The 144179-nt window shown below is 45.4% G+C and overlaps 1 protein-coding gene and 1 pseudogene across 2 annotated transcripts; one reads left to right on the forward strand and one right to left on the reverse strand.

Moving 5' to 3' along the window:
• The first annotated feature begins 33391 nt into the window (after positions 1 to 33391).
• LOC120112759 lies at positions 33392 to 35110 on the forward strand (annotated as a pseudogene). The gene is made up of 2 exons (XR_005514425.1): positions 33392 to 33446; positions 33544 to 35110. The product of XR_005514425.1 is annotated as an S-adenosylmethionine synthase 1-like (transcript).
• A 13163-nt stretch (positions 35111 to 48273) lies between these two features.
• On the reverse strand, positions 48274 to 96412 carry LOC103724287 (squamosa promoter-binding-like protein 6). The gene is made up of 12 exons (XM_008815499.3): positions 96282 to 96412; positions 95038 to 96183; positions 91980 to 92161; positions 89723 to 90058; positions 89381 to 89613; positions 51306 to 51380; positions 51112 to 51219; positions 50889 to 51006; positions 50638 to 50779; positions 50324 to 50474; positions 49606 to 50211; positions 48274 to 48848 (listed from the first exon to the last, which is right to left on the reverse strand). The coding sequence occupies exons 2-12, from the start codon at positions 95616 to 95618 to the stop codon at positions 48387 to 48389; spliced, it is 2994 nt and encodes a 997-aa protein (XP_008813721.2). The 5' UTR covers positions 95619 to 96183; positions 96282 to 96412; the 3' UTR covers positions 48274 to 48386.
• Positions 96413 to 144179: the final 47767 nt, after the last annotated feature.

Here is a 144179-nt window from a genome sequence, read left to right on the forward strand (position 1 = left end):
GAGGTTGTGACCTCACGGGGTCATTCCGAGCCTTGGAACGCCGCTCGGTACCGGACGCGGGTTGGGGCCTCTTCCGGACAACGGCTTTACGAGGCATTTTGACCTAGAATGGGATAAAAACCCTAATGGACGGTGAAAGGTCGACGGGAAAAGGCTTATGAACGGCCGGAGACGATCTAGGAGTCGGCTTTAGGTCTTGTGAACAGTGGCGGCGGTGAATAGAAGTGTTTTGTAAACGACGGAGTTAGGGTTAAAAAGTCGGATCCCGACTGCGAGTCGACTCCTCTGAGTCGCGAGTCGACTCGACCTCGAGTCGACTCCAAAGTATGCACGAGTCGACTCTCCTTATGCGCCTATTGACCTCGAGTCGACTTCCGACTGTATGCGAGTCGACTCCCCCTCTGCTGCCATCGATCTCGAGTCGACTCCCGTAAATGTGCGAGTCGACTCCCCCTTACGAGCCGACTCTGAAACTTACTCGAGTCGTCTCGAACTCTGGCACGCACCTAAAATCATCCTATGTTCGTGCCGAATGAGGGAAAATCACTAAGTTATGATCTGATTTGATGATTATTGAAAAGAAACTTTATATTAACCACAATCTAATCATCAAAATCAATGAACTAGTGGAAAATACCACTAGGATGGATCAATCACTCCTAATCCCCTCCTAAGCACACTAAATCTCTCTTTACTTAGGGGTTTTGTAAAAATGTCAGCTAATTGATCATCAGTGCAAACAAATTGAAGTGTCACATCACCATTTAGTACATGATCTCTTATGAAGTGGTGTCTTATCTCAATATGTTTAGTTCTTGAATGCTGAATTGGATTTTTAGTTAGATTAATGGCACTTGTATTATCACAGTTAATGGGAATTTTATCTTGTTTAATGCCATAATCTTCCAATTGTTGTTTGATCCACAAGATTTGAGCACAACAACTCCCGGCTGCAACATATTCAGCTTCAGCAGTAGATAATGCAACCGAATTTTGTTTCTTGCTAAACCATGAGATTAAGTTTTCTCCTAGGAATTGACATGACCCGCTGGTGCTTTTTCTATCAAGTTTACATCCAGCAAAGTCTGAATCTGTGTATCCTATTAAGTTTAGGCTAGATTCTTTAGAATACCATAACCCTATATTCTTTGTTCCTATTAGGTATTTAAAGATTCTCTTGACTGCAATTAGATGAGATTCCTTAGGATTAGACTGATATCTAGCACACATGCAAACACTAAACATGATATCAGGTCTACTTGCAGTAAGATACAATAAAGATCCTATCATACCTCTATATAGCTTCTGATCTACAGATTTACCTGATTCATCTTGGTCTAATTTGCATGATGAACTCATGGGGGTGCTGATTGACTTGTTTCCCTCCATATCAAACTTCTTAAGCATCTCCTTGATGTATTTGGCTTGATTGATGAAGATGCCTCTTTCAGATTGTTTGATTTGAAGCCCGAGGAAATAGTTCAGCTCTTCCATCATGCTCATCTCAAATTCACTCTGCATCAAGTTAGCAAATTCTTCGCAGAGGCGATTGTTAGTAGCACCGAAAATAATATCATCAACATAAATCTGTACTAATAACATATCTTTGTTTTTCTTCTTTAGAAACAATGTTGTATCTACATTGCCCCTAGAGAACTCATGTTCTAATAGGAATTTGCTAAGCCTCTCATACCATGCTCTAGGTGCTTGTTTCAAACCATAAAGTGCTTTATTCAATTTATATACATGATTAGGGTATTGATGATTTTCAAAATCAGGAGGTTGTTCTACATATACCTCCTCATTAATATACCCATTTAAGAATGCACTTTTTACATCCATTTGAAATAATTTGAAGTCCTTAGAGCATGCAAATGCTAGTAAAAGTCTAATTGCCTCAAGTCTAGCTACAGGAGCAAAGGTTTCATCAAAATCTATACCTTCTTCTTGATTATAACCCTTTGCTACTAGTCTAGCCTTATTCCTTATTACAATACCATTTTCATCAAGTTTATTTTTATAAATTCATTTGGTACCTATAATTGAATATTCAGAAGGTCTTTCAACTAGATTCCATATCTTGTTTCTAGTAAATTGGTTTAATTCTTCTTGCATTGCATTTATCCAATTTGCATCTTTTTCAGCTTCTTCTATGTGTTTGGGCTCAAAATGTGAAACGAAAGCTAGATGATTATTTAAGTTTCTAAGTGATGCTCTAGTCCTAACAGGTTGAGATGGATCATCTAGAATTAATTCCTTAGGATGCCCGTGAGCAAACCTCCAAGCCTTGGTCAGCCCATGATCCACAATAGCCTCTTGGCTTGATGATGCATCTCCAATTAATTTTTGATTATTATCTTGTAATGTCATCTCATCAATCTTTTCTTCAAGAATTTCCGTATCATCATCAAAATTAACTCTCTTGCTAGAAGAGATGTCACTAGAATCATCAAATACAACATGTATAAATTCTTCTATAACTAAGGTTCTTTTATTAAAGACTCTATAGGCTTTACTAGTTGTGGAGTACCCCAAGAATATACCCTCATCAGATTTAGAGTCAAATTTTCCTAGATTATCCTTCCCATTATTATGAACAAAACACCTACATCCAAAGATATGAAAATAGTTTACCTTTGGTTTTCTGTTTTTCCAAAGTTCATAAGGTGTTTTCTTTATAATGGGTCTCAATAGAACTCTATTTAATATATGACATGAAGTATTGATGGCTTCTCCCCAAAAATACTTAGGGAGGTTACTTTCACACAACATAGTTATAGCCATTTCCTCTAGAGTTCTATTTTTTCTTTCCACAACTCCATTTTGTTGTGGTGTCCTAGGTGCAGAGAAATTATGAGTTATCCCCTTTTTACTACAAAACTCATCAAATAAATGATTTTCAAATTCGGTTCCATGATCACTTCTAATAGCTATGACTGAAGTGTCTCTAGCATTTGTTACTTCTTTATGAAATTTCTTGAAAATTGAAAATGCTTGATCCTTATGACCTAAGAACATAACCCAAGTGTATCTAGAATAATCATCTACGATAACTAGACCATATTTATTTTCTCCTAGACTTGTGGTTCTAGTTGGTCCGAATAGGTCCATGTGTAGTAGTTCTAGAGGTCTAGAGGTAGAGACACAATTTATAGATTTAAAGGAGTTCCTTGATTGTTTGCCAAATTGACATGCTTCACATATTTTATTCTTTTCAAACTTTAATTTTGGCAAACCTATCACAGAATCTCTTTTAACTAGTTTAGATATTGTGTCCATGCTTGCATGACCTAACTTACAGTGCCATAACCAACTAGCATCATTATCCTTAGTTTCATTAACAACTAAACATGGGTTGTGTTTGGCAAGATCCTCAAGGTCTACAACATACACATTTCCACGTCTTATTCCTTTAAAAACTAAGCTATTGTCATTTGGGTTTGTTATGATGCATAGTGATGGTTTAAACATAACATTATAACCTCTATCACATAATTGACTAATGCTTAATAAATTATGCTTAAGACCATCAACATATCGAACATTATCAATAAAAGTAGAAGGGGTAATTTGAACTTTACCTATACCAATGATGTGACCTTGGTTATTGTCTCCAAAAGTCACAGCACCTCCCTCCTTAGCTTCAAGGGTGAAGAATTGATCCTTGTCACCCGTCATGTGTCTTGAGCAGCCACTATCCAAGTACCAGCAATTTTTGTTGACCTTGGCTGCAAGACACTCCTACACAAGCAAATCATATAATCTTAGGTACCCAAATTTTCTTGGGTCCTTCATGGTTAGTCATGTTGGTTCCTTTTGGAACCCATACCCTTTTAATTTTTTTTTTTGTTTTTCCTTTTCTATAATTGCACACATTTGCTTTATGTCCTAAAGTTCCACAACAAAAACAGGTTATTTTTTTAGTTTTGCTTTCTCCTGCTTTAACAAAGAAGTTGCTAAGAAGTTTTTGCTTATTTTTAGGTTTATATCCTAAACCTACTCTATTGAATACCGCTCGTTGACTATTAAGTATCATATTCAATTTTTCTGAACTATATATAAATTTTTCAACCAAGGGTTTGTATTTTTCAAGTTCTTTAGTTAGTGTTTGTTTTTCTGCTTTTAGATCATTTAGTTCTTTTGTGATACTCTCATTTATATGTTTATTGTTTTTGGGTTTTAATGTTTCTTTGTTCAGCCTTTCATTTTCTTTAGTTAAGGTATTATTCTTTTGTACCAAGATTTGGTTGCTTGTTTTAAGTTCTGCATTCTCTTTGATAAGTACATCTTTATCCTTAACTAATGAATCATACTTACGGAGATGAGTTTGGTTAGTTACTTTTAGTTCTTTGTTTTTAACGTTTATTGTTTTGTATTCATCCATTAATTCATTGAAAGCATCATATAGTTCATCGAAAGTAAAATCTAAATGTGGTGCGGATGTTACCTCATTTTCATTGGCCATGAAGCAGAAATTGGCCTTTTCTTCTTGTTCCTCATCCGATGATGATGATGATGCGTCGGAGTCTGATAGGGTGGTGACAAGGGCTTTCTTCTTCTTGTACTTACTCCCCTTCTTTAGTAAGGGATACTCAGCTCTGATGTGTCCCGGCTTCTTGCACTCATAGCATCCAATCCCCTCATTTTTCCTTTCCTTACCTTTATCCTTGCGATAGAAATTTGAGGGGCCTCTCCTTTGATGATAGGACTTCTTGTGGTTGATAAATTTTCTGAACTTGCGCACGAGAAGAGCCTCATCATCATCTCCCTCATGATCTTCTTCTTCACTGCTGCTACTGCAAGACAAATCTTTGTTAGATGATGTAGATTTGAGAGCTATTACCTTTTTCTTATGGGAGGACTCTTCTTCGCTGTGCTGCTTCATTGTTAGCTCGTGCGTCATTAGGGATCCAAGAAGCTCCTCAAGTGGTAGCTTGTTCAAGTCCTTGGCTTCTTGGATTGCCGTCACTTTGGCTTCCCATGACCTTGGTAGACAGCGAAGAATCTTCCTGACAAGCTCACTGTTAGTATAGTTTTTGCCAAGGCTTTTTAGGCTATTGACAATGTCAGTGAATCTAGTAAACATGCAAGTGATTGTTTCATTGGAATCCATTTTAAATAGTTCATACTTATGAACCAATATATTTATTTTGGATTCTTTGACTTGATTCGTGCCCTCATGGGTCACTTCAAGTCTATCCCAAATCTCTTTTGCAGAATTGCAAGTAGAGACCCTATTGAATTCATTCCTATCTAATGCACAGTAAAGCACATTCATTGCTTTGGAATTGAGTTGTGCCTTTCTCATGTCATGTTCATCCCAATCCTTTTCGAGTTTGGGTACAGTGACACCCTCTACATAGATGGATGGGATGTATGGTCCATTTGATACAATGGTCCACATCTCATAGTCTTGGGCTTGGATAAATATTCTCATCCTAGTCTTCTAATATGAGTAGTCGGATCCATTAAAGAATGGGGGTCTTTGGATGGACTGACCCTCTATGTGGGAAGATCCAAATGGGGTTGTCATTTTGATCTTTTACTCTTAGGGTAGAAGAGTTTAGGCTCTGATACCACTTGTTGCCCAGATAGACAACCCAAGAGGGGGGGTGAATTGGGTTTTAAAATAATTTTACACTTAAAACATTTGTGGATGACTAATTAATACTTTTGCAAGATGATTAATTAGTTGCTATGTGCTGTGAATGAAATGAGAGCAATAGAGAGAGACAAACAATCACAAACACAATGTTTTTATAGTGGTTCAGAGCTAACCCTTGCTCCTACGTCCACTCCCCAAGTCTCACTTGGGAATTCACTATAACCCCTTGGATTACAGCCAGTTGTTTTACAAGCTCACAACCAAACTTGTTGTTTTACGAGCTCACAACGAACTCGGTCGGTTTTTCCAGGCTCACCGACTAGAACCACCCCGATTGTTTTCCCGGAATCACAATCGAACCCTTACACGTTGGTTTTACCCTCGGCTCACCAACCAACCTCTACACTCTCGATTCAATCCCCTGATTGAATCAAGCAAAGACAAGATGGAAAGAATGACAACAAACAGAAAAACAGAGCTTCTCAAAAGCAGATAAATAACAATATAAGCTAGAGAGAAGTTAAGAGCCCTCAAACACGTTTGAGTTGGAGTAGAGTAGGGCTTCTTGAACTTTGAGTCTCCTCTTAAATGTCTGGTCGACTTGAAAGCAGGAGGAGACTTCGTTAATTGCTGGGAAGAGGGAGCTGGATGGAGTTAATGGTGCTCTTCCTTCTTTTCTGTTGAAAACCTGTTTGCAGAGAAAGAATGCTTGATTTCTTTGAATGGAATGGTCGTTCTCTACCTTGCTACAGTTCTCTGTGGCTATTTAAACCACCCCCCATGGAAACTAGCCGTTAGACACCTTTTTCTGCCCGTTCTGCACACTCTGCACAACCTGACAATGTGTCCGTTGGGGTCGGAGTCGACTCGCGCGATCTGGAGTCGACTCGGCTGTAGCGGGAGTCAACTCATGCTTTTCTGGAGTCGGCTCGGCAACTGTCCCGGATTTGAATTAAAGTGACCTCCTCGACTGGGAGTCGACTTGATGACCCAAAGATTGATTCAAAGATTGATTTTGATGATCACAAAACCTTGAAGTATAGATACTAATGTTTATGTTGCAAGGAGAAAGATATTTATTTTGTAAGGAACATAGCAAGTTGGAAGAACACAAGAAGGCCTCCAAAGCTCTCAAGAAAAGTTGGAAGAAAGCTACAATTTATTAGCCCAAGTTTAAAGTTCAAAGGATTCAAATTGGAGGAGCAAATTCAAAGGAAAATTCAAAAGAATAGTCTTCGAGTCGACTCCAGAGTAGAACGAGTCGACTCCAGGGAGTAACAGACAGAAAGACAGAGAAGCTATTTTGGACCCTGAGAGGCGAGTCGACTCCTGAAGAACTCGAGTCGACTCCTGAAGAACTCGAGTCGACTCCAATAGCTGGCAAGTCAACACCTAAGGAAAACAAGGCAAAAGTCAGAGAGCGATTTTCGACCCTGAGATTCGAGTCGACTCCTGTGGAACGCGAGTCGACTCCAATTGTTGGCAGGTCGACTCCAAAGAAAGCGAGAGTCGACTCTCAGTGGAACACAAGGAAAAAGTCAGAGAGCAGTTTTCGGACTCTGAGATTCGAGTCGACTCCCAGACATCTCGAGTCGACTCCAAGGCAGCGCTACACCAAGATGGCAGAAGGCTGTGTTTCGAAAACAGAGAGCCGAGTCGACTCCGGAACAATTTGAGTCGACTCCAAGACCAGACAAGCCAAAAATACAGAGGATCAGTTTTCGGGCTCTGAGAGCCGAGTCGACTCCAAGAGAATCCGAGTCGACTCGAGGAAGAAAATCAGAAAGAATGTCCTCTGAATTCATGAGATGAGCCGACCCCTAAGTGCCCGAGTCGTCTCCAGCTATTGGCGAGTCGACTCCAGTTTGGTCCGAGTCGACTCTAGGACAAAGCAAGCACATTAATTCAAATTTGGAATAGTGGCCGAGTCGTCTTCAGTAAAACACGAGTCGACTCCTGCAACAGGCGAGTCGACTCCTGATCGCGCGAGTCGACTCCGATCCCAACGGTAATATTGTCAGGAAGTGCAGACTGTGTCCAACGGCTCTATTTTTGTCTCTAACGGCTATATTCTTGTTTCCACGCCATCTAAAGCTATAAAAACAAGAAGAGAGCTAGGGGAGAAAAAATGGAAGTGGGAGAAAACATTTAGGAAAGAGATTACAAGGGAAATCTCCCATAAGCACAAAAAGGGCCATTCAAAGTGAAATAGAGAGAAGAAGAGCATCCAAGTGAATCCCAAAGCTTCCTCTTCATCCGTGTGCTGCCTCGGAAATCCTCTACTTCGTGCCAAATCAGAAGAGGGTCAAGTAAAGAAGAAGCCGAGCTCCTTCATCTTCAAAACTCGGTTGAGGGCTTCTCTTTACACTATTTTGTTTATATTGTTATATTTGCTTGTGTAAGAAGCTTTGATTTGTTTTAAACTTTGTTTTTAATATCTTGTAACTTGATTCAATCAAGGGATTGAATCAAGGGGTTAAGGTTTGTTGGTGAGCCAAAGGAAAAACCAACGGTAATAGGTTTGTTGGTAAGCCTAGGTTGAAACCAACGGTGTAAGGGTTCGATTGTGATCCCGGGAAAACAATCGGGGTGGTTCTAGTCGGTGAGCCTGGAAAAACCGACCGAGTTCATTGTGACCTCGTAAAACAACAAGTTGGGTTGTGAGCTTGTAAAACAACCGGCTGTAATCTGTAGGATTATAGTGAAATTCCCAAGAGCTCTTGGGGAGTGGATGTAGGTGCTAGGGTGCACCGAACCACTATATGTTTGTTGTGTTTGTAATGCTTCTTGTTATTGTCTAACGTACACACTTACTCACTTAGATAAATAGCATGCTTAACTATTATCCGCAAATTCTTTAGTAGCAAGCATATTCAATCAAGTCACATTCTACACATCAAACTGTTGCTAAGTTTAACTTTCACTGTGCATCTATACAACTTAGCATAATTAATCAAAAACTCATAGAAGTAGGTTAAAAGTATTAAAAGACCCAATTCACCCCCCCTCTTGGGTTGTATCTACTGGGCAACAAGTGGTATCAGAGCAGGTGCTCAAATATTGTTTGTAGTCTTAACCGACTAGAGCCAAAGATCATGACAACTCAAATAGATAGTTTTCTAGGAGAGGGACAATTAATTGATAGACCTCCACTATTTAATGGCATAAACTATACACATTGGAAAGCACGCATGAGCATTTTATACAATCACTTGATTATAATTTATGGAGCATTATAGTCAATGGAACACATACAAACACTAGTCATAATGAGAAAATGGTTCAACAAAATTCAAAAGCCATGAACCTATTATATTGTGCATTAGATAGGAATGAGTTTAATTGCATATCTTCTTGCATGACTGCTAAAGAAATATGGAATATGCTTGAAGACAAATATGAATGCACTAACAAATCTGAAACATCATGTGTAGAAGAAGAGCAGTATCATATTGCAAATTCATGTTTCATGGCACATGAGGTACATGCTGAAACTGAAAGCAATTTTACATTTGATGAACTTCACGATGCCTTTTCTGATTTGTATTTAGAATATAAGAAACTTGTTTGTAAGAACAAGAACTTGAAGAATGAAAATCAAATTCTAATAGATGAAAAACTGAAACTAACTAGTAAAACTGAAATCTTAATTAAAGAAAATCAAGAACTAAATCAGAAAAACCAACTTCTCACTGAAAGCCATGATAAACTTAAGAAAAATAATGAATTGCTTTCAGAAGATAACAAAAGATTAACTAAAGAAGTTGACAAATTAAAACCTGTTGTTGAAAGATTTACTTTGAGCTCTGAAAAGTTGAATCTAATGATAAATAATCAAAGAGCTGAATTTGATAATATTGGATTGGGATGTCAACCTTGGTACACCCAAAAATCTTTCAAGAATATGTTTGTTAAAACAGTTTCTAATCATTTTAAAATAGATTCTTATAATGCTGATAAACAGGAACAAAGGTTATGCAAAATCTCTTCTGTTCCTAAATCTGTACATTACAAATCTGATAAACCTAAAAGGCAAAAATAGAAAACTGAAGGATTATCTACCACTCATGTTAAATCCATGTTTGTTAAATTTAATAAGAAGATGCAGAAATACACTTCCTGTAGTCCTAAAATCTGCAAGCCTATGGACAAAATAGCTATTAAGAAAATATGGGTTCCAAAAGGAACAATAATAGCTAACCTGCAAGGACCCAAAAGAGCTTGGGTTCCTAAGTTGAAAATCTAAATATTTTCTGCAGGTGTGTCTAGCACTCAAGGCTCCAACAAAAGATGTTAAATTGGACATTGGGTGCTCTAGACATATATTAAAGAATGAAACTTAAATGTAATCAAGAAAAATAATTAAAATAGAAGAAATAACTTCAAATTTCTCCATCTTTCTATATTATACTTTACTTATTGTTGGATAAGTTGCTAGATGATTAATCAATTTATTAAGAATAACTCTATGAATTCTCTATATGCTTGATTGAGAGCTTTTATCCATGGCATTATTGTTTATTGATCATAGATATGAAAATGTGTACTTGGTATGCCTTTGAATATTGCACTATAAATACCAAGATTAAAGAAACCACCTTTGGCATATAATATCAACTCATGCGAGTATGGATTTAATTTCAAAAGACTTTGGCATTGGCTTACTTAGAGTATCTTCTGAAAGGTCAAAGTTTGCTATGCATGTTAACTAAGGAAACAAACAAGAATCAATTTCTAAATCTAAAGATGTTGTTTCCATCACTGAGTTTTCAAAAGCTTACATTGGATTTGTTCTTGGCAAATAAAACTGAAGTATTTTCTGTATTTGCTAAATCCTGTAAAAGTGTTTCAAATGAAAAAGGTTTCCAAACTGTGAAGAGTATCATGACACAGTGTTGAAAACCAAAATCCTGATAAAGTTTATATAGAAATTAATTATTTCAGCACCAAGGACATCTTAAGTAAAATAGGGTTAATAGAATTCTTGAAGAAATGAAAAAGACAATTGTGTATGATAGTCATCTACTTAAATGATTTTTAAAAGCTATCATCACTACTTGTCATACATATGATTTCTATTAGATCAATTTTTGATGAAAACTCCTTTTGATCTTCTGAAAAATTGAAAATGAACCATTGCATATCTTTCATATTTTTCAGTCATACACATTATGCTTGATATGCTCTTATGAAAATAATGCCAAATCTGATAAAGATATTTCTATCCTTGGATATCATTCATCAAGCAATGCATATAGAATATTCAATGAAAAGTTTTTAGTTGCAAAAATATCAAGTCATTTTATTCTCTATGAGACTAATGATTTATTATCAAGATACTAAAATTAGATTATATATATATATGGTTAATCTTTTACATATAACAATCTGAAAACTTGTTAATAATTAGAACCAAATTGAGTTTTTCAGAAATGCACTCAATAAAGAAAAAAATTGATGACTACTAAAAGACTAAATCAAGAAAAGATGAAATAGATCTTGATGAAATTCTTGCATGATTAGAAGTAAAGATCACTATTATCATCTGCTTGCTTTATGAGCTTTATATTCTGTCAAATGAATGTGTAGAATGCACTCCTATGTGATTATTTCATTAAAAAGGAGATCTATGTTAAATAACCACCATATTTGAAAACACTCATTACAAATATGTTAAAGCAATATATAATTTGGAACAAGCATCAACAGCATGATACAAAAGCTTAAGCAACCTTTTTGATAGAAAGTAATAGTGATAAATCTTTGCATCAAAAAGAAGAATTTGTGATATCTTACTTGCTCAAAGTTTACATTGATGACATCATTTTTGGTTCTACTAATGAAGAGTTATATGAAGACTTTACTTAGCTCATGCAAGGAGAGTTTGAAATACGTATGATGAATGAATTAACATCTTCTCTCAAACTCCAAATTAAGACAAACAGGAAAGGGGATCTTCATTGACCAACGTTAGTCCACAAGAAAACCCTTATAGAAGATTGGTATGAAGAAGGTATATCTATGACCCCATCTTGTAGAATTTGAAAAGGATGAGCAAAGTAGATCTATTGTTTAAAGCTGTATTGAAGCATGATAGAATAATTATTTTATCATACAGCTAGTAGACCTGAATGTATGCTTATTATGTGACCTTATGCAAGACTTCAATCCAACTTTAATGAATCATATTTTGAAAGAAACAACCGTTTAAGATAAGTTGATTAGAACCTAGCTAACATATCCTTTTGATAATTATCTTAAGCAAATAGAATCTAAACTAAATTGATTTTGGAAATAAGAAATTGATTTGACCTTGATAAATCTTTCCATTGCCTCACATGCTTGTCCTTGAACTATCTTGGTTAATGAAACTATTTCTTTAGTTCAAGTGATATGTGCTTGCTTATATTTAGGCAATCTCTTGAGTAAAGTGACTCAATATTCAACTATTATCTTATCTTAAATTGAGTCATCTAGTTAGAAATATGTTGGATGAATGGGTTGTATCTTAAAGAAACTAAAGACTTTCTTTCAAGAAAGAAAAGGAGTTTGGTAATAATGCAGAATCCTTGAGCAAGAAAATGAGTGATTTCAGCTTGAAGGACACCTCCACATAAGATACAATAAACATTCACATGCAAACAAGAGAGAGGATCTTCTTCAGCCAAAAGTTCACACATAAGAAATCTAGTTTGGCTTGAAGAACATATAATGAACAAGTAATTCTAGATATCTCTCTCATAAATTAGCTGAGCAAAGTCAATAACTTTAAATCTTATTATGACATGATTAAAATCATTAATTGTTAATCTTTTGATATCATGTCCATATATGTATTAATTGACTTATGCTTTTGGAAATTGTTTCATGGTTTGCTCAAACTAAAATATTTCTATGGATATATCATAACCATGAAATACACAAGTATATGGTTAAAACTTTGATTTAGAATGACTTGTGAGAAGCTACGAATTCTTGGGCATAATGAAAATGTTGTTTGCATGATATACCTCTATATGATACATTTGATTATTTCTTTATTCTGCTCTTTCATGTAAATTACTTGAGAATAACAAAATGAAAGAGAGATAAAGAAAAGAAAATGAACATTATTCAAGAGAAGTAAAGATCTAAGTAAAGGCAAATACTCCAATCTTAAGAAAAAGCAAAACAAGCATAATATATTCAGCACTTGTGTGAGCATTCTTTTGGAAGGATAAAATCCGTAATGAATTACACTTAAATAGAGGGAGAGTTTAAAGTAAATAGTTTAACCTTTCTATATTGCTCATCATAGGGATGGTGCCAATGGGGAGGCTAGTGGTAGTACCCGGCACTATTTGACCCAACTATTCGGTGTAGGGCATATTAGGGACGGCACAAGAGGGAGGCTAGTGGTAGTACCTCGTGCCCCTTCCCAACTCCACCGGATAGGGAGCAAATAGAGTATAGAACATAAGAAAGTTAAAAATGAAAGACAAAGTAAATGAAAGTATATAAGAAGAATCAAGTCAAATTTTTAATCACTTGAAAACACACTTTAAGGATGAAATCAGTGCAAAATTATATTTATATAGGGGGAGTTTATTTGAAAAGAATTGATTTTGATCCTTGACATTCTTTTTCTTAATATTTTAATGCATGACTTAACACATGATATATTTTGCATATGGCATGATGTTCTGAATTATGGATTCTCAATATTTTGTAATGTTCCATGATTGGATAATCTGATTGAATGTTTGAAATACTATATGAAGTTATTTTATTTTATTATTGAAAAGAAATTTCAGATTTGTCGTTCACAATCATCTCTAAAATCTGAAAGTTGAATAAATTTGTAAAAAGGAGAAGAGAAGGATATCTCTATTTAGGGAAAATAAATTGATTTTGTTCTATCCTTCAACTTGCCTAAATTTGGTATATAATGTTCTAATTCGTACCAAAACTCAACATTAAATACGAAGATTCTGAAAGTGCTCTAATGTTATTGAAATATGTGTCTTCAATCATAATGATTTAAGATGAGCTACAAAGTAGAAGATACATATCTCAAATTTTGAGAGCCTTCTTGGAAATTCTTATGAAAATTCAGAATCTGATTTTGTATAAAAGCTTAAACTCAATATGATTTCTAAATAAAATCTTAATGTAAGAAAAACAGAATTAATTTTGGTATTGCTCCGATACGCATCCGAAACATATCATTTCTTATCTTTAAAGTGTACTAATATTGGTCCAAATGATGTGTTTTTTCGATGATCTTGATTGCAAACAAAAATTTCTAAAATATATGATCTTATTTTGATTTTAAAAATATTTATTGTGTTTCATGTATACATTGATGAAAAACTATGATTAAGAAATTGAGTTCTATAAATGATCATCTATATGTTTTTTTTTTCTCTCCTACATTCTTAAAGACTTCCATCAGAATATATATAGAGTGAATGATCTTAAAGCTAGAAATATTTCAGCTCACTCGAATGATTCTAAAAGAAAGAAAATGTAAATGCCTTTGAAAGAAACTGAGCTTCAAATGAATCATTTTCTGATTAATATTTCTATACATTTTTCTCTAAGATTAGGAGAAAGCGTAACTTGTTCTTAAAGGATTAGAAAGAGTGATTACTATAAATTTTGAATAATTCTAGATCACTCTACGTTCTTGATATCATAAAGTTTCAGGTTTATTCACGTTTAACATTAAAATCTGAAATTCAACAAAAGAAAAGAATGATTAAAGAAGTATGCATCTTTTGAGGGGGAGCTTTAGATATCTTATCCTAAAGTTACTTCAATTTGAAGCATACCTTGATTTTTATGGATTGATTTTGATGAACCTCCTTATATTGCCAGACTTGCTTTAATTATATAATAAGTTTATACCTTGAGATGAGTTCTATAAAGGTTGTCTTATCTCAAACCTTAAGTCTTATGAAAATAAGCTGAAACTTATAGAAAATATATTTTTGAGATTGACAATTTTATTGAACATTATCTTCAAATTCTAAACTCTTAAATGGAATGATCAATTAAGGGAGAGAAAGAAAATTTCAGAAGGAAAGATCATCTGAAGCTAAATCGCATAAATCCATAACTAAAGGAGAGAGAAAGAATACTAAATGAAAAGTGATCCTAATGCTCTCCAATATTTATCATCTGAAATTTAAATCTGAAAATTTTTACGATACACCTTGAAGCTTGTTATTTGGTTAGTATATCTTATGCATCAATCATGAACCAAATTGCAATTCAAATAGTTGATCTTAAGAGCCTCTAATTTAATGAAAAAGGGGGAGAATAACATGTTGAATTTGCTTGAGTATCTTTTAGAAAATCTATTTTGAAATTCACTAATGAGTCCTAATTGGCTTGCTCTTTAGAACTTAAATTGTGTGCCAATTCATATTTTTTATGTATCAAATTGTGCTTATTTTCTAAAAGAACAAAAGAAAGTCTTTAAAGGAGCTCTGAGATGAATCATAAATTGCATGAATTCATATTTTGGCATTTGTGCCCTAATACTCTTATTATCATAAAAGAACCTTGAAGTCATTAAGAATTAATGATCCAACATGATGATATGTCTTTCGAATATATAAGTTTTGATCTTTTACTCTGAAAATCAATTAAATTGCTCTCATGTTGATAAAATACTTAATAGATTGGGCAAAAGGTCTTAAATGAACAAGCTTTCATACTTATTAAAGAGAGGTTAGATTTCCACTCATGTGTTTCCTTGAATATCATTTGTGGTACTTCTTGTATTAACCTAAGGAAGATTCCACCTATACTTGATTAGAAAACTATCTGTGGTATCAAATTAGAAAACTTCTTGAAATCACATTCGATGTGTTCTGCTCTGAAATTATCTTAATTGGCTCTGATCTATGCTCATTAATCTGATTCTAATATTATTGCCTTGAGTTTTATGATTCATATCCTTGCAATAATGTTTCACTATCTTTTTGATGTTGTCAAAAAGGGGGAGAAATATCTAAGTATATGCTCATAATGCTTTGTGTTTTGTATTGAATACAAATCAGCTTAAATTGAAATATGTTGATTGTGTTAAGCTGATTAAATCTAAAGCATTATCATGAAGTATGTTTTAAATATATATGTTTTCTACTTCATGCAACTTAGCTATGTATTACTCCTAGAAAACAATATCTTTTATATTGCATATACTCCAAGTTTTGTCATCATCAAAAAGGGGGAGACTGATGACCCAAAGATTGATTCAAAGATTGATTTTGATGATCACAAAACCTTGAAGTATAGATACTAATGTTTATGTTGCAAGGAGAAAGATATTTATTTTGCAAGGAACATAGCAAGTTGGAAGAACACAAGAAGGCCTCCAAAGCTCTCAAGAAAAGTTGGAAGAAAGCTACAATTTATTGGCCCAAGTTTAAAGTTCAAAGGATTCAAATTGGAGGAGCAAATTCAAAGGAAAATTCAAAAGAATAGTCTTCGAGTCGACTCCAGAGTAGAACGAGTTGACTCCAGGGAGTAACAGACAGAAAGACAGAGAAGCTATTTTGGACCCTGAGAGGTGAGTCGACTCCTGAAGAACTCGAGTCAACTCCAATAGCTGGCAAGTCAACACCTAAGAAAAACAAGGCAAAAGTCAGAGAGCGATTTTCGACCCTGAGATTCGAGTCGACTCCTGTGGAACGCGAGTCGACTCCAATGGTTGGCAGGTCGACTCCAAAGAAAGCGAGAGTCGACTCTCAGTGGAACACAAGGAAAAAGTCAGAGAGCAGTTTTCGGACTCTGAGATTCGAGTCGACTCCCAGACATCTCGAGTCGACTCCAAGGCAGCGCTACACCAAGATGGCAGTAGGCTGTGTTTCGAAAACTGAGAGCCGAGTCGACTCCGGAACAATTTGAGTCGACTCCAAGACCAGACAAGCCAAAAATACAGAGGATCAGTTTTCGGGCTCTGAGAGCCGAGTCGACTCCAAGAGAATCCGAGTCGACTCGAGGAAGAAAATCAGAAAGAATGTCCTCTGAATTCATGGGATGAGCCGATCCCTAAGTGCCCGAGTCGTCTCCAGCTATTGGCGAGTCGACTCCAGTTTGGTCCGAGTCGACTCTAGGACAAAGCAAGTACATTAATTCAAATTTGGAACAGTGGCCGAGTCGTCTCCAGTAAAACACGAGTCGACTCCTGCAACAGGCGAGTCGACTCCTGATCGCGCGAGTCGACTCCGATCCCAACGGTAATATTGTCAGGAAGTGCAGACTGTGTCCAACGGCTCTATTTTTGTCTCTAACGGCTATATTCTTGTTTCCACGCCATCTAAAGCTATAAAAACAAGAAGAGAGCTAGGGGAGAAAAAATGGAAGTGGGAGAAAACATTTAGGAAAGAGATTACAAGGGAAATCTCCCATAAGCACAAAAAGGGCCATTCAAAGTGAAATAGAGAGAAGAAGAGCATCCAAGTGAATCCCAAAGCTTCCTCTTCATCCGTGTGCTGCCTCGGAAATCCTCTACTTCGTGCCAAATCAGAAGAGGGTCAAGTAAAGAAGAAGCTGAGCTCCTTACACTATTTTGTTTATATTGTTATATTTGCTTGTGTAAGAAGCTTTGATTTGTTTTAAACTTTGTTTTTAATATCTTGTAACTTGATTCAATCAAGGGATTGAATCAAGGGGTTAAGGTTTGTTGGTGAGCCAAAGGAAAAACCAACGGTAATAGGTTTGTTGGTAAGCCTAGGTTGAAACCAACGGTGTAAGGGTTCGATTGTGATCCCGGAAAAACAATCGGGGTGGTTCTAGTCGGTGAGCCTGGAAAAACCGACCGAGTTCGTTGTGACCTCGTAAAACAACAAGTTGGGTTGTGAGCTTGTAAAACAACCGGCTGTAATCTGTAGGATTATAGTGAAATTCCCAAGAGGTCTTGGAGAGTGGATGTAGGTGCTGGGGTGCACCGAACCACTATATGTTTGTTGTGTTTGTAATGCTTCTTGTTATTGTCTAACGTACACACTTACTCACTTAGATAAATAGCATGCTTAACTATTATCCGCAAATTCTTTAGTAGCAAGCATATTCAATCAAGTCACATTCTACACATCAAACTGTTGCTAAGTTTAACTTTCACTGTGCATCTATACAACTTAGCATAATTAATCAAAAACTTATAGAAGTAGGTTAAAAGTATTAAAAGACCCAATTCACCCCCCCTCTTGGGTTGTATCTACTGGGCAACACGACTCGACTTAACCTGGAGTCGACTCGCCAACTTCTGGAGCTGACTTGGCATTCTCGGAGTCGGCTCATTCCATGAAGTTCATGGAGCTAATTTTCAACTTGGCCCACTCGAGTCGACTCGACAATCCTGGGAGTCGACTCGGCGCTCAGAGCCCGAACTCCCTATCTTCTGTCTTTTGGCTCGTCCAGTCTTGGAGTCGACTCGAACTGTTCCGGAGTCGACTCGGCTCCGGAGTCGACTCGGTAAGCATCGGAGTCGACTCGCGCACTTCAGGAGTCGACTCGCTGACAGATTTTGAGTTGATGCTTTCTGCTCGTCTGTCTGTTCTCAGTCGGAGTCGACTCGTAATGATCCGGAGTCGACTCGAGTCCGTGCCAGTGATTCTGATACGCTTGGAGTCGACTCGTAATATCCCGGAGTCGACTCGAGTCTCAGACTTTGGTTCAAAACGACTTCTTAATTTGTCCAAAATATCTTGAACCAAGTCTAGAAACATTTAGACAAGATTTTCACTGAAACACTCAATTGAATTCATTAGTAAACAAAAGATATACTCAAATGCTTTGAGCTCATCAAAATCAAATAGGGTTTTAATCAATCACTCCACATCATACATTTGTGTGTTTTATTTTTAATTGGACAAAAAGTTTTAAAACACCCAATTCACCCCCCTCTTGGGTGACTATCTCTGGGCAACAACTCCGATCCGACCTAGGGGGGTCTTGTAACCCGGTCCTTCGGCCCCGCGAGCTCGAGAGTAAACTCGCATAGTGTTGCCCAGAGATGGTCACCCAAGAGGGGGGTGAATTGGGTGTTTTAAAAACTTTTGACTAATTAAAAATAAAACACACGAATATATGCACTAAAGTAAAGAAGGAAGAATGAGAAAGGTCAATCGCAAACACAAGGTTTTATAGTGGTTCGGAGCTTCCACTGCTCCTACATCCACTCCCCAAATCACCTTTGGGAATTTTCACTATAATCCACGATTACAGTACGGTAGTTTTGCGAGTTCACTACCCAACTCGTTGTTTTACACCGGGCTCACAACAAACCCAAAACTCCCAATTTCACTTAGGCTTGGGACGCCTTTCCCTTGTTCCAAGTCCCTTGACTGGAACAAGCACCACAATGAAAGAATTTACAAAAGAAAATAAAAGCTCTAAAAAGCAAATATAACAATTATGAACAATTGAACCCGGAAGAATCGTTTTGCCGTTGGAAGCGTGGGAGATGTTGATTCTTCCGATGTGGAACGCGTAGGGTTGAGTGTAAGCTTTGAATCCCGAGCGCACGAGAGTGGTTGAGCTTGAAATCACTTGGGAAGCTTGAAAAACACTTGATTTCTTCACTTGAATGCACTCACTCCCTTGAACTTTTCTTTCTTACTTCTCTCTTGAATGATCTAGCTTTTGGGTTGGTGAAGAGTTGTTGAGAAGCACTTAAGAGGTCCCTTTTATAGCCCAAAAAGCAAATATAGCCGTTAGAGACAAAGAAAGAAGGATTTGAAATTCAAACCAAACCTGAAAAGCTGTCAGTCGCGTCCCAGTCACTCCGGGGACGTCTCCGCTTCAACGGGAGACGTCTCGGCTACAAGATTTTACTTTTTCCGTTGTCTGGGGTCGACTCGGCACTTTCAGAGGACGTCTCGGCTTGTTTGCACTTTTTGAATGGGGACGACTCCGCTGATCTGGGGACGACTCCGCTTCTTTATCTCCGAAGAACATGTCCTCTGGAATTTCCTAAGAGAGTCGACTCCGCTCCTTCAGGGGACGTCTCGGGTTGTCTGCACTTTATGCATGGGGACGACTCCGCTGTCTCAGGGTCGACTCCGCTTCCTTATCACCCAAAAAACCATTCTCTGGAAAACCCTGAGAGAGCCGTCTCCGCTATCTTGGGGACGACTCGGAAAGTCTCCTTTTTACTTGCGGGGACGACTCGGCTTACTGTGGGGACGTCTCGCGCATATCTCTTGAAAACTGCCTTTCTGCCGCCACTGAGAGAGTCGACTCCGCTACTAAGAGAGTCGACTCCGCTAACGCGGGGACGACTCGGCAGGTGTCGGGGACGTCTCCAAGTGTGCCGGTTCTTCCTGTTTGTGCCAGAGACGTCTCTGAAACTATCCGGAGACGTCTCGGCTGTCCCTGATCTGTTTTCTTTAACTCAAAATATTCTTCAATAAATTCATAAAAATTATGGGAACTTGCCTAGACATTTCTTAACAATATTCTCAATTAATCACATGAATTCCTCAATTAAATTGTTAAGATAAATGGAATTATACTCTAGTGTTTTGTATTCATCAAAATCCATTAGGGGGTCAACAATCTCCCCCTTTTTGATGATGACAAAACACTGAGTATATGCAAAATTTGAGATTTAAACATATACACAGTATTTGATCAGATGTACAAGTATAATGTTTTGATTAGAACTAGATACAATGTGCATCACTCAAAGTATTCAATTTTCAGTTCTTTCCTTGTGCATAAGATTGATCTTTATAGTTCTTAAATGATTTTAGCATATCAACTGAATTTGAATCAAGTTAAAATGAAGTATTGATGCTGAGGATAATTGAAAGCTAGATTCTTTTTGACTCCCCCTTTCTTTTCCAGAAGGGCAATTATCTTAAGGTCAATATTCTTCAATTTTATCTTTTCTAAATCAACTTTGGAGTATGATTATAAATTTTGCATTCCATATTCAATATCCATATATATAACTGCTCCCCCCTTTCACTATCTCTACATTCAATATCTACTCCCCCTTTTTGTCATCAACAATGAAGGGGACAAATTATCTCTATATTCAATATATTTAGTGTTCATTTTACTCCCCCTTTGATATTCAGGTTGTGCTCCCCCTGTTTCATATGCTTTGATACGTTGTGCCAAATCTGAATACTTAATGTATGTTATGAGATTCTTATGACACATCAAGAGGCATATTCACATTCATAGAAACACATACATAGAGTTGGCAATGTACACAGTTTTCAAAAGGGATTGTATTCATGTATCATTATGAACCTTTGAAGTCAGTACATAGTCAAAAAGAAGAAATCATTACAAGTATTGATTTCTAATACAAAAGTGTTTCAAAAATAGCCTAGGATTTACAAAAAGAAGATCCTACAAGATATCCATCATCGGCGACGTTGCTCATGGGCCCTACCAGCTGTATTTTGTTCATAAACCTTACAAGCTGCATCTATGAATGTGTTGATGGTATCCATGAGGGTCTTAAATTGATCTCCCTGTGACTTGTGGAAACCTACCACAAGTGCCTCAAACTCTATAGTTGCCATTTCAATTCTTCCTCTGAGTTGGGCAACTAAGGTGCTCACATTGCCATCTGATTTTGTTAGCTCTTTAAGACTCTTGGAAATGCTCTTCAAGCTGTCCTTGAGCTCTAATGATCTGATGGTTTGGGTGGCACCCACACCAATTATTTCTTGTGTTGTAGCTTCAATTTGACTTCTAATATCCTTCATCTCTTGTAGAAGCCCTTCATGTGAAGCTCTGATGGGGGCCAACTCTGTGGAGATCATGGATCTCATCTCCTCCCTCATCTGCTGGCAAATGGCAGATGCTAAGGTGCGCATCTGATCCTCTGACAGAAAGGAGGGCCCACTAACTGGAGGAGGTGGTGGCATGGATGTGGAAGGTCCAGCTGAGCTGGAGGGAATATCAGGGATATCCATGTGGCTAGGTGGAGGAGAGTGATGGTCAGACTCATGATGTGGGATCTCAGGTTCTAGGATTTGGGTTTTTCTCTTTGGTACCTTGACCCACGATCCATCTATCTTATGAAATTCCATTCTTCTCATTGTGCCCTCATTGTAATAGTCGGTGTTTCTCAAGGGCTTTGCAGGTTCATTTGTTGGAATGGGAACCTTGAAGTATTTAAAGATTAAGGTAAAGATCATGCCATAGGGTATACTAAACCTAGAATACCTATGACATAGGGCAATGTAATTTAGCATGAGTCTAGGGAGGTTTAGAGGGATCCCTAGTAGGATGTGGTGCATTATAACTAAGTCTCGCTCCGAAACAAAATCGAAGCGACCGGTTTTAGGAAATAGGACCCGGTTGACAATACTTAAGAGAAGTCTCATCTCTGCATTTAGGTCCTGGGAATTGACAACATCAAGAGGGCCGCAGTCCTCTCTTCCTAAAAGTAAATTTAGGGCTGACTCCCTTTGGGGATGTGAGGTTGGAGCCTCACCGTCCCTAGGAATTTGTAAGACAGTGGATAGGACATCTTCATTGACTTCTACTAATGTCCCTTGGACATATCCAGTGTACCCTAGGTCCCCTAAGGCCATATTGCTAAAAAGTTCTCTAACTAGGCCGGGGTAGGTCGAGGTATTGAGGGTACAAAAGTGTTCCCACCCTTGGGCTCGGAGTCTCTCTCCAATAGAGAACCCCTCATGATCTAAAAATGAGAAATCTATGTACCTTCCGGTCGTGACTGTGCGATTTGCACAGGAAATAGTCGTAGTTGGCGGAGCAACCGGAGGAGACGGCGCAGAGGGTTCTTCCCGTCGTTCCTCACCGTCTGCCGCTATCCTAGGTCGCCTTCCACGGGTCGTCCTAGCCTTCTTTGGTGCCATGGATGCTAGGGTTTGTGATGTAGAGCAAACGGAGGCTAGGATTTGAGGTGGAGAGCAAATGGAGGCTAGGGTTTTTCGTTTTGGTCAGGAATGAAGGAGAAAGCTCGAGTCGGCTCGAGCGATTTCGACCTATTTAAAAAGCCCTCCTTCGGTCCCCGAGACGTCTCCGCGACTAAGGCGAGACGTCTCCCCTGGGGGGACGTCTCTGCGATTTGCCAGAGACGTCTCCGGCACTGAAAAATTTCAGACTGAATTCTATCTTCTCCCAATTTTTGTTTAATCACCCTAATCAACATGATTTTTTTTGATAAACTTAGAGTGAATTTGTTTGTGATCCTCCCCCTTAATGATACATCCTATAATAATTTGATAATGATTTTTGAATTATTAATATTGAAATGAGGAGTGTTTGACCAAATTTCGAATACCTATGAAATAGGCTCTGAAAATATCTCCATGAAGAGTCCAAGGGAGGGTAACCATCCTCTGGAAAGTCAAACAGTTCGTCATTTAGCTTAGATGAATTCATGTTTTCACTTATGTTTACCTTGAGGTTGATTATTAGTTTGAGTAGCAAAGCAATGCAATACAAATTCAACTCATTTGCTAGGATCATACAAGCTCAAGGCATTCCTTAAGAAATTGAATCTTTCTTTACAAAGGGGCTTTGTAAAGATATCAGCTAATTGATTTTCAGTACATACATATTCAATCATCACATCATTTTTCAGCACATGATCCCTAATAAAATGATGCCTAATCTCTATATGCTTTGACTTAGAGTGTTGGACAGGATTTTTTGTTAAGTTAATTGCACTTGTATTATCACATTTAATTGGTATATTATCCATTTTGATACCGAAGTCTTCAAGTTGTTGCTTAATCCAAAGAACTTGGGCACAACAGCTTCCAACTGCAATGTACTCAGCCTCAGCTGTGGACAAGGCAACTGAATTTTGTTTCTTGCTAAACCAAGAAACCAAATTGGCACCCAAGAGTTGACATGTGCCACTTGTGCTTTTTCTGTCGAGTTTGCACCCGGCAAAATCAGCATCGGAATAAGCAATTAAGTTTATGTCAGATTATTTAGAATACCATAAACCTACATTAGATGTCCCTACTAGATATCTAAATATTCTTTTAACAGCTTGCAAGTGTGATTCCTTAGGACATGCTTGGTATCTAGCACACATACAAACACTGAATAATATATCTGGTCTACTAGCAGTAAGGTAAAGTAGAGAGCCTATCATACCTCTGTACAATTTGCAGTCTATACTTTTACCTTTTTCATCTTTGTCAAGCTTGCAACTTGAGCTCATGGGTGTGCTGATTTCCTTTGCATCCTTCATCTTGAATTTTTCCAGCATTTCCTTGATGTATTTGGACTGACTGATGAAGATGCCTTCCTCTGATTGTTTTATTTGTAGCCCAAGGAAGAAGTTGAGCTCATCCATCATGCTCATTTCAAATTCTCCCTGCATAAGCTTGGCAAACTCTTGACAAAGACTATCATTAGTAGCACCAAAAATTATATCATCCACATAAATTTGTACAAGCAATAAGTCATTTCCTTTTCTTTTAATAAAGAGGGTTTTGTCTACATTTCCTCTCTTAAATTTGTTCTCAATTAGGAAATTGCTTAATCTTTCATACCATGCCCTAGGAGCTTGCTTAAGTCCATACAATGCTTTATGCAATTTATACACATAATCTGGATGTAAGTGATTTTCAAAACCTGGAGGTTGTCCTACATAAACTTCCTCCATTATACAGCCATTTAAGAATGCACTTTTTACATCCATTTGATAGAGTTTAAAATCCATGAAGCATGCATATGCTAAAAGCAGTCTAATAGCCTCTAACCTAGCAACAGGAGCAAAAGTTTCATCAAAATCTATTCCTTCCTCCTGATTATATCCTTTGGCCACTAGCCTAGCTTTGTTTCTTATTACTATCCCATCTTCATCTAGTTTATTTCTATATACCCATTTGGTGCCTATAATTGAAACATTAGGGGATCTTTTCATTAGAGTCCAAACCTCATTTTTTTCGAATTGGTTTAATTCCTCTTGCATAGCATTCATCCAATTATCATCTTTTTCAGCTTCTTCTAGTGATTTAGGCTCTATTTGTGAAACAAAAGCAAGATAATTACTAGTGTTTCTTAAAGAGGATCTAGTTCTTATACCTTGTGAAGGATCACCAAGGATTAGATCCTTTGGATGACCATGTGCATACCTCCATTCTTTAGGAAGATCTTGATTTCTTGATGGAGGTTGATCTTCTTCATCTCGCTGATTTGTATCTTCTTTGATCTCATCCTCATGTTGTTTGTCTTGAGTGGAGAGTTCCTTCATTTGGCCTTCAAGTATACCTACATCACCATCTTCTTCTTTTCTAGAAGAATCTCCATTAGTTTCATCAAAAACAACATGAATGGATTCTTCAACAACGAGAGTTCTCTTGTTGAAGACCCTGTATGCTCTACTAGATGAGGAATAACCTAAGAAGATCCCCTCATCTGATTTAGCACTAAATTTACTTAGATTGTCCTTTCCATTGTTCAAAATAAAGCATCGACAACCGAAAACATGAAAATAACTTATATTAGGTTTCTTACTTTTTATCAACTCATAAGGTGTTTTCTTTAAGATGGATCTAACTAAAGCACGATTTAAGATATAACATGAAGTATTTATTGCTTCAGCCCAAAAATACTTTGGTAGATCCGATTCGCACAACATGGTACGAGCCATATCTGCTAGTGTGCGATTCTTCCTTTCTACCACCCCATTTTGTTGGGGTGTCCTAGGTGCCGAGAAGTTGTGATTGATACCATTTTCTTCACAAAATTTTTCAAAATACTGATTTTCAAACTCGGTACCATGATCACTCCTAATTGCTTTTAGTTTAAGATTGAGTTCATTTGAAACCCTATTATGAAACTTGATAAAAGCGGGAAAGGACTCATCTTTGTGTGCAAGAAATGAAACCCATGTAAAACGTGAAAAATCATCAACAATTACAAGACCAAATTTCTTACCCCCTAGACTAGCAGTTCTAGTGGGTCCAAACAAATCCATGTGAATTAGTTCTAAGGGTTTTGATGTTGAAACTATGTTCTTAGACTTGAAAGAACTTCTTGTTTGTTTCCCTAATTGACATGCAGCACAAATTTTATTCTTTTCAAAGTCTATTTTTGGTAGTCCTTTGACTAGATCCTTTGTAATTAATTTTGAGATTAAATCCATGCTAGCATGCCCTAACCTACGATGCCATAACCAACTAGTCTCATTGACTTTGGGATTCATGGCTACAAGACATTGGCCATCCTTCATGGTGAGATCATCAAGATCTACCATGTAAACATTTCCATGCCTATGTCCTGTGAGTATGATCTCATTGTCAAATGGACTACTAATTATGCATAGTGATGATTCAAATGATACTTTAAAGCCCTTGTTACAAAATTGACTTATACTTAACAAATTATGTTTTAGTCCATTAATTAACAATACATTGTCAATAAATGAGGAGGGTGATATGGAGATTTTACTAATACCAATAATTCGGCCTTTAGCATTGTCTCCAAATGTGACTACTCCTCCTTCTTTTGATTCCAAGGTGACGAAGAGACTCTTGTCACCGGTCATATGCCTTGAGCAACCACTATCAAGATACCACATTCTCTTTTTATTTTCGGCTGCAAGGCATACCTGCAAAATGATCATGTGAAGCTCTTAGGTACCCAAGTTTTCTTGGGTCCTTCGTGGTTAGTGTAGTTGGTTCCCTTAGGCACCCATACTTTAGTTATGTTTTTAGCTTTTACAAATGTACTCTTGTTAGTTTGGATTTTTCTTTGAATACAAGAGTAGGCTTTATGTCCATCCTTTCCACAAAGAAAGCATGTTGGTTTTTCAGTTTTTACGTCTTTTGCTTTTACAAAGAAATTCTTTAGATATTTTTGTTGCTTATTAGTTTTATATCCTAATCCGGCTTTATTGAAAACAGCTCTTTGATTTGAAAGAATAAGATTTAATTTTTCAGAGCTTTGTGTGAATTTTTCAACAATTGGTTTGTATTTATGTACCTCATTCTTAAGATTCAAATTTTCTTTAACTAGTTCTTCCATATCTTTTTTAAGAGATTCAACATTTTGAGCAAGTGAGGTATTATTGTCGAGTAGGGATTTTACTTTTAGACTTAATTCCTTAATTAGTGTTTTTGCCTTTTCATTTTCAATGCTTAGTTTTGAATTTTTGATTTCTAGGTTAGTAGTGTTAATATTTTTAACGCTCTCCTTTTCAATTAATAGGTTTTCAATATTTTCCTTTAGTTTTTGGTTGGAGGCTTTTAATTCTTTATTCTTAGCTCCTAACATACTACAATCACCCATAAGTTCTTGAAAAGCTTCATATAATTCTTCTAAAGTAAAATTTATAGTTGGGTTTTGACATACCTCGTCGTCTTCGAACGCCATGAAGCGCAAGTTGGCGGTCTCTTCCTTCTCTTCCTCGGAGGATGATGTGTCACTATCATCCCATGTTGCCTTCAATGCCTTCTTCTTCTCCTTTCCAAAATACTTCTTTTGTTGAGGGCATTTGGAACGAACGTGTCCCGGTTTCTTGCAATCATAGCATATGATTGGATCTCTTTCTTTTTCCTTTTCTTTTTTCCAATCATTTCTCCCTCCAAATTTCTTTCTTGGGAAAGGTTTCTTTCTTCTCATGAATTTCTTAAACTTCCTTACTATCAAACCCAAGTCCTCATCTTGGCTTTCTTCTTCACTCTCACTACTCTCTTCTTCACACACACTTGAGGTAGCCTTGAGTGCGATTGTCCTTTTCTTCGGCAACTCTTCTTCATGTTGCTTCATTGTGAGCTCATGCGTCATCAATGAGCCCAGTAGTTGTTCTAATCCCAAAGTGTTGAGGTCTTTGGCTTCTACGATCGCCGTGACCTTTGCTTCCCATGCTTTCGGCAAAGACCTGAGAATTTTACTCACAAGTTCTGGGTTAGTATAAGATTTACCCAAACTCTTTAGACCATTAATTATATCAGTAAAGCGAGTAAACATGCATGTGATGGTTTCATTGGGTTCCATCTTAAACAACTCATACTTGTGAACTAGAATGTTCACTTTAGACTCTTTGACTTGATTTGTACCCTCGTGGGTAACTTCAAGCCTATCCCATATTTCCTTAGCGGAAGTACATGTGGAGACTCTATTGAACTCATTTACATCTAGAGAACAAAATAATGAGTTCATGGCTCTAGAATTAAGTTGAGCCATCCTATCATCATTCTCATCCCAATCCTCCTCAGGTTTGGGAACTCGAATGTCATTAACTATGTGTGATGGTTCTTGTGGTCCCTTGACTATAACCCTCCACAAGGCATAGTCTTGTGCTTGAATGAAGATTCTCATTCTAGTCTTCCAATAGGTATAATTTGTCCCATTGAAGAGTGGAGGTCTATTGGTTGCTTGCCCTTCGGCAGGAACATTGTTAAAGGGTGTTGCCATCTAGATCTTTGGCTAAGACGGTTAGGTCTTTCAAGAAATACACAGAGCACCTGCTCTGATACCACTTGTTGTCCAGAGATGGTCACCCAAGAGGGGGGTGAATTGGGTGTTTTAAAAACTTTTGACTAATTAAAAATAAAACACACGAATATATGCACTAAAGTAAAGAAGGAAGAATGAGAAAGGTCAATCGCAAACACAAGGTTTTATAGTGGTTCGGAGCTTCCACTGCTCCTACATCCACTCCCCAAATCACCTTTGGGAATTTCCACTATAATCCACGATTACAGTACGGTAGTTTTGCGAGTTCACTACCCAACTCGTTGTTTTACACCGGGCTCACAACAAACCCAAAACCCCCAATTTCACTTAGGCTTGGGACGCCTTTCCCTTGTTCCAAGTCCCTTGACTGGAACAAGCACCACAATGAAAGAGTTTACAAAAGAAAATAAAAGCTCTAAAAAGCAAATATAACAATTATGAACAATTGAACCCGGAAGAATCGTTTTGCCGTTGGAAGCGTGGGAGATGTTGATTCTTCCGATGTGGAACGCGTAGGGTTGAGTGTAAGCTTTGAATCCCGAGCGCACGAGAGTGGTTGAGCTTGAAATCACTTGGGAATCTTGAAAAACACTTGATTTCTTCACTTGAATGCACTCACTCCCTTGAACTTTTCTTTCTTACTTCTCTCTTGAATGATCTAACTTTTGGGTTGGTGAAGAGTTGTTGAGAAGCACTTAAGAGGTCCCTTTTATAGCCCAAAAAGCAAATATAGCCGTTAGAGACAAAGAAAGAAGGATTTGAAATTCAAACCAAACCTGAAAAGCTGTCAGTCGCGTCCCAGTCACTCCGGAGATGTCTCCGCTTCAATGGGAGACGTCTCGGCTACAAGATTTTACTTTTTCCGTTGTCTGGGGTCGACTCGGCACTTTCAGGGGACGTCTCGGCTTGTTTGCACTTTTTGAATGGGGACGACTCCGCTGATCTGGGGACGACTCCGCTTCTTTATCTCCGAAGAACATATCCTCTGGAATTTCCTGAGAGAGTCGACTCCGCTCCTTCAGGGGACGTCTCGGGTTGTCTGCACTTTATGCATGGGGACGACTCCGCTGTCTCAGGGTCGACTCCGCTTCCTTATCACCCAAAAAACCATTCTCTGGAAAACCCTGAGAGAGCCGTCTCCGCTATCTTGGGGACGACTCGGGAAGTCTCCTTTTTACTTGCGGGGACGACTCGGCTTACTGTGGGGACGTCTCGCGCATATCTCTTGAAAACTGCCTTTCTGCCGCCACTGAGAGAGTCGACTCCGCTACTGAGAGAGTCGACTCCGCTAACGCGGGGACGACTCGGCAGGTGTCGGGGACGTCTCCAAGTGTGCCGGTTCTTCCTGTTTGTGCCAGAGACGTCTCTGAAACTATCCGGAGACGTCTCGGCTGTCCCTGATCTGTTTTCTTTAACTCAAAATATTCTTCAATAAATTCATAAAAATTATGGGAACTTGCCTAGACATTTCTTAACAATATTCTCAATTAATCACATGAATTCCTCAATTAAATTGTTAAGATAAATGGAATTATACTCTAGTGTTTTGTATTCATCAAAATCCATTAGGGGGTCAACACATAGAAGGAAAAACCGAGCTCGGATCGTGCCTAGTTCTTCCTCAGTCAGCTTTGATCTGACTCCGTTTGGGCCATGGCCCACCTCTGGCTCGACCTCCTTCCTACGGGAAGGAGCCCCAGCAGAAGATGAAGCACCACCGGACATCTGTCTCGCTCACGAATTTAAAAAAAAGACGAAAGAAGAGAACAAGGGAAGAGGAAGAAGGATGAATAAATAGAGAAAGGAGAAAAAGCAAGCCTCCAAGCAAGCGTGAGTGGGAAACCTACCGTGGTCCTTGCCGAAAGCACCGACGGCTGGAAATAAAAAATCAAGAAAAACCACCAGAAAACACTCAGAGGCACCTTCGGGGAAGACTAAACAACGATCGGAGGAAAGTAAAATGGAGAAAGAAGAAGGCGAAGACTATGGCGGCCAAATGAAGGTTCTTAGGGTTGGACTGGGCTTTATATAGACTCTCCCAACGGATCAGATCGACGAGAGCAAGCTGCGCCTCCCATCCATATCATGCCACGTGCCGGCCTCGAAAATCGGCCCAGCATATCAACCTGGATCGCCGCTTTAAAAGCGGAATGGGAGCAGACATCTCTTCGAACATCGGAGTCCCATTATGAAGCCACAGCACAAAATCGCTTCGAAAAATAAAAAGCTGCCGCCTTGTGCCTTCATTAAAAACATCCAAAAGCGCCTTTTCTCCTTCTTTCGAAACGACAAAATGATTTGAAGCCGCCTAATCTCATCAGCATGACAGAATTAGCTACTTCCTTCGCCCGAGCTCGAAAACGGTTCAAACTCGAAAGTCAGGAGGTAGTGATGTGGGGAAAAGTGGACCACCCCACACATACGATTAAAGCACCCGAGTCCGACGGCAGGCGTAATCTCGATAAGTATGGCCTCGGCAGACATGATCTCGGCAGGCACGACCATGACAGGTATGACCTCAGCAAGCACGACCTCGGCAGGCACGACCTCGGCAGGTATGGTCTTGGCTGAGCAAAGCCCGATTGACCTCGAGGTCAAGGAAGACCAAGGCAGAAGCTGAGACCGACCCCGACTTCACCAACAGTTAAGCTGGTCCGCCTAAAGAAGGGATCACCAAATCCTCCATATTTGGGATCAAATCCCGCAGTCTCCGCCATAACGGCTGTCAATATTTGAATCCTCGCAATCTCAACCGATCGCTAGCTAGCCTGAAATCTCGTGTCATCTAAGGTAATTCATTTAATTCAAGATTTGCGCAATCACATCCAATTGCATGTAACCGCTGTACCCCCTCCTATAAAGAGGGGGGACTCCGGGGAGAGGGGCATCTCCTCCCCTCGCCAGAAAACATCTCTTTATTAAAATATCTCAAGATCCCTCTTTGACTTAAGCATCGGAGGGCTTTCGCCGAATCTCTCGGCCCAGGCTTCTTGCCGGTCCGCCGAAGACAGCCGTCTGCCACCGCATTGCAGCAGGAGCTCCTCCTCCTTGGTTCGCGGTCACTCTCGGATCTATTTTTCAGCAACAGCGGGAGTTGGTTCAATCTGATCATATTGATGACTCCTAGGGTTACTATGCCGGTCGTGAGCTAGACGAATATGGCTGTGCCGTATCACCATGCATATTTGAATTGATGTCACTTAATATCCCACGCTCCCAAAAAAATCGTGACAAACCACAATCTTATAGGCTGTTACGTGTGGGGGCAGAGCTCATCAGATCCGAGCCGGTCACTCGAGAGGCGACTAAAGCCGTGAGGCCAACGAACCTAGACGCCGAGTGGGTCCAGGGGTTGGTAAATGGATCACCGGCTAGAGCCGGTAACCCTCTAACCGTAGTATGAGTCGCTCTCCCCTACCCAACCCGAACGAACCAAAACACCGCAGGATCCGACCGGGCGGATCCGGACCCAACTCCAAACCGCGTCTTCTGGGGGTCGAACACCTCCCCAGCGTCGATAAGTAGGGGTTGAGGGGCACTGGAGGGCGGCCGTGAAAGGGCGGAGTCGTGACTTATCTGTATCCCAAGGATCCAGCGCGCGCGAGAGAGAGAGAGGCAGCAGCGCAGCGAGGGTTTTTTTATTACACCCAGGTGAGGGTTCTTCCTCCGTTCTCTTCTTCTTTTTGATTAGATATGTTTTTTTCGCGTTCTTATCTGATTTTTGGCCCGTTTTGGGGGTTTTGCTCAAGAAATTGTTTTCTCTCTTGATGATCTGTTTTTGTGTGGTTTTTGGCGGCTTTTTGGGGTTTTTGTTGAAGAAATGGGTGGATCTGGATGGTTTCATTGATTTCTGGGGTTTTTCGCTGCGTTAGATTTGATAGAGTCGATTATAGCTTTGTTGGCGATCATTTTTTCAGTTGCCTTTTTGGCGTTGGTTACAAGATTTGTTTTTGGGTTTCTTTGAATTATTGTAATCTATTTGGTTTTTGGTTGGACACTGGTTTTTGTGTACTTGTAAAAGTGGTAACGGATGGATCTGGATTGGTCTACTGGGTTCCGAGTTGTTGACTGGGCAGTTTCGAGTGACAGTACGGTTTCGAGTTGACAGGGCTGATTGATTAGCTTGAGACGAGTGGAAGAGCTCTAGATCAGCTCGAACTTACGGATTAACCGAGAAATCTGCTTCTTATTTTTTTCCCTTAAAAAAAAAATCCACTTTTATACAGATTTCATGTGTTGTAGATTGAGGTAGTGTCTCACGCTACCTCCTCTGGCTTTAGATCTACATAGATAAATGGCGCTGCTTTGCTACAGATCGTGAGCCATGGCTAGTCTTTTTGGAATTTTCATTTGATTTTGGTTAAGTTTGAATTTGAAATCATATAAAGTAGGTATCTTGAATGTTAGCATGGGTATATGTAGGTCTCATCATTTTATATATCTGTTTCTCTAGAAGTAGGTTAATTTCTTTAGACACAACTTGATTTGTTTCAAAAAAGGAAATACTTCAATTTGTTGTTAAGTTCATTTGCTTCAACTCTATTTAAATGTTTCTTGCCATTAGATCTGCTTTGGTATTTGAATCGGAGTTATCATAAAGTATGCATTCGATCCTCACCTTTTTGTCCATGTATTTGATTCTTTCCTTTGGACCTGTTCTCTTCTAATTCTGAAGTCATGTGCCTGTACTATTAAAATATTTGAGATGCTTATGGTTTGTTATGTTTTATCTGATTTGGATTCTTGATCACATCGTTGTTAATTTTTATACTTTGTTCTGTTTTACTCCTTTTAGGCCATGCATCTTTGGTAAATCTTTTTTCAATCCTTATCATTTGTCTTGTTCCACATAATGATTAGTGCATATACATACTCACAATTTGAGTTCTCTGCTCTTTCATTTATCTTGTCATAAACATTTTACTACGTCATTTGATTTATGAAAATAGATAGAGGTATATGTGGAGAGTAATAGCACATTCAAAAGTTTATCTAGGCACTTTAGGCCCAGGATCGTTGCTGTTGAACCAAAGTAGAAAGCAGAAAGAACAAGTTTGGAGAAACAGCAAACACTCAAGCTTTATCTAGTTCATGATGGCCCTTGTTCTGCCCCTTAGATAAATGCATCATTAACACCTAAAAGTCACAACTATTAAATGAATACATAGAACTCCAGGAAACATCGCTTAGAAACTCTAAGAGACATTCTTGAAAACTCTATAATTAATACTAATTAATGTATAAAATATTGATTACTTCACTAGATTTGGCTTACTTTCTAAAAGTATATGTGTCTGTGTGATGTCTGTGGTTCAAATAAGCTGTATTTGACTGAGTGTAACTTACTCTTCAGACACAAAAATACTAACTTGTTTTCAGAAGTTGATGATGAAACTGGTTTTGGATGTCTACATTGCCCAATTTATTTGTATGTATGTCAGTTTGTGATCGTTGCAGCTTAGTGATACTAACTTGAGCTAGATTTTAGCTTGATTTGATTTCTACATTTACTTGTGCTTGCTCAGCTCTAAATAAAATGGGGGACACCTTCCTTTTCACCTCTGAGTCTGTCAACGAAGGGCACCCTGACAAGCTGTGTGACCAGATATCGGATGCTGTGCTTGATGCTTGCCTCGCACAGGACCCAGACAGCAAGGTTGCCTGTGAGACCTGCACCAAGACCAACATGGTCATGGTCTTTGGTGAAATTACCACCAAGGCGAATGTTGACTATGAAAAGATTGTTCGTGATACCTGCCGGGCAATTGGATTCACCTCTGATGATGTTGGTCTTGATGCCGATGGCTGCAAGGTGCTTGTAAACATTGAGCAGCAGTCCCCTGACATTGCCCAGGGTGTTCACGGCCACTTCACCAAGCGCCCTGAGGAGATTGGTGCTGGTGACCAGGGACACATGTTTGGGTATGCAACTGATGAGAGCCCGGAGTTCATGCCTCTCAGCCATGTTCTTGCCACCAAGCTTGGTGCCCGCCTCACTGAGGTGCGGAAGAATGGAACCTGCCCCTGGCTGAGGCCCGATGGCAAGACCCAGGTGACTGTTGAGTACCGGAATGACAATGGTGCCATGGTTCCTGTCCGTGTCCACACTGTCCTCATCTCCACCCAGCACGATGAGACTGTTACCAATGATGAGATAGCTGCCGACCTCCAGGTGCATGTCATCAAGCCTGTCATTCCTGAGCAGTACCTCGATGAGAAGACCATCTTCCACCTAAACCCCTCTGGCCGTTTTGTCATCGGTGGACCTCATGGCGATGCTGGGCTCACTGGCCGCAAGATCATCATTGACACCTATGGTGGCTGGGGAGCCCATGGTGGAGGTGCCTTCTCAGGCAAGGACCCGACCAAGGTCGACCGCAGTGGTGCCTACATTATGAGGCAGGCGGCCAAGAGCATCGTGGCCAATGGGCTTGCCTGCCGTGCCCTTGTTCAGGTCTCTTATGCCATTAGTGTGCCAGAGCCTCTCTCCATCTTTGTTGACACCTACGGCACTGGAAAGATCCCTGACAAGGAGATCCTGAAGATTGTCAAGGAGAACTTTGACTTCAGGCCTGGGATGATCACATGAACCTTGGCCTGAAGAGGGGTGGCAATGGCAGATTCCTCAAGACGGCAGCTTATGGACACTTTGGCAGGGATGACCTAGACTTCACCTGGGAGGTGGTCAAGCCCCTCAAGTGGGAGAAACCAGCTGCCTAGACCCAGCAATCTTTATCTTACCTGGGTACTTATAATAACTACTACTAACTGCTGCTGCTGCTCTCTTCTGTGTGTGTGTGTGTGTTTTGGCCCTACTTGTTTATTAGCCCCCCTTTTTTTTGCTGTGTTGCTCTCTTTTTCTTCATCTTTTGTTCTTTTAATATATTTGGTCTTGGTCTTAAGTGGTGTTGAAGAAAAGGTCGATTTGTGTGGCCGAAACAGATGGGATACAAGGGTGGAAGAAAGAAGGCAAAAAAGGTGCTCCTGGAGCTCCTTGGGTCCAATATATCGTTTCAAAATGGAAGCAACTTTTGCTATTGTTTGTGAATTTATTTTGTTCCTGGAGAATGAAGCTTCCTCAGGTATTTTCTAGCTTGACCTCTGAGGCAGTGCTGCTTAAGATTAGTAGTACTCCCATTCTTTGTTTAGTTGTCTTTGCCTAGGGTTTTGTCACTGTTAATTTGTACCAGGTGGGATCACAGAATTTATGCTGGGGCAACTATAGCAGTTCCAGGTCCATACAATCCCCCAAACCATACAATCCACTCTTTTTTTTTTTCTTTTCTTTTAACTTTTGTATAGGAATCGTAGTCCTAAAGACTTGCAATTTGATGATTGATAAGGTTCTGAGTATGCAGTATAAAATTTTAGGAATTAAATTGCTAGTAATTAATACCTCGTGTTTAATGCCACCAAGCGACCATCTCATACTTGTCTATTGGCTTCTGCATCATGATTTGTTCAGCGAGCTGCCATCTCATGTTTATTATTAGATTGCCACCTTATGCTTGAACTGTCACCTCATCTTTCTTGGTAACGGTCACCTTGTGCTAATTTCCTTCAAGCTGCCATTTTATGTTTGTTACACCTCATGCTAGAAAGTAAGCCACCTTGGTGAACCTAAACCTGACACCAAGTTACTAAATTGATACTTCATGCTTAAAAGCGATATAGAATTAGAAGGATACTATCTTCAATTTACCATGTCGCAACCCTGGAAATCCTATCCATATATAGAAAGCAGCTGATGCAGAAAAGAATATACCATAGTGAAAAGCTAGAGGAAAAAAGAGATGCTGTAGTGTGAAACTTTTTTGAAATCTCTAAAAAAGAGATTTTCTACTTTACAAAAATTTACTAATGCCCATTGATTTAGAATTTTGCTCCTTCCATTTATTGTTCACATCATCAGTTTTATATCCTCATACTCGTGGATGTATGAATGATCTTAACATATTGAATTCCAAGAACTATTTTGTTGGGCGGGGGCGCAGAAGTCAAAAATTCTGATTTTTATTACAAGTGATCATAACTTATATGTTTCTCTGAAATCCCTTCTGAACATCTAGGTCAATTGACTTCAAAAACTTGGTCCTTGTTTTTGAATGATTAGTAACATTTGTATTTATTATACTCCAGCTATATTGCCTTAATTGGATCTTTATCATTAAAGTATTTAGGGAATTATATACTAATATCAGATATGTTTTTAACAATAATGTTTCTTAATGTTTAAAATCTCATTATCATAAAAATTATTATAAATTTCTGGTCAGTCAGTGAATACTTATCTTGCCCAGAAGACAACCGGCGCGGGGGGGGGGGGGGGTTGAAGTGGGTCTTTTAAAAATTATGCTATTCAATTTATACTTAGTGGAAGCTTTCTTGATTTAAGCTTAAGCAATGATAAAAATGCAGTAAGAAGGGAAGATAAATAAATCACAATGCAAACATATAAGGTTTTATAGTGTTTTGGAGCTAACTCTTACTTCTACGTCCACTCTCCAAGCTTCACTTAGGATTTTACTATAATCCTTATATTATAGTCCGGTTGTTTTGTGAGTTTACAATCCAACTCGTTGTTTTATCAAGATCACAATAAACCTAGTTGGTTTTTTCTGGATCACCAACTTAAAACCAACCCTCAACTAATTTTGGTTGATATAGTCCAATTCACGGGCTTGGACAAGGCCTTAATCCTTTGATTCAATCCCCTAATTGAATCAAGTTACAAAATATGAAAAGAGTGTTTAAACAAAGTACAAGCTTCTCAATCTAAGCAGATATAGCAAATATAAACTGTGCAATGAGAGAAAAAGCCTGAAACGAAGGCAGCTGAAGAGCTTGGCTTCTTTCTCTCTTGATCCTCCTCGGATGGCTCGAAATGCTTGAGGATCATACGGCTTGAAAGTTGGGAAGAACACAAAGATCTCTCTTAGAAGCTCTTTTTCTCTTTTGACTTGAAATCCCACTCAAAAGCTCAAAGATTGTTCTTCTCTTTTAATGCACTTTAATGCTCGCTCATTTACTTGTTTTTGAAGAACGGTTAAGAATGCCTTCTTATAGCTTATTTTTCATAAAACTAGCCATTAGAGGAGGAAAAGAGCCGTTCTGCTATTTTTGGATTTCTGACAAACTAGCCGTTGGAGTGCCAGCAGTTTTGGAGTCGACTCGGGCATTCTGGGAAACGGCTCGCCTGAGGTAGGAGATGTCTCGCGTCTGTCAGGAGTCGGCTCGCGATCGGGCTCTTCAAAAGTTGCCTTCTATCAATTTTTGCCGGAGGGCTCGTGATATTCTGAAGTTGGCTCGCATTCTGCCTCTTTGAAAACGATTTTCTGTCTTTTTTGATAGAGACGGCTCACGTATGTCGGGAGACATTTTGCGTTCTACTTCATTGAAAACGATCTTCTATCTTTACTGAGAGAGACGGCTCACGTATGTCGGGAGACATCTTGCATTCTGCTTCATAGAAAACAGTCTTCTATCTTTGCTGAGAGAGACGGCTCGCGTATGTCGGGAGACGTCTCACGTTCTGCTTCATAGAAAAATACTGTTCTTGGAGACGGCTCGCGTTTAGCTGGAGACGTTTCGCACACTGGCACGTTTGAGATATTCTTCTGTCTTACTGCTGGAGTCGACTCGTCTCGAGTCGACTCAAGGATGTGCCAGTTCTTTTTTTAAGTGCCAGAGACGTCTCGTCCACAGTGGGAGACGTCTCGTGGACTGTTTAATTGCAATTAAGGTTCATTATAAGTGTGTAACTTATCTTAATTTCTTTGAACTTTTTTTTACTGAATTCCTCTTAAGTTTTTATATATGTTCTTGTGAAATACTCACTTAAAAACATTAGTACAATAAGGAATATACTTAAGTATTTTGGGCTTATCAAAATCAAATAGGAGATCAAACACAATTGATCAGCAACTTAGCCAGTGGGTATAATAGTTATTAGTGATGAATGCTTGATCGATGTGTATAATATTTAGTCAAGTAGATCTTTAGTTAATGGGCCTATTGATCAGTGAACCTATGATCTACGGGTATCATAATAGTTGTTTACTGACTGGTTCATTTTGAAATGGTTGTAATAAATATTTTAGAGTTTTAAGTGTATATAAGTATTTTTGAGTATCTTCATGCATTAAAGTGTTTCGAAGTGTATTTCAGTGATCCTTAAATGAGTGTTGTTAATAAATTTGCACAAAAGCCATGTACTTTAATGATACTTATTGATCATAGAATCCATGATCAACGAGATTTTTTACGCATTTTCTAAAGCAGTTGCTCGTTCGGCATTTGAAAATAATTAAATAAGAAATAATAATTCAAAATTTAAAGTATCTGGTAAATGTAAACCAAAATTTAAAAATAATAAATTGAAGGAAAAAACATTCCAACATATTTATTAACTAATTCATTTAAAATTAAGGATAGGCCAGGCAGTAATAAGAAATGGTATAATTAATTTATAATACATAAAATTTCTTAGATTATTTAAGAATAGCTCATGAAGAAATCATAAAAGCCATGTATAATTCGAGAATAATTGATTCGTTCTAGATTAATTCGTCTTTCAGTGTAATTTAGAAACTTTTTTTTATCAAGAGAAAAATTGAGAATAATTTGAAAAATGTTCTGCAATTTAAAGAATATTGTAACTATGTATACTGGGATGTTGGTCAAGATATGGTTCAAGAACATGGTTGGGTGTAAATGCAGTTCTCAGGCACACTTCGATTGGCATAGACTTGCATACAGCATGGTTCCTTTTTGAGCCTAAATTGCTCACCCACACCAACTGCTTGGCCACAGGACCAAGGGAGTGTGAGTTTGAGCTCTCTTGCAGTTGAAATGCCACAACATCAACCCAAGACCAAGGACTGATTGCCCTGACACCGTCGCCGCGATCAACAGTGTTTAAGAAAGGCTAATCAGCACTACTATGTTTTGATGGAAGAAGACTGTAACATGTTGAAGTGCACAATGAAAAAGATGACCATCCTTCTGACTATCCTGATTACTAATGATCTCAATCAGAAGTTACATATTAAAACAAGCATACAGTGATCCTTTCTATGAACTTATAGAGCATTACTTTTTTTTAAAAAAAAAAAATCAAAAAACTTGCAATAATCTCACAGTTGACACACTTACACTTTACCTTCTCCAGCATCATATCCTTTTTTTTCTTTTTTTCTTTTTTTTGGGTGAAAGCGGGAGTATCCAGCATCATATCTTCGGCTTGTTTTTATCTACATTGTTATTCTCGCCCAGCCTGCCACAGTGGTGTGGCATTGAAGGGATGTTTGCCAGAATCCAGACATCTAGCATGGACAATCTGTTGAGCAAAACCTTATCTCAATTGATAACAAGATCAGATTATAGAGGGTTTCCTTTCGAAAGGATTTAATGTTAAGAACACCAAGGCCTCCAGCAGAGAGGTTATGTCTTCATATTGTATAACTTTCCTTAGCATATATTGTATAACTTTTAGTGAACTATTGGCATAGATTTTAGCAATAGTTTGCTATGCTTTTTGCCACAGCCTTGACTGCTACTATAGCCAAGTAGGTTTTGGAGAACGGAGAGATAGACCCCCACAGGTCGGGCCTTCTAAAAGCCTTTTAAAATAATCCATGAAGGTAAGGAAAGGGCCCTCTAAGCAAGCGTATCGCAAACTGATCGAAGTAACCTCAAGAATATCAGTCAAAGGCCGTTGGATCTCTGGAAAATAAATATAAAGCCATAGTTGGAGATCCACAGAGAGCCTCCACATCTCCAGCTTTCTGAACTAATCCCCCTGAGGTCTTGATAAAGATAGGCCCAACAAGAGAAGATGGGGCTATAGGTTGATCCTCAGCCAAGCCTACAGCTAGCCTAAGATATGCAACCTATTTTTAATGAGAAGTTGGACCTATCTGCTGGGAGAAGAGGCTTCTACATAAGCATTATAACTAGCCTTTTTACCTAGATCCAGGCTAAAGTCATTGTCAACAACTTTGCCTAGGGTATTAACATCAGATTCTTCGTAAGTGGGACTAAGACTGAGAAGAATCGCTAGGTCTAGCAAACTAGGGCTGGTCATCCCATAGTTTACATGAAAAGTATTAGCTGAGGGTGACATGAAATCCAAGGAAGCAAGAATCAAAGATTGGTTAGTCATGGGAGGAAACTTGGAAAAGGTTAGGACGTTCGAGACACCATTCTTTTTCCAAATAAATAATTTTTATTGGGAACCACAATCAAATCAATGGTTCTAGAGGACACACTAGGCTAGTCATAACCGATGGTGTTGGAGTTCTTTCAAATGAAAGTTTTAAAACTCGGACTCTTATTGAGAAATGTCTCCTTAGAATGACGAGGAAAGAAGTCCGGATAATGTATTATGCTATAATGCAATATAATATATTGAAATACACAAAGAAGAAATAAGTAAATTAGCTTACAATGATGAGCATAAAAAAATTAAGGAAGAAAATGAAAATCTAAAAGTTGAGATTGATGCTCTGAAGAAAACATTTTCTAAATTTTCATATAGTAGAGAAAAACTTGAGCATATACTTGGCATGCAAAAATGTGTATTTGATAAAGCTGGTATTGGTTATGAAGAAATGAATAATGTAAAACATTTTAAAAAATTCTTTAGTGAAAAAGGTAATAGAAAAATAGATATTCATCCACATGTTCATAAGACTAAATGTACTTATTGCTGTAAATTCAGTCATACTTCAAAATTTTGTAGAATTAAAAGATATTTTGTAGATAATGGTAGTAGGTATGCATGGGTTTCTAAAGGAACAAAAACTATTAATCTTGAAGGACTCTTAGGGGTACCTAAATTTAGACAAAAATTCTCTTATAAGTATGTCTTAAGGCCAAGAACAAGAACAATAAGTGGTACATGGATAGCGACTGCTCAAAACACATGACTGGAGACAAGTCCTTGTTCCAAGAATACAAAAAAATAAATGGAGGATTTGTGACCTTTGGTAAAAGTGACAAAGATAAAATTGAAGAAGTTGATACCATTGTTAAGAATCTCTCAACTTTCATTGAACATGTTTTATTTGTTAAAGGACTAAAACACAGTCTCTTGAGCATAAGTCAATTGTGTGACAAGGGATATCATGTAATATTCGAGTCTTCATATTGTCTAGTTAGAAGCATTAAGGACAATGGCATAAAGTTTATTGGATATAGACATGATAACATTTATCTGGTGGATTTAAGTTTGCTGTCATGTGAACATGTCAATTATCTAGTAAACGGCAATGATATTGGATTGTGGCATAGAAGGTTTGGACATATTGGAATGAGTACTATAAGCTAAAATCTCAAAAATAAATCTTGTTGTCCGTCTTCCAAGCATCAAATTTGAAGGTAACAAAATATGTGACGTATGTCAACTTGAAAAGCAAACAAGAGCCTCATTTAAGAGAAAAAAAATTGTCCCAACCACAATGCCTCTCCAACTCCACCTTTGATCCCTTCGTACTCTAAGTCTTGGTGGAAAGGCATATGCTTCTATTATTATTGATGACTTCTCTAGATTTACATGGACACTATTTTTAGCCCATAAAAGTGATACTTCGGATACATTTAAATACTTTGCTAAATTAGTTCAAAATAAAAAAAAATTAAAATTAAAAGTATTAGAAGTGATCATGGTGGTGAGTTTGATAATCATGCATTTAAAATTTTTTATAATGTGCATAAAATATCTCACAATTGTTTTTCCCTGAGAACTTCCGAACAAAATGAAGTTATTGAAAGAAAAAATCATACTCTACAAGAAATGGCACGTACAATGCTTTGTGAAAATAAATTACCAAAGTATTTGTGAGTTGAAGGAGTAAATACTACATGTTATGTGTCAAATAGAGTACCAATATGACCAATTTTCAAAAAGACTCCATATAAGTTATGGAGGAGGAGAAAGCCGAACATTAGTTACTTCCTATAGCAAGCGAAAAGGAAGAGCAAAAAGGAGGATCTCCATGGTGGTTCTGGAAAGGTTGTGATGGCCTAGTCAGAGCCTAGTCTACTTGACCAGCCAGACTTGGATACTGGATCCGTGCATATGTCACATGCGATGAGCAGTAGTAGACTTTCAATAGGAGTCTGTTTTTCCATCTGAAGTAGGTGACTCCTAGTAGAAATAGAAGACCTAGGGCTGCTAGAATCCTAATCACCTCCATAAATAGAAAGCCTCTTTCCATCATGAGCACCACTTCTCCTAGTAGAAATAGGAGATCTAGGGTTGTTAGAACTTTTCTAAGGCGATGGGCGGCAATAGACTCCGATAGGAGTCTCCTTTCACATCCGAAGCAGGCAACTCCTAATAAAAATAGGAGACTTAGGACTGCTAAAACTCTCCTAGAAATGCTAGAACCCTTGGTAACCTCTATAAATAAAATACCCCTTTCACCACGAGCACCGTGCCTCCTCCTCTCTTCTTTCTCTCTCTTTCTACCTCTTTCTTCCTTCAATCTCACCATTTCCTAGCGTTGTGCCTATCAAAAATTGAGACCAAGGAGTGCCACTGAAACCAAAGTTTAGCAAATGCACCTAATGAAGTTTGAAGGTCTAAGACGGAAGAGATAAGTAAGCCTTATGCTCTTCACTTGTTTTCTAACTCCTAAGCCCTGACACTCCATATTATTTTTCAAATTTTTATATATTTTTCATACTTATAATTTCTATGAAAATACAAAAAATATATTAAATATTGATGATATCATATTTTTCTAAAATTAAGGATCGAGCATACGATATTATGAAATTTATGATTTATTATAAATATAATGATTTTATAAATATTTTAATATCAATGACTTGTTTATAAAATATGAACTTCATATTTATGGAATTTATATTTTTATTATAAATAGAATAATTTCATGACTATTCTACTATTAAAGGTTTATATATGGACTACGAACTCTATAAAGCCATTTAGTATTTTATTCATACATGATTTAAGAAAATATGACTTAAGAAATTTTGCTTTAAAAAAAATATGACTATGGGCTTTCATTTCAGATAGCTATGTATAGCATTCATCAATGGATTATAGGAGTTGGCGTTCAACCCTTGCTAGTGGGTTATAATAGTGGGCATACGGCTCTTGCAAGTTGGTTACAATAGCCTGGCATACGGCTCTTGCCAGTAAATTATAGTAGCTTGGCGTACGGTCATCGCTAGTAGGTTACAATAGCTTGGCATACAATCCTTGGCATATGGCCCTCCCTAGTAGATTATAATAGCTTGTCGTACGTGCATTTCTAGTGGATTATAGTAGCTTGGCATACGGGCCCACTAGCGGGTTATACTAATTGGCACGATATTGATTACAGCCCTATCACGGATATAATAGTGACCTTAACACTTAGTCTGAAAAAATTATTAAGAAGTATGATGTGGCAAACAAAGAGATTATTTATAACTTTGGGCCCTGATGGCCCATCAGGCTTGGCCCCAACTCTCCTTCCTTTGGGCCCTGATGGCCCAGTCCATCCGCTTGGCCCATCAATTCCCCGACCACCTCATGGCCCCCAGACCGGTGGGCCTAGGCTGGCCCAGTTCCCATTGGCCCCTTCGCTACACACCTGTTGGGCGGGCTCCTAGCCCGTTGCAAAAGGCCCAGCCCATCCCCCATCATCTCCACGTCTTTCTAGGTCTTCATGGTCTGGTATGACAAGCCCGAGCCCATAGCTGACCCGACCCCCCAACCTGACTCGCCCCTAACTTAGAACCTGAAGTCACGGTCTGTATCTCATCTTCCGAGTACATCGAGTCCCCGGCTGAGCTGCCCTTCACCGGTGACCGTCGCCGCGCCACCTTGGTGGGCTTTTGCCACCCGACCGAGTCCAGTGGCGAGTCAGGTGAACTCGAGCGAGCCCTCGAAGATCTTGGACCAGACTGGCCGAAAGAAGGGCCTGAAGCCATCTCCGAAAGGGTTGCAACTGCCTTCCTCGATCGCACCCCGATAGCGGTCGCCCTTGGCTGCCAGATCCAGTTATTGGCCAGCCATGGCCCAAAGATCAGACGCCAGCACTGCTAAGTTGCCTCCCCTTCTTGCTTCTCTGGGACCTCCACCACGATTGGTGTCTGGAAAACCCTAATCCCATCCACCTCCATCTGTGCCGCCGGTGGGAGAAAACGACAGTCCTCCGCAGAGTGCCTGATCCGACCATAGTAGTAATAGAAAACTGACAGGTTTTCGTACTGGAATGCTTGCTAGTGGGTCAGCCTTTCTACCCTGAGCACAATCCCCGGCTTGAGCGATGTAAGAGCATTGACTTCTACCTTAACCGGGCATACCCTAGCTTCCTTGCCTGGTCTGTGAACCCATCCAAAGCCAATGGACGACCGGCCGTCGTCGCAATATCCCGTATCAGATCCTTGTCCCAGTACTCCACCGGGAGTGAGAGAAGCTAAATCCACACCACGATGTGGCTCACCGTTTGGACACCAGGAGCAAAGTTTGGTACCCACCGCTCCATGGCTAAAAGTTGGCTGGCCACCAACCATGGGCCGTTGGCTAGTGCTGAGTCCCTGTCCGCCTCGCACCTGAACCAAATAGTCATGTGTTCCTCAGCCATCAGGAACACCTCGACCTCATAGTCAAGTTGTCCCCATATTTTCAACTCCCTAGCAACCCATTCCACCGGTACCCACCTGCCCAAACTCTGGGCAATAACCATCGTGGACATCCAAGCCCTCCGAGCCTTCCCCACCTTCTCCTATGGCAGCTCGAGCACCTCCATGCTTCTGGAGGGTCTCGAGCTCCTCCTCCGAAATACGGTGACTGGTTCACAGTGGCTACCTAGGCGAAGCTTAGGCCACTGTCGACCATGTAGGGAGTCTCTCCACCTTCCTCAGGGCAGGGCGTTCATCCTCTACGCCCTTCCCCTTATCCCCCCCACTCCTCCGATCCGTCTATGTGCTCATCCTATGGTCAGCCAAGTGTTTGCAAAAATGTTGCTGAGGTTGCACGGATATTAAAGCAAAAAAGCTCCTGTTGCACTAGGCGCGCTCCCTCTTCATGATGCCTATATTTCTTTTCAGATAAAAGAATATGGGGTTTGAAGCATAGATACAAGATTTCATAGATGTAGCTATATTAATAAGTTTGGGTTGTAATCTTGCAAACTCAAATACTTGATTTAGATGCTCTGTACCTGCTTTCTATTGAAAATAAAATTGATGAAATTTTATCTTGTTACATATGAGAATTATTGTTATCACAAGTTTCGTATTATTGTGGGCAACACCCTACAGTAGCACGGCCGTGTCACAGGCCAGATCTGGGCCGCGATAAATTATGACCAGATCCAGGCTGTGACATTTCTAAAGTTGATGTCTCCCTTGACAGGAAGCTCCGGAAGGGAGGCTTACTGGTCAACAGGTACGAGGCTTACTGCCGAACCTTAAAGCAGAGGGCTTGTGTAAATGGGCCTCAGAACTCTGACGACATCCTTATTGCACGAGGTCCTGCATTCTAAGGAACATGCTTCGAAGAGTTGATATGAAGCGTGCCTAAGATCGAATTAAATGCAGTTATCTGATTGAGGTTCTAACTCATTGTGGGTTCCCTTGTAAGTTTATTGAGTGGATCATGATGTGTGCCTAGTTTTCTTCTTCTTTAGGATTGTGGCAGGGCTATCCATTATCTCCTTTCCTTTTTGTTCTAGGCTCCGATATGTTATCCAGGTCTAATCGGATGGCGATATTAAGGTATACCAACCAGGAACAGGACGCCCTTTCATTTCTCATTTAATGTTTGCCGATGATATCCACAAATGCTGTTGCCCTTACGGGTCTTATGTATAATTATTATCTTCAGTTTGGGCAGTTCGTTAATGTTGATAAATCTAATATAAAGTTCAGCCCCAAAGCCAGCTTGTCTGTGCAGCGAAGCATTAATTTTGAATATCTTCATATTCGTTCAACTAAGAGGTCCATTGACCTCTCTGGGGGTGTCCATTTCTAGTAGGCACATTAGGGCAGCAAAATTTAATTTTGGTGCAGAGAATCAACAACAAGCTTAATGGTTGGAGATGGTGATTTCTATTTTAGCTGCAACAGCTATATACTTAATGGCTTATATGGTGGCTCCTTTGTCAATTATGGATAGATTACAACCGTATTTTAAATCATTTCATTCTTATGGGGCCATACTATTGGTCAGCGAGCAGTTCATTGGATCTCATGGGAGTTGGTTTGTAGACCGAAAATCTCCGTCTGAGGCGAACATCCCTCGTAGGCTGCTAATATTACTTTGAAGCCGAACACTTTGTGGCTCATCTTGTCTCTACTAAATATAAGTGTTTTGGTTGCTGAGAGAATTATCGAAATGGATGATTTTGGTGTCGGGATATTCTCTTCCGTCAAATCTTGGAAATCTAGGGAAAGAAATAAAAAAGGGGAAGGAGAAAAAGATGGCAGACCTCGAGACGCCTCCTGCCACCGCTTCTTCTGGATCTAGATCTTCTCCGCAAGGGCCTCCCTGACGGTGCTCTCTCAATACTTGGCGGTTGCGCGGTCGTCGACCTTCTTCTTGACGTTCTTGATGGGCATCCTGTGAGGCTTGGAGACAGCGGCCTCCTAGACTTTCCAGTGCCGCTTGTTCGGGAGCAGCATCGCCTTGACAGCGGCCGTGCTGGCGGCGTCGGCGGAGGAGGTGGAGGGAGAGCTGCTCGAAGCGTCGCCCTTCCTCGCCCGGAAGCCCGATGGGCGCAGCACGAAACCCTAGAAAATCCGTCGGCTTCCCTTATATGTGCTTGGTTCACCTCATGAGGAACAGAGGAAGCCAAAGAGGTTGGGAGGCGAAGAAGGAGAGCGACCACGCAGAGGCCATGGCTTGGAGTGAGCTCGGCATCGGGGTTGAAAGTGGTGGTTTTATGCCGTAATGCATGCGAGAAGACGCTTTATCCAACATACCTTTTTTCGGCTTTACATGCAGCGAGGTCGTGGCACTGCCAATGCCAAATACAGCATGGTCAACATTGGGTCAATCATGAGGTCAACTGTATGATGAAACTTTTTTGTCTAATCAATTAAACCTATAAATATCCTCTAAATCATCAAACATCTTTTAAACATGTGGAACGTAATTTCTATAATATGTACATGTATGAGTGACACTAGTTATACAATTTTCATGCACTTCCAATGACTAAAAGACACATAATTTCTCTAACTTCCTAATCACTTTTTTTAAAGAAGAAAAAAAAATGTAGGATAGGAGGAAAACTAGCTGAAATAGGGAAAGGTAAAAATGAATTCAAGAAACTGATCTCAGACAGTCGACCAACTCAACCAGATGTCCTCCTTGGCACACTAATACTATAAGACCAAATGGACAAGAAACGTGTCATCTTTCTTTTCTACGGTTAAGAGTTTGAACCAACTGCATTTCAGGGAATTATTCATGGCATGGTGGAGGCTTGTCCAGTGCTGGTTGGGGGTAGTTAGCCCAAATTTTTGAACACCTACGCAACTCCACATTACAAACAGACCCAACTTGGTCGGCTATGCGAAGGCCAGGTTATCGTCAATGAGAGCGCATTCAGCAGCCAGGCACGGACCATCTCCTCTGCGCTCCAATTGCCTCCAAAATGAGTCTCAAAACCTAATGAACGAAGCCTAACGCGCATGAAGATTCTCATGTGCTTCAGAACTTCCTTAACCACGATGAGAGGCTAGCATGAAACTGGATGAACCAAAGAAATATTCCTTAATTATCAGATGTTTTAGACTAACAAACTTCTCTAAAGATCCCCTGGACCTTGAAGGCATGGCAAAGGAGAGAGAGGGATCTGCGTTCCATAGATTTATGATGAAACAGGTAGGCTAAATCAAAGCACCGTAGTGACTAAATTTATCATAAATTTAGGTATGATGATGGCAGTATTCAGCCTTGACAGATTCGTGGTAAATCAACTAAAAGTCTCCGAATCAGGTTCGTCCATAGCTAAGCCCTTACTCAAAATTTGTCTGCAAGATCAGTCCATGCGAGGATAGAATCACAACCTACCATGAGATAAGGTTTAAGAGATCTCTGCTCCCTTCAGGTAACAAATCTGATACAATGGCACCAACTCTGAAGGCCTTCACATTGTTCTACTCATGATCAACCAACACTACCACAGATGACCGCTCCAATGTTGCATTGCAGAAGAATCAAGATGCAAGAGTGCGCCATCTCTCAAACCGTACTGAAAACAGTTGGCGTTTAGTAAGTCCAGTCATGACAAAAAATAGGATGATTCTGCTTTAATTTAATAAAAAATTATGTTACAAACTTGATGACGGTGCAACAAGTCTCCACAAATTGATGACTGTTAATGGCGCTTGCAACTCCTCACATTGTTCCATAGCCCAACAACTCCCACCTAAATGACGGGAACACAGAGAAAACTACCGGCGGCCCTTTGAGCAGAAGAGCAACACAAACGCAAACTGCCGCAATGCCCACCATAGAGAGCATTGCTGGTCTATACAACAACGTCCTCGCCCCAAAATTTCGGTAAGCCAGCTGCTGCTGACTGCAGCGATTGCAATACATTTGCTGGGCTGGTCCCATCTTGTTCATGCGTATCTCAAAACCCGATAGCTTCCCAAAGTTTGGTCCATCCGATAGCTTATAGGAATCATGTGCTACTGATTTGCCAGGAATGTCGAGGACCACTTGACCTTTGCCTGGTTGCTTATCAATTTTCTTCTGAACCATATCTATGTAGGATTTATGGCCTCGAGCACGGGCATAGTCTACAGGAGCGAAACCAGCACTGTCACGTGCACTCTTCCACGCTTTGATTCCAAGCTGGGATCAGAAACACCATTATGTGTTAGAAACAGCAACAAAATAGCAAAATAATAGCTAACTTCTGATGAGTAATGCAAATAAATACGATGCGACAGCGTTTTAAAAAATAAATGGTTGCTGCCAGAAATCACAAGCCAGGCAAAAGATCAGGTTTCAGTAGAGAGCAAATTCAGGTCGGGTGGAGGTGGATGTGATAAAACCAAGGAAAATGTTGTTGCGAATGAGGCACATTTGGCAAATCATAAGAATAGCACTGGTGGAAGACAAAATGAATCAGAATGAAGCACATTTGACAGCATAAAAATAGCACCCGTGGAGGACAAAATGAGTTCAGGACAGTTTGGCCATCTACATGTTGTTGACCAAGGATGTTTCCAGTGAGGAAGGTCTCTTGGATTCACGTGCAGGTTAGAAAAGAAAATCTGAGACCAACGCAGAACTTTATGGAAATAGAGGGGAGGCATTTGATAAGCAGTCAGAGGCAGGACTCAGATGGAGACCAGAAAAGAGTGATCCATAAAGCAAGTACTTGATGTACCAACAGGCCAATACTTTTAGCATGTTTATTTTTATGCATGCCAGCATTTCAAAAATGTCAGTGATTTTGGATTATGTGGGCACATCACGTATGAACATTTCATGCAGAAATGCTGCTTAAATAGCAAATTTCTGAAATGAAACTTCTCCAGTACATTTCCCACAATATCATAATGAAAAATATAAAATCGAGATGCAAGCATAGTGAAGGAAATACCAGTTCAGGATCATCAGTCAGTGCATCCAATACATCATCAGCACCACTACTGGCTGCTGCAATATGAAGTGGAGTAATACTGGAGGGGCCGACCATGTCAGGTCTAAACAAAAATTTACCATGGCCAGTCTCTTTTGAAGTTTTAACCAGTACATATTTTAACAGAAGTTCTACCATAGCCTTACAGTTCTTGCGAACAGCCGCATGGAGCAGATCTTCTGACAAGGCAAGCTCCACAGGAGACTGCCCACCTACATCTACTGTTCCATTAAATAGGATGTCAAGAAGCTTCTTCACAACCGCACACCATTGCCGATCCATGGCAAAAGCCATAAGCTGCCTGAACCGTGTCAGGGTAAAGGCATTTGGAAAAGATTTAATTTGGTCAGTTCTAGACTTCAGGTGGTTCCTCCGGAGAAGCCAACCAAATTCATTCAAAAAGTCTAGAGCTAGATTTCTGGAATTCTTTGCATCTGCTCTTTCTTGATCTTGGTTATTACATGTGATTACATCGATTGCATTCTCCAGCATACGTATCTCAGAGCATACATCTTCTTCTGCAACTATGAAGGGGAAAAAGCAATTGCTAAGGCCATGGTCTTCAACCTGAAATTCAAAACTGAGAATTCAATGAACAGACAACAGAGAGATTGTACATAAAGAAAAAGAATGGAGGGAGGGAGATGGAAGAAAACAAATGACTAGAACATTGCAGCACCTCAATGAATCCTCTCCCTGTTGCATCAGGGAGGGAACAAGAAAAGCTAAGGTGCTCAGATCCCTCATGCTGAGCACCTGTACCAGTGCCCTCCACTAGAGCCTGTGTTGTTTCTTGGGCCAAATACTTTCCCTCAAATGAACAGAGTAACCTAAAGCATGATTAGACAATATAATGCAGAAGAAAGTAAAAAAACAGTCAGAGGTGCATTCTCTGCAAAAGGAAGTCATCACCCGAAGCCCATGGGGTGAAATAAGATCAACTCACATAATCGAGCATCAAAGAACAAAAAATAACTGAAAAGATATACCTACCTATTTGTTGACCGAATTAGGTTAAAACCTTTCACAGTGAAGCTAACCCTTGCAGAACTAGAAACAGCAATAGGTGTCACACATAATATCTTGGAATTATTGGGACATCTGAGAAGCAAAGGTGTGTCCAGCACAACCTGGCCTGCAACAGCAATGTGATACAATAAGGAGACTTTTCTTTGCTTCCACTCATTAAGCCAAGATATTGATCAGTGCAAACATCAATAAAGTTATTCGAAAGTCCAACATACCATTATAAATAAACGCCATATGGTCTTGTACCCTAGCATATATCCATCCTGTTCTCCAGAAATTACCACTGGAGTTATGCAAAAGCCTATTCAGGTTGGAGCTTAAGTCATAGCAAAGCTGTGAGCATAGCAAGGACAAGACAGATTAAGTACCAATTATTAATAGCCAGAACCAGAAGAATCAACCATTATGAAAGTAATCATAAAAATTATAGAAGCATACTTCATCCCATGCAGACTCAGCTAGACGAAGATATAACGTTAGAATAATACAACCAGGCCTAATATAACTCTCAATGTCAGTAGGACTGTGGGATAGCCAGTCAAGGATCTGTAATTAAGCATTAAACAATCAAAGTGACAGAAAATTCTAGCAATGTATCACACCCAGATAGAATCTGAAAAAGTATACTTTACCTGAGCACGCAAAACAAGAGGAAGATCATTAGGATCTTTACCAAAGAGCTTTAAGATGATTTTATCTGTTCGACACTGGAAGCAAAAGATATTAAAGTCAGAGAACAACAATCTCAAAAGAGCACAGCAATAGTAAGTAATACCCACACATTTATCTGCCTACCGTATGCAAACAACAAAGCCATTTCCTGTCAAGGAATATCTCATATGCCAACACAAAATCAAAGAATAAGAAGACAATTTCAACCTAAAATTAGATGTAAATTTGCAGATATTGATCTAGACAAGAAAATGTAGGAGGGGCAATGGGGGTCGATGGCTCACTAGCCCAACTTAAAACCAACCTGAAATTTAGGGTTTGGTTCGAAATATAGGCCCAACAAGCTATTGGGTTGGATTTAGCTCCCAAAATTAGACCGAACTCTTATTCTTAGACTTCAGCTTTGGGTATAGGTTGAACCATATCTGAAACCTGGTCTAATCATAAAATGTATATGTCATTATATACAATCTGCATAATGATTCTCTTGTCACTTGCTTGTGTCAACTAACAAACAATCCTTATCTCCCTTTTCCTCTCTAGAGATACTCTTCCTCTCATAGAAAAGGCAGAGACCAGCTATGCCACTGAGTGTTGGTGTAATAGACAAGACAACCCGTGGTGACTAACTTTGCCCCATTTTCTCTTTGTTAGACCATCCTTAGCCTTGCTCTTCCACCCCACCATGCCCAAGATAGAGCTTACACAACATATGCTGAATAATAACCCAAAACCCAACTGGTACGTGATTGTTTTGAAGCTTACTATTTGATATGGGCTAGACATGAACAAAAGAAACCTGGGCCCCCAACCCAATTTTGGATAAACTTGAGCAAGCACTTCTGGCCTGCAGGTCTTAGCTAAGCTCAGATCTTCTGGTGCAATCGAGTTCCAGCTTGGCCTAGGCTAGCTCAACTAAAATTTATATTATACCAATGTGGCCACTCCTTCTCTGCCCTAATCACAGGGACAAAAGGTAGGCTCTGTGTGTGTGTATACCCCCCCCCCCCCCCCCCCCCCACCCCACCCCACCCCACCCCTTGTGAATAAATATTGAACACCCTAAACCCAGCAGAATCCTTGCCTCATCCCTCCTCTCCAATTGATGTAAGAGCTGTCACATCAGACAACATGCCTCCTTAACTCTGGCTGGACTCCCTGATAGATTGCATTGACCTAGCCCAAGCTCGACTTGAGCCGAATTTTATATAATATATATAATATACATAATATATAAAATACACTATAAAATTAGTAAATTTCCCCTTCCCCCTCCTCTCCATCCTCTCCCTCCCACGAACTCCGAACCACTCCCCCCTCGCTGTCGCCGACTTCGAGGGCTTTGACACCAACAACCTCAACGACACCAATGACGACCCCTACCCCCTCCCCTCCTCCTCCCCTCCCCCCACCTTCCTCTCCTCTTCCTCCGCCAATCCCACCATAGCCCCCTCCCCCCCTCCGACCCCTCCCATCCCAATCCCCCACCGACCCCCTCCCATGTAGGGTTCCAATCATGTCATGATGCGCAGCGGAAGCTAGGAATTTTAAAAATTTCTTAATAAAGTCCCTTAACATGAAACTCTTATAAGCCTAGATTACCTTAATGGTAACAATCAAACAATATAAATATAAATGCTGAAATAGAAGAATACATGTAATGCTAAATCCAAGTTTGTAGAATCTCCACGAGGCGTCCAAGTGTCCGCCCTCCAACGGTGATCCACACGGAAACTCGATCAAGACTTTAGCTCCAAAGATTTTTGATCCTTAATGCTGAATCCTTCCAAAGGATTTAAATTGGCTTGCTTTCTCTTCTCTCTTATTTTTCTTTCACCTTTCTAAATCACTTCTAATCTTTTTGTTCTAAAGAAGACCTCCTTGTCTTGGCTTAGGATACTCTAGAAGCAACGCTAGAAAGAGACAAAGGCTTGTAAGAAAGAAGGGATAAGGGAGAGAGAATGCGGTGGAGTTGGAATGAAGAATACGGTAGAATGGCTCCCTATTTATTGATGTGAAGGGATGCATCCTAGCCATCCCTTCATGCATCAAAGGGTGTGATAAGAGGGTCCCAACAAGAGAAAGAGGGAGGCGTATCAAGGTTTAGAAAAAGCCGTATCTAATGATACACTTCTTTCTCACGTATCCCTCTTAAATCCTGATGATTCAAGAGCTCAAATGTAGGGAACCAAAGCCAATGGTCCAGATCTAGGCGCCATCTAATGGTCCAGATCAAGGCATCATCATCCAGGGTGCCATCCAATGGTCTAGAAGCAAGATGCCATCACCAATGGTCCAGATTCAGGCGCTGAGCAATGGTCCAGATCTTTCATCCAGGGAGCCATCCAGTGGTCCAGATTCAGGCGCTGAGCAATGGTCCAGATCTTTCATCTAGGGAGCCATCCAATGGTCCAGAATAAGGCGCTGAGCAATGGTCCAGATCTTTCATCCAGGGAGCCATCCAATGGTCCAGAATAAGGCGCCAACCAGTGGACCAGATCCTTCATCCAGAAAGATGAAGGCGCCAACCAGTGGACCAGATCCTTCATCCAGGAAGCGATCCAATGGTCCAGAAGTGAAGGCCCTATCAAACCCAATCCAATTGGGTTTAACCAACTTAAAGGAAACATTAAACCTAATCAAATAAAGTCTAATTAAAGCCAAATGAGTTCCAACTCTTGGCTAACCCATATTAGGTCATGATCTAATTATATTAGATCAACCTAATCTAAGAATCAGATTCAAATTTAATTTGAATCAGGAGCTAGGGTTTGCAACACCTGCTAGGATGTTTATCTTGCAAACATGATCTAATCCAATTAGACCCTTAATAAGTTTTCTTGTGTGTGACCCATTAGGTTCCATACTTAGCCAACAATAGGTGTGAGTGCGAGTTGACCCAATTTGATTAGAACTCTTCTAATCGATTTAAGTCCAAACTGCACGAACCCGAACTTAACAATTAGAATTCTTTCTGTTGCTGGTGGTTCAAACCGAGAATGATTGGCACAGCGGTGTGGACGGGGTTCCCTTTGAGTTGCTTTGGTTGCGCTCCGCCCTCCGCCGTGAAACCTGCAAGCAAGCCTCGCACCACCACTGGGGTAGTGGGGGCCCTCCGACGATCAAGTCAGAGGAGATCGAAGGAGAAGGAGAAGGAGAAGGTAGCAGATGAGATGATACTCTGAAAGATATATCTTACCCTCCCCCTTCCCCCCCAGCCTCATATATATCAGGCTGGGGGGTTTTTCCGGGGATTCGTCATCGTGTGGCACGATGGGGCTGCCACTGACATGGCCGTTACAGGGCGTCGTGGGGCAGCGCTGGGTACAGCCATGGCAGGGCATAATGGAGCTCCGCTTTGTACGGCTGTTGCAGGGGATCGTGGGGCAGCGCCAGATACGGCCGTTGTAGGTGAAAGAGTAGATGCCCTACAAGCCAATCGCAATATGTATTGCGAAAGGTTTTTTCTTTTGATTTGTCCAAATCATGTACATGACATTTAAATATGAATAAAGGCGTTATATTTTATCATATGCTGTTGATTATATTTATGATAAACTCCTTAGTTTAGGGCAATGGTTTTAAGACTATGATGAGATCATACTAGTGAGACTTAAAATCCTAAAATCCTAATCTTAAATATTCCCAGTCATTGGTACATTGAGTCGGGGATCAATGATTACCGGAAAGACTGGCATGTCTTATGTATGCTCGATGCAGAGGATGATTGATCTCACAATCATTTGTGTGGAGACACTAATACAAAGATGTGGGTGCTCATTAGAGGAATGAGTTCACTGAATTGACCTACAAAGAGAAATCTTATGAAGTCTTACTTACATGTCAAAAGATGATTCTCTTAGTGGGAGTTGTGCAACTGATCCTATGACCTGAGATCACCATGGTATCTTGTGCACATGAACCCATATTTTGGTTTACACTCATTCATGACAATAAGTGATGTACGAGGTCTTCTGGATATGGTGAATTGTGTACGAAGATTATGAGTAGGTCAACAAGGAATTAATCACTTCTAGTAAGAGAAGATAGCATCCTATTTATTCTAATCATATGATAATTCAGGAAACCTTTGATCAAAGTAGAATGAAAATTAGAAAGAGTTTCTAATATTCATTATTTGAATTATCATTAAAAGATTGAGAAAAATATGAATATGAAATTGAGTTTGACATATATTCATACTCATATGCATATTTGGGATGCAGTTTGATTAAAGGATTGAATTGCATGGTAACTTGCCACTGAAGGGTATTTTTGGTATTTCCACCAAATTCCATATTTTCCGGGTAGACATGACACGTTGCTAGACGTCAATCTTGTTTTATAGGTTTGATCAAATTAAAGAGTTAATTCGATCACCAATTAGAAAGGATTCTAATTGTTAAGTTCGGGTTCGCGCAGTTTGGACTTAAATCGATTAGAAGAGTTCTAATCAAGTTGGGTCAACTCGCACTCACACCTATTGCTGGCTAAGTATGGAACCCAATGGGTCACACACAAGAAAACTTATCAAGGGTCTAATTGGATTAGATCATGTTTGCAAGATTAACATCCTAGCAGGTGTTGCAAACCTTAGCTCCTAATTCGAATTGGATTCGAATCTGATTCGAATTGGATTCGAATCGGATTCTTAATTGATCTAATTTGATTAGATCATATTCTAATATGGGTTAGCCAAGAGTTGGCACCTAATTGGCTTGGTTTGAGTCTAATTGGATTAGATTTAATAAATCATTCAATCTAGACCGTTAGATCTTGATCTACCGTTGGATGAAGACATAATGGAGAGTTGGTTTAACCCAATTGGATTGGGTTAGAGGATGGCTACCATAATTGACCATTGGATCTTAATCCCACCATTGGATGAAGACATAATGGGTCAAGTGAATGGCGCCTTGCATTGGAGCCCTTGGATCATCATCATGAAAGATCAAGAGGTGAGGCGTGATGGACATGTGATTAGCATGTGATGTTGACTTGGTCAAAATATGGCACCACATGAAAGGACATATCATTTGATACACCTCTTCACTTGATCTGCACCTCCTCTTATTTGATATGGCCCTTAGATGATGTCTTTTCATGAAAGGATGTGTGGATGGGATGCATCCCTTGGAGATGCATCCCTACACCTATTATAAATAGGCTAGCACTCCATGGGTTTCATTATTCCAACTCCACCCCACTCCTCTCTTCTTTCTTTCTTACATTAGTTTCTTTCTTTCTAGCATTGCTTCTAGTGTGTCCTAAGCCAAGACAAGGTGGTCTTCTTTAGGACAAAAGGATTAGAAGTGATTTTAGAAGGTTAAAGAAAAATAGAAAGAAAGGAAAGCAAGCCATTAGAGTTCTTTAAGAATTCTGCATTAAGGATCAAAGTCTTTGGAGCTTAAGACTTAAATCAAGTTTTCGTGTGGATCAACGTTGGAGGGTGAACACTTGGGCACCTAGTGGAAATTCTGCATATTGGATTAGCGTTAGAGGTATTCTTCTATTTCTGCATTTATATTATATTATTTGATTGCTTTCATTAAGGTGATCTTGGCTTATAAGGATTTTATGTTAAGGAACTTTATCAAGAAATTTTTAAAATTCCTAACTTCCGCTGTGCATTATAACATGCTAAAATCCTTCAAGTGGTATCAGAGCCATCCTTAATTGGTTCAATCAAATAATTATGTATGATGTATGATTATTAATTTACTATGAGATAGTAATGTCATATGCTTAGAGAAATGCTGAAATGTATGATTAATATATGATATGTTATGTAATAAAATATCATGATATGAAATTTTCCATATGAAAATATGTTGAAGCATGTTAATTAATTGCTTATGATTTATACATGCTATGAGATAGCCATGATGAATAATAGTTTATTTTAGACATGTTAAATGTATGTTACAATTAAAGAATGTGCTAGAGACTAGTAAGCCCTCAATAAAAATTATATTAAGTCATAGTGTTGAAAAACTTTGAACTAACCCATTCTAGAACAATTAATCTAATTGGTGTCTAAGGAAAGCACTAAAGGTGGTTACTTAATTAGGACCTTACTCTCTGAGTAAGGGGAGCCTCCCACCTGCTTACCTGGCCAATTGTTTGATTGCCTATTATGGATAAGCTTAATATTGATATAACACTATTGATAGCCTTCCTTCATGCCTCGATATTATTATGTCAAGATCCATGCTAGTTTGTTGTGCTAACACAAGACTTGCAATGGGAACTGATGTTATACTGTCTTGGTGCATTAAGATGCTTATGGCATATTTTAATATATTGCCTTGTTTTGCAACCACAAGGGCAATATTATTCGAATATGACTATATGGAAATGAAGGGTTTGACTTAACTAAAATATTATTGTTTGTTGTGCTAACACAAGGCAATAAGTATTTTAAGAGGACAAGATAAAGTTGAGAATTGCATGAGATGCAATTGGAAAGAGTTTCCTACCTTTGAACTCATAAGAGTTTGTTGTGTAAACACAAGGCTTTTTATGATGAATTAGGATCTCAACCCTACTAAGAAAAATTATATTTTCACGTTTATCATAGGAGAGGGCTATGATATTCGATAAAAATAGTAGGAGACAAATTAGATTAAAGTCCTTATCTAGTTGCAAACATGTCATCATGATTGGTCTGCTTATATTAGTTTTGTTTTGCATATGTAGAATTATTAAATGGCTTCTTCACTTTCACTAAGAGGCATCTTAGATGCCAACAAGTTGACCGGACCAAACTATGTGGACTGGTTGAGGAATTTAAAGATAGTACTCACTCAGGAGAAAATTTCCTATATACTTGAAACCCCTGATCTTGGAGATCTAGGGGATGATGCTACAGAAGAGGAGGTTGCCACACATAAGATGTGGAAAAATGACAGTGTGACTGTCAAATGTATCATACTTGCCTCTATGAACAATGAATTACAGAGGCAACATGAAGGCATGGATACTCAATCCATACTTCTCAATTTAAAAGAGTTGTATGGAGAACAAAGCAGGACTGCTAGGTATGAGATATCTAAGCAGTTGTTCCGTGCTAGAATGAATGAAGGAACTCCAGTGCAAAACCATGTTCTTATGGTTATAGACTTGATCACCAGATTAAGTCAATTAGGTTTTGCTATGGATAGTGAGCTCAGTCAGGATTTGATCCTGCAATCACTGCCTGATTCATTCTCTCAGTTTGTTGTGAACTTTCACATGAACAAGCTGAACACCTCCCTGCCCGAGCTGTTAAATATGCTCAAAACAGCTGAAGGGCATATTAAGAAGGATAAAGGTCCACTCCTTATAAATAGTACCTCTATGAGAAAATCGGGAAATAAGGGTTCTAAGAAACGATTGAACCCCAAGAGTAGCATCAAAAAGAAAAAAGGAAAGAAAAACTCCGGATCAAGTACCTGTTTTCATTGCGGCAAAGCTGGCCACTGGAAAAGGAATTGCAAGAGTTTTCTTGCAAGTATGAAGACCGATGCAAGAGTTGCATCAAAAGGTATGTTTATGTTACATGCCAACTTGTCATTAAGTTCTTCAAATTCAAATTCATGGGTATTGGATACCGGCTGTGGTTTTCACATTTGCAAATCTTTGCATGGACTACAGAAAATTAAAATTTTGAAGAAAGGTGACTTCGAGCTGTATGGCGCTGGAGGAGAGTCCATCCAGGCTGAAGCTGTTGGAACCTACAACTTGGAATTGCCTTCGGGAAAGCTCCTACAATTAGAAGATTGTTATTATATGCCCAAAATTATTAGAAATGTAATTTCCATTCCTTTGTTGTTAAAGAAAGGTTTTGAAATTAATGGAAAGGGCAATGGTTGCTCTATTTATTTTTCTAATAAGCATCTTTGCAATGGCATTATGGAAAATGGTCTTCTAGTTTTATTACTTAATGACAATGTCTTTCATATTAATAAAAGCAATAAAAGAAAGAGAGGAAGTGAATAATACCCTCCTTTGGCATTGCCGACTTGGTCACATAAGTGAATCAAGAATTAACAAGTTATACAAAGAAGAGTTCTTTGATCCTTATGATTATGAATCATTAGGAACTTGTGAATCTTGTCTTATGGGAAAAATGACCAAGTCTCCATTCACTGGACATAGAGAAAGGGCAAGTGAGTTATTAGGACTTATACATACAGATGTATGTGGTCCTATGACAACTCCAGCTAGAGGTGGATACTCTTACTTCATCACATTCACTGATGATTTATCAAGGTTCGGATTTGTGTATCTTATGAAACATAAATACGAAGCCTTTGATAAGTTTAAAGAGTATCAAAGTATGGTTGAAAAACAAACCGGAAAGTGTATTAAAATCCTTCGATCTGATCGAGGAGGTGAATACCTTTCTAGTGAATTTTTAAATCATCTTAAAGAAAAGGGCATTCTCTCTGAATGGACACCTCCGTATACGCCACAACTAAATGGTGTAGCTGAACGGAGGAATCGTACTCTATTAGATATGGTAAGATCCATGATGTGCTTTACAGATCTTCCTATTTCCTTCTGGGGTTATGCCTTAGAAACTGCTACATATGTGCTAAACAGGATACCTTCAAAATCTGTATCTAGTACTCCATATGAGATATGGAGAGGTAGAAAGCCCAATCTTAAATATTTTAAAATATGGGGCTGCCAAGCATATGTCAAAAGAAATTTTGGACATAAGCTAAGTGCTAGATCAGATAAATGTACATTTATAGGTTATTCCAAAGAAAGTATTGGATATCTCTTCTATCACCCTACTGAACAAAAGGTATTTGTTAGTAGGCATGCCACTTTCTTAGAAAAAGAGTTTATCTTAGAAAAGGGCAGTGAAAGAAGAATTGAACTTAATAAAGTTCAAGACCTACAAATAGAAACACAAGAAATTCTTCAACCAAATGTACCCATTGATGAAGTACAACCACAACACACATCTCCTCTCCAAAGGTCAGATAGAGTGCGAAATGCACCTAAGAGGTATGGGTTTATCATTGAGAATGATGAAGCCCACATCATCGAAAATGATGATCCTCTGACCTATTCGGAAGCTATCATGAGTAATGACTCTAACAAATGGTTAGAAGCTATGAAATCCGAAATAGACTCTATGTATACCAACCAAGTATGGACTTTGGTTGATGCACCAGAAGGTGTTAACCCTATAGGTTGCAAATGGGTCTATAAGAAGAAGATTGGAGCAGATGGCCAAGTAGAAACCTACAAGGCTAGATTGGTGGCAAAAGGTTTCAGGCAAAAGCAAGGAATTGACTATGATGAAACTTTTTCACCAGTTGCCATGCTTAAATCTATTCGGATTTTGCTTGCAATAGCTGCATACTATGATTATGAAATTTGGCAAATGGATGTCAAAACCGCCTTCCTTAATGGTTATCTTGAGGAAGAGGTTTACATGACACAGCCAGAAGGATTTGTCTCAAGTGGGAGAGCAAATCAAGTATGCAAGCTTAAGAGATCCATTTATGGATTAAAGCAAGCATCGAGGAGTTGGAACATCCGTTTTGATACAACAGTCAAAGAGTTTGGTTTTATCAAAAATGTGGATGAACCATGTGTGTACAAGAAGACTAGTGGGAGTGCCGTTGTCTTCTTAATATTGTATGTAGATGACATACTAATCATTGGAAATGATATTCCAATGTTACAATCGGTCAAGACTTGGCTATCAAAAAGCTTTTCCATGAAAGACTTGGGAGAAGCATCCTATATACTTGGTATAAAGATCTATAGGGATAGATCTAAAAGGATGCTAGGCTTGTCCCAGTCTAAGTACATAGATCGTGTGCTAAAAAGATTCAGCATGGAAGGAAGTAAAAGAGGTTACTTACCTATGAGTCATGGCATACGTCTCTCTAAGAAGATGTCTCCTAAGACATCTGAAGAGAGGAATAGAATGAATTCTATTCCCTATGCTTCGGCAGTAGGATCAATTATGTATGCTATGCTATGTACTAGGCCTGATGTTGCTTATGCCTTAGGCATAACAAGCAGATTCCAGGCTGATCCAGGAGAAAATCATTGGATAGCTGTGAAAAATATTCTTAAGTACTTAAGAAGGACTAAAGATATTTTTCTAGTTTATGGAGGATCTGAGTTGAAACTAGAAGGATTTTCTGATTTTAGTTTTCAATCAGATCCAGATGATAGCAAGTCCACTTCAGGGTATGTCTTTACCCTAAATGGTGGTGCAGTGAGCTGGAAGAGTTCCAAGCAGCAAACTGTATCTGACTCAACTACTGAGGCAGAATACATCGCTGTAAGTGAAGCCGCTAAGGAAGCTGTCTGGATGAAGAAGTTCATCGCTGAGTTGGGAGTAGTTCCTGAGATTGCTGGACCAGTTTCAGTTTATTGTGACAACACTGGAGCTGTTGCTCAAGCAAAGGAACCAAGATCTCATCACAAATCCAAGCACATTCTAAGACGCTTCCACCTCGTTCGAGAGATCGTCGAGAGACAAGACATAGTCATTGAACGAGTAGACACAAAGAACAACTTAGCAGGCCCGTTCACTAAAGCTCTACCACAACAGCAGTTCGATCGCCACCTCGATTGTATGGGGATAAAATATAAGAGCGATTGGCTTTAGTGCAAGTGGGAGATTGAAAGAGTAGATGCCCTACAAGCCAATCGCAATATGTATTGCGAAAGGTTTTTTCTTTTGATTTGTCCAAATCATGTACATGACATTTAAATATGAATAAAGGCGTTATGTTTTATCATATGCTGTTGATTATATTTATGATAAACTCCTTAGTTTAGGGCAATGGTTTTAAGACTATGATGAGATCATACTAGTGAGACTTAAAATCCTAAAATCCTAATCTTAAATATTCCCAGTCATTGGTACATTGAGTCTAGGATCAATGATTACCGGAAAGACTGGCATGTCTTATGTATGCTCGATGCAGAGGATGACTGATCTCACAATCATTTGTGTGGAGACACTAATACAAAGATGTGGGTGCTCATTAGAGGAATGAGTTCACTGAATTGACCTACAAAGAGAAATCTTATGAAGTCTTACTTACATGTCAAAAGATGATTCTCTTAGTGGGAGTTGTGCAACTGATCCTATGACCTGAGATCACCATGGTATCTTGTGCACATGAACCCATATTTTGGTTTACACTCATTCATGACAATAAGTTATGTACGAGGTCTTCTGGATATGGTGAATTGTGTACGAAGATTATGAGTAGGTCAACAAGGAATTAATCACTTCTAGTAAGAGAAGATAGCATCCTATTTATTCTAATCATATGATAATTCAGGAAACCTTTGATCAAAGTAGAATGAAAATTAGAAAGAGTTTCTAATGTTTCATTATTTGAATTATCATTAAAAGATTGAGAAAAATATGAATATGAAATTGAGTTTGACATATATTCATACTCATATGCATATTTGGGATGCAGTTTGATTAAAGAATTGAATTGCATGGTAACTTGCCACTGAAGGGTATTTTTGGTATTTCCACCAAATTCCATATTTTCCGGGTAGACATGACACGTTGCTAGACGTCAATCTTGTTTTATAGGTTTGATCAAATTAAAGAGTTAATTCGATCACCAATTAGAAAGGATTCTAATTGTTAAGTTCGGGTTCGCGCAGTTTGGACTTAAATCGATTAGAAGAGTTCTAATCAAGTTGGGTCAACTCGCACTCACACCTATTGCTGGCTAAGTATGGAACCCAATGGGTCACACACAAGAAAACTTATCAAGGGTCTAATTGGATTAGATCATGTTTGCAAGATAAACATCCTAGCAGGTGTTGCAAACCTTAGCTCCTAATTCGAATTGGATTCGAATCTGATTCGAATTGGATTCGAATCGGATTCTTAATTGATCTAATTTGATTAGATCATATTCTAATATGGGTTAGCCAAGAGTTGGCACCTAATTGGCTTGGTTTGAGTCTAATTGGATTAGATTTAATAAATCATTCAATCTAGACCGTTAGATCTTGATCTACCGTTGGATGAAGACATAATGGAGAGTTGGTTTAACCCAATTGGATTGGGTTAGAGGATGGCTACCATAATTGACCATTGGATCTTAATCCCACCATTGGATGAAGACATAATGGGTCAAGTGAATGGCGCCTTGCATTGGAGCCCTTGGATCATCATCATGAAAGATCAAGAGGTGAGGCGTGATGGACATGTAATTAGCATGTGATGTTGACTTGGTCAAAATATGGCACCACATGAAAGGACATATCATTTGATACACCTCTTCACTTGACCTGCACCTCCTCTTATTTGATATGGCCCTTAGATGATGTCTTTTCATGAAAGGATGTGTGGATGGGATGCATCCCTTGGAGATGCATCCCTACACCTATTATAAATAGGCTAGCACTCCATGGGTTTCATTATTCCAACTCCACCCCACTCCTCTCTTCTTTCTTTCTTACATTAGTTTCTTTCTTTCTAGCATTGCTTCTAGTGTGTCCTAAGCCAAGACAAGGTGGTCTTCTTTAGGACAAAAGGATTAGAAGTGATTTTAGAAGGTTAAAGAAAAATAGAAAGAAAGGAAAGCAAGCCATTAGAGTTCTTTAAGAATTCTGCATTAAGGATCAAAGTCTTTGGAGCTTAAGACTTAAATCAAGTTTTCGTGTGGATCAACGTTGGAGGGTGAACACTTGGGCACCTAGTGGAAATTCTGCATATTGGATTAGCGTTAGAGGTATTCTTCTATTTCTGCATTTATATTATATTATTTGATTGCTTTCATTAAGGTGATCTTGGCTTATAAGGGTTTTATGTTAAGGAACTTTATCAAGAAATTTTTAAAATTCCTAACTTCCGCTGCGCATTATAACATGCTAAAATCCTTCAGTAGGGAGTAGTGGAGCAGGGGGCCGCGGCGTGCCTCAGAGGAACAGTCTGTTGTTGTCGAGAGATTGCCGACCCGAGGTCGGATTGCTAGATCAAGGGGCAGCCGACTCGGGGTCGGGCTGCGGAGCCGAAGATATCCGACCCGAGGTCGGATTGCTGGATCAAGGGGCAGCCGACTCGGGGTCGGGCTGCGGAGCCGAAGATATGCGACCCGAGGTCGGATTGCTGGATCAAGGGGCAGCCGTAGTCTTCCTGGGCGCGCGTGCCGGTCACGTGGGGCATGGTGGCTAAGTTCCCCCGTAACAGTAGCCCCCCACTTCCGAGCCTGGAACCAGGAGGGGAACGGGTGAAGGGAGTGATGCTTCGAGATTGCCGCCATCCCTCGGAAAGGCGCGCGCGCTCCGAGCTTCCCGCCTTCTTTATGGCGTATGGCAGTTGTCGCTGATCTGGCGGTCTGCGGATTTCGGCGGACATCCTTCCTTAATGGCGTCGATTCGCCTTTGGGGCGCGAACAAACTTTCGGCAGCCAGGCGTCCTCTGGCGTCACCGAGGCGTCACCCGCCTTTCCGCCTATTTAACCGGGGGCCCTCCCCCGTCCGCCTTTCTCTTCACAGGCATCTTCGAGTTTCTCCCTTGTGCCGCTGCCGTTGCCGCCGAACTGTTCGTCCGCTCCTTTGACGCTCTCGGAGCCGTTCTTCCTTCCCTTCCGGTGAGTTGCCCCACTCTTCAATTTAGGGCTCTCCGTACTTTCTCCTTTCGTGTTAATGTACTCCAGTCGTTCCGGTGCCTTCCCCCCTCTTGACCCCGTCCTGACCGTAGATTCACTGGCCATTAGGGATGGACGAAGTAAGGGCGGACCGCATTCAGTCGGAGCTGGTCCCTGAAGACCTAGATAGGTTCGTGGCCCGGTACCACCTTTCCGAAGCCTGCAACATTACGCTCCCGGGGCCTGAGGAGAGGATGTCCCATCCTCCTCCAGGGAAGGTCGCCATCAATGAGGACATCCTTCGGGCTGGATTCCGCTTTCCCCCCTCGGACTTGGTCGTGCAGGTGCTTCGGGGTTTAAGAGTGGCGCCGACGCAACTGGTGCCGAACTCATGGCGCACCCTGACGACCTTCCAGGTTCTCTGCCGCATGCATGAGGTTCCCGCCACCCTGAATGTCTTTTGGGAATGCTACGGCCTGAACGGCCACCCCCGAGACAGAGGGTGGTGGTGCTTCGCGGCGCGGCGAGGGTGCGGCCTCGTCAAGGATGCTCCTTCCTCCATTCACGGCTGGAAGGAGCGTTTCTTTTTCATTGACGCAGATCCCTCTTGGGGAATCGGGACAACCTGGGAGACGCCGATGAAGTCCCCGATCGGCTTGTCGAGGTTGTCGAGGGAGGAGTCCGATGGCGTTGCCGTCTTGAGGGGGCTGGTTGCCGAGGGCCGGCTTCCCCCGGTGGCCCGCCTTATTTCCGAGGATGCCTTGGTGAACGTCGGTCTGAGCTCGGTCCCCGCCGTCCGTGAGCCCGCCACCACTTCTTTTTTAGCTCTTTTCTCCTCTTTCGTTTCTTCTTTCCATCAGTTTCTCAGTCTCCGACCATCTCGTCCTTTTTGCAGAAATCGACGACGTCATGCGGTCGGACAAGGCGATGGCTGTCAGTAGGGCGTCCCTACTGGAAGTGGTCCGGAGGAAGAAACGGACTCCTCCGAGCGGGGTCCCACCGGCGAAGAAGTCCCGCCAGCAGGCGACTCCGACGCCGACGGACGGGTCCGGACCCACCGATCAGGGGGACGCCGCGGGCTCGGACCGACAGTTGACGCCGTATCAGCCCTCCGGTGATGAGACTACCGCTTTTCCGGAGGCGTCACCCGGGCGCGCCCGAGACGGCCGGGTCGGACGCGATCGGTCCCCAGCCCGGCCTTCGACTCGGTCGGCTTCGGATGATACGAGAAGGAGCGCGCCGAGGCCCCGGCCGAGCGGGACCCTGTCGATTTCTGGAGCGGCCCCCGCCCCGAGCACGGTCAGCATGACTCTCCCCCAAGCAATGGGTAAGGGTAAGGCCGCAGAACCACCGTCCGGCTCCGGGGCGAAGTCGGGGTCAGCCTTCACTTTCGCCGGCGCCCGAAACCTCATCGAGACGGTGCTGCTGGAGAGTGACCGTAGGCGGGTCCGGCAGATGGGGATCCCTGACGTCGGAGCTGCCAGCTGCGTCTGTCTCATGTCGGTGAGTGCTCTTCTGACCGCTTTCGTCATTTATAGGCTCTATTGATCCCCGCCTGACGCCCTCATTTTTCCTATCTCTTAGCTCGCCCAGTATATGATCCGTCTGGAGGAGAGCCACGAGGAACAGGCGAGGCTTCTGGCGAGGGCCGAGAGCCGACTGAAAGCTGTAGAGGGAGGCCAGGCTGCGGCGGGGAGGACGACCAGGGACCTCGAGACGAGGCTCCAGGTGGCCGAAGAGCGGGTACTCGGCTTCGCCGCCCTCGAGAGGCAACTGTTGGAGACTCAGGAGCAACTCAAGGTTGCCTCGGGTCTCGAAGGCGAGATCAGGAAGGCGGAGGAGCGGGCCGAAGAGCGGTCCCGGAAGGCTGCCGACTTTCGGGAGAGGTGGGAGAAGGCCCAGCAGTCAGCCGACAACGCCCGCAACCGAGCCCGATCTCTTGAAGCCAAGCTGGCCGAATCGGAATCGGCCTTGGAGGAGTCCCGCGCGAGCAACCAGGAGCTTCGTTCGCGCCTGGAGGAGGCTGAGGCTGCTCGCGTTGCTGCCGAGGCGAAGCACATGGAGGCTCGGGCCGATCTGCTGAGGGTCTCCTCCGAGGCGGACGACCGGATTGTGGCGAAGGTCATGGAGGCGAAAGCTCAAATTACGGAGCGAGCGGAGGCGGCGCTGGCCGAGAAGAGCGCGGAAATCGGGCGTCAGGCGGTACAGGCCTATCGTCAGTCCGCCGAGTTCATCCGTGACATGTCGGACGCGGGGTCCGACTCCTTTGTCTTAGGCTTCGATGAAGGCCTGGCGAGGGTGTCCGCTAGATACCCCGAAATTGACCTGAGTGGGGTCTCCCTCCTCGACTCCCCTCCGATGCCATTGCCTGCTGATTCTCCAACTGCCTCCCTACCCCTTGCGGATGTGCTCGCCGTTCCCGACCCAGGGGTTCCTCCAAGCTGACCCTCTGTACTTTTCTTTGTTCTTTTCTTTGTATGTTGGCGTTTTGCCATGTTGTATGGGTCTCGGCCCTGATGCAACGAAAGTTAATGCAAACAGAGTGTTTCCTCATTTCACTTCCATCCTTCCTCTTTTTAACTCTCGGTAGCGCCTCGCCGACTCCTGACTCTTGAAGTTCCTCCGGCGCTAGGCCAGGCATCCGAGGGTTAGGCCCCAGGAAATTCTTCCGGCGCTAGGCCAGGCATCCGAGAGTTAGGCCCCAGGAAATTCTTCCGGCGCTAGGCCAGGCATCCGAGGGTTAGGCCTCAGGAAATTCCGCTCGTTGGTCGGCCAAGGCTGGCGCAAGCCGAGGCGACCGGTCGGGGCTTCAGGCTAGTCTGCTCCCGGGATGATCATCGAGTTAGCCTGGCATCCGAGGGCCGAGCCTCGGAAAATTCCGCTCGTTGGTCGGCCAAGGCTGGCGCAAGCCGAGGCGACCGGTCGGGGCTTCAGGCTAGTCTGCTCCCGGGATGATCATCGGGTTAGCCTGGCATCCGAGGGCCGAGCCTCGGAAAATTCCGCTCGTTGGTCGGCCAAGGCTGGCGCAAGCCGAGGCGACCGGTCGGGGCTTCAGGCTAGTCTGCTCCCGGGATGATCATCGGGTTAGCCTGGCATCCGAGGGCCGAGCCTCGAAAAATTCCGCTCGTTGGTCGGCCAAGGCTGGCGCAAGCCGAGGCGACCGGTCGGGGTTTCAGGCTAGTCTGCTCCCGGGATGATCATCGGGTTAGCCTGACATCCGAGGGCCGAGCCTCGGAAAATTCCGCTCGTTGGCCACGCGCCTGTCGCTTGCCGCTCGACGGAATTTCTCCGTGGCCAGCTACGATCGTGTTTCTCCTCTTCTCCAAGCGTCGCCTGGGGAACACCAGAAGGGTATTAAATGCTAATTGAGGTGTTACCTGGGAAATCGGATCGCCAGTTGCTGCTTGCAAGGAGTGTCAGTTAAGCGGCCGCGATACGCGCGTTCTTCGAGGCGGATGCGGCCTGGGCGCGAGCGGAGATACGTGGGCCGTGGGATACACACCGCCCGGAGTGTCCTGCATGAAGAATGCAATTAAGGAGAACGACGCTTAGGAGATCGTGGGAGGATACGCCTCGAGAGCTGGAACGGCTCCGGATTCGGTGCGCCCGCCTTTATTGGAGCCACCCGCATCGGAACGACCGGGGGCCACAGTTTGGCTATAAATATAAGCGCAGGCGCGGTGGAGCCTGCCGAGCCGGTGCTACTCAGGTTGCCATGGATCGTGGACCTCCTCTCCGGCGTGTGGCTGGGAAACCCCCGCCGGAGGAACGGGAGGCGCGCCCCTCGCGACTTCCGCCAACTAGCCGTTTCATCTGGGATCAACAAGGAGGTTCTCCCCGGCGGAACTCCGCTCTAGGCGTTTCATCCGGGATCACATCCCCCCTCCTTTCAGCCCCGCCTCCCGATTGAGCTCTGCGCCAGACGCTTCATCCGGAATCGCGCCTCCTCGCGCTCTTCTCCCTTGTATTCCTTCCCTCCCCTTCTCCTGGGGAGGACCGGAATATCCCTTGGAGGTGGCGTTCCTCTGGAGGCAGCGGGAACTCCTCCTTCGTCCACTTCTTCTTTGTCCGCGCCGGCTCTTCGTCTTTTGCATGAGGCGTCGATGGCGCCTCCGGGGAGAAGCACCCACGCCCGGTGGGATTGCAGCTGCTTCGGATGGAGGGTTTGGGATCCCAGATCTTCAGCTCCACGGAGTCTCCACCTCTTCCTTGTTTTCTTTACTCCCCAATTCCCCTCTGGGAATTCTTTGTAATCACACGAACACACCGTTGTAACCAGGAATTATTGAAATGAAAAAAATTGTACATTTTTCGAACTGTCTTCCTGGCTTTGTCGTTCTACTGGTGATACACCCGCAGGTTAGCGGAATTCCAGCTCCTCGGAATTTCTCGACCATCTAGGGCCTCCAACTGGTAGGAGCCAGGTCGGTTTACCCAGCGAACCCTATACGGGCCTTCCCAATTTGGCGCCAGCTTCCCACCTTCCGCGGGTTGAGATGCTTTGGCTCGCCTTAGCACCAGATCTCCGATTCTGAAAAGTTTCGGTCGGACCTTGGAGTTATAATATCGGGCCACCCTCCGCTGATACATCGCCATCCGAACCTGTGCCATTTCTCTTGCTTCTTCCAAGAGGTCCAGGTTCCCTCGGAGTTGCTCCGAATTGGCCTCGGGTTGGTGCGCGGCCACCCGGGGCGAGGGGAGTCCGAGCTCCACGGGAACAACCGCTTCCGTGCCATAGGTTAGGCTGAAAGGCGTCTCCCCGGTAGGGGTCCGATGCGTGGTCCGATACGCCCAAAGGACATTCTCGAGTTCTTCGACCCAAGCTTGCCCCGTCCGACCGATTCGCGCCTTAATTCCTTGGAGGATTGTCCGATTTGTGACCTCGGCCTCACCGTTGGTTTGGGGATGCGACACAGATGTGAACCGATGCTCGATCCCGAACTCCTCGCAGAAGTCACGGAAATGCTTGTTGTCGAACTGTCGACCATTATCCGAGATGAGGACCCGAGGTACCCCAAATCGGACAATGATGTTTTTCTTCACGAACTTCCGGACTTGCGCCTCCGTGATAGTGGCCAGTGGCTCTGCCTCCACCCACTTGGTGAAGTAGTCGATTGCAACAATCAAAAATTTCCGCTGGGCTGAAGCGACGGGGAATGGTCCGAGGATATCCATTCCCCACTATGCGAAGGGCCAGGGGGCGGTGATTGGTGCCAAGGGGACAGAAAGGACTCTCTGGACGTTGGCGTGGCGCTGGCAGGCGTCGCATTTCCGTACGTGATCCTTCGAGTCCTCCAACAAGGTAGGCCAATAATAGCCTTGCCTCATGATCTTGTGCGCTAAGGACCTAGCCCCCAAGTGCGATCCGCAGACGCCCTCATGGACTTCGCCGAGGACGTAGGCCGCCTCCGAGGGGCGGAGGCACCTTAAGAGGGGGGCGGTGAACGAGGTCCGATACAGCCTCCCTTCATAGAGTACGTAGTGGGCGGACTTCTTGACAAGTCGCCGAGCTTGATCTTCGTCTTCAGGGAGGATCCCTTCGGCGAGGTAGGCGACGAGCGGGTCCATCCAAGACGGCTCCGGATCAATCGCCATCACCGCTCCAGCCTCGCCGATGCTCGGGGCATCCAGGGTCTCCAGGTAGATTGCCCTCGACAAGTTGTGTGCCTCTGTGCCCACCAAGCGGGACAACCTGTCGGCCCTGGCATTTTCGCTTCTGGGGACCTGCTGGATGTCGACACTGCCGAGGTCGGGAATGAGTGCTTCACCTTCCGGACGTAGTTCTGCATGGTCGGGCTCCGGGCCTCGAACTCCCCACGAACCTGCCCGACCACCAGCTGGGAGTCTGTGAAGACCTTCAAACGCCGTATGCCGAGCTCCCTGGTGAGTTTGAGTCCCGTGACTAGGGCCTCGTACTCCGCCTCGTTGTTGGTCACTGGGAATCCAAACCTCAAGGCATACTCGGCTATCACTCCATCAGGACTGGTAAGGACCAGCCCGGCCCCTCCACCCTCGGGGTTCGACGACCCATCGATGTGAAGCGTCCAGATCGGGAGGTCGAGGCTGGGCGTTTCCAGCGGTCTAGGTTCCGCCTCCTGCACCGTGCACTCAGCGAGGAAGTCCGCGAGCACCTGGGCCTTGATGGCGGGTCGGGGCTGGTAGCGGATGTCGAACTCACCGAGTTCTACTGCCCACTTCACCAGTCGTCCCGCATTCTCGGGGTTGCTGAGGATCTGCCGTAGTGGTTGATCGGTTAAGAGGATGACCGAATGAGCCTGGAAATAGGGGCGAAGCCTCCTGGTCGCGGTCAGCAGCGCGAAGGCGATCTTTTCAGCCTTCGTGTACCGCGTCTCGGCATCCCGTAGGACCCGGCTGATGTAGTACACAGGCTTCTGGAGCTTTGCCTCTTCCCGAACCAGCACCGCACTGACCGCGGTTGGGGAGACCGCCAGATAGAGGTAGAGCATCTCCCCTTCTTGCGGCTTGGACAGTAGGGGAGGAGACGCCAGGTATTTCTTGAGCTGGTCGAATGCTGCCTGACATTCGGCCGTCCAGAGGAAGTCTTTCGGGCGTTTTAACACCTTGAAGAATGGTTGGCAGCGTTCGGCCGATTTTGCCACAAATCGTCCAAGCGCGGCGACCCTTCCAGCGAGCTCCTGAACCTCCTTTACTTTGGTCGGAGGGGACATACCTTGGATGGCCTTGATTTTGTCCGGGTTGGCTTCGATACCCCGCTGGTTGATAATGAAACCGAGGAACCTCCCGGCCGAAGCGCCGAAGGCGCACTTCGCTGGGTTCAGCTTCATGCGAAACTTCCGCAAGGTGGTGAAAGTCTCCTCCAAATCCGCGATGTGCTGGTCTGCATGGCGGCTCTTCACAAGCATATCGTCCACGTACACCTCCATGTTCCGGCCGATTTGCTCTTTGAAGATTTTGTTGACGAGGCGCTGGTAAGTGGCGCCAGCATTCTTCAGACCGAAGGGCATTACCTTGTAGCAGTACAGCCCCCGGTCTGTTATAAAGGCAGTTTTCTCCTCGTCCTGTGGGGCCATCATTATCTGGTTGTAACCGGAGAAGGCGTCCATGAAAGACAGCAGCTGATATCCGGAAGTCGCGTCGACCAGTTGGTCTATTCACGGAAGCGGAAAGCTATCCTTAGGGCACGCCTTGTTCAGGTCGGTATAGTCGACGCACATCCTCCACCTCCCGCTCGCCTTCCGGACAAGCACAACATTTGCCAGCCACTCGGGGTAGCTTACCTCCCTTATGAATCCTGCCTCCAAGAGCTTGTCTACCTCCTGGTCGACCACCCGGATCCGATCCGGGGCACAGTGTCTCTTCTTCTGCTTTATTGGTCGGTGGGTCGGGTCGACGTTGAGGGCGTGAGAAATGACCTCCGGGTCGATCCCAGGTACATCGGCCGCCGACCAGGCAAATACATCGGTATTGGCTCGGAGGAATTCCACCAACCGAGCCCGAGCTCCCGGATCGAGATTGGCGCCGACCCGGACCGCCCGGTCCCGGCGGCCTTCCTCGAGGGGGACTTCGACCACACCCTCGGCCGGCTCCCCCTGCCGCAAGGCCACCTCGTCTCTGGCATCAAGGGACTCGACGCTTAGGGCTTCCACGGGCTTCTTCCCTTTGAGGGTTGCTAGAAAACATTGCCGTGCGGTCGGTTGGTCACCTCGGACCTCTCCGATCCCGACCGCCGTGGGGAACCGCATGAGCAAGTGGTACGTGGAGACCACCGCGCGAAGGGCGTTCAGCCTGGGTCGCCCGAGGATAGCGTTGTAGGCCGAGGGAACACGGACAACCAAGAACCCGAGTCGCACCGTGGCTTCTGCAGGTGCGACGCCCGCAGTCACAGGCAGCTCAACGACACCTTCCGCCGGGACAGCGTCACCGGTGAATCCTACGAGGGGGGTGGACATTTTGTGCAACAACTGTCTGGACAAGCTCATCTTTTGGAAGGCCTCGTAAAACAAAATATCAGCTGAGCTTCCACTATCCACAAGAACACGCCTTACATCATAGTTTGCCATAGTGAGGGAGATCACCATGGCGTCATCGTGGGGAGTCTGAACCCCCTTTACATCTTCATCAGAAAAGGTGATTACATTGCCGACCCTCTGCCTCTTTACGACGGCCGTCCCTGACGCTTCCATCGAGCCCCCTGCGTTCCTCACGGGCCGAGAGCAGCCCCCAGTGATAGTGTGGATCACGCCCGCAACGGGTCGATTCTGCTCCCGAGGCTCCGGAGGAGCCGGGTCGGCCGGACGCGGGTCTGCGGGGGGACGTCGGTCGCTCACATATCGACCGAGACGCCCCTGACGGATAAGAGCCTCGATCTCGTCCCGAAGCTGGAAGCAGTCCTCTGTGTCGTGGCCGTGGTCTCGGTGGTACTCACAGTACGCCCGGGAGGGCCTCTTTCCAGGGATCCTTCGTATCTGTCTCGGGGCCGGAAGGTCCTCCCGCCCCTTGATCTCCATAAGGATCTGGGCCCGGGGAGTCAGGAGGGGGGTGTACCGGTTGAAACGTCGGGGCGGAGAACGAGGGCGTGGGGCGCCGTGGTTCTTCGCCGGCGACGGGCTTCTGCGCCGACGCTGGGGCGTCGGGCTCCTCCTCTGGCGTGCCTCTTTCCGCCTTTTCTTCCCAAGCTTTTGTGGGATCTCGGCGGCCTCCTTGCTCCGGTGGGCGGCCGCCTCCTCGGCGTCCGCATACTGGTTCGCCCGGGACAACAGCTCTGGGAAGCTCCGCGGCAGGCGTTTGTCCAGGGAGAAGGTGAGTCTGCCCTTCCGGAAGCCACGCTTCAGGGCTGAAAGAGCTACCTCCTGACTCAGGTTCCGGACCTCCAGCGTAGCCCTGTTGAAGCGGGTAAGATAATCCCGCAGGCTTTCTCCCTCGTTTTGCCGGACATCAAAGAGGGAGTCGGAGACCAGTCGCCGCCGGCTACTGACGGCGAAATGAGTGATGAAGAGGCGAGTGAACTGGTCGAAGGACCGGATTGAGTCAGCCTCCAGCCCGGCGAACCATGCCCTCGCCGGGCCACGGAGGGTTGCCGGGAAAGCCTTGCAGAGAAGGGGATCTGATGCTCCGTGGAGGAGCATAAGGGTCCTGAAACTCTCGACGTGATCTCGCGGGTCCGCCGCCCCGTCATAGGGCTCGATCGCCGGCATTTTGAACCCCGGCGGATTCGGGGTCCGCAGGATCCTCGAGGCGAGCGCCGGCTGGGAGGAGATCTCTAAGTCGGCGAAGGGATCTTTGGAATGGCCCTTCAGGACCTAGAGTTGTCGGTGGAGATCGTCCACCCGCCGGTCCAGGGAACGCGACCGGTGGGTGGGAGACAAGGAGCGGCGAGAGGGGGACCGACTGGAGCGCGGGTTCCTCGAGGACTGGGGGGTCTGGGAACGCGCCCGGGCCCGCCTCTCGTACCCTGCGCAGCTCCGGTGGGAAGGTCCCGGCAGAATGGAGCGTGCTCGAGAATCCTCCTCGCGCCGGCGCTCCTCCCCATGGGAGAGGAAGGAACGCGGGTTGAGGAGGACAGGCGAATGCTCAGGCAGCGGCGGCTCCTGAGCCTGCTGCGGCGCCCGGGACATCACACCCTGCAGATTCTGCACCGCCTCCGCGAGGGTGCGAACCTGCTGGGTTAGCTGGTCGAACTGGGCGGCTTCGACCATCTGAATGGGCGGTGGGGCGGTGGAGTGTTGCTGAGAGCGTGTTGGAGATGCAGCGGCCTCCCGGCCAGTGGCGCGAGAGGCCCCGCGACCGGAAGCATTGGAAGCTCCACGACCACCTCGCCGTGCCATTACGATCGCTCTGAGATCAGGGCCCTCCTTCTAGCGCCAACTGTTGCTGGTGGTCCAAACCGAGAACGATTGGCACAGCGGTGTGGACGGGGTTCCCTTTGAGTTGCTTTGGTTGCGCTCCGCCCTCCGCCGTGAAACCTGCAAGCAAGCCTCGCACCACCACTAGGGTAGTGGGGGCCCTCCGACGATCAAGTCAGAGGAGATCGAAGGAGAAGGAGAAGGAGAAGGTAGCAGGTGAGATGATACTCTGGAAGATATATCTTACCCTCCCCCTTCCCCCCCAGCCTCATATATCAGGCTGGGGGGTTTTTCCGGGGATTCGTCATCGTGTGGCACGATGGGGCTGCCACTGACATGGCCGTTACAGGGCGTCGTGGGGCAGCGCTGGGTACAGCCATGGCAGGGCATAGTGGAGCTCCGCTTTGTACGGCTGTTGCAGGGGATCGTGGGGCAGCGCCGGATACGGCCGTTGCAGGGAGTAGTGGAGCAGGGGGCCGCGGCGTGCCTCAGAGGAACAGTCTGTTGTTGTCGAGAGATTGCCGACTCGGGGTCGGATTGCCGGATCAAGGGGCAGCCGACTCGGGGTCGGGCTACGGAGCCGAAGATATCCGACCCGAGGTCGGATTGCTGGATCAAGGGGCAGCCAGCCGACTCGGGGTCGGGCTACGGAGCCGAAGATATCCGACCCGAGGTCGGATTGCTGGATCAAGGGGCAGCCGACTCGGGGTCGGGCTGCGGAGCCGAAGATATCCGACCCGAGGTCGGATTGCTGGATCAAGGGGCAGCCGTAGTCTTCCTGGGCGCGCGTGCCGGTCACGTGGGGCATGGTGGCTAAGTTCCCCCGTAACACTTTCTAATTGGAGTTTAATTCGATCAAACCTATAATACAAGATTGACGTCTAGCAACATGTCATGTCTATCCGAAAAATATGGAATTTGGTAGAAATACCAAAAATACCCTTCAGTGGCAAGTTACCGTACAATTCAATCCTTTAATCAAACTGCATCCCGAATATGTATATGAGTATGAATATATGTCAAACTCAATTTTATATTCATATATTTCTCAATCTTCTAATGATAATTCGAATAATGAATCATTAGAAACTCTTTCTAATTTTCATTGTGCTTTGATAAAAGATTTCTTGAATTATCATATGATTAGAATAAATAGGATGCGATCTTCTTTTACTATAAGTGATTAATTCCTTGTTGACCTACTCATAACCTTCGTACACAATCCACCATATCCAGAAGACCTCGTACACAACTTATTGTCATGAATGAGTGGAAACCAAAATATGGATTTATGTGCACAAGATACTATGGTGATCGCAGGTCAAAGGATCAGTTGCATAACTCCCACTAAAAGAATCATCTTTTGACATGTAAGTAAGACTTCATAAGATTTCTCTTTGTAGGTCAATTCAGTGAACTCATTCCTTTAATGAGCACCCACATCTTTGTATTAGTGTCTCCACACAAGTGATTGTGAGATCAATCACCCTCTGCATCGAGCATACATAAGATGTGCCAGTCTTTCCGGTAAACATTGATCCCCGACTCAATGTACCAACGACTGGAAATATTTAAGATTAGGATTTTAGGATTTTAGGTCTCACTAGTATGATCTCATCATAGCCTCAAAACCATTGCCCTAATCTAAGGAGTTTATCATAAATATAATCAACAGCATATGATAAAACACAATGCCTTTATTCATATTTAAATGTCATGTACATAATTTGGAAAATCAAAAGAAAACCCTTCACAATACATATTGCGATTGGCTTGTAAGGCATCTATTCTTTCATCCCATCCCTCTCCGGCTTCGCTAAGAAAAAAAAAACCACGGCCCAAGCTCGGGCCTCCATCGCTGCTCCCCCCTCCCTCCCCCCGCCTCTCCACACAAATGCCCTCCCCCAATTCATGCTTGCCGTCACCGTTGACAGCAAGGTTCGCAGGACCGATTGTACCGGCGTACCGGTGAGCACCGGCACCGGTACGGTTCCGGTTCGGTACCGGCTTGGAACCGGTACCGAACCGGAGCCGCGCGCGCGTGGCTGCGCGCGCGGAAATTAAAAAAAAAAACAAAACGCGTCCGCGCGCGTCCCAGACGCGAGCGGACGCTTCAAATGCCACAGAGTGGCATTTAATGCCACTCTGTGGCATTTAATGCCCCCACGCGGGCTGCCAGCCCGCGTGGGCACGGTGCCCCGCGCGGGGAACCATGCTCGGGCGCGATTCCCTGCTGGGAATCGCGCGCGGGCGCGTTTCCTACGCGGGGAAACGCGCGCGGTCGCGCGCGCCGCTCACGCGTCCGCGCGCGTTTCCCAATTAAAAAAATGCGTCCGCGGACGCGTCAAATGCCACAGAGTGGCATTTAATGCCACTATGTGGCATTTAATGCCCCCACGTGGGCTGCCAGCTCGTGTGGGCACGGTGCCCTGCGTGGGGAACCGCGCTCGGGCGCGGTTCCTACGCGGGGAATCGCGCACGGGCGCGCGTTCTCCGCTCGCGCGTTTTTCAAAAAAAAAAACAAATGCCACAGAGTGGCTTGAAATGCCACTCTGTGGCATTAAGAGGCCCACGCGGGCTCCAGCCGCGTGGGCGCTCTTCCCCGCGCACCCCCGCGCGAGGAAAGTGTGGCTTGGACCGGTGCGAACCGGGCCGATTCGCACCGGTACCGGCTTGTACCAGCGCGAACCGGGCCGGTTCGCACCGGTCCAGGTACAGAACCAATCGATTCCGACCCAGTTTGGGTCGGAACCGTTTTATACCCCTGTACCGGACCGGTGCCAGTCGGCACCGGTCCGGTACGGGCTGAACCGACCGGTACCGGTCGGTTCAGCAAACCATGGTTGACAGTGAGGCTGGCCACATCATGCCATTCCCCATCCCCTTTTCCACCGGCTTCGCCCTCACCAGCTAAGGCCAAGTCAATGATCCCAAAAAAAAAACACAGACAACCTGAAAGCCCTGCCCAGAAGCCCAATAAGTAGCGGGCTCAGATTTGGGAAGTAGGCTCAAAGGCCAGACCTAGTCAGGCCTGAGCTTGACTAAATGACATGGTATCTTGGGCCAAACTGGCTCAGCCCACCCATTGAGCAGCTCTACCAGAGAAGGATGTTACTAGCTAGAGGAGATTGGATACATCCCTCCTTTCACTCTCTTCCATTGCTGTGTAACCATAGAATCAGATGTCATCCCTCGCCCTCTATTATCTAGCCACATAGTGAAATACAAACACAGAATAAGGCAACCATCCTCAATGCACTCATAAGGCACCACTCTCAGATGGCACCACTCCACTCTCAATTCCTCTCTCTCTCTCTTCTCTCTCTCTCTCACACACATATTTGGGATTAAGGTTTGACAAGTTTAGAGTAGGTCGGTCTAGACTTATCTTGGGCCTGATGATTTTTTTTAATCTAAGGGCAGATTCGAGCTTGGAAAACTCAAGCATGAAGCTCAACCAAGTCAAGCCCAAGCCGACATTTAAAGGCTTGACCATGTTATTTAACATGGTCCAAACCCAGCCTGGCTAGACAAATTCTCAGGTCTGATATGAATGTATGGTACAAATTAGGTTTGAATCTTAGATGTGGCACATATTTTGGGCTTGGGTGGGGATAAATTCAAACCCAACCCTAACCTGACATGTTGACACCCCTAGGAACCAAGTAGCATCCATTTATACTAGTTTTTGTTTTGTGAAGTTAAAGAAGATCTCTTGATGCAAAGCAGCCATGATATTGAGGGCCTTCAGATATTTGAACACTACTTGGCTGAATAAAAAGAAATCCCAATCTCAACCAACTCGTGCTAAAAATCAAATATCTGGTGTTGGTTGAATTAACAGGTCTTCTGATCACCCCATAATGAATTACGTTCATGCCCCAAAAGCTGACCTAGGTATAAACAACCAGCCCATCAAGGAATCAAATAAAGCACTTTATGACACAATCGTGTAGAGAAACAGAACTTGATCCTCATGCCACGTGGCATGGAAATGAGTAATGCGATGGACCATGATGCCTCAAGGTGCAAACATGGTTAAAATTTTAGCTACATTTGTGGTGAATAATTCATTTTAGTTATACAACAAATACTCAATATTCAAAGTCTACGAAGATGATAATCGCTTTGATATTACACCGCTTGAAGAGGGAAAATTTGTGATTAATTCACTATGAGAGGCAATATATACACTTAAATAAAGTCAAAACCTCTCATATGTAACACACATATATAGCACTGAATTAATGTATACGTGCACTAACAACAATTTTACACGGTTCATAGAAAATTAAGGGTTGCACGTCCAACATCTCTAACACATGCAGAGAAAGAATTGGTATATCACAATGGAAACATTGGCACTTGACATAAACAGATAACATCAGTCATAAGGTAAATCTATCCAAAAAATTCAACTAGAATCTTATCAAACAAAATTTATAAATTATAAAAAATAATAAAATAATTGCTTGCAAGCTTCATAGTACTGGTACATACGGTCTTGGATGTATCATACCATACTAATATGGACACCAAACAAATACTCGATATGGGGGACATATCTAGTATCAGTACGTCGAACCAAACTTGTACCAATATGGCACCAGTACAGATCAAGTACCAAGATTGCAAACCATAATTATTTATCATTTCCATGGACTGCCATACCACCCCAAACCACCCAATTCGAGGCATACCGCACCATATAGGGTCAGAACCAAGGTCTGCTAAACCGGAAAAAACCGCCCAATTCAGGCAATGCTGAACCAACCCGATACGAACCGGGTCAGTTCGCCTAATACATTCGGTTCTGACTCCATACTGGCCAGAACCTGTACCGAGCCAACTGAACTGGCCGGTAAGTGTCTGAACCAGCCGGAACTGATCGATTTGGTGCAAACTCAATGCGAACCGGCCAAATGTCTGAACCAGCGGGAATCAATCTTGTCGATGCAGCCTCGGTGTGAACCGGCCGGTTTGCAATGAGTCAACCTGATTCTGAACCAGGTTGACACTATGGACTACACCCATGGTCTGTCGTACCGGTACCGGCCGGTACATACCGGTACCAGACCCTACCGGTACGATACAGCTACATATTTCGATACCGAACCGTACCAGCTCTATTTTTTTTGGCTTTTAGCCCCATCAGTACAGTACCAGTTCGGCTCGGTTTAGTTCGGTACCGTACTGGTACCAATGCCCACCGGTACGTTGGTACAGTCGGTACCGCGTACCTTGACTGCACCTGATGCTTTTTAAAGCATTAGGTGTCTGTTCAGCATTTTGAAAGCAGCGGCTCTCTCTGTTGCTTCCGCTTTCTAAATACTTCAAAAACAACACTGATTCAGGCTATCAGAAGAAAGATCCAATGCTAAATAAGATGTGTTTCCTCTTCCCTATCTCATTTCCTCTTTTTTCAGGATGGACTTGAAAAAATAGCTCAAAAATTGCAAAATAAGAAGACGTCATGCCAAAATTTTCAATTTGAGCTTATTTTTTATATGTTGTAGATCTATAGACAATCTACACGCTGACATAAAAATTAAATATAATTTTTAAAAATTAAAAATATATTTTTGGATTAAAAATAGAATTAAAAAAATAAATAAAAATTAAAAAAATCTATAAAATCAGAAACGTATTTAGGGCCATACATCTCCATAAAAATTTAGTGTCTACTCATTAAAGTTTTGATGCGATCATGCATACAGTCCTAGGCCTAATTTTTTAAAAAATTGAGAAATAAGTAGCCTTTGATGCATATCCAAGGACCTAGAAAAATATATCTAGCATCCATTGTTGAGTTCTATATGAATCTGTGTTGAAATTAATTTTTAAAATATTAATACTTAAAAATTATTTTTAAATTTATAAAATTATTAAAATATAATTATACCAAAAATTACAAAAAAAATAATAGTACATATTACATAATTCAGAAGTATTTTTTGAGGTAGAAATCATATTTTTCTAAATTTATGATATTTAAACATATTTTTAAATTTAAAAATTATTATAATATATATATAAAAGAAAAATTAGGGGTATGTATTAGATAAATCTGGTGTATTTTTTGAGGTAAAAAATTATCTTCATTATAAATTAATTTTGTTATTTTTAAATAATTGATAAACTAACGTACTTTATAAACCTATGGAAATAAAGCAATCAAGAAAAAAGGACCCAGAGCGTGACATTGGCTGGGATAATGGGCAAATGCTCTCGGACCGGCACCATTGAAAGTACAACTGATGCAACACAAAATTCGAAGAATAACTAGGTTGAAGCAGTACTTAGTTGGTAGTTACCCCAACGTATCTATATGCCGAAAATGCCCACAAGAGGTTTGGCATTTGATGAAGTGCTCGCTAATTTCAGCATAATGAAAGAGAGGGTTGCTAAGAAGAAAGCGGATATGGACTGCCGAGCGGCAGAGCCACCTTCCTGTCACTCTGAGGAGTCAGAGAAGGCATCTGCTTTAGATAACGAGAAACCACAAATCCAGGCATTTCTTAGCACAAATCCAGGAGTTAGCAGCAGCAATCCATGAATTTGATCCACATGCCTTCCACAATAGAGATTCGAAGCAGCAGAGGGTTGACTCAATGCTCAAGAAGAATAAGAAGAAGAATATGTAGCAAGTTATTGAATCTTGTTCCACTTCAGCCACATTCCAGCGAATGTGGTAGATAATATGTACTACAGGTTTGCCATTTCTATCATACAAGCTGTCGGTCCTAATATAGATCATTCAGGCCCGAAGAACATCTACGGTGAGCTTCTTAACAATAATAAGGAGCTAGAGAAATGGATTGCCTCCTATAAGAACAAGTGACCCACATATGGTCTGACTGTGTTGTGTGATGGTTGGACAGGTTCCACCAAACGGAGCATCAACTTTCTAACATATTGTTATATGAAGACTTTCTTCCACTGTGATAATAAAGACTATCAGATTATTGAATAAAGTACTTCAAGTCGTGGACAGCGAGAGGTACTCCCAGATGGACTTTCTATATCACATGATGGAGAGGACAAAGACTTGGATCATCGAGGCAAATCCAACGCATGCCCAGGAGTACATCAACATTATTGAGTGACAGTGGGACTACCAGATGGGTAGGAACTTACATCTAGCAGGTAAGCAAGAACATTAAAAATTAAACTGCTTCTATACATGTACAATTTTACTAAAACAATAACGAACTCTATGTAAAACATACTATCTAAACCTTCGGTTCTAGTACAGCATACCTGGAATCGATATGGATGACGAACTTTTGGCCGCTCTATGTAATGTGATTTACAAAATAGAGTAAGATCTAGAAGTAGCAGCCCTATGTCAAGAAGAGGTAAATCAACTTAAATGACATGTGTAACTTAAACTCACATCTCCTATTATTAACATAGTACAATACGGTTCTTTTTCACAGGCCAAAATATTTAAAAAGGGCAGCGATAGCTTTGGAGTCTCGGCAGCTGTCGTAAGTAAAAAAAGTATGAATCCAGGTATGTTACACATCAGGACATTTATCTAGCATTAGATGGTTACTAATATGGTACTATCTTATATATAATTTTATTCAATATTTTTGCAGCTGAAGGATGGACTCATTTTGGCTGTCCGTAAAAAATCTTAAGTGGCTAGCTATCTAAATCCTCTCCAAAACAGTCTCCTCGAGTGGCTGAGCGCAACTGATCCACCTCAACCTCATCCATAGCAAGCAGAGAAACCATTTTGACATAGAAGCGCCTCAACGACCTTATATATGTTCACTACAATCTGAGGTTAAGGCTGAAGTGCATTTACGAGGAAGTGGAGCTCAAGTATACAGACCCAATTCATAGTATTTTCATTGATGATGCAGATGATTTTATAATCAGATGGCTTATGGGCCAGCAACAGAAGCCGGACCCGGCCAATTTCGTAGCCAACGCGGCTAGGGTTGATGTAGGGCAGTGGGCTAAGTGTAATATTCCACGTGTTCTTCCAGTTGATCATCCACAGCCACAAGAGAGCCAATCTCCACGTGACTCCTTGTGCGAGACATCCTCTCAGGTATATGATCAAGAGATGCTTAGACAAGGTCATTATGCTATCCTGTCGACTCGGTCAGGAGGGTGACACATTCTTCCAACATAGTCAGATAGAAAGGGACACAGAGTAAGAAGGCAACTATCCAGCACACCAAAAAAAACAGAAGAAACTTGCAACCCCAATGGAGTGTTAAGGAGGAATCAGTACACTCATATTTAAAGACCAGAAGTAGCAACGATAACAGTTCTGGTGGTTATGGATCTACCGACCAGAGAGAGTGGACAAAAGACCACTGTTTATGAGACAGCCACATAGTGGTCTTCAATTCACCGATGAGTAATACACAAAATAGAGATCACAGTGCACGATCTGGTAGAACCCGCGAAGATATGATTGCATATAAGAGACGGGCTTCTCGAGGTCATTCAGAACACGATGCAGCTGCAAATGACCTCGCACGTAAAGTAGAATCCATAGATATATCAGGTTCCGAGTCATATATTGGATCCTCTTACCCACAGCTACATGCAAACTATGACCTATACAGATACAGATATAGATATGGTGCATCTTAGGCATCTTCTGGTGGCTACTATCCTACACAACTCGGAGCATCTTATAGGTCGAATTTTGCTTTCGACATATTCGGATGAGTCCTTCTACAGTCGTATTATTAGTTAGAGAACACCTCTCACCAATTAAATATTCTTGAAAACTCCAAAAAAAACATTGTGTCAGTTCTACCCCTACTGGTTTGGTACGGTACCGAACCAGTATCGAACCGTACCAGGCACCAACCGGTATGGATCCCATTACCAGTTCAACGGACCTTGGTCAAAACCGATACGAAACTCACGTTTAGGTTAGTATCAACCCCATCCCACGCTCAATCGAGGTGTACCAAGGTACATACTGACCCATACTGAGGCATAACGAGATAAAAAGTGTTGACCCAATGGATTGATTGTGATAAGGACAAAATATTTGAGTATGATACTAATGATTTTATATTTTTGGAGTAGTTAATTTGTTACATAGGGAGTACAATGAGTTTGAGAGGTTATAAAAGCATAGAGAAGTTTTTTTGAAGAGTTTTAGGAGTTTCTGCAGTGGACGAGTCGACCCCAACATAAACAAGTCGACCCCTGAATGACTTTGGAAAGAAAATAGAAAGTAGTCAAAAACAGCACTTTTACGAGTCGACCCCTGAAGAATTCGAGTCAACCCATTTGTGCCTGACAACAGTAACGGCTAGTTTTTTGCGAAACAATAAACGTCATATTCACTCCCAACGATTAGTTTTTTCTCTCCAACGACTAGAAACAGCTCTCCAACAACTTTTCAAACTATAAATACTTCCAAATTGAATTGGAGAATAAGATGGATTAAAGAGATTGAGTGGATGAGGTGAAGAAAAGGAATACAAGTGAATACCATTTTTTAGGCTTCAACTTGAGGATCAATTTGAGAAGCGACCATTCAAAGCTTCCCTCCCATTTTAGAGTGAGCTTCCAAACATCCATAGAGAGAGCTTCAACTACCAATCAGTGAATTCCATCACAAGATCAAGAGCGAACAAGAAAAAAAGAGAACGAGCTAAATTTTACTCACCGAGATCCTAACTTTCAAAGCAATCCAACTTGAGTTTCGGCGGCATTAATCCAACCTTTGTAGAGGTTATATTGTATGAATTTTCTATCTTTCTTTAGTGCACGAGATTAGAAAATCTCGTGTAGAGTTTTTGCTGTGGTTAACACCGTAAAAATCAGCTGGCTTGTAAGGTTTAGTTGTACCCGTGAACTAGTTAGGTTGAGGTTGATTGATCTAGAAAATCGACTAAGTTTTGCTGAGCTTGAAAATCAGCCAGGAGTTTCTAAAGGTCGGAACTCAGAGTTGGTTTGGCTGTAAAGGCAAAACAGTATAGTTTTGGTTGATTGCCAAAAAAAATCAACTAGATTTAGTTGTGAGCCCAGAAAACAACTATATTATAATATTGCTTATAGATTATAGTAAAATTCCCAAGGAGAAAGCCTTGAGGAGTGGATGTAGGTGTAGGATTGGCACCGAACCACTATAAAATACTGGTGTTTGTGTTGTTGTGCTTGTTCCTATCTTCTATATTTATTTATCATTTTGCTAATCCATACTTATGTTTAAATCAATTTAACTTAATCATTATTAAGTTTGTAAAAAATTTTGAAAAATCCAATTCAACCTTCTTCTTGGGTTGTCATCTTGGGCAATAATTGGTATCAGAGCAGATGCATTTATATCTTTTGAAGACCTCATCGTCTAGAGCTCAAAATCTATAAACCCTTAGAATGTCTTTTGTTGAAGGACACTCCTTCGTTAGGCCTCCTCTTTTTAGCGAATTTGATTATGCTTATTGGAAGGCTAAAATGAAAATTTTTATTACAGCACAAAACTATGATTTATTGAATATCATAGTATGTGGCCCACACACACCCACCAAAACTATAAGTAGAATTCAGATTCCCAAACACGGAAGTGAATGGAATAATAATGAAAAAATAGCTCAACTAAATGCTAAAGCAATGAATATACTTTATTGTGCCCTTAATAAAAATGAATTTAATAAACTTTGCACATGTTCTTCTTCTAAAGAAATTTGGGATAAATTAAAAATAATTTATAAAGGCACTAATAAAGTGAAAGAATTAAAAGTTAATATGCAAGGGCAAAATTATGAAATGTTTAAAATGAATCATATGATTCTATTTCTGAAATATTTTCCAGATTTTCAAATATTATTAATGATTTAAATATATTAAAAAAATCATATACTAATTATGATCTTCTAAAGAAGATTCTTAAATCTTTATGGGAAGCAAAGGTGACAGCTATTCCAAAGACAAAGGATCTAAACCAGCTATTCTTGGAAGAGCTCTTCGGTTCCCTAATGACCCATAAGCTAGTCGTGATGAACCATGAAGAAGACAACAACAAAAGAAAGAAAATATTAGCATTCAAGTCCTCCAATCAAGAAAAAAGCACAGAGGTGAAGAGTCCGGTGATGAAGACAAAGACCTATCATTAATCACCAAGAAATTTAAAAGCTTCCTGAAGATAAAGAAGAAAAAAGTGAGGAAAAAGTAAAGCTTCAGCTGAGGGCGAGTTGAACAAATAAAAGAAGAAAAAGATGAGAGGAAAGAAAGCTCTGGCTAAAAGGTAGCCAAGTAAGAAAAAGAAGAAGAGATCTCAGAGCAATAGCGAAGAATTCAACTCCAAAGAAGAAACAAAGGTAATAACTTGTGTTTTGTGGCACAAGAAGATAAGGTAAAACTGAATCCTCTTCTGATTTTACTTTAGATAAATTGCAAAATGCTTTTAAAGATCTTCTTATAGAACTAAACAATTAGAAAAGAAAAATAAAGAACTTGAAAAAATAAACTACAAACTATTTGAAGAAAAAGAACTAATTTCAAAAGAAAAAGATCAATTAACTATGGAAAATATTGATCTGAAATTAAACGTAGAAGACTTAAATACTAAGTTTTCAAAGTTCACATATGAAAAGGAGAAATTGGATTTAATTCTAGGCAATCAAAAGTGTATTCATGACATAAAAATAACAAACTCTAACAACCCATTCATAAAATGTAATTACTGTGGAAGAAAGGGACATATGGCACATTCATGTTTACTTAAAAACAATACTGCTAATGGAAATAAGAAAATCTGGATTCCTAAGGGATCAATAATTACTAGACCCAAATCTAAAACTTGATTTGTTGATCAAACATAAATCAATATTAAGGTATTCTGATTTGAGCTTGAATTTTTTGTAAAACCTGAAAATGAAATCATGTATATCTGAAAGAAACAAAGCTCTAAGATGGAAGAAAATGAATTTCAAAAATGAATAAATGAATCTGAATTTGTAAATTAGGTAGAATGGATTGATTTTGATGAATCTTTTTGTCATGCCTTACATGATTTAAATCTATGATTCTTGCGTTTAATGCCTTGATGCATGTTGTAATGCTCTGATACTTGTTGAAACTCATTAATATTAGCCCTATATTTGGTTTCAATTCTATTTTTATAAAGTTTCTGATATTTTTGAAACACATATCTCAATTTATAATCTGAAAATTTCATTGAAAACTATTCTAAAATTCTGAATCTTTGAAAGGAATGATTGATTAAGGGAGAGAAAGAAAACTTAAAGGGGGAGAGATTATATAAAAACTTAATAGCATAAATTAAAGATTTTTACAAAAAGGGGATAAAGAAGGCTAAACAATGAAGAAATGAAAAATAATTCTCTCCAATAAGCCCCTTTTGAAATTTAACTCTGAAATTTGCTCTGATATACCTTGAAGCTTGCTATTTGGTTGATACATCATGTGCCTCGATCTTAAACCAAATTGCAACTCGCATATTTGATATTTTTTTAGCACCTCTAAATAGGTATAATTTAATGAAAAACGGGAAAAGGGAAAGTTAACTATTGCTAAGTCTAAAGTTTTCGAAACTCTTGAACCCCGAGTGGTCTGATACATCAAAGTTGAATGATCAAAAGCTCTGAGCCTGATTTTTCATCTTTAAGCTCTTCAATTCCCTTGAACAATGATTGGAACAAGTTTGAAGTTGCTATAATTCTCTTAATATTTGTTAAATTTTAGAATGAAACTTTTTGATGATGTCAAAAAGAGAAAGAGAGTAGGTTGAGTATCTGCTTAATTGAATATATATTAGCTTGGGTTAATCTGAAAATTTTGTAAAGCATTCATGAAGTATGTTCTTAAGGCATATATTTGTTTACTTCATGCTTTACATAAATAAATTAATTGCGCATAAATCCTAGAAACACAATATGTTTTATTTGGCATATACTCAAAAGTTTTGTCATCATCAAAATGGGGGAGATTGTTGACCTAATGCATTGATTTTGACGAGGACAAAATATTTGAGTATGACACTAATGATTATGTTTTTGGAGTGGTTAATTGATTGTATAGGGACCTCAATGAGTTTGAGAGGTTAGAGAGGCATAGAGTAGTTTTTTTGAAGAGTTTTGAAAGTTTCTACAGTGGACGAGTTGACCCCAGCATAAACAAGACCCCTGAATAGCCGCAAAAAAAACAGAAAGCAGTCAAAAACAACCCTTTCACAAGTCAACCCCTGAAGATTATGAGTCGACCTCTAAAGATCACGAGTCGACCCCTGAGTCATGAGTTGACCCCTGAAGAATTCAAGTCGACTCATCTGCACCTGACAACAGTAACGGTTAGTTTTTTTTGGAAAATCAGAACGATCAGATTCACTCCCAACGGCTAGTTTATCCTCTTCAACGGCTAGAAACGGCTCTCCAACAACTTTTCAAGCTATAAATACTCCCAAATTCAATTATAGAATATGATAGATTAAGGAGATTGAGATGAGGTAAAGAAAAAAAATATAAGTGAACACTACTTCTTAGGCTTCAACTTGAGAATCAATCTGAGAAGTGACCATTTAAAGCCTCCTCCCACTTCAGAGTGAGCTTCTAAACATCCATAGAGAGCTTCAACTATCAATCATTGAATTCCATCACAAGACCAAGAGCGAGCAGGAAAGAGAAAAAGGAACAAGTTGAATTTTACTCACCAAGATCTCAACTTTCAGAGCAATCCAACTTGAGCTTCAACGACATTAATTCAACCTTTGTAGAGGTTATATTGTATGCACGACATTAATTCAACCTTTGTAGAGGTTATATTGTATGCATTTGCTATCTTTCTTTAGTGCATGAGATTAGGAAATCTCGTGTGGAGTTTTTGGTGTGGCTGGCACTATGAAAATCAGCTGACTTATAAGGTTTGGTTGTACTTATAAAACAGCTAAGTTGCGGTCAATTATCCTAAAAAATCTGCTAAGTTTTGCTGAGCTTGAAAATCAGAAAAGAGTTCCTAAAGGTTGGAACTCGAAGTTGGTTTGGTTTCAAAGGCAAAACAGTTTAGTTTTGGTTGATTGCCAAAGAAAATCAACTGGATTTAGTTGTGAGCCCGAAAAACAACTGTGATGTAATGTTGCTTATAAATTATAGTAAAATTTTCAAGGAGGAAGCCTTGGGGAGTGAATGCAGGTGCAGGGTCGGCACCGAACCATTATAAAATACAGGTATTTGTGTTGTTGTGCTTGTTCTTATCTTTTGCATTTATTTATCATTTCGTTGTGCATGCTTATGTTTATATTAGTTTAACTTAATCATTATTTAAATTTGTAAAAGGTTTTGAAAAACCCAATTCACACCGTCTCTTGGGTTAACATCTTAGGCAACAAAAAGTGAGAAAAATGGTTGAGAGTTATTTCGACGGAGTGTGCATACCATACCGTACTAACCTATACCATACCATACTGATCCGTACCATACCATACTGACACGTACCATACCGAATCAATAATGTTCTAGTATGCTACCCGATTCTAAGATTGCAGACCCTAGTCTTTCCTATGTCACAATCTGAAAGTTATTATTCACAACCCAAAAGTTATTATTTAGTAAGCAAGGCCATCTTATAACCACTTGATGAAAATATTGCCAAATATAAAATCCAAATTAAATGATATACCTGAGCATCTCCATTGGAACTAGATAGTGACTGAGACGATGTTGAATCTGAATTACCACTAGTTTGAGGTGGACTCAACTGTCGTGAATCCGGCTGCAACCATGACTGACAATTAGGAGAACCAGTCCCCAAATGTACAGGGATTATTGGCTTGTCAGATCCATCTCCACATTCTTCGCTATATGTGCTGTTCAAATCGAAGTCCTTCAACCTGACTCTCTTGATAGCAGACTCTGCAGGAAGCATATCAAGTAATCAGCATAAAGGTTTTGATTCAGATTAGATATCATACACTGTTCACTTAGACTGCAGGTCATAAAGCAAATACTTGCAGAGTCCCACCTGGGGAAACCATCATTTTCGAAGGCATCTCTGTCATAGTTGCAGCAACTAGTCCCATATGATTAGTCAGCATCAGACCCTGAGTACCAGAGATACAGGTTTTTTTAGAAGCTGAACACAAGGGCCTTGCGGATTCTTGTGCAGGAGCACCATTTGAAACCAGAGCATTAGCTGCTTCTGATGATGTTCCAGCAGTAGTCCCAACTTTTTGCAGATCTTGAGAAGCTTGCAGGAGCCCAGAAAGGTTTTTTGCATCAAAAGAACCAGCAAGATAGGCAAGGTTCCTCAAAAGATGAGACAAGAGGTCCTGATCTTTTGACTGCTCGGAGCTATGAGCTGCATGTGCAATATGAACTTATCAGTGGTTTAACTCATTACAAGTCATGTTACGTAATAATGAAATATCCTCATGAGAGACCACAAGTAAAAAAATCAATTCAAAAGATGAACGAAGAGGCATTGCAAAATCGCACTAAAGTTGTAATTCTACTGTAAATCTCTAATATGGTTAAAATAAGTTTGTAATTTTCATTCTACAAAGCTCTTCATCTCATAATTCTAATTTTGCACTACTCTCTTCAACAATATTCAAGGATTTAAATATTAGTAACAAGCTCTTTACCAGTTTTGTCCTGGAATGGAAAGGTACCAATACAGTCGAGATGGACCGAGGTGCTCAGTATCAACAAGAACAAGAAGCAACCAGTATGCAACAGGTACAGACGCTAAGAACTATCAGTACATAACTGGCATGGACAGGTGCAGTCGGTACACACCAGTTCAAGAGGAAAACAGTGTCCTCCACTTATACAGATGCCTTTTTTCTGTTAGCCAACATTATAGGAGTTTGCAAATTACATGCAAAATAGACCATCTCTATGATAAATGCTCTCGCCTACAAAACAAGCTGAAAAAGTTAAGGACTGCACCAAATTACTAAAGAAGGCCTAATGCTATTAAGAAATAATCCCACAAATTTGGCTTCGTCCTTGTTTACATGCCTTGTCACCCCAAATATGCATTTAAAGTCTAATTTTCTCATCAAAAGTCAAACTCTCTTGATTCTCGATCATATGTTTTTTTTTCTGACAGAAATAAGAACCATGTTCTTTTTCCTCGCCTTTTATTAAATAATTAAGCTATGACAAACTGGTTGACCATACCACAGCTAAACCTAATTTAGTTTACAAAAATCTATGTCAGCATTTAGAATATTTCATGAACAACAGAAAATGTTATAAGGATCTTATGCAGAACTGATGAAATCATAACACACAGATCAACATATTTTAAGTATAACCATAAATTATGAATTTCGTATGTTTGTTTACATACGACACTCTCTTCAATAGGGAAGTTCATGGCCAATGTTGCACATGTCCATATATACAGTTAGTGCTAGAAATATACAACTGTCTGATCAAACAATTGAGCGCAATAAGAAATTCTGATTTTCATAAGCATGACAAAAGGCATGATACACATATGTCAGTATCAAGAAGTCTTTGAATAAAACAAGAAAAAAAGGCGTCCCATGCATGAGGCTCCTACCACTGTGAGGTCCGGGGAGGGTCAAATCACAGCCTTGCACCTATCTAGGAAGAGGCTCTTTCCATTTTCCGAGCCCATAACACCTACATCAGGATGGAACAACCTAACTGTTGCACCAAGCCCCGCCCTCAAGAAGTATATGATATTTATATATGTTAATTAATTATGAAACATGTAATATGAAAAATATTACAGGGGCTATAAGAAAAAGGAAGAACCTCTTACAACCAAGAAAGCAAAGAAAATATGAAGGATGATGACTTCTGTACAACTTTAACTCGATTGCAAAATAATAAACAATAGGCACTTGTAGGAAATATATCTTATTGTTCATCTGGACAAGAAACCAGCTGCACGGTATAGTATCTTGCCTCAATTTTCGGCCCCCAGAGGGCAACACAGAGGATCACTCAAATGGCCATATCCCATAAGTGTAAGATTTCCCATAAAGATATTTATTCACACATCCGTGGGGTGCGGCGAAAGGGGGGAGGGGTGGCGAAACATAGCTAGATTTTTACAAGATATGACAGGCATTTTCACAAAAACAACAAAATAATACCATCAACAACTATGGAGAACCCAGAGCACAATGAACTCAGAACCAGCAAAAAGAACATAGAAACAGCACTGAAAGATATAAAGACATTAAGTCCCAAAGAAAGAGATGTTAAATATGTAGTATAGAAAAGGGTTTAGCTATTACAGTGCAAATTCGAGAGAATCCTTAGTAGACTCATCAATATATAACTGCTACATTGATCATCAATTATAGAAGTTCCACTGGAAGTGACATCAGGATGGGTTTTCCTCCTTCGTCTATTGTGGCCTGCCAAACGTCGACGACAACTTCTCTTCCCTTCATCAAATTCTTGAAGAAGGTGAAATCTGGACAGCAATCATAAGGAGCTCATAAGAAGCTGCTAAAAAAATTGCATATAATATTCTGATGTAAGACAGATTCTGATGTCAGTAAACAATGGCTAAATAAAAATTTGAAATGGCGCACAGATCACAATAGAATCAGTTACCATCAGTTCAGGTCATACAGAGACAATATCACAAATTCATCAGCCATGCTTTTCAGTTAAAGAGTGGAATCATCCTTATGCTTTATGCTTTAAAGGATTAAAGAGAAGCATTCCTTGGACTAATAGGGTCTCCCTCACTCAGTTCAAGTCATATCAGAAGTAGCCTAGATAATGTTTTTGAGTAGATGGAAGTTTCTATAAATACCATAATCTTCCACCCTTCACCTCTCGTCGCTCCTTTTTGGTTCGGTAGTTTCTCAGTGTTCAAGTCCATTTACAATGAGCATTGAATTTCAACATTTTAGATTGTGTTAGGTTGAATTAAGTATTATAGGCAAAGTTGTATTAGATGTAGTTTAGGCAATCTTAGTTCAGTAAATTAATGCCTGTACTCTTACAAATACCTAAATCCAACACCCTTCACCTCCACCTCCCCAACTATCTCCCCATCTTCACTTAACTGCTGTTTAGCAAGCCACCATTTTGCAAGGGAAAAGCGGGAGACAAGGCCTGGCTAAGGGAAGAAATGAACTTACCTAGAATCCTATTTTCAGCAAATTCTATTAATGCAGTACGTTACATGCCATTTAAATTCCAATTTCATAAATTTCTAGGAAATGAAAAAACATTAAAGCCGCACAGAAAAAAGAGTGTTTCTTATCTGTAATAGAGTTGTCAAAATTTGCATCAAAACCCATCATATTTTTGTCCATGTGTCTTAAGATGTGCAGATCATGGCTAACAATATGCATTCAAATTTTTACAGCCCACCATGCATTCTAACACACAAGCACTATCATTGTTATTCAGTCTATTAGTGCATATTAGAACCACCATAATCTTTTGATTTTTGGTTCTAGATCATGATTTACAATTTAAATCCTTAATACAAACAAGGTGTTAAATGCCACATGCCACTGTTGGCATGCTGTACAAATGCTTGGCACGCAAAGGCACACATTCACTAGCAAGCATAAGTATTGTGTGCCCGTAATGCACAAGCACAAAAGATGCGAACTATCTTAATACTTGAAATTTAATGACCCATCTTGTATTTTCTACTGACATGATCTGGACTCAAATCCTACCAACAAATTCTAAATCAATTAATTTTATCATGTGGTAACTAGGGAATGGCATCAGGAATGGCATCCAGTACTAATAGTCGTGTTCAAGGTATAACTTGAGTTAGAAAATTCTTAATAAAATAAAAAATGAGTTCTGGATATGTATAACTGTCAGTATATGATTCATTAACCCAAAGTTTGTAACATTCCTTCCTATTTATTTACTTCAGTTGCATTTCTTTGTCACCATCCAAAAGGGCTACTCAGTGTCAGCCTTTTTTAAAGTTATATAGGAGCCTTTGTCACCTTGAGGGAACATGGTCTTTTCCCTTATGTAACTTGTCCTCCTCTTGTGAATCAATTTTGAGTTCAATAAAATTCAGATTATTCTCTAATTCTATGATGCGGCTCCATAAATTGCAAGCATTTCCTTTGCTAGGTGCAAAACAAGCACTTGGCATAACAAGGACACTAATTATCATTTCCTTTTATATTTCTTGAGGACATTTTTTCTATATTATCCTTATTCTCCTTCTCTTCAAAAATTCTTACTTTCATCCTTTCAAATCACCATCTAGCCTCCCAAACATTTGATAAATGTGGTCATGTTGAATCCTAAAGGCCCCTGACACCAAATATAATTAAATTATATTAGTTGTAACCTTCATTTTTCATAGCCAAAACAAGGAATTACAGTCAACTTCCATAATCATTCACCGAAACCTGTGAAAACCAGATCAAACTTTCCATCAAATTTACCCTCTGCTATATCTACTTCACATAAAAATTCCAAGCTCCAAGCCCAATGTAAATGCAATCTTAGCATTAAAAGGAAAATCATAGCAATTGAAGTTTTGCTGTTTCCTACGATAAGACCAAACAAAACTTCAGATATCCTGATCCCTTTAACTTACAACCTCGATTAGGGTGTTAATGATCCATCTCTTTTGTTTGTTTTGCATCATTTTGGAGCAGCATGTGCTCCAGCTCTGTATTGTAGCATCTGAAAAATCGAGTAACTGAGTATCTAAAGATAAATTTTTGATGTCCGTAAACCAATAACTAATGTCGATATTTTGTGACATTCTATAGCTCAAGAAAAGACAATATGCAGAGGGGTTCAAAGTGATCAATTGTAAAAGAGCAACGACATTAAGGGATTTCTTTATTCATCTCCCTTCCAAAAGCCTACAGTTCACAATTACTTCATGTAGACATGGTGATGACTCAAATCCAAGTTCAAAGTGCAGCAACTTATTCATGATGGGGATTAGGTTTGACCAACAGTGTTTGCACAGATAGAGAGACATTGCATCTAAATTATGTAAAGGGTTTTCTAAGGCCACAGTTGATTATATTAAAAATGAACAAAAAAAAAAAAGTAGATTTGAACTAGTGTTTTTCAATTTTTTGATATCTTAGATATGGAATTCAAGATTACAGGGTTTAGAAGCAGTTCAGAAACAATTTAAGTAAAGCTAATGAAGAAATAAGTGAAATCAAGTGAATATATACTAACCTGCAAACAGATAAGGAAAGGGATGCCCTTAAACAATTGGTAATAAAAACATATAGATATAAGAGACAAAACAGTGGTTAAATGATACTGCAGAGAATTAACAGGATTTGCATGGTAAACCAAGTAAATAAGCTGATGAACACCGACCTACTACATTGCTGACAGAAACGCTGGATAGCATTTCCAACCATTGCTGTGCTGGCCTTTGCATGCATCTCACAGACCTTGTGCCGCCTATGATAGTCCTTGGAATTGCTGAGGTCAGCCCCACAGCCCACCACCTGGCAAGTTGGACGGTTAGAATTGCCCCCCTGCAACTTGCTCTTCTTTCCATTCTTTCCTTCACAATTCGCATTGTCGGGCTCTGGGATAGGATAAGCATGCCCCCCGAGCTTCAAAGCAAGAGATCCAGCTCCATCATATGGTCCATCCTCTTCCACCACTACAATCCTCCTTCGCTTCTCCGCTTCACCATTTCCTTTCCCAAAATCAGTCTCATCAGAGCAAGATGATGAGCTGTTTGACAGCACTCCATTTGCTGCATCAGGGAACAGCTGCTTGTTCCTGCAGTCCGATGGAACAGCAGTCAAAGGGCTGGCTATAAACAGCTCGCCATCCCACTTCCAGTCATTCAAGTCCCATTCAATGTTCTTCCTTCCAATCCCATTCAAGTTCGACACTCCAGAACCATAAAATGGATGGCTTTCGGCCCCAATTCCAGCCTCCATCAATCCAGTAAGTCCCTAAGAACAACTAAACCCTCAATTCCAAAAACAAAAAACCCCTAAAGTTAAGGGATTTCAAGCCCCTCAGGACATGGAACATAGGAGAACAGTAGCCCAATGGTTTCCCCAGTCCGCCTCGCTGCGCCCCCAGAAATCCAAAAACATCACGCCCACAAACCCGTGAATCCAAGCAAGTGCAACCCACATGCCCAATTACAGAACTCTTTAAGAAACCCCACAGTATTCAATCAAACATCAAAAATTCCTAGAACTCCAACAGAAGAAACCCTAGTACGGAACAGCTGATTCTAAAGCACGAATTTCCCCAACTTCAAGCCTTATTAAACCAACAATTTCGGTAAATTATACTAGAATTGAAGAAGTCTAACAACCTCAGTAGCTAATTCCAGTTCCAATCTTGCATTCCAGATGTACCAAAACCCACCAAATAAAACATGAAGCAGCAAGGGAAGCAGCAGAAACCCTAGCAAATCCACACAAAAAGCTACCAAAGCCCCAGATTCCGGAGCCGAATTTCACTTCTAAGCTCCCTAATTCCAGGAAAAAACTGAAAAAAAAATCGCAAAAACAATACTAAAGTCAGGGAGGGAAAAAAGGAAACAAAAACCTCACTTTAAAGCAACCAACGGCCGATCTGATGAATACCTTGCGTCGTCCGGATTGAGATCCCCAAAATCGGCGGCGAGCGTTCAGCGGAGAAGAGATCCCAAAAGGCTGCTAGTGGGGAACAGAAGGAGAGGGGGACGGACAGCGGAGAAGTTAGGACGAGGAGGCGGAAATGACGTCCTGGGAAGCGATGCGGTTTCCGACCCGTACGGCCACGCTTTTACATCTAGAAGAACACTAATGGCACCAGTTTTTAATACACCCACTGTCAGACCCTCGAATGAAAAGGGGGCCTGATACGGTGGGGCCCGGTTACAGTTTGGGTTGGAAAACGGGTGGGTGATCTCACGGGGTTTCGCTAACTTTAAGGCAGATGCATTGTACTTTTATAAATTATAATATAATGATGAGAGACAATAATAAAGTTAGCGTAATTTTTTGACCCAAATTGCCCCACCTTCTCTTCGGTGACCGGTATTGGTAGGTCCCACCAAGCTAATAGAACGACACGTTGACGTATTGTGCGTCAAAAAAAGCATGGGGACCGATTGGGTGGGCACAGTAACTGCCACTAATACAATACGGGAATGGCATCTATGACCGCGCCGGCTCTCCCCAAATGAGAAGACTTTTCCACGGTGATTACGAGTGGTCAATTATTTTATTATTAAATAATAATAAATAAAATTTATTCTTTCAGGAGTCTGAACTCAATACGCATCTCTCGCAAAAGCCATGACGTTATATGAACGCTTAGGTTTTTCTCTTCTATTTTTTCTTTTTTTAAAAAAAATACTCAGATTCAAAAGCCATTGGTTTTTCCCCTTTTTTCTCAAAAAATGCATGAACTCATAGATTCAAAACCATACATATATAAATAGTTTGTATTTTTCTTATACAATCAAATAGAAAAAAAATAATATTATGTAGAACGCCATGCTACACTGTATCAAAAAAAGAGTAGATAGACCATACAGCTCAGAATCGAGAACAAATACCAAAAACAAATAAATAATAGAAAAATGATGTTGGAAAAAAAATTAGGAGAAAAAAAATATTCTATTAATCTCTCTCACACGTTACCAGAGAGGACACCTCTTACTTTCTTCCTCTCTCTTCCCACACCACATAAAGAAGATGCGAAAGAGCTCTCCAAATGGAACATCACCTTAGACAAAAATAACTATTTCAGAAGAAATAACTAAGTAGAATAAAGAAAATCTATTCTAAGTGTGATAACTAAATAGAACAAAACTAGAAATAGAAATAGAAACCTAGTATAAATGAGCAATGATTTTCAACACCCCCACCATTATGAAGTCCATGCTAAAAATGCCGAGCTTGGTGCTCAAATCTTCAAATCGCTCGACTGTTAACTCTTCGATGAAGATATCTGTTAGCTGGTCCTTTGTGAAAACTGTTGGAAATTGTATCCTAAGAGTCAATCGTCAGTGCGCTGATGATTAAATTTTGTAAATGAATTGACAAATTAATAAAATATTATTTGGCATTGTTCATCATTTCATTGTACATCTTCAAATGAACTCTTATATGATGAAGTCCATTGGACTTGTTTTATGATAAAGGAGGATTTATCTTCAAGTCCTTAAAACTGTTCGCAATCAAATGATATGCTGTTACTAGGACGACAGCATTATCGAGATTAGGTCGTTGTGTGACATATACGTTGGTTATCCTCTTAACCAAGAAGTGTGGAGACACTGATATGTCATACAGGTAAAGTGTAGGAGTACATTTCACTGAACATGACCAATTTCGGAACGCTCTACTGTCAAGAGATGTTCCGAGTGGATATAGGTATAAGTTTGGCCCTCTGACCTGAGACCGCAACCTGTGACTAGCAAGCAACTCACTGTACTTTGGTACCGGACTACCTGAATTTTTAATTCAATGACGGAAGGTCACTGGGTATAGTCAAGTACTTGCGTAGTTAGTTGTGAGTCAAGATGGAATTGACCCCTCCTGTAAACAGGAGATAATGCCTTGTGTTCAATTTAGCAAAATCTTGCCCAGGGTAATCCTTGTGAGAAGTCATAGAATTTCTAAAGTTGAATCACATTATGGATGCACTTATTCAGAGTTGACAGAACTCTGAAGTCATCCTGGTATTTAGGAGTCATAGGGATAAATTATACGGTAACCATAGTCTAAGGGTTTTTGAATGTTGCTTTGCGATCATTCGGCCTATCCGAATGTCGGGTACCATTGCTAGATGGTCATTTCGATTAGTACAAGAAGTTGTTCTTGTACTACCGGCTTAGGTTCGAACCTATGGGGTCATATGCATAGAAGTTTTTAGGTTGATCAAATGGCTGATTAATGATTAAGAATCATTCAGGGATAATTTGGTCAATTCGATTGACAAAATTATCCTAAGCAAAAGTTGCATTAAAATTGTTATGGGGGAATTAAGCCGCCATGCCCCACGTGATCGGCACGCGTATCCAGGAAAGCTACAGTTACCCTTTGACCCAGCACTCCGACCCCGAGTCGGACCTCCTCGGCTCCGCAGCCCGACCCCGGGTCGGCTGCCCTATGATCCAGCACTCCGACCCCGAGTCGGACCTCCTCGGCTTCGCAGCCCGACCCCGGGTCGGCTGCCCTATGATCCAGCACTCCGACCCCGAGTCGGAGATCTTTTGATAACGACAGGCTATTCTCTAGAGGCACGCCGCGGCCTCCTGCTCCACTACTCCCTGCAACGGCTGTACCCGATGCTGCCCACGATCTCCTGTATCAACCGTACAAAGCGGAGCTCCACTACGCCCTGTCATGGCCGTACCCAGCGCTGCTCCACGACGCCCCGTAACGACCATGTCAGTGGCCATTCGATCGTGCCCCACGACGACAAACCCCCCTGAGGGACCTCCCAGCCAGGGATATACGCGGCTGGGGGGAGAAGGGGGGGGAGGTAAGCAATACCTCCCAGAGCACTCTCTCCCACTGGTGATTATCATCTCTCCTCCTCCTCCAATCTCCTCTGACTTGACCTTCGGAGGGCCATCACCACCCTGGTGGTGGTGCAAGGCTTGTTTGCAGGTTCCTTGGCGGAAGGTGGAGCGCAACCAGCACCAACCAAGACAACTCAGGCGGAACCCCGTTCACACCGTCGTGTCAATCGTTCTCGGTTTGGACCACCAGCAACAAAAATAATTATTGAATTATTGGAGGGTTAATTAGTAATTGGATTACTAATAAATTCAATTTGATTGAATTATTGAACTTTAATTAAGCCAAATTGAATTAGATTCAATTTGGGCTAAATTTGGTTTTGACTCTAGTCAATTAAGAGTCATTATTATGATGAATTAAGTGGAATTAATTGCAATTGGATTGCAATTGGGCTAAATTAATGAGCCAAATCAAATTGGGTTCAACCCAAATTAATTTGGGTTCATGATTGGGTCAATTTGATTAAACCAAGGTTTGTGCGGATTTTAAAGACCACATGTCGTCGTAGGATGAATATGACTTAAGTCATGTTCACACTATGCGGACTTTCAAGTCCACATGGCATCGTAGGATGCATGCTCCCAAATCAATTAATTCTCCTGATGAGATTAGGAATCCTAATGTGATTAGAAAATTAATCAATTGATTAAGTGGACACATATCATGCATCTATGAGCACAAGGATTGGACACTTGGCATTAATTCAACGGTGGATTATAGTCCCATACTCCTAATAAGATTAGGAGAAACCCTAAACCCAATCTATAAAAGGGTAGCAAGAGAGACATTATGAATTAATTCTCTCCTCTTCCTTTCCACGCCAAGGGTTTAGTGATTATAATTTTTTTAGAACTTAGAGTTCTGAAAAATTCAGAAAAAGATCACTTCATTACTTCTCCTCTTCTCCTTTCTTCATCTTCTTCCTTTCATCTCATAAGATCAATCAAAGGTTGATTGATTTTAGGAAGAACAAAATCAGCTACAGCAGGGTTCCGCGCAAGCTAGCACTTCCGTGGGATCAGATCAACCCGGAGCTTCGCGTGGATCATCCGTAGAGGCCAGACACGTGTGTGGCTACGAGGCTCGAATTTCAGATCTTCAAATCCAACCTCTTTATCATAAGGTATGAGATTTATTTTATCTTAGTTAGGTTTAGAACTTAACAAGTATTGCTGATTTTCTAATTCTATAATTAATCATGCTTATAGTTATTTTTACATAAATAGTTTAAACGTTCCTGTTACGGGGGAACTAAGCCGCCATGCCCCACGTGACCGGCACGCGCGCCCAGGAAGACTACGGCTGCCCTTTGATCCAGCGCTCCAACCCCGAGTCGGACATCCTCGGCTCCGCAGCCCGACCCCGAGTCGGCTGCCCTTTGATCCAGCAATCCGACCCCGAGTCGGATGTCCTCGGCTCCGCAGCCCGACCCCGAGTCGGCTGCCCTTTGATCCAGCAATCCGACCCCGAGTCGGATATCCTCGGCTCCGCAGCCCGACCCCGAGTCGGCTGCCCCTTGATCTAGCGCTCCGACCCCGAGTCGGAGATCTCTTGATAACGACAGGCTATTCCCCAGAGGCACGCCGCGGCCTCCTGCTCCACTACTCCCTGCAACGGCTGTATCCGATGCTGCTCCACGATCTCCTGCATCAGCCGTACAAAGCGGAGCCCCACTATGCCCTGACGTGGCCGTACCCGGTGCTGCTCCACGACGTCCTGTAACGGCCATGTCAGTGGCCACACCATCGTGCCCCACGATAACGAATCCCCCTGAGAGACCCCCCAGCCAGGTATATATGCGGCTGGGGGGAGAAAGGGGGGGGGGTGAGCAATATCTCCCAGAGCACTCTCTTACTTGCGATTATCACCTCTCCTCCTCCTCCAATCTCCTCTGACTTGACCGTCGGAGGGCCATCACCACCCTGGTGGTGGTGCAAGGCTTGTTTGCAGGTTTCTTGGCGGAAGGTGGAGCGCAACCAACACCAACCAAGACAACTCAGACGGAACCCCGTTCACACCGCAGTGCCAATCGTTCTCGGTTTGGACCACCAGCAACAGTTGGCGCTAGAGGAAGGGCCGAATCTTAGAACGATCGTAATGGCACGGCGAGGTGGTCGTGGAGCTTCCAATGCTTCCGGTCGCGGAGCCTCTCGCGCCTCCGGCCGGGAGGCTGCTGCGTCCCCAACGCACTCTCAGCAGCACTCCACCGCCCCTTCTTCCATTCAGACGGTCGAAGCTGCTCAGTTCGACCAGCTAGCCCAGCAGGTTCGCACCCTCGCGGAGGCAGTGCAGAATCTGCAGGGTGTGATCTCTCGGGTGCCGCAACGGGCTCAGGAGCCGCTGCCCCCCGAGCACTCGCCTCTTCCTCACAACCCGCGCTCCTTCCTCTCCCATGGAGAGGAGCGCCGGCGCGAGGAGGATTCTCGAGTGCGGTCCATTCTGCCAGGACCTTCTCATCGGAGCTGTGCGGGGTACGAGAGGCGGACCCGGGCGCGTTCTCGGACACCCCAGTCCTCGAGGGGCCCGCACTCCAGTCGGTCCCCCTCGCGCCGCTCCTTGTCCCCACCCACCGGTCGCGCTCCCTGGACCGGCGGGTGGACGATCTCCACAGACAGCTCCAGGTCCTGAAGGGCCACTCCAAAGATCCCTTCGCTGACTTGGAGATCTCCTCCCAGCCGGCGCTTGCCTCGAGGATCCTGCGGACCCCGAACCCGCCGGGGTTCAAAATGCCGGCGATCGAACCCTACGACGGGGCGGCGGACCCGCGGGACCACGTGGAGAGTTTCAGGACTCTTATGCTCCTCCATGGAGCATCGGATCCGCTCCTCTGCAAGGCCTTCCCGGCGACCCTCCGTGGCCCGGCAAGGGCATGGTTCGCCGGCCTGGAGGCTAACTCCATCCAGTCCTTCGACCAGTTCACCCGCTTCTTCATCAGCCATTTCACCGTCAGTAGCAGGCGGCGACTGGTCTCCGACTCCCTCTTTGATGTCCGGCAAAACGAGGGAGAAAGCCTGCGGGATTATCTCACCCGCTTCAACAAGGCTACACTGGAGGTCCGGAACCTGAGCCAGGAAGTGGCACTCTCAGCCCTGAAGCGTGGCTTCCGGAAGGGCAGACTCACCTTCTCCCTGGACAAACGCCTGCCGCGGAGCTTCCCGGAGCTGTTATCTCGGGCAAACCAGTATGCAGACGCCGAGGAGGCAGCCTCCCACCGGAACAAGGAGGCCGCCGAGGCCCCTCTAAAGCCCGGGAAGAAAAGGCGAAAAGAGGCACCCCAGAGGAGGAGCCCGACGCCTCAACGCCGGCGCAGAAGCCCGTCACCAGCAAGGAACCACGGCGCCACACGACCTCGTTCACCGCCCCCCTCTTAAGGTGCCTCCGCCCTTCGGAAGCGGCTTACGCCCTCAGCGAAGTCCACGAAGGCATCTGCGGATCGCACCTGGGGGCTAGGTCCCTGGCACATAAGATCATGAGGCAAGGCTACTATTGGCCGACCTTATTGGAAGGCTCAAAGGATCACGTACGGAAATGCGACGCCTGCCAGCGCCACGCCAACATCCAGAGAGTCCCCTCTGTTCCCTTGGCGCCAATCACCGCCCCCTGGCCCTTTGCACAGTGGAGAATGGATATCCTCGGACCATTCCCCATCGCTTCGGCCCAGCGGAAATTTTTGATTGTCGCCATCGACTACTTCACCAAGTGGGTGGAGGCAGAGCCACTGGCCACCATCACGGAGGCGCAAGTCCGGAAGTTCGTAAAGAAGAACATCATTGTCCGATTTGGGGTACCTCGGGTCCTCATCTCGGATAACGGTCGACAGTTTGATAACAAGCATTTCCGAGACTTCTGCGAGGAGTTCGGGATCGAACATCGGTTCACGTCCGTGTCGCATCCCCAAACCAACGGCGAGGCCGAGGTCACAAATCGGACAATCCTCCAAGGTATCAAAGCGCGGATCGGACGGACGGGGCAAGCTTGGGTCGAGGAACTCGAGAATGTCCTTTGGGCGTATCGGACCACGCATCGGACTCCTACCGGGGAGACGCCTTTCAGCCTAACCTATGGCACGGAAGCCGTTGTCCCCGTAGAGCTCGGACTTCCCTCACCTCGGGTAGCCGCACACCGACCCGAGGCCAACTCGGAGCAACTCCGAGGGAACCTGGATCTCTTGGAAGAAGTAAGGGAAATGGCGCAGGTTCGGATGGCAATGTATCAGCGGAGGGTGGCCCGATATTACAACTCCAAAGTCCGACCGAAGCTTTTCAGAATTGGAGATCTGGTGCTGAGGCGAGCTAAGGCATCTTAACCTACGGAAGGTGGAAAGCTAGCGCCGAATTGGGAAGGCCCGTATAAAGTTCGTTGGGTAAACCGACCTGGCTCCTACCAGTTGGAAGCCCTAGATGGCCGAGAAATTCCAAGGGGCTGGAATTCCGCTAACCTGCGGATGTATTACCAGTAGAACAACAAGGCCAGAAAGACAATTTGAAAAGGTGCAACACTTTTCATTTCAATAATTTCTGGTTACGATGGCGTGCTCGTGTGATTACAAGGAATTCCCAGAGGGGAATTAGGGAGTAAAGAAAGCAAAGAAGAGGTGGAGAATCCGTGGAGCTGAGGACCGAGGATCCCAAACCCTCAACCCAAAGCAGCTGCAATCCCACCGGAAGTGGGTGCTTCTAACTGGAGGCGCCATCCAGCACCTCACCAAAAAGACGAGGAGCCGCCGCAGAAGAAGCTCCCGCTGCCCCCAGGGGAACGCCGCCTCCAAAGGATATTCCCATCCTCCCCAGTGGTAGGAAAGAGAAGGAATTCGAGGGGGAAGAGCATATGGAGGCGCGGTCCCGGACTGAGCGTCTGGTGCAGAGCTCAATCGGGAGGCTGAACTTCAAGGAGGGGAGATGTGATCCCGGATGAAACGCCTAGAGCGGAGTTCCGCCGGGAAGACCCTCCTTGTTGATCCCAGATGAAACGGCTAGTTGGCTGAAGTCGCAAGGGGAGCGCCTCCCCTTTCCTTCAACAGGAGTCTCTCAGTCATATGCCAAGGAGGAGGTCCGCGATCCATGGCAACCTGAACAGCTCCGGCTTGGCAAACTCCATCGTACCTGCACCTGTATTTATAGCCAAACTGCGGCCCCCTGGTCGTTCCGATGCGGGTGGCTCCAATAAATGCAGGCGCATTGAAACCGGAGCCGTTCCGGCTCCCGAGGCGTATCTCCCCGCGATTTTCTAAGCGTCATTCTCCTTAAACCGCATTCTTTGTGCAGGACAATCCGGGTGTCATGTACCCCTAGGTCCACATATCTCCGCTCGCGCCCAGGCCGTATCCTCCTCGAAGAACCCGCGTATCGCGGCCGCTCAACTAACACTCCTCGCAAGCAGCAGCTGGCGATCCGATTTTCCAGGTAACGCATTAATTAGCGTTTAATGCCCTTCTCGTGTTCCCCCAGGCAACGCTTAGAGAAAAGGAGAAACATGATCGCGGCTGGCCACGGAGAAACCCCGTCGGGCAGCGAGCGACAAGCGCACGACCAGCGAGCGGAATTTCCCGAGGCTCGGCCCTCGGATGCCTGGCTAGCCCGATGATCATCCCGGGAGCAGACTAGCCGGAAGCCCCGACCGGTCGCCTCGGCTTGCGCCAGCCTTGGCCGACCAACGAGTGGAATGTCCCGAGGCTCGGCCCTCGGATGCCAGGCTAACCCGATGATCATCCTGGGAGCAGACTAGCCTGAAGCCCCGACCGGTCGCCTCGGCTTGCGCCAGCCTTGGCCGACCAACGAGTGGAAGGTCCCGAGGCTCGGCCCTCGGATGCCAGGCTAACCCGATGATCATCCCGGAAGCAGACTAGCCTGAAGCCCCGACCGGTCGCCTCGGCTTGCGCCAGCCTTGGCCGACCAACGAGCGGAATGTCCTGAGGCTCGGCCCTCGGATGCCAGGCTAACCCGATGATCATCCCGGGAGCAGACTAGCCTGAAGCCCCGACCGGTCGCCTCGGCTTGCGCCAGCCTTGGCCGACCAACGAGCGGAATTTCCTGAGGCTTGACGGCCCTCGGATGCCTGGCTAGCCCGATGATCATCCCGGGAGCAGACTAGCTGGCAGCCCCGACCGGTCGCCTCGGCTTGCGCCAGCCTTGGCCGACCAACGAGTGGAATGTCCCGAGGCTCGGCCCTCGGATGTCAGGCTAACCCGATGATCATCCCGGGAGCAGACTAGCCTGAAGCCCCGACCGGTCGCCTCGGCTTGCGCCAGCCTTGGCCGACCAACGAGTGGAAGGTCCCGAGGCTCGGCCCTCGGATGCCAGGCTAACCCGATGATCATCCCGGGAGCAGACTAGCCTGAAGCCTCGACCGGTCGCCTCGGCTTGCGCCAGCCTTGGCCGACCAACGAGCGGAATGTCCCGAGACTCGGCCCTCGGATGCCAGGCTAACCCGATGATCATCCCGGGAGCAGACTAGCCTGAAGCCCCGACCGGTCGCCTCGGCTTGCGCCAGCCTTGGCCGACCAACGAGCGGAATTTCCTGAGGCTTGACGGCCCTCGGATGCCTGGCTAGCCCGATGATCATCCCGGGAGCAGACTAGCCGGAAGCCCCGACCGGTCGCCTCGGCTCGCGCCAGCCTTGGCCGACCAACGAGTGGAATTTCCTGAGGCTTGACAACCCTCGGATGCCAGGCTAACCCGACGATCATCCCGGGAGCAGACTAGCCTGAAGCCCCGACCGGTCGCCTCGGCTTGCGCCAGCCTTGGCCGACCAACGAGCGGAATTTCCTGAGGCTTGACGGCCCTCGGATGCCTAGCTAGCCCGATGACCATCCCGGGAGCAGACTAGCCGGAAGCCCCGACCGGTCGTCTCGGCTTGCGCCAGCCTTGGCCGACCAACGAGTGGAAGGTCCCGAGGCTCGGCCCTCGGATGCCAGGCTAACCCGATGACCATCCCGGGAGCAGACTAGCCTGAAGCCCCGACCGGTCGCCTCGGCTTGCGCCAGCCTTGGCCGACCAACGAGCGGAATTTCCTGAGGCTTGACGGCCCTCGGATGCCTGGCTAGCCCGATGATCATCCCGGGAGCAGACTAGCCGGAAGCCCCGACCGGTCGCCTCGGCTTGCGCCAGCCTTGGCCGACCAACGAGTGGAATTTCCTGAGGCTTGACAACCCTCGGATGCCTGGCTTAGCGCCGGAAGAATTTCCTGAGGCCTAACCCTCGGATGCCTGGCTTAGCGCCGGAAGAATTTCCTGAGGCCTAACCCTCGGATGCCTGGCTTAGCGCCGGAAGAATTTCCTGGGGCCTAACCCTCGGATGCCTGGCTTAGCGCCGGAAGAATTTCCTGGGGCCTAACCCTCGGATGCCTGGCTTAGCGCCGGAAGAATTTCCTGAGGCCTAACCCTCGGATGCCTGGCTTAGCGCCGGAAGAATTTCCTGAGGCCTAACCCTCGGATGCCTGGCTTAGCGCCGGAAGAGTTTCCTGAGGCCTAACCCTCGGATGCCTGGCTTAGCGCCGGAAGAATTTCCTGAGGCCTAACCCTCGGATGCCTGGCTTAGCGCCGGAAGAATTTCCTGAGGCCTAACCCTCGGATGCCTGGCTTAGCGCCGGAAGAATTTTCTGGGGAACGGCGGAAGAATTTCCCCGAAGTTGACCTGCTCGAAGCGCGCGCGCCTCTCCGAGGAACGGCGGCAATCCCGAAACATCACTCCCTTCACCTGTTCCCCTTCTGGTTCCAGGCTCGGAAGTGGGGGGCTACTGTTATGGGGGAACTAAGCCGCCATGCCCCACGTGACCGGCACGCGCGCCCAGGAAGACTACGGCTGCCCTTTGATCCAGCGCTCCGACCCCGAGTCGAACATCCTCGGCTCCGCAGCCCGACCCCGAGTCGGCTGCCCTTTGATCCAGCAATCCGACCCCGAGTCGGATGTCCTCGGCTCCGCAGCCCGACCCCGAGTCGGCTGCCCTTTGATCCAGCAATCCGACCCCGAGTCGGATATCCTCGGCTCCGCAGCCCGACCCCGAGTCGGCTGCCCCTTGATCCAGCGCTCCGACCCCGAGTCGGAGATCTCTTGATAACGACAGGCTATTCCCCAGAGGCACGCCGCGGCCTCCTGCTCCACTACTCCCTGCAACGGCTGTATCCGATGCTGCTCCACGATCTCCTGCATCAGCCGTACAAAGCGGAGCCCCACTATGCCCTGACGTGGCCGTACCCGGTGCTGCTCCACGACGCCCTGTAACGGCCATGTCAGTGGCCACACCATCGTGCCCCACGATAACGAACCCCCCTGAGAGACCCCCCAGCCAGGTATATATGCGGCTGGGGGGAGAAAGGGGGGGTGAGCAATATCTCCCAGAGCACTCTCTTACTTGCGATTATCACCTCTCCTCCTCCTCCAATCTCCTCTGACTTGACCGTCGGAGGGCCATCACCACCCTGGTGGTGGTGCAAGGCTTGTTTGCAGGTTTCTTGGCGGAAGGTGGAGCGCAACCAACACCAACCAAGACAACTCAGACGGAACCCCGTTCACACCGCAGTGCCAATCGTTCTCGGTTTGGACCACCAGCAACAGTTCCTATAATTTATTTTTGAGATATGATCTCCCTTGCATGCTTGGAATTAAAGAATTTAATTCTATCTTTCCGCTGCATTTTTCTGAAAATTTTTAAAATTACATGCATGCAAAAACCGGATTTTTCCTTCAATTGGTATTAGAGCCAGGTTGAATGTTTAAACAATTTATGCTTAAAATAATTGTAATTAAATCTGAGATTTATAAATATGTTTAGATCATATCTAAAGAAGATTTATGAATGATTTAATTACTATTTTGCATAATTAACTAGATCTAAAATTTGGATGCATGTGATGCATGTTTTATGATTAATATATGTGATATATTAAACATGTAAAATTTAAAATTGTTACGGGGGAACTTAGCCACCATGCCCCAAAAGTGACCGGCACGCGCGCCCAGGAAGACTACGGCTGCCCCTTGATCCAGCAATCCGACCTCGGGTCGAATATCTTCGGCTCCGCAGCCCGACCCCAAGTCGGCTGCCCCTTGATCCAGCAATCCGACCTCGGGTCGGATATCTTCGGCTCCGCAGCCCGACCCCGAGTCGGCTGCCCCTTGATCCAGCAATCCGACCTCGGATCGGATATCTTCGGCTCCGCAGCCCGACCCCGAGTCGGCTGCCCCTTGATCCAGCAATCCGACCTCGGGTCGGATATCTTCGGCTCCGCAGCCCGACCCCGAGTCGGCTGCCCCTTGATCCAGCGATCCGACCCCGAGTCGGCAAACTCCTGACAACAACAGACTGTTCCCCTGAGGCACGCCGCGGCCCCCTGCTCCACTACTCCCTGCAACGGCCGTATCCGGCGCTGTCCCACGATCCCCTGTAACAGCCGTACAAAGCGGAGCTCCACTACGCCCTGCCATAGCCGTACCCAGCGCTGCCCCACGACGCCCTGTAACGACCATGTCAGTGGCAACCCCATCGCGCCACACGATGACCAATCCCCGGAAAAACCCTCCAGCCTGATATATATACGGCTGGGGGGGGAAGGGGGAGGGTAAGCAAGATTTTCCAGAGTATCATCTTACCTGCTACCTCTCCTTCTCCTTCGATCTCCCCTAACTTGATCGTCGGAGGGCCCCCACTACCCCGGTGGTGGTGCGAGGCTTGCTTGCAGGTTTTCCGGCGGAAGGTGGAGCGCAACCGAAGTAATTTCAAGGGAACCCCGTTCACACCGCTGTGCCAATCGTTCTTGGTTTGGACCCCCAGCAACAGTTGGCGCTAGAGGAAGGGCACCGGATCTCAGAGCGATCGTAATGGCACGGCGAGGTGGTCGTGGAGCTTCCAATGCTTCCGGTCGCGGGGCCTCTCGCGCCTCTGGCCGGAGGGCCGCTGCATCTCCAACACACTCTCAGCAATACTCCACCTCCCCACCGCCCGTTCAGACGGTCGAAGCCGCCCAGTTCGACCAGCTAACCCAGCAGGTTCGCACCCTCGCGGAGGCGGTGCAGAATCTGCAGGGTGTGATGTCCCGGGCGCCGCAGCGGGTTCAGGAGCCGCCGCTGCCTGAGCGTTCGCCTGTCCTCCTCAACCCGCGCTCCTTCCTCTCCCATGGGGAAGAGCGCCGGCGCGAGGAGGATTCTCGAGCACGCTCCATTCTGCCGGGACCTTCCCGCCGGAGCTGCGCGGGGTCCGAGAGGCGGGCCCGGGCGCATTCCCAGACCCCCCAGTCCTCGAGGAACCCGCGCTCCAGTCGGTCCCCCTCTCGCCGCCCCTTGTCTCCCACCCACCGGTCGCGCTCCCTGGACCGGCGGGTGGACGATCTCCACCGACAACTCCAGGTCCTGAAGGGCCATTCCAAAGATCCCTTCGCCGACTTAGAGATCTCCTCCCAGCCGGCGCTTGCCTCGAGGATCCTGCGGACCCCGAATCCGCCGGGATTCAAAATGCCGGCGATCGAACCCTATGACGGGGCGGCGGACCCGCGGGATCACGTCGAGAGTTTCAGGACCCTTATGCTCCTCCACGGAGCATCAGATCCCCTTCTCTGCAAGGCTTTCCTGGCAACCCTCCGTGGCCCGGCGAGGGCGTGGTTCGCCGGGCTGGAGGCTGACTCAATCCGGTCCTTCGACCAGTTCACTCGCCTCTTTGTCACTCATTTCGCCGTCAGTAGCCGGCGGCGACTGGTCTCCGACTCCCTCTTTGATGTCCGGCAAAACGAGGGAGAAAGCCTGCGGGATTATCTTACCCGCTTCAACAGGGCTACGCTGGAGGTCCGGAACCTGAGTCAGGAAGTAGCTCTTTCAGCCCTGAAGCGTGGCTTTCGAAAGGGCAGACTCACCTTCTCCCTGGACAAACGCCTGCCGCGGAGCTTCCCAGAGCTGTTGTCCCGGGCGAACCAGTATGCGGACGCCGAGGAGGCGGCCGCCCACCGGAGCAAGGAGGCCGCCGAGATCCCTCCAAAGCTTGGGAAGAAAAGGCGGAAAGAGGCACGCCAGAGGAGGAGCCCGACGCCCCAGCGTCGGCGCAGAAGCCCGTCGCCAGCGAAGAACCACGGCGCCCCACGCCCTCGTTCTCCGCCCCGACGTTTCAACCGGTACACCCCTCTCCTGACTCCCCGGGCCCAGATCCTTATGGAGATCAAGGGGCGGGAGGACCTCCCGGCCCCCAGACAGATGCGGAAGATCCCTGGGAAGAGGCCCTCCCGGGCGTACTGTGAGTACCACCGAGACCACGGCCACGACACAGAAGACTGCTTCCAGCTTCGGGACGAGATCGAGGCTCTCATCCGCCGGGGGCGTCTCGGTCGATATGTGAGCGACCGACGTCCCCCCGCAGACCCGCGTCCGGCCGACCCGGCTCCTCCGGAGCCTCAGGAGCAGAATCGACCCGTCGCGGGTGTGATCCACACTATCACTGGGGGCTGCCCCCGGCCCGTGAGGAACGCAGGGGGCTCGACGGAGGCGTCAGGTGCGGCCGTCGCAAAGAGGCAGAGGGTCGGCAATGTAATCACCTTTTGTGATTAGGACGTAAAGGGGGTTCAGACCCCCCACGATGACGCCATGGTGATCTCCCTCACTGTGGCAAACTATGATGTAAGGCGTGTTCTTGTGGATAGTGGAAGCTCAGCTGATATCTTGTTTTACGAGGCCTTCCAAAAGATGGGCTTGTCCAGACAATTGTTGCACAAAATATCCACCCCCCTCATAGGATTCACAGGTGACGCTGTCCCGGCGGAAGGTGTCGTTGAGCTGCCTGTGACTGCGGGCGTCGCACCCGCAGAAGCCACGGTGCGACTCGGGTTCTTGGTCGTCCGTGTTCCCTCGGCCTACAACGCTATCCTCAGACGACCCGGGCTGAACGCCCTTCGCGCGGTGGTCTCCACGTACCACTTGCTCATGCGGTTCCCCACGACGGCTGGGATCGGGGAGGTCCGAGGTGACCAACCGACCGCACGGCAATGTTTCCTAGCGACCCTCAAAGGGAAGAAGCCCGCAGAAGCCCTAAGCGTCGAGTCCCTTGATGCCAGAGACGAGGTGGCCTTGCGGCAGGGGGAGCCGGCCGAGGGAGTGATCGAAGTTCCCCTCGAGGAAGGCCGCCGGGACCGGGCGGTCCGGGTCGGCGCCAATCTCGACCCGGGAGCTCGGGCCCGGTTGGTGGAATTCCTCCGAGCCAATGCCAATGTATATGCCTGGTCGGCGGCCGATGTACCTGGGATCGACCCGGAGGTCATTTCTCACGCCCTCAACATCGACCCGACCCACCGGCCAGTGAAGCAGAAGAAGAGACACTGTGCCCCGGATCGGATCCGGGTGGTCGACCAGGAGGTAGACAAGCTCTTGGAGGCAGGATTCATAAGGGAGGTGAGTTACCCCGAGTGGCTGGCAAATGTCGTACTTGTCCGGAAGGCGAGCGGGAAGTGGAGGATGTGAGTCGACTATACCGACCTGAACAAGGCGTGCCCTAAGGATAGCTTTCCGCTTCCGTGGATAGACCAACTGGTCGACGCGACTTCCGGATATCAGCTGCTGTCTTTCATGGACGCCTTCTCCGGTTACAACCAGATAATGATGGCCCCACAGGACGAGGAGAAAACTGCCTTTATAACAGACCGGGGGCTGTACTGCTACAAGGTAATGCCCTTCGGTCTGAAGAATGCTGGCGCCACTTACCAGCGCCTCGTCAACAAAATCTTCAAAGAGCAAATCGGCCGGAACATGGAGGTGTACGTGGACGATATGCTAGTAAAGAGCCGCCAGGCAGACCAGCACATCGTGGATCTGGAGGAGACTTTCACCACCTTGCGGAAGTTTCGCATGAAGCTGAACCCAGCGAAGTGCGCCTTTGGCGCTTCGGCCGGGAGGTTCCTCGGTTTCATTGTCAACCAGCGGGGTATCGAAGCCAATCCGGACAAAATCAAGGCTATCCAAGGTATGTCCCCTCCGACCAAAGTGAAGGAGGTTCAGGAGCTCGCTGGAAGGGTCGCCGCGCTCGGACGATTTGTGGCAAAATCGGCCGAACGCTGCCAACCATTCTTCAAGGTGTTGAAACGCCAGAAAGACTTCCTCTGGACGGCCGAATGTCAAGCAGCGTTCGACCAGCTTAAGGAATACCTGGCGTCTCCTCCCCTGCTGTCCAAGCCGCAAGAAGGGGAGATGCTCTACCTCTATCTGGCGGTCTCCCCAACCGCGGTCAGTGCGGTGCTGGTTCGGAAAGAGGCAAAGCTCCAGAAGCCCGTGTACTACATCAGCCGGGTCCTACGGGATGCCGAGGCGTGGTATACGAAGGCTGAAAAGATCGCCTTCGCGCTGCTGACCGCGACCAGGAGGCTCCGCCCCTATTTTCAGGCCCATTCTGTCACCCTCTTAACTGATCAACCACTACGACAGATCCTCAGCAACCCCGAGAATGCGGGACGGCTGGTGAAGTGGGCAGTAGAACTCGGTGAGTTCGACATCCGCTACCAGCCTCGACCCGCCATTAAGGCCCAGGTGCTCGCGGACTTCCTCGCTGAGTGCACGGTGCAGGAGGCGGAACCTAGACCGCCGGAAACGCCCAGCCTCGACCTCCCGACCTGGACGCTTCACATCGATGGGTCGTCGAACCCCGAGGGTGGAGGGGCCGGGCTGGTCCTTACCAGTCCTGATGGAGTGATAGCCGAGTATGCCTTGAGGTTTGGATTTCCAGTGACCAACAACGAGGCGGAGTACGAGGCCCTAGTCGCGGGACTCAAACTCACCGGGGAGCTCGGCATCCGGCGTTTGAAGGTCTTCACCGACTCCCAGCTGGTGGTCGGACAGGTCCGTGGGGAGTTCGAGACCCGGAGCCCGACCATGCGGAACTACGTCCGGAAGGTGCAAGCACTCATTCCCGACCTCAGCAGCGTCGACCTCCAGCAGGTCCCCAGAAGCGAAAATGCCAGGGCCGACAGGTTGTCCCGCTTGGTGGGCGCAGAGGCGCACAACTTGTCGAGGGCAATCTACCTGGAGACCCTGGATGCCTCAAGCATCGGCGAGGCTGGAGCGGTGATGGCGATTGATCCGGAGCCGTCTTGGATGGACCCGCTCGTCGCCTACCTCGCCGAAGGGATCCTCCCTAAAGACGAAGATCAAGCTCGGCGACTTGTCAGGAAGTCCGCCCACTACGTACTCTATGAAGGGAGGCTGTATCGGACCTCGTTTACCACCCCCCTCTTAAGGTGCCTCCGCCCCTCGGAGGCGGCCTACGTCCTCGGCGAAGTCCACGAGGGCGTCTGCGGATCGCACTCGGGGGCTAGGTCCTTGGCGCACAAGATCATGAGGCAAGGCTATTATTGGCCTACCTTGTTGGAGGACTCAAAGGATCACGTACGGAAATGCGACGCCTGCCAGCGCCACGCCAACGTCCAGAGAGTCCCTTCTGTCCCCTTGGCACCAATCACCGCACCCTGGCCCTTCGCACAGTGGGGAATGGATATCCTCGGACCATTCCCCGTCGCTTCCGCCCAGCGGAAATTCTTGATTGTTGCAATCGACTACTTCACCAAGTGGGTGGAGGCAGAGCCGCTGGCCACTATCACGGAGGCGCAAGTCCGGAAGTTCGTGAAGAAAAACATCATTGTCCGATTTGGGGTACCCCGGGTCCTCATCTCGGATAATGGTCGACAGTTCGACAACAAGCATTTCCGTGACTTCTGCGAGGAGTTCGGGATCGAGCATCGGTTCACATCTGTGTCGCATCCCCAAACCAACGGCGAGGCCGAGGTGACAAATCGGACAATCCTCCAAGGAATTAAGGCGCGAATCGGTCGAACGAGGCAAGCTTGGGTCGAAGAACTCGAGAACGTCCTTTGGGCGTATCGGACCGCGCATCGGACCCCTACCGGGGAGACGCCTTTCAGCCTAACCTATGGCACGGAAGCGATTGTCCCCGTGGAGCTCGAACTCCCCTCGCCCCGGGTGGCCGCGCACCGACCCGAGGCCAATTCGGAGCAACTCCGAGGGAACCTGGACCTCTTGGAAGAAGCGAGGGAAATGGCGCAGGTTCGGATGGCGATGTATCAGCGGAGGGTGGCCCGATATTATAACTCCAAGGTCCGACCAAAACTTTTCAGAATCGGAGATCTGGTGCTAAGGCGAGCCAAAGCATCTCAACCCGTGGAAGATGGGAAGCTGGCGCCAAATTGGGAAGGCCCGTATAGGGTTCGCTGGGTAAACCGACCTGGCTCCTACCAGTTGGAGGCCCTAGATGGTCGAGAAATTCCAAGGAGCTGGAATTCCGCTAACCTGCGGGTATATTACCAGTAGAAAGACAAAGCCAGAAAGACAGTTCAAAAAAATATATAGTTCTTTTCATTTCAATAATTCCTGGTTACAATGGCGTGTTCGTGTGATTACAAAGAATTTCCAGAGGGGGATTGGGAGTAAAGAAAGTAAGGAAGAGGTGGGGACTCCGTGGAGCTGAAGATCCGGGATCCCGAACCCTCCACCCGAAGCAGCTGCAATCCCACCGGACGTGGGTGCTTCCCCCCGGAGGCGCCATCGACGCCTCACGCAAAAGACGAAAAGCCGGCGCGGACGAAGAAGAAGTTCACACTGCTCCTAGAGGAACGCCACCTCCAAGGGATATTCCGGTCCTCCCCAGGAGAAGGGGAGGAAAGGAATACAAGGGAGAAGAGCGCGAGGAGGCGTGATCCCGGATGAAACGCCTAGAGCGGAGTTCCACCGGGGAGAATCTTCCCGTTGATCCCAGATGAAACGGCTAGTTGGTGGAAGTCGCGAGGGGCGCGCCTCCCATTCCTCCGGCAGGGATTTCCCAGCCACGCGCCGGAGAGGAGGTCCACGATCCATGGCAACCTGAACAGCTCCGGCTTGGCAGGCTCCACCGCACCTGCGCTTATATTTATAGCCAAACTGTGGCCCTCCGGTCGTTCCCATGCGGGTGGCTCCAATAAATGCGGGCACATCGAATCCGGAGCCGTTCCGGCTCTCGAGGCTTATCCCCCCACGATCTCCTAAGCGTCGTTCTCCTTAATTGCATTCTTCGTGCAGGACACTCCGGGCGGCGTGTATCCCGCGGCCCACGTATCTCCGCACGCGCCCAGGCCGCATCCGCCTCGAAGAACGCGCGTATCGCGGCCGCTTAACTGGCACTCCTCGCAAGCAGCAACTGGCCGGTCCGATTTCCCAGGTAACGCCTCAATTAGCATTTAATGGCCTTCTGGTGTTCCCCAGGCGACGCTTCGAGAGGAGGAGAAACACGATCGCAGCTGGCCACGGAGAAACCCCGTCGAGCGGCAAGTGATAGGCGCGCGACCAACGAGCGGAATTCCCCGAGGCTCGGCCCTCGGATGCCAGGCTAACCCGATGACCATCCCGGGAGCAGACTAGCCTGAAGCCCCGACCGGTCGCCTCGGCTTGCGCTAGCCTTGGCCGACCAACGAGCGGAACTCCCCGAGGCTCGGCCCTCGGATGCCAGGCTAACCCGATGACCATCCCGGGAGCAGACTAGCCTGAAGCCCCGACCGGTCGCCTCGGCTTGCGCCAGCCTTGGCCGACCAACGAGCGGAATTCCCCGAGGCTCGGCCCTCGGATGCCAGGCTAACCCGATGACCATCCCGGGAGCAGACTAGCCTGAAGCCCCGACCGGTCGCCTCGGCTTGCGCCAGCCTTGGCCGACCAACGAGCGGAATTCCCCGAGGCTCGGCCCTCGGATGCCAGGCTAACCCGATGACCATCTCGGGAGCAGACTAGCCTGAAGCCCCGACCGGTCGCCTCGGCTTGCGCCAGCCTTGGCCGACCAACGAGCGGAATTCCCCGAGGCTCGGCCCTCGGATGCCAGGCTAACCCGATGACCATCCCGGGAGCAGACTAGCCTGAAGCCCCGACCGGTCGCCTCGGCTTGCGCCAGCCTTGGCCGACCAACGAGCGGAATTCCCCGAGGCTCGGCCCTCGGATGCCAGGCTAACCCGATGACCATCCCGGGAGCAGACTAGCCTGAAGCCCCGACCGGTCGCCTCGGCTTGCGCCAGCCTTGGCCAACCAACGAGCGGAATTCTCCGAGGCTCGGCCCTCGGATGCCAGGCTAACCCGATGACCATCCCGGGAGCAGACTAGCCTGAAGCCCCGACCGGTCGCCTCGGCTTGCGCCAGCCTTGGCCGACCAACGAGCGGAATTCTCCGAGGCTCGGCCCTCGGATGCCAGGCTAACCCGATGACCATCCCGGAAGCAGACTAGCCTGAAGCCCCGACCGGTCGCCTCGGCTTGCGCCAGCCTTGGCCGACCAACGAGCGGAATTCCCCGAGGCTCGGCCCTCGGATGCCAGGCTAACCCGATGACCATCCCGGGAGCAGACTAGCCTGAAGCCCCGACCGGTCGCCTCGGCTTGCGCCAGCCTTGGCCGACCAGCGGAAGAGAGTCAGGAGTCGGCGAGACGCTACCAGGAGTTAAAAAGAGGAAGGACGAAAGTGAAATGAGGAAACACTTTGTTTGCATTAACTTTCGTTGCATCAGGGCCGAGACCCATACAACATGGCAAAACGCCAACATACAAAGAAAAGAACAAAGAAAAGTACAGAGAGTCAGCTTGGAGGAACCCCTGGGTCTGGAACGGCGAGCACGTCCGCGAAGGGTAGGGAGACGGTTGGAGAATCGGCAGGCAATGGCATCGGAGGGGTGTCGAGGAGGGAGACCCCACTCAGGTCAATTCCGGGGTATTTAGCGGACACCCTTGCCAGGCCTTCATCGAAGCCTAAGGCAAAGGAGTCGGACCCCGCGTCCGACATGTCACGGATGAACTCGGCGGACTGACGATAGGCCTGTACCGCCTGACGCCCGATTTCCGCGCTCTTCTCGGCCAGCGCCGCCTCCGCTTGCTCCGTAATCTGAGCTTTCGCTTCCATGACCTTCGCCACAATCCGGTCGTCCGCCTCGGAGGAGACCCTCAGCAGAACGGCTCCGAGAGCGTCAAAGGAGGAGCGAACGAACAGTCCGACGGCAACGGCAGCAGCACAAGGGAGAAACTCGAGGATGCCTGTGAAGAGAAAGGAGGACGGGGGAAGGGCCCCCGGTTAAATAGGCGGAAAGGCGGGTGACGCCTCGGTGACGCCAGAGGACGCCTGGCTGCCGAAGGATCGTTCGCGCCCCAAAGGCGAATCGACGCCATTAAGGAAGGATGTCCGCCGAAATCCGCAGACCGCCAGATCAGCGACAACCGCCATACGCCATAAAGAAGGTGGGGAGCTCGGAGCGCGCGCGCCTTTCCGAGGGATGGCGGCAATCTCGAAGCGTCACTCCCTTCACCCGTTCCCCTCCTGGTTCCAGGCTCGGAAGTGGGGGGCTACTGTTACGGGGGAACTTAGCCACCATGCCCCACGTGACCGGCACGCGCGCCCAGGAAGACTACCCGAGTCGGCAAACTCCTGACAACAACAGACTGTTCCCCTGAGGCACGCCGCGGCCCCCTGCTCCACTACTCCCTGCAACGGCCGTATCCGGCGCTGTCCCACGATCCCCTGTAACAGCCGTACAAAGCGGAGCTCCACTACGCCCTGCCATAGCCGTACCCAGCGCTGCCCCACGACGCCCTGTAACGACCATGTCAGTGGCAACCCCATCGCGCCACACGATGACCAATCCCCGGAAAAACCCTACAGCCTGATATATATACGGCTGGGGGGGAAGGGGGGAGGGTAAGCAAGATTTTCCAGAGTATCATCCTACCTGCTACCTCTCCTTCTCCTTCGATCTCCCCTAACTTGATCGTCGGAGGGCTCCCACTACCCCGGTGGTGGTGCGAGGCTTGCTTGCAGGTTTTCCGGCGGAAGGTGGAGCGCAACCGAAGTAATTCCAAGGGAACCCCGTTCACACCGCTGTGCCAATCGTTCTTGGTTTGGACCCCCAGCAACAAAAATCATAAACTTATTTAGATTAGATCTAAATGCAATTTATGATCCTTTTAATCTCTGATTTTGTAAGACATATAAGATCTGAAAATAAATGCTTATGATGCATGTTATTTAAGTTAATTCATGTTAGTTTATATATGTGATATATGAACATAAATCGTTAATGATTTAAACATGAATTAAATATGAAATCAGAATGTTTAATTCACAAATTTAGATCTGATTTTAAGAACTAAAAATTTATAATTAACATCTGATTTAAGATTTATACAATGATCTAAAAAATTTTCATAGAACTACACTTAATTGAGAATTAAGTGACCTAGAATTGTTTATTGAATTTCAATGACAAATTGCATAAGTCTTGGGGGTTTGGGTTAACTCAAGTCAAGTTCTCTAATTGGGTTAGACCTAAGGTTAGAATCAAATCATGGAATGATTGAGTTAATTGATTAAATCTAACTAAGTAGTAATTAGATCAAATCAAGATAACTCAATTCAATTTACAATAGTTATAGATTGATCGGTTCCATGTCTTTGATCAGACTAAGATGGAACTTGATTTAGGCTCCGTGGTTGAGTCCGAGTCATTAGGATGGTCAAAATCAAAATTGATTAACCAGTCGGTGTCTATGGTAAGTTTGGCAGACTCGACCGGTGGTTTTTAATTGGAAGCTACTCGCACTGATGCGTCTTTATCGAGTTAATGACATATCCATTCCACCGATATCACTTACCTAGTCGATTTGGTCCGTCATTTTTTAATTGGATCATTTAATGACTCGAGTTATCCCATGCATGTAAGGAAAATCAGTTTGACTGATTTAGATGCCTCCTTAACCGGTTTGAATCTAATTATTTATAATCTGACTTGGTGAAGTCAGTGGGAGAATTTAGGTAAACCGGATCTTCTTATTTATCCTAATTTAATCTTCTAAAATTATTAGGTCCTTAAAATGAAATAGTTATGGGGATAACTAGGTCATAGCCTCCCATTAAGTTAGATGATAATGAGTCCAATGTTTCGATAATCATTGGAGGCGCCACACGCCTGGTGCTTATCGGGCATTAGAATTGTCATTTGATATATGATGAGTCGAGTGTACCTTCAATAGTGGTCAGGTGGGCCGAGCCACACTCGGGCTTGGTCATCTATTAGTTGATTACACGGAACCCTATCATTTAATGGTTGGACCTAACCAGAATCTTCGGTGGAGGCGCCACACGCCTGCCAAAGAGACTGGGGCAAAATTATCACTAGAAATTATTTGGTGAAATAATTGATTCAGAACCTACCAATAGGTGCATATGGGTTAGCCGAGCCACACTCGGGCCCATATGCGATCAATTGGGTTCTAGTGCTCATTAAAGATTTAAGTATAATTCTTCGAATTTGAGGTATAGCTACAAATTTTTATAAAATGGTGGAAGGACCTTTAGACTAAAGTCCAAGTATTTAGGGTATTGTCAATTCATATACTGATAACCGATTTTCTTTTTATGCAGAAATGGTCACTAATTTATCACTTCGTTTATTATTGGATAATGACAAGTTGACTGGACCCAATTTTAATAACTAGCTTAGAAAATTTAAGATTGTGCTAGAGCATGAACGGATCCTTTATGTGATAATGGATCCAGCACCTGAGCAGCCTGCTGCTAATGCACGGGGTGCGGTCAGAGAAACTTATCAGAAGTAGCTCAGTGACCGTATCACTGTCCGATGCATAATGCTTGCTGCAAAGAGCGACGAGTTCAGTTGCTGGTTCGAGAACGCCCAGCCCGAAGAAATCGTTCAGATGTTGAACGAATCTTTTGGCACTCCCGACGATGTTGAAAGACACAAGACTAGTTGTGCTATTTTCAGCGCATGGATGAAGGATGGGGCATCAATGACTGATCATGTATTATACATGATTGAGTTGATCGAGCGCCTGAGCACTCTCGATTTTTCCCTTAATGATCAATTGTGGAAAGATGCTATACTGAACTCTCTTTCTGGTTCGTACCGTCCATTTCTCACCAACTTTCGTATGACGAAACCGGCAGTAAAGTATCACTAATTGTTGGGTTTACTACAAACTTTTGAGAAGGATCACCAACTCCTAAAAGGGTCGGTGAATTTAGTGGAAGGTTCGTCCAAGGGTCATGGTCCTTTTAAGAAAGGAAAGAAAAAAAATAAAAATCAAAAGAAAAAGGTGCATCGTGCAGAGCAAAGTCAGATTAAGAATAAGAAGGCTGATCAGAGTAAGGCAGAATGCTTCTACTGTAAGAAGCAAGGGCATTGGAAGAGGAACTGTCCTCAGTATATTGCCTCTCTTGACCCGAACAGGCCAAAGAAAAAAGATGCAAACAGTTGCAGATCAAGATACTTATATGATAACACCTTGTAATTTTTCAATATGTGATAATTCGACATGGGTATTGGATACCAGAAGTCCTTTTAATATTTGTAATTCATTGCAGGGACTACAGGTCAGTGAGAGATTTGAAGAAAGCGAAAGGTTTCTAAATGTTGGAGATAGAAGATCAGTTCCAGTTCTAGCTCTAGGAATTCTGAAACTTGTATTCAATTCTCAAATAATAGTCTTAAGTGACTGTCACTTTTGTCCTTCTTTCTTATTGAATGTAATTTCTGTAGGCCTTTTGGCCTTGAATGGTTATGAGATTTCAATAAAAATAAATTACTGTGATATCGTTATGAATGGTGTTACTGTAATGCATGGACAATTGAGTAATGAGATTTATATATTATCACAATCTGTTCATGTAATGTACAAGTCCAATAAGCGTCCTAGAATAGATAATGTCACGGATGTCTACCTTTCCCATCATAGGCTAGGTCATATTAACAGGAAAATAGGATGAACAGGTTAAATAAAGAAGAAATCCTCAATATTAATGATTGTGAATCATTAACAACCTGTGAATCATGCCTTCTTGGTAAGATGACCAAATCACCTTTTACTGAAAAAGATGAACGAGCCAATGACTTATTGACCTTAGTACATTCTGATGTATGTGGACCAATGAGCACAAATGCTAGAGGCGGATATGCATATTTCATTACTTTCACAGACGACCTTTCGAGGTATGGTTATGTCTATTTAATGAGACATAAATCTGAAGCATTTCAAATGTTCAAATTGCATCGTAATTAAGTACAAAAACAAACTGGAAAGAGTATTAAAACTCTTCGATCAGATCGAGGGGGTGAATACCTTTCCAGTGAGTTTTTGACATATCTGGAAGAGAATGGGATTCTTTTCCAATGGACTCCTCCGGATACACCGCAGTATAACGACGTGTCAGAAAGGAGAAATCGAACTCTATTAGATATGGTTCGATACATGATGAGGTTTGCTAATCTGTCCATATCCTTTTGGGGATATGCACTTGAGTCAGCCTGTTATATACTTAATAAGGTTCCAAGTAAATCTGTGAATAAAATACTGATAAGTGCTAAATAATGCATAAATTAATATATTATTCATAGCACTTATCATTATTTTAATTCACATAGTTTGTAAATTTAACTAAAAAAATGTGTTACCTTCACCATTGCATTTTTATAAATTATCAAAGGTAATTCAAGTCTAACTTGATTATTTATTGATTGAGCTTTATGTATACAGATCAAGTCAAATCCAATTGAGTGATGCCTAAAATCAAATTCTTTTCACGTTCACCCATCAAGTTTTTTTTCTTTTCTCAGCATACGACCTTCCCATGTCCACGTCATCTTCCCCATGTGCACCAAGCTTTCCAACTTAGCAAAATAAAGGCCTTTCCCATTTTCTCCCCGTGTCCAAGTCTAAACCCCTCTTAATCCCAGCCTACCCACGGATGAGGTCACACATCACCGAATCCAAATTTTTCCCAGCATTTCTTACCTTCCGCGATGCATCTCACGCGTTCTTCATCAACATCCAAACTCCTCCATGACCTTCCCAGTTGACGAATCCCACAAACCGAATCCAAGAACAAAGCTCCCCTTCTTGCACAGAATTTCCCAACGTTCACGCTGCTTCCCTGCTTCAAGATCAGTTCAAATCCTCCCCATTCTTAGCGATTTATCCTCATCTTCTCTCAACTGTGTTCATCTTCCCATCGACCTACGCTCCCACGTCATCCGTATCATCCCAGATTTCATCCAAGAGCCATCCAAGCCTTCTCCGCATTATTCCAATATTCCACAGATCAGCTCCCCTGTTCCCAGCTATCCACATGTGAGGTCCCAGCATCCTTATCCTCTCCTCATTCCGTGGATCAGCATTCCATCTCCTCCCAGCAACTCAATTCTATCCCATGAACAGCCTTCAGATCAGCATCATCCCGAATTCCATGGATTAACAGCTTCCCTTCATCAACCACTCCCAGCCATCCGTAGTCTCCCTCGGGTTCATCCAGTCTCCTTCTCAGCCGAATGCAGCCACCCCCTTGCGGACTCAAACCAACTCACGGTATCCCCTGCATCTCGGATTACTTCCCCTGTTTCGGAACCAATCCCAGCCGAGATCCTCTCAACATTCACATCCCTTGCTCCTGAATTAGCTCCTCTTCATCACGACCTCCCAGCGTTCCGGATCACCTCCCCTGTTCCCAACCGTGTCCAAACTTCATCCCGAGCTCCACGGATCCATCAAGCCAGCCATCGTCTGGATTAATCCCATCCTATCCACGGATAAACCTGAATCCTCTGCTCCGTATGCTCCGTGATCCAACTTCATCCGAACTTTCCAGCTCTTCGGATCAGAGCCAGCAGCGTGTCCAAGGATCAAGGAAGAGAGCTTCACAGATCACTCCCTTTCAGTTCATCCCAGCATCCGTGAGTACCTCCCAGAGCCTCCGAGATCCAGCTCCAACCTCTCCTGCGTCCGAATCTCCCGCGGCCAACAAATCCCAGCTTATTCCTTCCAAAGCTTCCACGGATCACATCCATCCAAATCCCTGCATCCCAGTCCGCGATTCATCTACATCTTCACAGCATCAGGATAAGAACCAGCAACCATCCAACGCCCGGATCAGCTCACGTCTTCATCCTTATCGGAACAACTAGAGAGAAAGAGAGAGAGGGGATGTTGAGCCTATAAGAGGAGGAGAGTTCTCCTCGGGAAGCAAGGCCTTCTTCCCCATCGCGGGGGGGGGGGGGGGGGGGGGGGCGGGCGGGGGGCTGATCCCAGCTCTTCTCAGATAGGCCAAATCCCACAAATGTTTAGGAGGGAGAAACCTTTTGGGTATTTTGGGAATGACTTCCCATAAGAGCTAAGAAGTAGCCGTTCTCAGGAGAATCGCAAGAGGAAGAAAAAGAAGAAATGGGAGCCCGCTGCTGTGCCACTGCTGCTGTCGTCCACGGACTCCATGGAAGGCTGATCTCCTCTCTAGGGCTGGATGCAGCTCTAACAAAAGGATAAGGAATTTGTATTTATTTTATATTCTTGGAGTTGTATGAACTTATTGTTTTTAATTAATATCTTCTTTTATTTCATGTTTAATTTCTGTGATTTTAAATGTGAAGTTTATACAACTGTTCTTCATGATCACTAAGTAAAGATAAGATAGTCCATGCTTAGGAAAGATGCGATGTGCTGCCACCTTAGATTAGGGTAGACATTTCATGCCAACTGAAGATGGATTATGCCTAAATTACTTTTGTGAATTTCTATTCGAATGCTTATTAGGCTGGTAGCCAATTTGCATGTTAATCTAAGAACGAAATAAATTATAAATAACCCTTGTTCCGATGTTATTGGTGAATTTCCTGCCCCTCCCAAACTGATATCATTTTAATTGCATTTCTCTTAAATTATTTAGTTCAATAGTCTTTCTAAACTTTCTTTCTAAATATTTTTAAAGAAAAATAACTATACCCCAATCCCTGTGGATCGATACCCGTAATCACTATCCTACCAGATACATGCTATTGCGTGGTCTTTAAAGTTGACTATCAATTTTTGGCGCTGTTGTCGAGGATTGTTAGCATAGTTGTTTTTCTTTTCATTAAAAAAAAACTTTCAAAAAAAAGTTTCAAAAAATATATATATCTAAAATAAAATAAAAATATTTTCTATTTTTTTGTTACTTTCCTTATCTCCTTCTTCTCTCTTACTAATTTTTGATTTTGGTATTATTTAATCAGGAATCGAAGAAGACATTTGGGACGATCAAAAAGGAAATTGCTGGAAAAGAAATGCTGTAGAGGTTTGCCTAAAAAAAATTAAAAAAAAATTGCTGGGAAAATTCCCTTTGGTAACCTCTAAACCTTTCTTATTTAAATTGAATCCCAGTTTGCCTGAAATTTTGTGGTAATTGTTTGATTTTAATTTCAGCGAAAGTGTGAATGCATGCTTGATACACATACACCAATTAATCCGCACATAGTAAGGACAATCACCCCAACACGATAAGAACTGGATTTCATCACCAGATTCTTGCCCAAATTAGGTGAATCAATTCTCACATAGTTACCACTTTAATTAAAATCAATTAGACGTTGGCCCCTAGGGACATTCGAGCTCAGTAGGACGAAGATCACCGAAAGTTGCACCAATTTCGCTCTGTGGCTCAGTTGATGTCTAGGCAAGCTTTGTCCCTTTAAAGGAGACAGTTCATCTGTTCGAGGCAAGTGGTTTTTAAGTAGGACCTTTGCAACGCATCGTGACCCCCCCACTTACCTGGGAGCTTACCTGGTCAACTCAGTCATTAGACCGGATTGGAAGCTTAGGTGCCATCTTCAAACCAGTTAGGAGCTGTCTAGTGATTTTAGGGCAAACATAAGAAATTGATGTGTTTTTCTTTTAATGCATGCTTGGCCCATTTTGACTTTGATATAGACAAGGCCATAGAAGCAGTTAACTTTTTACCTGATAATCAGTCTCCCATGAATTTTCTTCCTTGGAGAACTCGGCATGAACCCGGTATGATTTGATAAGGATGCGCTGCGTCTGGCTGAAGACGTTAAACTTAGCGCTTGTTGGGAGGCAACCCAATTTTCATAGAATATTTTTGCACATTTTCTTGTCGTATTTTTTTTCCAGAAGTCCTCATATTACTGATGCAACTAAGGTACAATGCTTCTATCCTCCATATGCATTATTGAAGAAATTTTTCGCATTTTCGAATAAGTTTTTCGAATTTTTGATTAAAAAAAAATCCTAATTTCTATGCTTTAGTGCTGAAATGATAAATACACAAAGTATAAAATCTAAAATGTCCAATGATTAGTCAGAAGTAAGACAATTTGAGTTCTTTTCATTAAAAGTTCTTTTAGTGAGTTGTAAGATAATTTTTACTTTGGAATTTCACAACACACATGGTCTGCACTTCTAAGGGTTAGGTTCAATATTATATTGTTAAGTCTGGTAGCAACCTTGAGTCCTGATGAATCATTCCTATCTAATTCACTATTATCCCATAAAAAAAAAAGTGAATTTAGTCAGGTACATCGAAAAGGGCTACCTATTGTCAAAGGTCAGCGGGCTTGTGATGATGAACCCGAGCATAGGTCCGTAGGGGAGTCTTGATGCCCAATACCTTATGCCATCTGGTGTGGGAGTGTTGATTGAATGCTCGCTACACGGAGGAATCATTACAAGAGTAAAAGTGCATAATAACAAATAAAAAAAAAATAATTTTAAAAAAAATAATAATAAATAAAAAAAAAGAAAAAAAAGAGAAAGGGAAAATAATATTGACCTTGGAAAAGACGATAGTGTGAAAGCCGTCGTTGTAAAAATTCGAGTAAACTGGAATATTACAGATAAAGCCCTTGAGGTATTAAAGTAAACATCCACACTCTCGAAATCCTGCAAGATAGGATGATTTTGAATCAGTGTTTAAGTCTTATCTGACCAATTCTTGGAAACTACAAGCTTTAGCAGTATTTTGGAGAATCTAAAGTCTTAGTTTGTGTATGGTCCAGATATCACCGAGCACCCAAGTATAAATTAGCCTTACAACTCTCTAATAGAAACTTAATAACTTCAACTTAAATTGCATACTGACCTAGGATTTGGGCTGACTTAGTAATTAAAACTTTGTGTGCTTTTAAAATTATTGGCACTTATGCATTTGAAATTAGATTTTATAAAATAATAAAATAAATTCTTCCGACAACAGTTTGTGGGTATCTGAGCCGGAAATCCTCACGAGACAAAACTCGTCCACTAGGGCCACCTAGGGGTTTAAAGCCTTATTGCATACGGTAAATGCAATCGTGATTCCTGCGAAAGTGAGTTAGTTTTTATTTTGTTTAAGGACTAGCAAAATGTAGGTTGGGGGACGTGATAAGTGCTAAATAATGCATAAATTAATATATTATTCATAGCACTTATCATTATTTTAATTCACATAGTTTGTAAATTTAACTAAAAAAATGTGTTACCTTCACCATTGCATTTTTATAAATTATCAAAGGTAATTCAAGTCTGATTTGATTATTTATTGATTGAGCTTTATGTATACAGATCAAGTCAAATCCAATTGAGTGATGCCTAAAATCAAATTCTTTTCACGTTCACCCATCAAGTTTTTTTTCTTTTCTCAGCATACGACCTTCCCATGTCCACGTCATCTTCCCCATGTGCACCAAGCTTTCCAACTTAGCAAAATAAAGGCCTTTCCCATTTTCTCCCCGTGTCGAAGTCTAAACCCCTCTTAATCCCAGCCTACCCACAGATGAGGTCACACATCACCGAATCCAAATTTTTCCCAGCATTTCTTACCTTCCGCGATGCATCTCACGCGTTCTTCATCAACATCCAAACTCCTCCATGACCTTCCCAGTTGACGAATCCCACAAACCGAATCCAAGAACAAAGCTCCCCTTCTTACACAGAATTTCCCAACGTTCACGCTGCTTCCCTGCTTCAAGATCAGTTCAAATCCTCCCCATTCTTAGCGATTTATCCTCATCTTCTCTCAACTGTGTTCATCTTCCCATCGACCTACGCTCCCACGTCATCCGTATCATCCCAGATTTCATCCAAGAGCCATCCAAGCCTTCTCCGCATCATTCCAATATTCCACAGATCAGCTCCCCTGTTCCCAGCTATCCACATGTGAGGTCCCAGCATCCTTATCCTCTCCTCATTCCGTGGATCAGCATTCCATCTCCTCCCAGCAACTCAATTCTATCCCATGAACAGCCTTCAGATCAGCATCATCCCGAATTCCATGGAGTAACAGCTTCCCTTCATCAACCACTCCCAGCCGTCCGTAGTCTCCCTCGAGTTCATCCAGTCTCCTTCTCAGCCGAATGCAGCCACCCCCTTGCGGACTCAAACCAACTCACGGTATCCCCTACATCTCGGATTACTTCCCCTGTTTCGGAACCAATCCCAGCCGAGATCCTCTCAACATTCACATCCCTTGCTCCTAAATTAGCTCCTCTTCATCACGACCTCCCAGCGTTCCGGATCACCTCCCCTGTTCCCAACCGTGTCCAAACTTCATCCCGAGCTCCACGGATCCATCAAGCCAGCCATCGTCTGGATTAATCCCATCCTATCCACGGATAAACCTGAATCCTCTGCTCCGTATGCTCCGTGATCCAAGTTCATCCGAACTTTCCAGCTCTTCGGATCAGAGCCAGCAGCGTGTCCAAGGATCAAGGAAGAGAGCTTCACAGATCACTCCCTTTCTGTTGACCCCCTAATGGATTTTGATGAATACAAAATACTAGAGTATAATTTCCCTTATATTAACAATTTACTTGGGCATTTCAGGTGTTTAACTAAGAATATTTTTAAGAATTGTTAAGGCATGTTCCCATATTTTTCGAGGATTTATTGAAAATTTTTTGAGATGAAGAAAACGGATCAGGGGCAGCCGAGACGTCTCCGGTTTGTTCCAGAGATGTCTCTGGCACGTAGAGGAGAAACTGGCACGTCTGGAGACGTCCCCGACACCTGCCGAGGCATCTCGCAGGGTCGGAGTCGACTCCCGGCTTTCCGGAGTCGACTCTCTCAGAGACGGCAGAAAGGCCGATTTCAGGGGATGCACGCGAGTCGTCTCCGAAGGACGCGGAGTCGACTCTCTCAGGGATTCCAGAGGACTTGTTTTTTCGTTGAGAAAATGTCGGAGTCGTCCCCGACGTCGCGGAGTCGTCCCCACGCATAAAGCACAAACATCCCGAGACGTCCCCAGAAAGCGTCGAGCCGACTCTCTCAGAAAAACAGAAAAATAAGAAATCGAGCTGTTCTTCTTCGGAGTCGTCCCCAGAAAGCGCCGAGTCGACTCCAACATCGTCAAAAGATTTTTTATACAGCCGAGATGTCTCTCGTTCAAGCGGAGACGTCTCCAGAACGCCTGGGACGCGACTGACACACTTTTGCAGGTTTGTTCGAAATTCAAACGGCTATATTTTTGTGTCTAACGGATCTATTGCTTGTAGGAGTATAAAAAGGAGCTTTTAAGTGCCTTTAAACAACTTCTCACCAACCAAACACAAGATCATTCAAGAGAGAAGAAAGAGAAAGAGGTTCAAGGGAGTTGGTGCTTCCAAGAGGAGAAATCAAGTGCATTCAAGTCTTCTTCATCTGATTTCGTGCTCATCTACTCACTCCCACTCGGCAATCAAAGCTCGCATTCAAGCCAACGTGATCCACATCGGAAGAACCACCATCACCCACGCTTTCAACGGCAAAGAGGGTTCTTCCGGTTTTGTTGTTCCTCACTGTTTTATTTGCTTTCATAAGAGCTTTTAAATTCTTGTAAAACATTTGAATATTGTGCTTGTTCCAGTCAAGGGACTTGGAACAAGGGATAGGCGTCCCAAGCCTAGGTTAAATTGGGGGATTGTAGGGTTCGTTGTTAGCCCGGGGTAAAACAACGAGTTGGGTAGTTCACTCGAAAAACTACCGGACTGTAATCGCTGATTATAGTGGAAAATTCCCAAAGGTGTTTGGGGAGTGGATGTAGGAGCAGTGGAAGCTCCGAACCACTATAAACCTTTGCGTTTGCGATTGACTGTGGTTACAACTTTAATTTTACTTGTGCACATACTCTTGTGTGTTTAGTTTAATTAGACAAAAATTTTAAAACACCCAATTCACCTTCCTCTTGGGTGACCATCTCTGGCCAACAAGTGGTATCAGAGCGGGTGCTCTGTGTATTCTTGAAGATCTAACCGTCTTTGCCAAAGATCAAGATGGCAACACCCTTCAACAATGTTCCTGCTGAGGGGCAGGCTACCAATAGACCTCCACTCTTCAATGGGACAAATTATTCCTATTGGAAGACTAGAATGAGAATTTTTATTCAAGCATAGGATTATGCCTTATGGAGGGTTATAATCAAAGGACCACACGAACCATCTCACATAGTTAATGGCATTCAAGTTCCCAAACCTGAGGAGGATTGGGATGAGAATGATAGTAAGATGGTTCAACTCAATGCTAGAGCCATGAATTCATTGTTTTGTGCTCTAGATGTAAATGAGTTTAATAGAGTCTCCACCTGTAGTTCCGCCAAGAAAATATGGGATAGGCTTGAAGTTACCCACGAGGGTACTAATCAAGTCAAAGAGTCTAAAATGAACATTCTAGTTCACAAATATGAGTTATTTAAGATGGAACCTGTTACGGGGGAACTAAGCCGCCATGCCCCACGTGACCGGCACGCGCGCCCAGGAAGACTACGGCTGCCCTTTGATCCAGCAATCCGACCCCGAGTCGGACATCCTCGGCTCCGCAGCCCGACCCCGAGTCGGCTGCCCTTTGATCCAGCGCTCCGACCCCGAGTCGGAGATCTCTTGATAACGACAGGCTATTCCCCAGAGGCACGCCGCGGCCTCCTGCTCCACTACTCCCTGCAACGGCTGTATCCGATGCTGCTCCACGATCTCCTGCATCAGCCGTACAAAGCGGAGCCCCACTATGCCCTGACGTGGCCGTACCCGGTGCTGCTCCACGACGCCCTGTAACGGCCATGTCAGTGGCCACACCATCGTGCCCCACGATAACGAACCCCCCTGAGAGACCCCCCAGCCAGGTATATATGCGGCTGGGGGGAGAAAGGGGGGGGGTGAGCAATATCTCCCAGAGCACTCTCTTACTTGCGATTATCACCTCTCCTCCTCCTCCAATCTCCTCTGACTTGACCGTCGGAGGGCCATCACCACCCTGGTGGTGGTGCAAGGCTTGTTTGCAGGTTTCTTGGCGGAAGGTGGAGCGCAACCAACACCAACCAAGACAACTCAGACGGAACCCCGTTCACACCGCAGTGCCAATCGTTCTCGGTTTGGACCACCAGCAACAGTTGGCGCTAGAAGGAGGGCCGAATCTTAGAACGATCGTAATGGCACGGCGAGGTGGTCGTGGAGCTTCCAATGCTCCCGGTCGCGGAGCCTCTCGCGCCTCCGGCCGGGAGGCTGCTGCGTCCCCAACGCACTCTCAGCAGCACTCCACCGCCCCTTCTCCCATTCAGACGGTCGAAGCTGCTCAGTTCGACCAGCTAGCCCAGCAGGTTCGCACCCTCGCGGAGGCAGTGCAGAATCTGCAGGGTGTGATCTCTCGGGTGCCGCAACGGGCTCAGGAGCCGCTGCCCCCCGAGCACTCGCCTCTTCCTCACAACCCGCGCTCCTTCCTCTCCCATGGAGAGGAGCGCCGGCGCGAGGAGGATTCTCGAGTGCGGTCCATTCTGCCAGGACCTTCTCATCGGAGCTGTGCGGGGTACGAGAGGCGGACCCGGGCGCGTTCTCAGACACCCCAGTCCTCGAGGGGCCCGCACACCAGTCGGTCCCCCTCGCGCCGCTCCTTGTCCCCCACCCACCGGTCGCGCTCCCTGGACCGGCGGGTGGACGATCTCCACAGACAACTCCAGGTCCTGAAGGGCCACTCCAAAGATCCCTTCGCTGACTTGGAGATCTCCTCCCAGCCGGCGCTTGCCTCGAGGATCCTGCGGACCCCGAACCCGCCGGGGTTCAAAATGCCGGCGATCGAACCCTACGACGGGGCAGCGGACCCGCGGGACCACGTGGAGAGTTTCAGGACTCTTATGCTCCTCCATGGAGCATCGGATCCGCTCCTCTGCAAGGCCTTCCCGGCGACCCTCCGTGGCCCGGCAAGGGCATGGTTCGCCGGCCTGGAGGCTAACTCCATCCAGTCCTTCGACCAGTTCACCCGCTTCTTCATCAGCCATTTCGCCGTCAGTAGCAGGCGGCGACTGGTCTCCGACTCCCTCTTTGATGTCCGGCAAAACGAGGGAGAAAGCCTGCGGGATTATCTCACCCGCTTCAACAAGGCTACACTGGAGGTCCGGAACCTGAGCCAGGAAGTGGCTCTCTCAGCCCTGAAGCGTGGCTTCCGGAAGGGCAGACTCACCTTCTTCCTGGACAAACGCCTGCCGCGGAGCTTCCCGGAGCTGTTATCTCGGGCAAACCAGTATGCAGACGCCGAGGAGGCAGCCTCCCACCGGAACAAGGAGGCCGCCGAGGCCCCTCTAAAGCCCGGGAAGAAAAGGCGAAAAGAAGCACCCCAGAGGAGGAGCCCGACGCCTCAACGCCGGCGCAGAAGCCCGTCACCAGCAAGGAACCACGGCGCCACACGCCCTCGTTCTCCGCACCGACGCTTCAACCGGTACACCCCACTCCTGGCCCCCCGGGCCCAGATCCTCATGGAGGTCAAGGGGCGGGAGGACCTCCCGGTCCCGAGGCAGATGAAGAAGATCCCTGGGAGGAGGCCTTCTCGGGCGTACTGTGAGTACCACCGAGACCACGGCCACGATACCGAAGACTGCTTCCAGCTTCGGGACGAGATCGAGGCTCTCATTCGCCGAGGGCGTCTCGGTCGATATGTAAACGACCGACGTCCCCCGGCAGACCCGCGTCCGGCCGACCCGGCCCCTCAGGAGCCTCGGGAGCAGAATCGACCCGTTGCGGGAGTGATCCACACCATCACTGGGGGCTGCTCTCGGCCCGTGAGGAACGCAGGGGGCTCGGCGGAAGCATCAGGAGTGGCCGTCGCGAAGAGGCAGCGGGTCGGAAATGTAATCGCTTTTTGTGATGAAGATGTAAAGGGGGTTCAGACTCCCCACGATGACGCCATGGTGATCTCTCTCACTATGGCGAACTATGATGTAAGGCGTGTTCTTGTGGATAGTGGAAGCTCAGCTGATATTTTGTATTACGAGGCCTTCCAAAAGATGAGCTTGTCCCGACAATTGTTGCACAAAACATCCACCCCCCTCATAGGATTCACTGGAGACGCTATCTCGGCCGAAGGTGTCATTGAGCTGCCTGTGACTGCGGGCGTTGCACCCGCAGAAGCCACGGTGCGACTCGGGTTCTTGGTCGTCCGTGTCCCCTCGGCCTACAACGCTATCCTCGGACGACCCGGACTGAACGCCCTTCGCGCGGTGGTTTCTACCTACCATTTGCTCATGCGGTTCCCCACGGCGGCCGGGATTGGAGAGGTCCGAGGTGACCAACCAACCGCACGACAGTGTTTCCTAGCAACTCTCAAAGGGAAGAAGCCCATGGAGGCCCTAAGCGTCGAGTCCCTTGACGCCAGAGACGAAGTGGCCTTGCGGCACGGGGAGCCGGCCGAGGGCGTAATCGAAGTTCCCCTCGAAGAAGGCCGCCCGGACCGCACGGTCCGGGTCGGTGCCAACCTCGACTTGGAAGCTCGGCTCCGGTTAGTGGAATTCCTCCGAGCCAATGCTGATGTGTTTGCCTGGTCGGCGGCCGATGTACCTGGGATCGACCCGGAGGTCATTTCTCACGCCCTCAACGTCGACCCGACCCACCGACCAGTAAAGCAAAAGAAGAGACACTGTGCCCCGGATCGGATCCGGGTGGTCGACCAGGAGGTAGACAAACTCTTGGAGGCAGGTTTCATAAGGAAAGTGAGCTACCCCGAGTGGCTGGCAAACGTCGTACTTGTCCGGAAGGTGAGCGGGAAGTGGAGGATGTGCGTCGACTACACCGACCTGAACAAGGCGTGCCCCAAGGATAGCTTTCCGCTTCCGCGAATAGACCAACTGGTCGACGCGACTTCCGGATATCAGCTGCTGTCTTTCATGGACGCCTTCTCCGGCTACAACCAAATAATGATGGCTCCACAGGACGAGGAGAAAACGGCCTTCATAACAGACAGGGGGCTGTACTGTTACAAGGTAATGCCCTTCGGTCTGAAGAACGCTGGCGCTACTTACCAGCGCCTCGTCAATAAAATCTTCAAGGAGCAGATCGGCCGGAACATGGAGGTGTACGTGGACGATATGCTGGTAAAGAGCCACCATGCGGATCAGCACATTGCGGATCTGGAGGAGACCTTCGCCACCTTGCGGAAGTTTCGTATGAAGCTAAACCCAGCGAAGTGCGCCTTTGGTGCTTCGGCCGGGAGGTTCCTCGGCTTCATTGTCAACCAGCGGGGGATCGAGGCCAACCCGGACAAAATCAAGGCCATCCAAGATATGTCCCCTCCGACCAAAGTGAAGGAGGTTCAGGAGCTCGCTGGAAGGGTCGCCGCGCTCGGACGATTTGTGGCAAAATCGGCCGAACGCTGCCAACCGTTCTTCAAGGTGTTGAAGCGCCCGAAAGACTTCCTCTGGACGGCTGAATGTCAAGTGGCGTTCGACCAGCTCAAGGAGTACATGGCGTCTCCTCCCCTGCTGTCCAAGCCGCAAGAGGGGGAGATGCTCTACCTTTACCTGGCGGTCTCCCCAACCGCAGTCAGCGCAGTACTGGTTCGGGAAGAGGCAAAACTTCAGAAGCCCGTGTACTACACCAGCCGAGTCCTCCGGGATGCCGAGACGCGGTACACGAAGGCTGAAAAGATCGCCTTCGCGCTGCTGACTGCGACCAGGAGGCTTCGCCCCTATTTCCAGGCTCATTCTGTCACCCTTTTGACCGATCAACCACTGCGGCAGATCCTCAGCAATCCTGAGAATGCGGGACGGCTGGTGAAGTGGGCAGTAGAACTTGGTGAGTTCGACATCCGCTACCAGCCCCGGCCTGCCATCAAGGCCCAGGTGCTCGCGGACTTTCTCGCTGAGTGCACTGTGCAGGAGGCGGAACCTAGGCCGCCGGAACACCCAGCCTCGATCTCCCGATCTGGACGCTCCACATTGACGGGTCGTCGAACCCTGAAGGTGGAGGGGCTGGGCTGGTCCTTACCAATCCCGATGGAGTGATAGCCGAGTATGCCTTGAGGTTCGGATTTCCAGTGACCAACAATGAGGCGGAGTACGAGGCCCTAGTCACGGGACTCAAACTCGCCAAGGAGCTCGGCATCCGGCGTCTGAAGGTCTTCACCGACTCCCAGCTGGTGGTCGGGCAGGTTCGAGGGGAGTTCGAGGCACGGAGCCCGACCATGCAGAGCTACGTCCGGAAGGTGCAAGCACTCATTCCCGACCTCGGCAGTATTGACATTCAGCAGGTCCCAAGGAGCGAAAATGCTAGGGCCGACAGGTTGTCCCGCTTGGTGGGCGCTGAGGCACACAACTTGTCAAGGGCGATATACCTGGAGACCCTAGATGCCCCGAGCATCGGCGAGGCTGAAGCGGTGATGGCAATTGATCCGGAACCATCTTGGATGGACCCGCTTGTAGCTTACCTCGCCGAAGGGATCCTCCCCGAAGATGAAGATCAAGCTCGGCGACTTGTTATGAAGTCCGCCCACTACGCACTCTACGAAGGGAGGCTGTATCGGACCTCGTTCACCGCCCCCCTCTTAAGGTGCCTCCGCCCTTCGGAAGCGGCTTACGCCCTCAGCGAAGTCCACGAAGGCATCTGCGGATCGCACCTGGGGGCTAGGTCCCTGGCACATAAGATCATGAGGCAAGGCTACTATTGGCCGACCTTATTGGAGGACTCGAAGGATCACGTACGGAAATGCGACGCCTGCCAGCGCCACGCCAACATCCAGAGAGTCCCCTCTGTTCCCTTGGCGCCAATCACCGCCCCCTGGCCCTTTGCACAATGGGGAATGGATATCCTCGGACCATTCCCCATCGCTTCGGCCCAGCGGAAATTTTGATTGTCGCCATCGACTACTTCACCAAGTGGGTGGAGGCAGAGCCACTGGCCACCATCACGGAGGCGCAAGTCCGGAAGTTCGTAAAGAAGAACATCATTGTCCGATTTGAGGTACCTCGGGTCCTCATCTCGGATAACGGTCGACAGTTTGATAACAAGCATTTCCGAGACTTCTGCGAGGAGTTCGGGATCGAACATCGGTTCACGTCCGTGTCGCATCCCCAAACCAACGGCGAGGCCGAGGTCACAAATCGGACAATCCTCCAAGGTATCAAAGCGCGGATCGGACGGACGGGGCAAGCTTGGGTCGAGGAACTCGAGAATGTCCTTTGGGCGTATCGGACCACGCATCGGACTCCTACCGGGGAGACGCCTTTCAGCCTAACCTATGGCACGGAAGCCGTTGTCCCCGTAGAGCTCGGACTTCCCTCACCTCGGGTAGCCGCACACCGACCCGAGGCCAACTCGGAGCAACTCCGAGGGAACCTGGATCTCTTGGAAGAAGCAAGGAAAATGGCGCAGGTTCGGATGGCAATGTATCAGCGGAGGGTGGCCCGATATTACAACTCCAAAGTCCGACCGAAGCTTTTCAGAATTGGAGATCTGGTGCTGAGGCGAGCTAAGGCATCTCAACCTACGGAAGGTGGGAAGCTAGCGCCGAATTGGGAAGGCCCGTATAAAGTTCGTTGGGTAAACCGACCTGGCTCCTACCAGTTGGAAGCCCTAGATGGCCGAGAAATTCCAAGGGGCTGGAATTCCGCTAACCTGCGGATGTCATTACCAGTAGAACAACAAGGCCAGAAAGACAATTTGAAAAGGTGCAACACTTTTCATTTCAATAATTTCTGGTTACAATGGCGTGCTCGTGTGATTACAAGGAATTCCCAGAGGAGAATTAGGGAGTAAAGAAAGCAAAGAAGAGGTGGAGAATCCGTGGAGCTGAGGACCGAGGATCCCAAACCCTCAACCCAAAGCAGCTGCAATCCCACCGGAAGTGGGTGCTTCTAACCGGAGGCGCCATCCAGCACCTCACCAAAAAGACGAGGAGCCGCCGCAGAAGAAGCTCCCGCTGCCCCCAGGGGAACGCCGCCTCCAAAGGATATTCCCATCCTCCCCAGTGGTAGGAAAGAGAAGGAATTCGAGGGGAAGAGGCATATGGAGCGCGGTCCCGGACTGAGCGTCTGGTGCAGAGCTCAATCGGGAGGCTGAACTTCAAGGAGGGGAGATGTGATCCCGGATGAAACGCCTAGAGCGGAGTTCCGCCGGGAAGACCCTCCTTGTTGATCCCAGATGAAACGGCTAGTTGGCTGAAGTCGCAAGGGGAGCGCCTCCCCTTTCCTTCAACAGGAGTCTCTCAGTCATATGCCAAGGAGGAGGTCCGCGATCCATGGCAACCCTGAACAGCTCCGGCTTGGCAAACTCCATCGTACCTGCACCTGTATTTATAGCCAAACTGCGGCCCCCTGGTCGTTCCGATGCGGGTGGCTCCAATAAATGCAGGCGCATTGAAACCGGAGCCGTTCCGGCTCCCGAGGCGTATCTCCCCGCGATTTCCTAAGCGTCATTCTCCTTAAACCGCATTCTTTGTGCAGGACAATCCGGGTGTCATGTACCCCTAGGTCCACATATCTCCGCTCGCGCCCAGGCCGTATCCTCCTCGAAGAACCCGGTATCGCGGCCGCTCAACTGACACTCCTCGCAAGCAGCAGCTGGCGATCCGATTTCCCAGGTAACGCATTAATTAGCGTTTAATGCCCTTCTCGTGTTCCCCCAGGCAACGCTTAGAGAAAAGGAGAAACATGATCGCGGCTGGCCACGGAGAAAACCCGTCGGGCAGCGAGCGACAAGCGCACGACCAGCGAGCGGAATTTCCCGAGGCTCGGCCCTCGGATGCCTGGCTAGCCCGATGATCATCCCGGGAGCAGACTAGCCGGAAGCCCCGACCGGTCGCCTCGGCTTGCGCCAGCCTTGGCCGACCAACGAGTGGAATGTCCCGAGGCTCGGCCCTCGGATGCCAGGCTAACCCGATGATCATCCCGGGAGCAGACTAGCCTGAAGCCCCGACCGGTCGCCTCGGCTTGCGCCAGCCTTGGCCGACCAACGAGCGGAATGTCCCGAGGCTCGGCCCTCGGATGCCAGGCTAACCCGATGATCATCCCGGGAGCAGACTAGCCTGAAGCCCCGACCGGTCGCCTCGGCTTGCGCCAGCCTTGGCCGACCAACGAGGGAATGTCCCGAGGCTCGGCCCTCGGATGCCAGGCTAACCCGATGATCATCCCGGGAGCAGACTAGCCTGAAGCCCCGACCGGTCGCCTCGGCTTGCGCCAGCCTTGGCCGACCAACGAGCGGAATGTCCCGAGGCTCGGCCCTCGGATGCCAGGCTAACCCGACGATCATCCCGGGAGCAGACTAGCCTGAAGCCCCGACCGGTCGCCTCGGCTGCGCCAGCCTTGGCCGACCAACGAGTGGAATTTCCTGAGGCTTGACAACCCTCGGATGCCAGGCTAACCCGACGATCATCCCGGGAGCAGACTAGCCTGAAGCCCCGACCGGTCGCCTCGGCTTGCGCCAGCCTTGGCCGACCAACGAGCGGAATTTCCTGAGGCTTGACGGCCCTCGGATGCCTGGCTAGCCCGATGATCATCCCGGGAGCAGACTAGCCGGAAGCCCCGACCGGTCGCCTCGGCTTGCGCCAGCCTTGGCCGACCAACGAGTGGAAGGTCCCGAGGCTCGGCCCTCGGATGCCAGGCTAACCCGATGACCATCCCGGGAGCAGACTAGCCTGAAGCCCCGACCAGTTGCCTCGGCATGCGCCAGCCTTGGTCGACCAACGAGTGGAATTTCCTGAGGCCTAACCCTCGGATGCCTGGCTTAGCGCCGGGAAGAATTTCCTGAGGCCTAACCCTCGGATGCCTGGCTTAGCGCCGGAGAATTTCCTGAGGCCTAACCCTCGGATGCCTGGCTTAGCGCCGGAAGAATTTCCTGAGGCCTAACCCTCGGATGCCTGGCTTAGCGCCGGAAGAATTTCCTGAGGCCTAACCCTCGGATGCCTGGCTTAGCGCCGGAAGAATTTCCTGAGGCCTAACCCTCGGATGCCTGGCTTAGCGCCGGAAGATTTCCTGAGGCCTAACCTCGATGCCTGTAGCGGAGTTCCTGGCCCCTCGGATGCTGGCTTAGCGCCGGAAGATTTCCTGAGGCCTAACCCTCGGATGCCTGGCTTAGCGCCGGAAGAATTTCGCCTCGGATGGGCGCCGAGAGCCCTCGGATGCCTGGCTTAGCGCCGGAAGAATTTCCTGAGGCCCAACCCTCGGATGCCTGGCTTAGCGCCGGAAGAGTTTCCTGAGGCCTAACCCTCGGATGCCTGGCCTAGCGCCGGAAGAATTTCGGGAGCCAGGAGTCAGCAAGACGCTACCGAGAGTTAAAAGAAAAGAAGGACGAAGGCGAGATGAAGAAACATTCAACTTGCATTAATTTTCATTGTTTCAGGGCCGAGGCCCATACAATGGCAAAACGCCGGTATACAAAAAAAAAGAAGACAACGAAAGGTACAAGAGGTCAGCTTGGAGAACCCCGGGTCGGGAACGTCGGGCTCGTCCGCAGGAGGTAGGGAAGCAGCAGGAAGAACCAACAGGCAATGGCGCCGGAGAGAGTCGAGAAGGAGATCTCGCTCAGGTCAACTTCGGGGGGTAACTAGCCGACACCCTTGCCAGGCCCTCCTCGAAGCCTAAGACAAAGGCTTCGGCCCCCGCGTCCGACGCGTCACGGACAAACTCGTCGGACTGACGATAGGTCTGTACTGCTCCGACATATCATGAGCGGAACTCGGCGGACTGGCGATAAGCCTCTACCGCCTGACGCCCGATTTCCGCACTCCTCTCGGCCAGCGCCGCCTCTGCCCGCTCCATAATCTGGGCTTTCGCCTCCAAGACCTTCGCCACAATCCGGCCTTCCGCCTCGGTGGAGACCCTCAGCAGCTCAGCCCGAGCCTCCTTGTGCTTCGCTTCGGCAGCAATGCGAGCAGCCTCAGCCTCCGTCAGGCGCGAATGAAGCTCCTGATCGCTCGCACGGGACTTCTCCAAGGCCGACTCCAATTCGCCCAGCTTAGCTTCAAGAGACCGGGTTCGGTTGCGGGCGTTGTCGGCTGACCGCTGGGCCTTCTCCCACCTCTCCCGGTAGTCGGCAGCCTTCCGGGACTGCTTCTCGGCCCGCTCATCCGCCTTCTTGACCTCGCCCTCGAGACCCGAGGCAACCTTGAGCTGCTCCTGAGCCTCCAACAGTTGCTTCTCGAGGGCAGCAAAGCCGAGTGCCCGCTCTTCGGCCTCCCGGAGCCTCGCCTCGAAGTCCCCGGTGTCCTGCCTGCCACAGCCTGGCCTCCCTTTTCCACTGCTTTCAGCCGGTCCTCGGCCTTCGCCAGAAGCCCCGCCTGTTCCTTGTAGCACTCCTCCAGACGGATCATGTACTGGGCGAGCTAAGAAATAGGAAAAATAAGGGAGTCAGGCGGAGAACAACAGAGCCAATAAATGGTGAAAAGCGGCCAGAAGAACACTCACCGACATGAGACAGACACAGCTGGCAGCCCCAACGTCAGAGACCTCCAACTCCCGGACCCGCCGACGGTCCTTCTCCAGCAGCACTGTTTCGATGAGATTTCGGCGCCATCGGTAGTGAAGGCAGACCCCGATTTCTTCCCAGAGCCGGACGGTGGTTCTGCAGCCTTACCCCTATCCATCGCCTGGGAAGAGTCCGGCCGATCGCGCTCGGGGCGGGGGTCCACCCCAGGAATTGATAGGGTCCCGCTCGGTCGGGGGCCTCCGGCGCGTCCCTCCTCGAGTCATCAGGAGCCGACCGAGTCGAAGGCCGGGTCGGGGACCGATCACGTCCGACCGTCCGTCTCGGGCAGGCTCGGATGATACCTCCGGAGTAGCGGCAATCTTACCACCGGAGGGCTGATACAGCGTCAGCTGCCGGTCCGTGCCCACGACGTCTCCCTGATCGGTGGGCCCGGACTCGTCGGTCGGCGTCGGAGGCACCTCCTTACGGGACTTCTTCGCCGGTGGGGCCCCGCTCGGAAGAGCTCGTTTCCTCCTCTGGGCTGCTTCCAGCAGGGACGCCCTACCAACAGCCTTTGTCTTCACCGACCGCATGACGTCGTCGATCTCTGCAAAAAGGACGGGATAGTCGGAGACGGAGAAACCAAAGGAAAGAACGGGACGAAAGAAGGGAAAAAGTCAAGAAAGAATCGGTGGCGGACTCACGGTCGGTGGGGACCGAGCTCAGACCGACATTCACCAAAGTATCCTCGGAAATAAGGCGGGCCACCGGGGGGAGCTGGCCCTCGGCAACCAACCCCTTCAAGGCGGCCAAGCCATCGGACTCCTCCCTTGACAGTCTCGATAGGCCGATCGGAGACTTCATCGGGGTCTCCCAGGTCGCCCTGATTTCCCAAGAGGGATCTGCATCAACAAAAAAGAAGCGCTCCTTCCATTTGTGAATGGAGGTAGGAGCCTCCTTGACAAGGCCGCATCCTCGCCGCGCTGCGAAGCACCACCACCCTTTGTCCTGGGGGTGGCCGCTCAGGCTGTAGAACTCCCAAAAAACATTCAGGGTGGCGGGGATCTCGTGCATACGGCAGAGAACCTGGAAGACCGTCAGGGCCCGCCACGAGTTCGGCACCAGTTGCGTCGGTGCCACTCTTAAACCCCGTAGCACCTGCATGACCAAGTCCGAAGGGGGAAAGCGGAACCCGGCCTGGAGAATGCCCTCATTGATGGCGATCTTCCCTGGAGGAGGATGGGACATCCTCTCCTCAGGCCCCGGGAGCGTGGCGTTGCAGGCCTCGGGAAGGTGGTACCCGAGCCACGAGTCTGTCTAAGTCTGTGGCGACCAGCTCCGACTTAATTTGGTCTGCTCTCACTTCGCCCATTCCTAATGGCCAATAAACCTACGGTCAGGACGGGGACAGGAAGGGGGGAAAGACCGGAGCGACTGGAGTACACTAGTATAAGAGGGGAAAGTATGGAGAGCCCTAAGTAGAAGAATGGGGAAAACTCACCGGAAAAGAGGTAAGAACGGCTCCGAGAGCGCCAAAGGAGAAACAAGTGAACAGTCCGACGGCAGCAACAGCTGCGCAAAGGGGAAACTTGAAAATATCTGTAAAGAAGAAGACGGACGGGGAAAGGCCCCCGATTAAATAGGCGGAAAGGCAAGTGACGCCTCGATGACGCCAGAGGACGCCTGGCTGCCGAAGGGTCGCTCGCGCCCCAAAGGCGAATCGACACCATTAAGGAAGGATGTCCGCCGAAATCCTCAGACTGCCAGGTCAGCAATAACCGCCATACGCCATAAAAAGGGCGGGGAGCTCGAAGCGCGCGCGCCTCTCCGAGGAACGGCGGCAATCCCGAAACATCACTCCTTCACCTGTTCCCCTTCTGGTTCCAGGCTCGGAAGTGGGGGGCTACTGTTACGGGGGAAATAAGCCGCCATGCCCCCACGTGACCGGCACGCGCGCCCAGGAAGACTACGGCTGCCCTTTGATCCAGCAATCCGACCCCGAGTCGGACATCCTCGGCTCCGCAGCCGACCCGAGTCGGCTGCCCTTTGATCCAGCCTCCGACCCCGAGGGTCCTCGCTCCCAGCCCGACCCGAGTCGGCTGCCCTTTGATCCAGCAATCCGACCCCGAGTCGGATATCCTCTCCGCCCCGCCGGCGGCTCCCGGCAATCCCCCGACCTCCCGAGGCCGAGTCGGCTGCCCCTTGATCCAGCGTCCGACCCCGAGTCGGAGATCTCTTGATAACGACAGGGCTATTCCCCAGAGGCACGCCGCGGCCTCCTGCTCCACTACTCCTGCAACGGCTGTATCGATGCTGCTCCACGATCTCCTGCATCAGCCGTACAAGCGGAGCCCCACTATGCCCTGACGTGGCCGTACCCGGTGCTGCTCCACGACGCCCTGTAACGGCCATGTCAGTGGCCACACCATCGTGCCCCACGATAACGAACCCCCCTGAGAGACCCCCCAGCCAGGTATATATGCGGCTGGGGGAGAAAGGGGGGAGGTGAGCAATATCTCCCAGAGCACTCTCTTACTTGCGATTATCACCTCTCCTCCTCCTCCAATCTCCTCTGACTTGACCGTCGGAGGGCCATCACCACCCTGGTGGTGGTGCAAGGCTTGTTTGCAGGTTTCTTGGCGGAAGGTGGAGCGCAACCAACACCAACCAAGACAACTCAGACGGAACCCCGTTCACACCGCAGTGCCAATCGTTCTCGGTTTGGACCACAGTAACAGAAGTAATTTAGAAAGGTGAAAGAAAAATAAGAGAGGAGAAAAAGCAAGCCAATTTAAATCCTTGAAAGGATTCAGCATTAAGGATCAAAATCTTTGGAGCTAAAGTCTTGATCGAGTTTCCGTGTGGAATCACCGTTGCCCTCACGCGTTTAGTGAGTACAGGGCGGACACTTGGGACGCCTCATGGAGATTCTACAAACTTGGATTTAGCGTTACAGGTTTTTTTCTATTTCAGTATTTATATTTCTATTGTTTGATTTTACCATTAAGGTGATCGAGGCTTATAAGGGTTTAATGTTAAGGGACTTTATTAAGAAATTTTTAAAATCCCTAGCTTCCGCTGCCCATCATGACATGATCGAAACCCTACAGTGGTATCAGAGCAAAGGTCCAAGAGTTGTAACCGATCTCTGGAAACTCTCACGCGTGATCGTGTGACGAAGCGTGGCTCTCCATCCGGAGGCGTATAGAGATGCGTGCTCTAATAGGTATACATGGGTGTCACCCTATTTTTAATAGGACCGAACCCATGCAGGAGTGGAGACTCCCCCTACAGTGGTATCAGAGCCGTCCTTAATTGGTTCAATCAAATAATTATGCATGATGTATGATTATTAATTTACTATGAGATAATAATGTCATATGCTTAGAAGAATGCTGAATTATATGATTCATAAATGATATGATATGTAATAAAATTGGTATGACATGAATTTTTTATTGAAGATATGTTAAAGCATGTTAATTAATTCAATCAATTGCTTATGATTTGTACATTCTATGAGATAGCCATGATGCATGATAGTTTATTGTAGACATGTTAAATATATGTTACAATTAAAAGAATGTACTAGAGATCAGTTAGCCCTCAATAAAAATTATATTAAGTCATAGTGTTAAAATTTTTTGAGCTAACCCATTCTAGAACAATTAATCTAATTGGTGTCTAAGGAAAAGCACTAAAGGTGGTTCTCTAATTAGGACCTTACTCTCTGAGTAAGGGGAGCCTCCCACCTGCTTACCTGGCTAATTGTTTGATTGCCTATTATGGATAAGCTTAATGTTGATAAAACACTACTCTTAGCCTCCTTCATGCCTCGACATTATGATGTCAAGATCCATGCTAGTTTGTTGTGCAACCACAAGACTTGTAATGGAGACTGATGTTATACTATCTTGGTGCATAGAGATGCTTATGACATATTTTAATATGTTGCTTTGTTGTGCAACCACAAGAGCAATATTATTTGAATATGACTGTATGGAAATGAAGGGTTTGACTTAACTAAAACATTATAGTTTGTTGTGCAACCACAAGGCTATAAATATTTTAAGAGGACAGGATAAAGTTGAGAATTGCATGAGATGCAATTGGAAAGAGTTTCCTACTTTGAACTCATAAGGGTTTGTTGTGTAACCGCAAGGCTTTTATGAAGAATTAGGATCTCAACCCTACTAAAAAAAGTTAGGTTTTCTCGTTTATCATAGAAGAGGCTATGATATTCGATAAAATAGTGGGAGTAATAATTAGATAAAGTCCTAGTCTAATTGTATATATGTCATCATGATTGGTCTGTTTATGTTAGTTTTGTTCTTTATATATGTAGAATAAAATTCTGCATTAATGGCATCTTCACTATCACTAAGAGGCATCTTAGATGCCAACAAGTTGATCGGTCCGAACTATGTGGACTGGTTGAGGAATCTTAAAATTGTTCTCACTCAGGAGAAACTTTCTTACATCCTTAAAACCCCTGATCTTGGATCAATAGGGATGATGCTACTAAAAGTAGTAAGTTAAAGAGGAAGAAAG

Source organism: Phoenix dactylifera, chromosome 12, assembly GCF_009389715.1.
Source record: "Phoenix dactylifera cultivar Barhee BC4 chromosome 12, palm_55x_up_171113_PBpolish2nd_filt_p, whole genome shotgun sequence".
Lineage (NCBI taxonomy): Eukaryota > Viridiplantae > Streptophyta > Magnoliopsida > Arecales > Arecaceae > Phoenix > Phoenix dactylifera.

Bases quoted from the DNA above. Each gene is read 5' to 3' on its own strand.
- LOC103724287 (XM_008815499.3), bottom strand. From the start codon at position 95,618: ATGGAGGCTGGAATTGGGGCCGAAAGCCATCCATTTTATGGTTCTGGA. The intron at 51,007-51,111 runs GTATGCTTCTAT...CTATGCTCACAG, and splicing joins CTGAGTCTGCATGGGATGAA to CTTTGCTATGACTTAAGCTC. The intron at 50,780-50,888 runs GTATGTTGGACT...TTGCTGTTGCAG, and splicing joins TATGGCGTTTATTTATAATG to GCCAGGTTGTGCTGGACACA.